This window comes from Typha latifolia, chromosome 1 (genome assembly GCF_019914945.1).
Source record: "Typha latifolia isolate L0001 chromosome 1, TyphaL0001v2, whole genome shotgun sequence".
Taxonomy (NCBI): domain Eukaryota; kingdom Viridiplantae; phylum Streptophyta; class Magnoliopsida; order Poales; family Typhaceae; genus Typha; species Typha latifolia.
Genome location: NC_133086.1, coordinates 20625479 through 20762869, shown reverse-complemented (window position 1 = coordinate 20762869; position 137391 = coordinate 20625479). Strand labels below are relative to the sequence as shown.

The 137391-nt window shown below is 38.6% G+C and overlaps 22 protein-coding genes and 1 non-coding gene across 39 annotated transcripts; 9 read left to right on the top strand and 14 right to left on the bottom strand.

Annotated features, from left to right (window-relative positions):
* Positions 1–2591: 2591 nt before the first annotated feature.
* LOC140802027 (ubiquitin carboxyl-terminal hydrolase 4-like) lies at positions 2592–7358 on the bottom strand. Its single transcript, XM_073157435.1, has 6 exons — positions 6797–7358; positions 5780–5896; positions 4904–5002; positions 3983–4171; positions 3705–3886; positions 2592–3230 (listed from the first exon to the last, which is right to left on the bottom strand). The coding sequence occupies exons 1-6, from the start codon at positions 6917–6919 to the stop codon at positions 2831–2833; spliced, it is 1110 nt and encodes a 369-aa protein (XP_073013536.1). The 5' UTR covers positions 6920–7358; the 3' UTR covers positions 2592–2830.
* Positions 7359–12686: 5328 nt separating this feature from the next.
* On the top strand, positions 12687–14321 carry LOC140796425 (protein neprosin-like). Its single transcript, XM_073149497.1, has 3 exons — positions 12687–13033; positions 13284–13433; positions 13902–14321. The coding sequence occupies exons 1-3, from the start codon at positions 12869–12871 to the stop codon at positions 14319–14321; spliced, it is 735 nt and encodes a 244-aa protein (XP_073005598.1). The 5' UTR covers positions 12687–12868.
* Positions 14322–14924: 603 nt separating this feature from the next.
* LOC140786089 (cryptochrome-1) lies at positions 14925–19744 on the bottom strand. Of its 3 annotated transcripts, none has more exons than XM_073134288.1 (5): positions 19117–19744; positions 18102–18320; positions 16555–17261; positions 15292–16082; positions 14925–15186 (listed from the first exon to the last, which is right to left on the bottom strand). In XM_073134288.1, the coding sequence occupies exons 1-5, from the start codon at positions 19481–19483 to the stop codon at positions 15135–15137; spliced, it is 2136 nt and encodes a 711-aa protein (XP_072990389.1). In that variant the 5' UTR covers positions 19484–19744; the 3' UTR covers positions 14925–15134. The 3 variants fall into 3 exon arrangements, with proteins under 3 accessions (XP_072990389.1, XP_072990399.1, XP_072990407.1); XM_073134298.1 differs by having other exon boundaries at positions 15275–16082; positions 19117–19733; XM_073134306.1 differs by having other exon boundaries at positions 14925–15200; positions 15275–16082; positions 19117–19711.
* Positions 19745–23700: 3956 nt separating this feature from the next.
* On the bottom strand, positions 23701–25166 carry LOC140786103 (transcription factor MYB93-like). The gene is made up of 3 exons (XM_073134315.1): positions 24916–25166; positions 24673–24802; positions 23701–24574 (listed from the first exon to the last, which is right to left on the bottom strand). Exons 1-3 carry the CDS (start codon positions 25046–25048, stop codon positions 23899–23901), a joined length of 939 nt encoding a protein of 312 aa, XP_072990416.1. The 5' UTR covers positions 25049–25166; the 3' UTR covers positions 23701–23898.
* A 13209-nt stretch (positions 25167–38375) lies between these two features.
* On the top strand, positions 38376–41460 carry LOC140780369 (uncharacterized). Of its 2 annotated transcripts, none has more exons than XM_073125880.1 (8): positions 38376–38475; positions 39415–39511; positions 39600–39846; positions 40103–40255; positions 40332–40437; positions 40519–40633; positions 41081–41129; positions 41212–41460. In XM_073125880.1, exons 2-7 carry the CDS (start codon positions 39467–39469, stop codon positions 41114–41116), a joined length of 702 nt encoding a protein of 233 aa, XP_072981981.1. In that variant the 5' UTR covers positions 38376–38475; positions 39415–39466; the 3' UTR covers positions 41117–41129; positions 41212–41460. The 2 variants fall into 2 exon arrangements, with proteins under 2 accessions (XP_072981981.1, XP_072981971.1); XM_073125870.1 differs by having other exon boundaries at positions 41078–41129.
* A 76-nt stretch (positions 41461–41536) lies between these two features.
* Positions 41537–45644, bottom strand: LOC140780360 (5'-adenylylsulfate reductase-like 3). Its single transcript, XM_073125857.1, is given in 6 exon segments — positions 41537–41885; positions 41888–41980; positions 41983–42246; positions 42558–42682; positions 42757–42944; positions 45177–45644. Coding segments are annotated over 6 exon segments (969 nt in total). The 5' UTR covers positions 45363–45644; the 3' UTR covers positions 41537–41772.
* A 647-nt stretch (positions 45645–46291) lies between these two features.
* LOC140802774 (uncharacterized) lies at positions 46292–54151 on the bottom strand. Of its 3 annotated transcripts, none has more exons than XM_073158381.1 (4): positions 53247–54150; positions 52164–52296; positions 50208–52088; positions 46292–46705 (listed from the first exon to the last, which is right to left on the bottom strand). In XM_073158381.1, the coding sequence occupies exons 1-4, from the start codon at positions 53972–53974 to the stop codon at positions 46364–46366; spliced, it is 3084 nt and encodes a 1027-aa protein (XP_073014482.1). In that variant the 5' UTR covers positions 53975–54150; the 3' UTR covers positions 46292–46363. The 3 variants fall into 3 exon arrangements, with proteins under 3 accessions (XP_073014482.1, XP_073014481.1, XP_073014483.1); XM_073158380.1 differs by having other exon boundaries at positions 46292–46735; positions 53247–54148; XM_073158382.1 differs by having other exon boundaries at positions 46624–46748; positions 53247–54151.
* A 272-nt stretch (positions 54152–54423) lies between these two features.
* TRNAY-GUA (transfer RNA tyrosine (anticodon GUA)) lies at positions 54424–54512 on the bottom strand. Its single transcript is given in 2 exon segments — positions 54424–54459; positions 54476–54512. It is a non-coding gene; the product is annotated as a tRNA-Tyr (tRNA).
* Positions 54513–55020: 508 nt separating this feature from the next.
* LOC140780354 (probable pectin methyltransferase QUA2) lies at positions 55021–61120 on the bottom strand. Its single transcript, XM_073125844.1, has 9 exons — positions 60767–61120; positions 59743–60377; positions 59535–59664; positions 58733–58973; positions 57686–57908; positions 57406–57575; positions 56940–57243; positions 56588–56726; positions 55021–55699 (listed from the first exon to the last, which is right to left on the bottom strand). Exons 2-9 carry the CDS (start codon positions 60360–60362, stop codon positions 55544–55546), a joined length of 1983 nt encoding a protein of 660 aa, XP_072981945.1. The 5' UTR covers positions 60363–60377; positions 60767–61120; the 3' UTR covers positions 55021–55543.
* An 8207-nt stretch (positions 61121–69327) lies between these two features.
* On the top strand, positions 69328–72631 carry LOC140780711 (uncharacterized). Its single transcript, XM_073126432.1, has 6 exons — positions 69328–70086; positions 70440–70563; positions 71171–71288; positions 71703–71739; positions 71886–72168; positions 72251–72631. Exons 1-6 carry the CDS (start codon positions 69877–69879, stop codon positions 72310–72312), a joined length of 834 nt encoding a protein of 277 aa, XP_072982533.1. The 5' UTR covers positions 69328–69876; the 3' UTR covers positions 72313–72631.
* Positions 72632–74620: 1989 nt separating this feature from the next.
* On the bottom strand, positions 74621–76948 carry LOC140797086 (7-deoxyloganetin glucosyltransferase-like). Its single transcript, XM_073150375.1, has 2 exons — positions 75913–76948; positions 74621–75724 (listed from the first exon to the last, which is right to left on the bottom strand). Exons 1-2 carry the CDS (start codon positions 76427–76429, stop codon positions 74793–74795), a joined length of 1449 nt encoding a protein of 482 aa, XP_073006476.1. The 5' UTR covers positions 76430–76948; the 3' UTR covers positions 74621–74792.
* A 124-nt stretch (positions 76949–77072) lies between these two features.
* On the bottom strand, positions 77073–82984 carry LOC140797101 (haloacid dehalogenase-like hydrolase domain-containing protein At4g39970). 2 transcript variants are annotated; one of them, XM_073150378.1, is made up of 12 exons: positions 82055–82984; positions 80265–81995; positions 80076–80169; positions 78930–78974; positions 78770–78820; positions 78490–78564; positions 78357–78390; positions 77825–77880; positions 77678–77737; positions 77537–77596; positions 77400–77446; positions 77073–77328 (listed from the first exon to the last, which is right to left on the bottom strand). In XM_073150378.1, the coding sequence occupies exons 2-12, from the start codon at positions 80663–80665 to the stop codon at positions 77280–77282; spliced, it is 972 nt and encodes a 323-aa protein (XP_073006479.1). In that variant the 5' UTR covers positions 80666–81995; positions 82055–82984; the 3' UTR covers positions 77073–77279. The 2 variants fall into 2 exon arrangements, with proteins under 2 accessions (XP_073006479.1, XP_073006477.1); XM_073150376.1 differs by having other exon boundaries at positions 80265–81979.
* Positions 82985–84303: 1319 nt separating this feature from the next.
* Positions 84304–90279, bottom strand: LOC140797516 (uncharacterized). Its single transcript, XM_073151003.1, has 7 exons — positions 90057–90279; positions 89324–89536; positions 88735–88830; positions 87247–87392; positions 86899–87118; positions 85618–85798; positions 84304–84660 (listed from the first exon to the last, which is right to left on the bottom strand). The coding sequence occupies exons 1-6, from the start codon at positions 90189–90191 to the stop codon at positions 85619–85621; spliced, it is 990 nt and encodes a 329-aa protein (XP_073007104.1). The 5' UTR covers positions 90192–90279; the 3' UTR covers positions 84304–84660; position 85618.
* Positions 90280–91602: 1323 nt separating this feature from the next.
* On the top strand, positions 91603–92730 carry LOC140780430 (protein PHOSPHATE-INDUCED 1 homolog). The gene has a single exon (XM_073125985.1). It carries the CDS (start codon positions 91696–91698, stop codon positions 92605–92607), a length of 912 nt encoding a protein of 303 aa, XP_072982086.1. The 5' UTR covers positions 91603–91695; the 3' UTR covers positions 92608–92730.
* Positions 92731–94310: 1580 nt separating this feature from the next.
* Positions 94311–95635, top strand: LOC140780429 (protein PHOSPHATE-INDUCED 1-like). The gene has a single exon (XM_073125984.1). It carries the CDS (start codon positions 94546–94548, stop codon positions 95470–95472), a length of 927 nt encoding a protein of 308 aa, XP_072982085.1. The 5' UTR covers positions 94311–94545; the 3' UTR covers positions 95473–95635.
* A 2273-nt stretch (positions 95636–97908) lies between these two features.
* Positions 97909–99308, top strand: LOC140780428 (protein EXORDIUM-like 2). Its single transcript, XM_073125983.1, has one exon. The coding sequence runs from the start codon at positions 98243–98245 to the stop codon at positions 99164–99166; it is 924 nt and encodes a 307-aa protein (XP_072982084.1). The 5' UTR covers positions 97909–98242; the 3' UTR covers positions 99167–99308.
* A 5951-nt stretch (positions 99309–105259) lies between these two features.
* On the top strand, positions 105260–108534 carry LOC140802768 (F-box protein FBW2-like). 3 transcript variants are annotated; one of them, XM_073158373.1, is made up of 3 exons: positions 105260–105419; positions 106269–106620; positions 107407–108534. In XM_073158373.1, exons 2-3 carry the CDS (start codon positions 106313–106315, stop codon positions 108065–108067), a joined length of 969 nt encoding a protein of 322 aa, XP_073014474.1. In that variant the 5' UTR covers positions 105260–105419; positions 106269–106312; the 3' UTR covers positions 108068–108534. The 3 variants fall into 3 exon arrangements, with proteins under 3 accessions (XP_073014474.1, XP_073014475.1, XP_073014476.1); XM_073158374.1 differs by lacking the exon at positions 105260–105419 and adding an exon at positions 105765–105910; XM_073158375.1 differs by lacking the exon at positions 105260–105419 and adding an exon at positions 106104–106125.
* A 1543-nt stretch (positions 108535–110077) lies between these two features.
* LOC140786729 (uncharacterized) lies at positions 110078–117256 on the bottom strand. Of its 2 annotated transcripts, XM_073135746.1 has the most exons (14): positions 117056–117256; positions 116510–116575; positions 116370–116418; positions 115631–115770; positions 115074–115175; positions 114889–114984; positions 114687–114790; positions 114512–114593; positions 113700–113792; positions 112674–112738; positions 112221–112233; positions 112049–112129; positions 111055–111163; positions 110078–110964 (listed from the first exon to the last, which is right to left on the bottom strand). In XM_073135746.1, the coding sequence occupies exons 1-14, from the start codon at positions 117173–117175 to the stop codon at positions 110831–110833; spliced, it is 1254 nt and encodes a 417-aa protein (XP_072991847.1). In that variant the 5' UTR covers positions 117176–117256; the 3' UTR covers positions 110078–110830. The 2 variants fall into 2 exon arrangements, with proteins under 2 accessions (XP_072991847.1, XP_072992621.1); XM_073136520.1 differs by lacking the exon at positions 112221–112233 and having other exon boundaries at positions 112688–112738.
* Positions 117257–117825: 569 nt separating this feature from the next.
* Positions 117826–121712, bottom strand: LOC140792921 (uncharacterized). 2 transcript variants are annotated; one of them, XM_073144171.1, is made up of 4 exons: positions 121067–121712; positions 120558–120988; positions 118923–119112; positions 117826–118267 (listed from the first exon to the last, which is right to left on the bottom strand). In XM_073144171.1, exons 1-3 carry the CDS (start codon positions 121320–121322, stop codon positions 118927–118929), a joined length of 873 nt encoding a protein of 290 aa, XP_073000272.1. In that variant the 5' UTR covers positions 121323–121712; the 3' UTR covers positions 117826–118267; positions 118923–118926. The 2 variants fall into 2 exon arrangements, with proteins under 2 accessions (XP_073000272.1, XP_073000263.1); XM_073144162.1 differs by having other exon boundaries at positions 119002–119112.
* A 136-nt stretch (positions 121713–121848) lies between these two features.
* Positions 121849–125026, bottom strand: LOC140792931 (uncharacterized). 6 transcript variants are annotated; one of them, XR_012109848.1, is made up of 4 exons: positions 123752–125026; positions 123469–123567; positions 123029–123389; positions 122184–122536 (listed from the first exon to the last, which is right to left on the bottom strand). XR_012109848.1 is itself a non-coding variant. In XM_073144211.1 (2 exons), the coding sequence occupies exon 1, from the start codon at positions 124608–124610 to the stop codon at positions 123765–123767; it is 846 nt and encodes a 281-aa protein (XP_073000312.1). In that variant the 5' UTR covers positions 124611–125026; the 3' UTR covers positions 121849–121863; positions 123752–123764. The 6 variants fall into 6 exon arrangements, 3 of the variants coding, with proteins under 3 accessions (XP_073000312.1, XP_073000305.1, XP_073000295.1); XR_012109847.1 differs by lacking the exon at positions 122184–122536 and having other exon boundaries at positions 122801–123184; positions 123298–123389; XR_012109846.1 differs by lacking the exon at positions 122184–122536 and having other exon boundaries at positions 122801–123389.
* Positions 125027–126256: 1230 nt separating this feature from the next.
* Positions 126257–129515, top strand: LOC140782613 (phospho-2-dehydro-3-deoxyheptonate aldolase 2, chloroplastic-like). The gene is made up of 5 exons (XM_073129278.1): positions 126257–127014; positions 127085–127362; positions 127456–127732; positions 127817–128062; positions 129007–129515. The coding sequence occupies exons 1-5, from the start codon at positions 126526–126528 to the stop codon at positions 129286–129288; spliced, it is 1572 nt and encodes a 523-aa protein (XP_072985379.1). The 5' UTR covers positions 126257–126525; the 3' UTR covers positions 129289–129515.
* Positions 129516–130876: 1361 nt separating this feature from the next.
* On the top strand, positions 130877–131896 carry LOC140790335 (small heat shock protein, chloroplastic). 2 transcript variants are annotated; one of them, XM_073140369.1, is made up of 2 exons: positions 130877–131204; positions 131301–131896. In XM_073140369.1, exons 1-2 carry the CDS (start codon positions 130976–130978, stop codon positions 131714–131716), a joined length of 645 nt encoding a protein of 214 aa, XP_072996470.1. In that variant the 5' UTR covers positions 130877–130975; the 3' UTR covers positions 131717–131896. The 2 variants fall into 2 exon arrangements, with proteins under 2 accessions (XP_072996470.1, XP_072996463.1); XM_073140362.1 differs by having other exon boundaries at positions 130894–131207.
* A 167-nt stretch (positions 131897–132063) lies between these two features.
* On the bottom strand, positions 132064–135838 carry LOC140790325 (ABC transporter G family member 1-like). Its single transcript, XM_073140355.1, has 9 exons — positions 135747–135838; positions 135148–135602; positions 134971–135050; positions 134423–134887; positions 133716–133802; positions 133485–133613; positions 133188–133379; positions 133034–133120; positions 132064–132950 (listed from the first exon to the last, which is right to left on the bottom strand). The coding sequence occupies exons 2-9, from the start codon at positions 135575–135577 to the stop codon at positions 132279–132281; spliced, it is 2142 nt and encodes a 713-aa protein (XP_072996456.1). The 5' UTR covers positions 135578–135602; positions 135747–135838; the 3' UTR covers positions 132064–132278.
* Between the last annotated feature and the right edge of the window lie 1553 nt (positions 135839–137391).

Here is a 137391-nt window from a genome sequence, read left to right as displayed (position 1 = left end):
GAAATGAACGTCATTATCACCATATAATGCTGGATTTACCTGAAACGATAACCGCATAAATGACAACATTCTCAGTTTATATAACTTTGGTTGGTCATAGAGTTTACGTATATATATATATACTTGCTATCCTGCTTGTAGTGAATTGAAGTTTTCTGGTGGGCCTCCCACACAATTCGCAACCCAAATCACTGCTGAGCTTATTTTATTTGGTTTAAAGTCTGGCACCCCGTATACAATAATTTTGGTTTTAGTTCCAAAAAATTTGCCATATACTGACTCATAAACAGCCCACTGCACAAAATATTATCATAGTTGCTATCTCACAATATAAAAGATTTAAGTGAAATAGTTTGATTAAAAGAAGAACCGTATAAAAGGTTATAGCAAGTCTCTTATAAAAGGTTGTTATTGCATCGAGATGGTAACGTCTAACGTGCCATGAATGGTACTTCCAAGTTTGAAAAGAATCATTACTCTGTGAAAGCAAATTTGTTTGGTTACTTAGATAATTACTGATGCAACATATAGATCATTATTAGCTATCCCAAAGTAAGATTAAACACCTGATTGGAGCGGTTTATCAAGGCATTGCAACTCTACATGTAATGGCCTTCCTCAAACTTGGTGAAGGGAAATGAGAGAGAAATATGGAGACCAAAACTAAGATCCTCTTCTAGTCAATGCTTTGGCCTGTGTCAAATTTCACCAATCTAGCGGGATTCAGGATATGAGGCATCCGTTGACTGGCTTCCCGAGTCAACATTAATGCCATTTATGCAACTAAATCAACTGATATTATCCAACTTCCTTTGTCACTCCGGATTTGGAACGCTAGAGATGTATAATATGATCACTTTCCCTTCATGTGTTCCGAATTTTCTCTGTGATTTGCTTAACCCAATCTCATGTATCATTATTTTTTCGACATAAATCGATCTAAGTGACAATGCTAATTGCTTTTTGATTCCATTCAGGTTATAAAATTTAAATATATTTGCTATTATCCATGGCTAACTTACCGACGATCTAAAAAATGGAACATCAAATTACCAAAGAATTTATTTTTTAGGAAAAGCCCATAGGCGAATAATTTATTTACTTTTAAATATTACAACAATAAGATCTAATACAAAGAGCATGAGAGATAGAGTAATGTCTCTTTGACACGAGCTCAACGGTTTGCCTATAATAAACAACATTACAATATATTATAGAGGATCAAACTCAGGGGCACAATATAATAATAAAATAAAAAATAGCCTAAGAGATTCTCTAGAACAAAGAGTCTCGAGTTCAGCATTATTAGTTTACTAATAACTGTAGATTTCATTAGTCCAATAATAGTCTAAGATACAGTCTTAAGAATACAGGAGAATTGAATATCACTTATTTGGAACACACAAAGGAAAAATAACAACATCCTAATACTGCTATAGAGCACAATAAATTAATATAGTTAGGGACTACCAAAACGCACAACATCTATATCAAAACAGTATAGACGCCAAAGAGCACATACTACTATTGTGAACTAGTCCCAACACACATCCTCCGGGACCCTTGCCCCCACCCAGAGGGGGCCTCTCTCGCCCGGCTACAGCGCCAGCAATAGATCGGGCAAAAGGGTGGTGACCAAGCTTGAATTCGATAAGGAGAAGAAGAGCGGCGATAGGGACAATGATGAAGGAATTCAAGACAAATCAAGCTCTACAAGGGAATCGACAATATAGTGTGTGTGTGGAAGAAGAGTGATAGAGGCAGTGGGAAGCAACAATGACAAGGGCTCTTGGGCGATAGGGAACAACGAAGAAGAGCGGCAATAATAGGGGAGTGTTGAGCAACAACGACGTGAAAGTGAGAGGGAAGAGGCAATGAGGGGCGGGGCACGGCGGTGTTGAGTGGGGGCTTTTGGAGAAATAGAGGAAAAAGAGAGGGAAAATGAGAGAAAGGAAGGAGGTTCTCCTATCCCCTAGCCTATCATAGGCTACAGGAAGTGAGGAAAACCTCACTGCATTGCTGGTACAGCGAGAGAAGAGATCTAGCTAGGACCGAGATAGGGAGATAGGGAAATTGTACCAAAGATTAAAACATGTCTTAATTTTTAAACAACCAGACTATCATTTTATCCAGATAGGTTAAAGCGGGCTGAATTAAAGAACGTTGCATTCTCTTATTTACATATTCAATCAATAATAATAAGGTACATTTAGTGCAGGTCATAAATGTATTATACGCTTCTCTTTTTATTTTTTTAATGAAAAGATAGGAAGAAAATATTAAAAATGGCTTGATTTTGCACCCAAGAAAAAGAGAGCGTAAAAGTGGATTTTGATCTTTCAAATAAGAAAAATGTAAGATCGCGCAGCAGAGCGCCATATTGGTTATTCCTGTAGGTTGGAGATAATTCAATTTTAAAACGCCTTATACCTAATGCGGATGCAAGAACATGAGTGGGTCACATCGTAATCATCCGATAAAACCGTATTATGTTTTCGTAAACATGCCAATCCAGTAAACGCAAAGAATATATAATACGGAGAACTGCATTTCCTAGTTATAAAAATACAATAAAACAAAGAAGAATACAATTGACAACTTCAAAGATTTTATTTTACCACTCATTAAGACTTATTTTGTTGTTAAATGGGGGTGGAAACCACCATCCACTGTACACTGCAATCACCAAAAATATTACACACCCCGCCTTACATTTCCTCTCAAAAGACTCCCAAGAGCTTCCAGTTCTCTTTGGTGCGAGAAATAATGAAAGGAGGGTATGCCAGAGAAATTAGCAGACCTAAGGAACAAGGAAAAGGAAAAGAAGACCTCAACTCCTTGACCCAAGGCACTCGTAGAACAAGATGTAACCATGATCAGTGTTGCCTGAGTACTCCTGAGCAGATCCATAGAATGTTGGCAAAGTAGACTCATCCATCATCTCCACGTTTTCATCATCGAAGTATAACCAGTGGTGATGGCTCTTTACGAGGCTAATATAGTGGCCATGATTGGGGCCACTCCCCACATGGACAACAACTGCAAAGAGAGAGTACTCCGAGTCCGCATCATCGATAGTGTTGGTGAGTTTTAGCTCCATGGGGAAAACAACCCTATACCACAGCTTCTTGTATCGGCCAAGCTGCTCAATATATTTGAAGCGCTTGAGATGGATTACCAAAATATGTGGTGGCTTCTTGATCTTCATCCTCTTTTGTGCTTCCTGCAAACTACATTCAGAAAGTAGTTTTAGAATTCATATACTCTCAAACTAATAGATCCCCAAGACCTTTTATCATATGCTATCTCCAACATAATCTTTACTTGCAGTTTAATTAAAAACAAAAACCAAAATCAATCCAAATCAGTAAGATAGAAGGAAATAATTTTGAAATAAATCTTAAATCAGAAAATATATACATCTGGAAGAAAGAAAATAGGAACCAATAATTATATTAAAATGGAAATTCTAGGGATGGCATTACCGCAAAGTCAGCATTAAAATATAATAATCACATTTTTGGTGTCTATAATTTCATAGACACCTGACGAGGTTACTATCCTCATGTTTTCAGTACTTACATAAACACTCTCAGGGAGAACACCTAAAATGTTGCGACAAAGTTTCATGTGCCAAATCTGGGAAAAGACAGTTACAGCACCCAGTATACAAGTAAAGGAAGCAACGGATAAAAGCAGAGCACCTGCAGCATTTGTCACAAAAGAACTTGTCCTCAGCATTCAGAGTCTCTGTTGAGCTGAAATTTTTAAGACAACTTGTGATTGAACTATTTTGCTCAATGTCAACGCTTAGGTCAAAAAAGGTTTCATCTCTAGCAGTGACAGTTTCACATCGTAGACACCTTGTTTCATTGGTAAGTATACCCTGCAATAGATAATTACAAACATGAATAGCGTCATGAAACACCAATATGAAAAATAGTTGACAAAGAAGAAAAATGATGCATGCATTTTGCTTTACCTGAAAAATCCTGTGGACCCATGTAACAACAGGCTCTTTTCGAAGACCATTTGCTAGAGGATTACAAGGTCCATTTCCAATTTTTTCTGTCGATGAAGAGGTTTCAGGGGAAGTTTTGGCAGAATTTGACTCTTTTTCAAGAATATCAACAAGCTCATTTAGCAAAAAATTCAAAAATTCATGAGCATCCTGCAAAATAGACAAGAAGGTGAGAAGATGGTTCATACATAAAATCTGTAAATAAAAGTATATTGCTAAAGCAAGAGCAGGCAAGGAAGCATGGTATAGTTCCATAGCTTCCATAAGAGGAACTTGTTGGATCTTCAAATTCAGAAACAATACATGGGAAATTAGGTGAGACTGAACAGTAAGTGCACACAGGAAGGATGTGAAAAACATCATATGTACAAATAGATCAACAGTTAAACATACACAAAAATAATAAAAAATTCAAGGAGATTCTTGCATTAGCAGAGAGTTGCCCACTAGGTGAAAAAAATATAAAGCTTGATAAAGATTAAAAAAAGAAGAAGAAGTCAGTGTACTCCTCAAACATTTGGAAAGCTAAAAGCCAACTTTTAAAGACAAAGTAACCAAACTGACCTATTATTTAGCAGACAACCAGGAAGATAGGCTACCAAAAAAGAGATTATTTTGGCTTACTGTAGTTCATCTCAGCAAAATCTTGCTACACAATGATAGAAACAACTTATCACAATAAAATTTTTGACAAAATTTCTCAAATTGGAAAAAGCTGCCAAGTTGAAAACCATTCTTCAAAATAGACAGAGGCCAGAAAAGTCAACATGGCAACATAATTAAGAACAGTACACTCACTAATAAAATTCATCCAACACAAAGATAGCTTCTACACCATGTAATCATAAGGCTGCAACAGTATCAATGAACAGACCAAGTTACCTGGTGCATGTAGCTACGGAAATACTCATTTTGTTTCTTCACCCTTTGAACAAAACGCTTGGGAGCAATAACGCCAGTTTTTTTCTTCTGAGAGCTTATCTGGACATAGTTGCACCAATATATTAATTCTTAAGAAATGCATACCAATCAAAAGTTCCAGAATTACATGCTAAAATAGACTATCAAGAAGGGTAAAAATGTAAAAACTGAGAGTTCACATCAGTAGTGAGGCTTTGGTATTTGAAGTTGATGCATGATTGGCTTAACATGTATAGGTGACTAACCAATATCATCAACACCATACAGCCTACTCCAGTAGAAGGGCTTAGAAATGGCACAAATTAAAAGACAAAACGCCCAATGAAAGGATTGAGCAGATTATAGTTAGTTATTTAAGTGGACACTGACCATCAAAACTCTGCTAAGGTTACTCCTAGTCAAGGGTAAGGGAATGGCTTGTCAACTGAAAAGGTAAACCAGATAGAGAAGATCTTATAAATCAAAACATAAGGTCATGTAAAAGGGTGTCTAAGACTGTAACTCTGTCATCTGGCGTGACAGATTTGATTAGAAAAAGTGAAAAAACTACTCTATCCAGCAATGTAGGTAATAAGACTTCACACATCTCGTAATTAGTGGTCCTTTTTGCATTGGGAGGAAGTTATAGTGCTCTTAGCAAGTTAAATCTTAGATTAAAAAAAAAGATAAAAAACAATCTCACAATCTTGTGTGATAAGGTAAAGCTTGCATAACCATTTTCAAGAAGTATTTAGTGAGCAGACAGGTATCTTTAAGAAGAGTGGCATATACAGTGTCGAATATTACAACTTCATGCTAGGAGCATACAACAACAAAATTTAAGGATAGATCACTTACCTGCATGAACAGGTCTGCTAAGGAAGTCAAAATGTTTTCCTCTGAGTCTGCAATATTCTTATTACTTGAATAATAATCCAGCAGTTGCTCCCGGAAAGGAACACAAAAATAAAGTGCCTGATATTAAATATATTAATTAAATTAGTAGGTTGATTTAGTCTTTGTTTAAGTGTTATTAATAAAATACAACAGACAAAATATATTCCACCATCCTTAAACAACTCGTTTCTCCATACCTGCAGGAAGAAACAAATTGGCAGAGAAAATAATGCTCATAGAGAAATGAGACTGGTTCCAACAATGGGGTAACTAAGTTGCCTAATCCATTATATTTTACAAGCAATTGTCTAATAGTTGTCTCACCCTTGAGCCTTCATAAATTAATAAGATAATCTACGAGATGAATATTGAGTGCTAGCTTTCCGGAAAAAAAAATCTGTGGTGCTCTAGAGAATGATACCACTTAGGATTGTAAACATCCATGCAATTTCTAAGCAGTCCGGAAAATCTTCAATGATCATTGCAGATTGGTTGAAAAGAGCACTTAAAAGCTTCATAGCAAACTAGTAATCTTACCTGATACTAAAAAAGCTTATTTATCAAGCCACAAGTTATTTTCTCCAACCACAAGAAGAACACTTGCTAATTCCACAGTTTTAGTGAAACAAATAACTCGCAAAAGGATGAAGCAATTTGTACCGAAACAAAACCTATTTAGTATTTATAACACCAAGTAGGTTTTCCTCCGAAGAATGTTGTAAATAAAAGCTAAAAGATACCTCATAAAAGCATGACTAAATCCAATTTCCATATTCTTATTTCTATCCAAACACAGGTAAAAAAATTACGCCCTCAGCTCAGAATAGTGCTGTTGCAACAGCACCCATATATTTACAAGCTAATCTAATCATTTCTATTGAAAGGAGATCGAATCTAAAAAAAATCTATTTGCAGAGTTGATGAGACCCAATCAAGAAGAAAGAAGAGATGACACAATCCAGAAGGGGGAGAGAATACCTGCAAGACGCTGTTGCAATAGCAGGTGTTGCCAAAGTTCTCGAGACCGAAGTACCTCTCGCCTTCAGGGAACTGGTCGCCGAGAGCCTTCTCGAGCTTGGAACCCGCGGCTCCCATGACCATCCACCTCTCCCACCACCCCAGCGCGGCGCCCGTGATGTACCGGAACCCTGACCCTGCCCCGGTGCGGCCCCTCTCCGCCGCCGCCGACGACGACGCCTCCGCCGTCGGGGATAGCGAGGAATTAGCCGTCCTAGGGTTTCCTACTTGATTCTGAAAGGAGGGAAGAGAGAGCGTCGAAAGAGAAGAAGCCCTAGGGTTTTCGATGCTCGAAGAAGAACGGATTAGAGGAGCGGGTGGAGGAATTGTTCGGTGTTGGCTTCGTTTCCGTCGAGATCTCTGCTGACTCACTTCTAGCCGTTGTTTTCTATCACTATCTTGATGCCCAAGTTGTCCAACGCCAACGGAACGAGATAATAAGTATCGATTTACGGCTCCCCGTTTCCCGTGGTCTTTATTTTCTTTATCTGCAATTCTAGATGAGCCTCTTTGCCCCCAAAAATCTGATACAATTTCATACGCCTCTTTTACTAGTTGTATGTTACGATTACAAAATCATCTAATTTTATTATTTTTTTAACTATATTATTTTTACTTTATTTTTGAGTGGAAGATAAAAATAAAATTTTTATTTTTATTTAATACCATTTTATCTTTTTTTAAAAGAAAATATTTTTTCGACAAAATAATAACTTTTTAAATATTTTTATTTCTTCTTCTTCTTCCTTCTTCTTTTACCGCCTATTCTATCTAAACAAATTTGTGTTTAATATCTTTACAAATTATGTATGAGTTTATAAGTCTACTAATCATAACCGATACTTTTAAATTTTAAGCCCCAAAATTATTGAATCTAAAGATATTCGATAAATATAAAATTATAAATGACTGTATAAACTTTAGCGCATATAAATAATACTGATTACAATTTATATAACAACTAAAACAGTGAATTAATTTTCTTTTCGTTATTTAATACCGAATTACGTAAGCGATCATCTACTTGTGTAATTTCTCAATGAATTACATTAAACTACTGTCTTTCAATCAATTTTAAGCCTTTATTTTAAACTGTTATCTTTCAGTAAATTTTAAGCCTATAAAATAATTGAATTTAAAGATACCGGTGAAACATAAAATTGGAGAGGAAAATTAGAATTATGTTTGCTATTACTTAAAAGTAACAATGTCTTATTTCTATCTATCTCGTTGGGATAGTAGAACATCTATAAAAGCTGGAAGCAGAAGAAGACAGCGACGAGATAGAAGCGACTATGGATAGTGATGAGGAACAGGAGTGACCGACAGTGGGGGCGAAAATAGGAGGGAATAGCGGCGAGAAGAAAGGGAGATAGGCTTACAAAGTGTAGCAGAGGACCAACCAATTAAGTATTTGGACCACTCTAAGAGAGTAGCCCAATTGCATGGGGCTATCTTACGGCAAATTATTTAGACCAAATTTAGTCAGGCTCAAACATTTCTGAGCCCACAGAACATGAGCTTGAACTCTATAAAATATGGTTCACTCAGCCAACAAGCTTGCAAGCACATACACTGAAGCTTTGATTCTGCAGGACATTCTATGTAAGAACAAACTCTATCAGAAACAGATGAACTGTCCTAGAATGAGTGTATCAGAAACAAGACATTGAAGATCATTTATTACTTGACAATGAAAGGAAACTTCACTAAGGATTCAATTGAATGTGGAAGATATATGCAACCAATAATTGAAATGCTCTGCCATCAATTTTGGTTCCTCTGTTTTTAGTCATTAGAAATATCTCATAATTTGAAAGGACCTGGCTAATTGGCCATCCAAGGAAACTTAATTAATTCACACAACACGAGATCAAGTTATCAATATTAGAGGATAAGAGGCATCTCGTTAATAATTTCGTACTAAAAAATTAATCCAAGATTGGGATATCCTGCCACCAGAATCCCCCTTGTCACGCTTTAGAATATTGTCGTCCGATTCTATACGGCATAAAAAGAAAGGTTAAATTAAGCTTCCATAGAAGTATGCAAATCCATACACTCACAATTAACCTTTAGAGAGACCTACGAGTTTAGCATTGGAATTACCACTTTTCTGACCATGGCAAAAAAACACTTAATGATTTTGGCTATGGTGTGTCTCTCTGTTGCTTCTTTCCACCAGGTTAATGGAAGATTACTAGCAGAGAATGAAGAAGTGGAATCTGAGAAAACCGTTGTTAAAATTCATCAGGTACCTCATATGTTGTCCATCTTCTGGGCAAGGCCTAGAAAAGATGACCAACATGTTGCATGTTAACGTTGGTTATTTCACACATCATATTATGGTCTAAAGCGACGCTTATTTTTCTGCAAGTGTTGAGCTTTGTAACACCATAAATTATTCTCATGTACAGCTTAAAGGAGGAGACGCAATCCGAAGCAATCGCCCAGTCTGGCTAACAGCAAAACTATCCGATCTTGACATAACAAAAGATGACTTCATCAATCATGTACTATTACTTACAACCTCAATATCCGTTTCTTTCATTATTATTATTATTATTATTATTATTATTATTATTATTTCTCTCTTCTTGGTAAGTTAATTTTTGTAGTAGTATTTATTTTATCTGCAGTGGGCTGTATATGGGACAATTGAAGGCAATTATCATGGTACTACAGCTAAGATGAACGTATATGATTTGCCAGAACTAACGGGCCATCAGGCAAGTTCTGCAGCACTGGCGCTGTGGAACAATAAGGGAGTCGATAACACCATTGCAGCTGGAGTACACGTATGTAATCACTTATCATAAACACGTAATGAATAGATAATCTAATTAGAGTAACATTGTGGCATGACATTGCAGGTATATCCCGACTTATATCATGATAATAAAGTTCATTTCTTCACATTTTGGACAGTGAGTATTGGAAGTTTCTTTCTTCTTCTTTTCCTCCTCTTTACAGTAGAGCTGCGCAAAATGTATCAACGTATTGCTTATTTGTAGGGGGATGGCTCTCGCTCAACAGGCTGCTACAACCTTCTCTGTCCAGGTTTTGTAACAATTAATTCGTCGGAACTCAAACCAGGGGCAGAACTATTTCCGGTCTCTGTGTACGATGGAGAACAACGCTACATTACTATCTCTATAAAGAAGGTGGAGTATAAGTTAGTTGAGGAATCTTAATTTATAGTTCGCTCCCTGACTAAAAGAGGTCCTGATACTACAAATGCCGTAGGATTAGAATTTTGTATGCAGTAAAGATTAAAACTATAAGTTGAGACGCTTCTTTATAATGCTCTTAAGATTAACATTTTATTCTTTCCCTAGATTACCTACATATTCCGAAACTTGAACGGTGGGTGGATTGGTTTTTTCTTTTAGACAAATGTGGTTGGGTCATCAATAGGATCATTAATGTGAGATATTGCATATATGTGTCAAAGAGGTTTATACTTGGAACTTTTCTACACAAGTAGACATTTTTCTTTAGTCAACCGACTTAAGGTTTAGATGTAAATTGTGATTTATTTTACAGCTTTAATCATGAGGCAAACTAAATTTCAAAGAAGATATTAGATACATGATTCTAGAGATGTTTAATTATTAATTTTTTTTAATGTTTCTTTTCATAACAGGATGAGAAAACTGGAGATTGGTCATTATATAGAGAAGATTTAGGAACCACTGAACTTGTGGGCTTTTGGCCAAAAACTCTCTTCTCAAATTTAGCTGAAACTGCATCAGGGGTTCAATGGGGTGGAACAGTCAGCTATATCAAGGGTGAAAAAAGTCCTCCAATGGGGAGTGGTCATTTTCCTATCGAACGGGAAGGAAAAGCAGCATACTTTAAGAATATCGGATTATTTGATGGAGATGGTGATCCCATCAATTCTTTGGATGGCGTTGAAAATTCTGGTACGGACCAACCAGACTGCTACAAGGTTTCTTCTTTTGAAGATTCAAGTGAGCAAGCGAAGGATGATGGCTATATGTTCTATTACGGTGGACCAGGTGGTTGTAATTGATATAAAAATTTATCTATTTGATAAATAAAGCATTTGATCTTGAGTTTTCATAGAATAATTATTTGCTCCTATGGAAAAAAAAAAGTATATATATATATAATGCCAATTTTTGTCAATATAAATGCAATGCAAGCAAATTTTTGCCTCTCTAAGTTGAGAGAGAGGTGTAAATATATTTAAATTTTGGTGGGAAGAAAATATCTCAGCAAAGACCCAACCCGTACCCTCTTTTCTGGGCTTCTGGTTTTATGCATGTTATACTCTGGGGATATAAACTGTTATAATTTGTTTTGTTTTGGTGTTTTGGGTTTCTGGCCCTGTGGTGGTGGTCTGAAGATTATAGTTATTCTGATAGTAGAGGGTTGAGATATTATACAGAGATTATTATGATGTATTTTTTTCTGTGATGTTGTTAGTCTCTGTGATGTTCTTTTGATAGTAAAGGGTTGATATAATGTACAGAGATATTTTGATGTATTTTTTGTGATGGAGATTAACTGTTGACGGTGACCTCTTGTAAAAAAAGAAAAATACTTTAACTATTAGAACTGATGTAGTGGTATCTTATAAGAGCTCACTGATTCTGATGCCAATAATGATATTTAAGAAAAAACCAATGGTAATTATATAAAAATCTCTTTATTTTTCTGGCCAAAGAGTCTACTGTCACTCTCATCTCATTAGCTCAATTCAGGCACTGTTTGATTTGATGTATATAGAAATGCTGCATTTATAGATGCATCATGTAGCTAGGCCCAACAATATCGTTTAGCTTGGTGTGTATAGCATGTAATACAATATTTTGAGATATTGTTATAAGCTCATATGCAATTTAGAATTGCTCTCTTATACAACAAGTACTTTAATATTTAATTCTAAATAGTTTACTAAACATTTTATTTTATTTGATCTCACTACATGACGGTACGTGATTGTTTATAATTTTAAAGTTGTTCGGTTTTTTTGCTTAAAAATTTGTTCAGCTACCATTTCATTCACTTGGTTTTTTTTAAAGCCATCAGATAGATTATTTCATTTAAGATTTTTAGTTTGACTAACAGCAGCCGTACTCCACTATCCTCACTTTTACCACAGTTTTCCTCTTTCCTCTTCCCCTATCCTTCTTCTTCCTTCGTTCTTCTGCCTTCTTTCTTCTTCCGCCATCCTCTACTCTCCTTTTTCCTTCGTTCCACCATAAATTATTTCGGCCTCCCTTCTTCCGTTTCAATTTCCACGATGGAACCAAATCAAACTATGTCACCACGTCCATTTAGCCCCCTCAACTCTTTCTTTCACACGCGGTTCACCATAAACCACAATCTTTTGTCGCCGGCTACCATTGCTATCATTGTGTTCGCCGTTGTGGTTATTATTATAGCCGGAGCGGTTATTGCCTTTTACTGTTATTATAAACGAGTTCGCAACATCGAGGTCGGAGTCAGCACGGACGGGGAGCGAGTGTCACCAATCCGGCGGCGTGGGCTAGAGATGATGGCGATTGAAGCCATCCCTAGTGCTTCTTACCCGTCGTCTTTTCCCGATTGCAGGGAGGTAGACACGGTAAGTTCAATTTGCTTGGACGAATTCGATGTTGGCATGGAAGTCAAAATACTCCCCTGTCAACATTTGTTCCACGTAGAGTGTGCTGTGGGATCCCTCACTAATACCACGACATGTCCGTACTGTCGAAGAAGCATCATGCATCCACGACGACCACAGTCTACAGGTAGTGATCGGATAAATGATATCTTTCTTTTTCTTTTTATTTGTTGGTCAGAAATTAAAAAGTGAAGAGCTTAAAAGAAGTAAAAGATGCATGAAGTTGAGAGACCAAGAATGTGAAGCGAGCAAAGAGATTACTTTAGAATTTAATAGTTGGTATGGTGTTTGTTTTAAAATTTAAATAAAACTCGGCCAATATATATCTAAAATTTCTTTATATACTCTTGGAAACTCACATATATGTTGGATTCTTGAGCCACAAATAATTATATCTCATGCAGTATGCAATATACCAGACATACGAGGGCGACTACCATGGCACTACAGCTAAAATAAGCGTATACGGTGCGCCAGATCTAAAGCCCCACCAGAGAACCGCCGCTGTCGTATGGCTCTTTAACGAGGATGGAGCCGATAATGCTATTCAAACAGGAGTGCACGTATGTAGCATATAAATACTTACTATAGTTATATCATCTTCATCTGTTAAACTAAGATTTCGTTATAATACACTCAGGAATTAACGCTTCTACGTTTAAGAAAATTATTTTGAATCATAGAATGATGTCCATTTGGATCAGAGAATGGAAACATCCTATAATTAGTGGCCGGATGAATTACTTTATACTTTTGGCATGACAGGTATATCCGGAATTATATCACGATTATAATTGATTGCTTAATTTGCAGGCGGACGGCTACAAGTCAACTGGATGTTACAATCTCCGCTGTCCAGGTTTTGTTACCGTTAATTCATCAGAGCTTAAACCAGGAGCTCCGATGAGTCCAACCTCTGTTTACGATGGAGAGCAGCGCTACATCACTCTCACCATGAAGATGGTGAGTGGAGCTTCAATATATTACTTTTATCCCTAGAGTACATATATATATATATATATATATATATATATATATATATATATATATATATTCTTTCCCATGATTGGTGGCTCATTAACGTGCATCACGGCCACGTCGTTTGCCTAGATAATAGTGTATTATGACAGTTATTGTGGATTATGATCTTATTGTGTTAGAGTTGATTCAGAGGGGTTGGTAATGAATAAGACTTGGATTATCTGGTGCTTGACACCTCTCCCTCTCATCGGTTTTACTTTCTATGAACTCAACTCTTTCAATGAATTTTCTCAAGATTGAGTAGTGATTCAATGACCTTTTTCTCTTGGTGCATCACCAATTAAAGGAAAACTGGATTGATTGTATTCGAATTATAAGTAGATAATAAAATCTTAATTTCAAAGATACTCTTATTTTATCTTCATTATTTTATTTTCCCTTTCATAATAGGATGAAAAAACTGGGGATTGGTCTTTATACAGAGAAGACATAGAAAAAGGTGAACTAGTGGGATTTTGGCCGAAGACTCTATTCACAAGCTTGGCTAAAACTGTGAAACTAGCCCTGCAATGGGAAGTGGGCATTTTCCTATTGAACGGGAAGGAAAAGCAGCATGCTTTAAGAACATCGGATTATTTGATGGAAACGGTCCTTCTATCAATTCTTTGGATGGCGTTGCAGATTCTTTTACCGACCAAGAAAACTGCTACAAGGTTTCTTCCTTTGAAGATTCGAGTCAACAAGGGAAGGATGATGGATATATGTTCTATTATGGTGGACCGGGTGGTTGTAATTGATATAATAATCTATCTATTAATAAATGAAGCATTTGATCTTGAGTTTCTAAAGAATAATTGCTTGTTTCTATGACCAAAATAATATTTAAACAGTTCTAAACATATCCAGTTACATAAATGACGCTCGAGTACACGCACAATCTGGGTACATGTGCAAGCACTAACTCTTCTAGGGTTTGGCCGCTGAACATCGTTCTCCCTCCTAGTAAAGAAAGTTTGCATACAAGCAACGGTAGGTTTGCTTAGAAAAAAAATCGAACACAATCCGGTTTGTTTAATTCAAATCTGAAACCATGGCAGACTCAACTTACTCAGTTTATTAAGATACGTCTTAGCTTCAGCTGATATGAAAATTTACATGAATTACATCTTAGCTTCATGATACATGAGTTCAATCTAAAGGTGACAACATATGCTCCAATTTACTTAGAGCTGAAATAAAGGATCTGCTTACAGGCTCTCCTAAAAGAAGAGCAAAGAAGAAGTGCAACATTATAGCAATAGGGTACTTACATCCAAATGTAAGGATTTGCCATAGTTTAGTACAGCACCAATTTTCAGAAAATGTCACAGCAATAGGATGCTTATATCCAAATATTAGGATTTGCCACGGCCCAGAAGTGCACCGATTTTCAGAAAAGCGATATTGCAGATACAGTAAACCAACAACTCAAAATTATGATAAATTACATTATATTAGAAAAACTCTCGTATTTAAGCAATCCTTTTAAGAACTATACAGCATCTCTATGATACTAGATTTCTAAATGATTAGCTCGTCAACACAAATTTAACATCCAGTAAGCAGGTGCTTGTACCCTGATCAGGCTATAAAGGAGATATTGGATAGTTTACACAGCTAGCTTGCTACTTGCTAGTCTGGAGTCTACCCGATGGCATTTGGCTGCACAGCATTTTCCACCTCCCAACTTGTTGTCCTGTCATTTAAAGTCTAACCATTGTCAGCATAAAGTGAACCAAGCTTGATAAGTTATTATTTCTCAGAAACCAAGAGAAAGACAATACCATGGTTATAGACTCACACTGTGTGTGAAAGTTGCCTCCAATTTATCAGTTGATGAGACTGTGGATGCCGTTCCAAATAACTATGGTTTGCAATTCCAGTTTCATCTGCAACAAAATGTCCTGAACGGCTAGATGTTGTAGGAGGGGACCAAACTGGAACCACACCACCATCTCTTCCTGTCCAACTACTGGATGATTCTGATATAGAGTCCGCATCATGTTGCATCCTGGTAGGATAGAAATGTTGGGTAACATTGTTTCGCATTGTTATGGTAGCACCTCGATCTATAGTTTCTCTCTCTAGCTGTGGTTCAAAATTAATATTTGATGGTACTTCTGCTCTGCTGTCCTCGGCATTGTTTCCTAAATCAACAGAAACTTCTTCTTCGCCCCTAATTAATGATGAAGTGATGCTCGGAACCATCTGATCCTGGTGTCTCCTGCCTGTTGGCACATTATTAGTTCTAGTTGCTTGAAAATCCACTTCCATTTGCATTTCCTGTGGAAAATCAATTGCCGGCAGTTCAGAAGAATCGCCAAGGCCTTCTTCTGTCCCATTCTCTATTGCAGCTCTCGATGCAGCTTCTAGTTGCCACATCTCTGCAAGGGCTTCTTGCAGTCTATCTTTAGCTGCATCTATTCCTACAATAGGAAGAGGATAGTTGGAACCCAGTTCGACTCCTGCTGCTTGTAACACTGATTCAGGAGCATTCCATGGGTGATGTATCCATTCAGTGGGTAGCCTGGCCAGCTCAGGAAGCCAGCGTCTTACATATTCTCCATTAGGGTCAAACTTGTAACCTTCAAACTGTATAATGCAGTAGGTGAAATCAAAGAAAAAAAAAGAGTAATTGGCATACAAGGAACTTAATAAAGCTAACTACAGCAAGTCATATTTAGCATTCCATCAATGACAAGCATGCCCAGCACACTCACATAGAAAATAGGAAAAAAAAAGGATGGTAAGATTTCAGAGAACTAGACCTTTTCAGTTAGAATCTATACAAATTTTGTAGTTATCAAGATCTTTCCAGTTAGAACCTATACATATGCAAGTACCTCTCTTACTGAAAGCAACACGTAAGCAAAATAAACAGGAAAGTGGAAATGAGAATCAAGATGTACAACCAAGAGCATGAGGCAGATGCATGCCTACAGAGGGTCGGGCGGAATAGTTTTGCAGCTGGTGCCACATCTAATCTTCCTAAAGTTTACTATTTATGCAAGAATACCAGAGAGAATTTATTCAGCTATGAAGTGCAATGTATTGTCTGTGATACCTGAGGGTTATCAATGCGGTCAAACTCACGACCATCAGGAAGAGTTCCAGATATGTACTGCCAACCTAAGGCATCACTTTCAAGATCAGCATCTAATAATGTATCCCAGAAGTACTTCATCCCCCACCTCCAAGGAAGTTGCAGAACTTTGACGAAGAAGCTGGATACAACCACACGTATCCGGTCGTGTAGCCAACCAGTTGCCCATAGCTCTCTCATACCAGCATCTACCAAAGGGTACCCTGTTCTACCCTGTCTCCATGCTTTAAAATAACCTTCATTGACCACCCAAGGAAAGAACCTAAGGTGGGCTAGGAGAGGTCGTTCATGACTGTATGGATGGTTGAAACTTAAGTATCTTGAGTATTCCCGAAGCCCAATGGATTTAAGAAACAAGCTGCAACTCTCTTCAGCTTCTCTATTTCCCTCATTGATCCACACGAGCTGCTTCATCCGAACAAGGTGAAAGACTTTGCGGACACTTAGCTCCCCAAAGTGTAAGTGAGGTGAAAGCAGAGATGTGGTTGCACTGTCTGCTTTCTTTCGATTCACAGAATATTCGACTAATGGTCCATTTATGAAGGCAGTCAGTGATTTGTCAGCATTGCGCCAACCAGGTGACCATGCTCGAGCAAGAAGAGCATTGCTTGCTCTCTCTGAGTCATCCTCAAAGACCAAATTGTCAGATGGACACCTTGATAGGTCACCTGAACAACAAAAGAGCACACATGTAATGGGGCCTTCAACAAATACAACATTGTCAACTCTTCCATATTTTGATTTTTAACGTAAAACTGAAAAGGTAAATAAAAGTAAATAGAAATATTAGGTGCTCCTAGGTTAAGTAGATTATACATCCGTAATCAGCTGAAGAATGGTACCATTGAATAATTAATTAAAGGCCAAAAATATGGCAGTTCAGACATAGATCTAGCACAAGTTATGAATAGGTAATCAGCTATGCAAAGGATAATGCCAGTGAAAAAGCTAAAAGAAATCAATAAAGCATGAAAAGATATGGAAATTATATATTAAAAAAACTCAGTCAGAAAGGGGCAGCAGTAGGAAATCCATATTATTTTCCCAGAAAGGCCTTATTCAGAAAGGTAACTCATGCCTTCTTGAACTGAGTTCATGAGAAGACTAACTGCTATAATAAGCTTGAATAGTAAATGAGATGATGAGTTGCACATAAGCAAAGAGATGCAATATGATAGTTGACTTTATCCAAAACAAAGATATGTGAGCTTAATAATGATAAACAGAAAGATGCTCTTGATTATTCAGCACCATACCACAATTGACCAACCATTTCTTCGCATAGGCAGGTTATACTCTTAAGGCAGTATCAATAACAATTGAGCAACAGTCCATCGATAGTAATATTAAAGTTGTGCCATTTTAAAATCATCAACTAAAATGAAAATTTTACCTATACAGAACAAGAATGCACCGTCGTTATGACCGTGAAATGCTCAAATACTTCAGCATAATGAGGAGGAAAGTTAACAGACTTAAAGTACATGATCCCATGGTGAAGATTATACCTGAATTTATTCTTTTAGGTGGCAGCAAAGGAGCTTCTGGGTCACAAGGCATGCTAAGGCATCTATTCCAGAAAGGTGCAAAGGTTGTAAATGGACAACCATCTTCATCATTAACGTCCCATGGTTCATAAAGCAAATCTGCATTGAATGAACGCACTGTTATGCCACGAGCTGTCAGAAGTTCCTTCAGCCGGTGGTCCCTAACAAGAGAGAGAGGATCTGCAAGGAACAACAAATGGATTAGTTAGACACAAGAATATTATTTTTAAGACCTCTGTGGTAGTAAGCAAGTTTTTGTTTCACCAACAATCAGAACAACATCAGTCCTAGTAAGAATCATGGGTGTAATGCACAAGATAAGCATCGGATGGCAAAATAGTGAGAAAAATCACAATCCAAGTAACTACAAATAAAAAAGAACAACGAAAAACATATAGCAATACCATGTCATGAGCGGAAATCAAGAGTGAAGCCAGAATTTTTATAACAAGGCTGCATCTTTTCTAACTTACATAAAGCAATAACAAAACTATCAACTCAATAATCCATAAATCCTACAAATAACTTATCAATTTAATTCAACAAAAACAAGGCAGTGGCAGGCTTTTCCCTTTTCCAGGACAGAGATGAGGAAGACAGGTGGCAAAGCGAAGAAATAAAGAGACCTATAGGAATCTAACAATTAAACTCTAACATAGGCAACAATATAATCTCGAGCTCACGTATAACCCCAAGATACATCAAAATCATTGTAAACAACCAACTTACTCCATAATAAATGAAATTCTGATGCCAATTAAAATCTAAGATAAGTATTCAGTTTGATGTGCCTATTTTCATCAGACAGATGATTAATTAGATAAAAACAGGACCAACAAAGAAGAATCATATAGATGAAGATCTAGCAAGAAACAGATCCCACCTTTCATATATCTAGAAGGTCATCAAAACAAAATAAACAATGGAGAGACCATGAAGAGCAAGGAGCGTAAGAGCAGAAGAGGGTGAGACTAACCATAGAGGTGGTTGAAGAAGAGATTGGATGCACCAGTAGAGCGGACAACTTCAAGAAGAGTGGAGACAGTGTCGAAGGACCTCTTGGTGATGAGAGAGGTGCCAAGGCTCCTGAGGGATGAGTCAAAGTGATGAAGGCTCTGACTAAGCCACCACCTCGACACCCTTCCAGGGTAATAAGGCCCCTCCTCCTCAGGGGCCCATATGAAAATAGCCACCACATCTCCTGCCCTCACCCCAGCTGCAAGAGCTGGGTTGTCCTCCACCCTCAGGTCTCTCCTGAACCATACTACGCTGATGCTTTTGTTGTTTCTGCTGCTACTGCTGCTGCTGCTGCCACCACCACCATTAACAGGAGGAGGAGGCATCACTCTCTCTCCCTCTCTCTCTCTCTCTCTCTCTATAACTTCTTTTTTCTAATCAGATGGGGAAAAGTTAAAGATCAGGTCATGGAATTTTGCATAAAGTTGGGGAGGAAGGGGGGCGAGATGTAGCAACTAGCGATTCCCCTTTGCTTGTTCTCGGTGGGGGACAGACTTCACGCTGCAGCTGGTGGCTGTGGCCTGTGAGAACGGGGGATTGGGATGATTGGCTTCTATTTTTATTTTTTTTATGCCCTTTAGATTTTTATCTCTCCTCTTATTTCCCTCATTAGGTTATACTATTTTTGTTAGGGATTAAGACTTCGCTAATTAATTAAGGCGGACCGCTACTTTTATCAGCTGTTATCGGATCAACTCAAACCCGATATTGTCCAACTGGCCGCCTACTTTTCATACATAATCTTGTCATCTTACAAACTATTTTATAAATATCTCTATAAAAAGTGATAACATATTATTTTATCAACTTTTAATCACAATCATCATAAGTAATTGATATGATAGGATAGGATGATAATATTTTATCATATTTTAGATAATATTTATAAAGTGTTTGTGAAAAAGTTTCTATTTGAAAAAGAAAAATCTCATATGTATACATATATTTGTAAAAAGTTGATAACTTTAGCTCTATGTATTTATTTATAAAAAATATTTAAGGATATTTGTACAGATATATTGTATCTATGAAAATTATTTTATCTATTTAAATTTTATTTTCATATTACTATGTTAAAAAAAATTATTAATTTATCTTTCTAAACTTATTTTTGGTATCACTGAGCTACACTTATATTTATTTTTAAATATATATTTATTCAACTAAAATAGAGCCATTTATGTTATTTTATGACTAAAATATTTATCCTTCAAATTATGTGGAGGTAAAAAAATAATTTAACCCATTATGATTCCAACCTGTGGACTACTAGTTTTCTTCTTCTGCTGTCCTTTTTATTTCTTTTCTTTTTGCTTTTGTTTTTTTGTTCTCCCTCTGTACTTCTTTGCTTTTGAGTGCTTTGAGCACCACAAATTAATAGAAGTTGCCTCACAACCACTCGTTCTAATTGTGACGATGCTTTTTGTTTCTTATATGGGATAGCAATCTCTTAACAACTTAGAACTCTCTCTCTCTCTCCGGATGGGTTTATTTTCTTGCTAGGTTGATCTTAGCGGATTGGGGGATTGACAATAACAGCGGGTGGTGATATCATATGACACTAAGGTTTTGAACTTTTCTAAGGGACACCTACATAAATAATTTATCGAAAATGTCCTTGGCCTTCTAAAAGATTAGATTCCTTCTTGATGTCACGTTGTCACTGGTATCCACTTATTTAGCAAATTCTGTACCACCTGCTGCTTTATCCTCTCAAAAGCATATATAATTACGTCGGATAAAAGAAAAGATTGATTAATATATTACAGATCCTCGGTGGAAATTAATGTACAAATATTGACAGGACCCACCGGGTTAGATTAAAGTGATAAAGCACTTAAATGCGGTAATAAATCTTACTCACAGACAGGGACATGAATAACATGGAATCTTGGTGATCAATACTTCCACACATATTGATCATTAAAAAACATTACAAAAAAGTTATTATAAAAAAAGGAATATAATTACATCTATATAGTTAGGCTAAAATTCAAAGTATATCTCTGAACTTTTGTTTGCATTACTCGGCCATCTATCTATAACTGTATTTAACTAGAAAATTAGTCTCTTTGTGAAAATCCTTTTTTTTTCTTTTGTTATACTTCTTTCATCTCAATCTTTCTCATTATAAAAATTTAAATAAAAGAGAGTTAAGTAAAATAAATAAATATTGAATGGGACACTTTAACATTTAGCCTAACTACAAAGAAAATTAAATATTAGATATTTGGCAATCTCTTTTAATAGTTTCGTTAAATATTTCAGCAAAGAGAACACACAATTTGTTTTAAAAATGGGGCCGACAAGAGGCACAAATTTGTCTATCTCAAGAACAAGAAGGATGAGGATTGCTCCGATAAGTTATGCTTGCTCTGCATTTTAGCAAGCCCATCTACTTCCAGCTTTCCAGCGCTGTCCATCTCCATCGCGATGTGGACGCGATGTTCATCTCGATGACACGGAACACGTCAATAAGAGATAAATATTGTTATATATATATATATATATATATTCCTCTCTTATTTTATCCAGGTGAGTAAGACTTAATTCCGAGCCATATGGGAGAATTTGTGTTTGGGGATGCATAATAATGATTGGATATAGTTGGCCCATAGGCCATAGTCCATTATATACAACCGATTGGATTAGGTATCATATTCGGTACTGATCTATTGTTTGTTCCTAGTATGTTCTAGTTACGTTATAAGGTTACAAGATTGGTATTATCTTAGTAATATTTTCATTGCTTCTTTGTTACATAGGAGAATGCGAATTAACTTATCATGATCTCTATGCTACCCCGTCCAAAGACAAAGTCCAGGGGCCATGCAAGTGGTGTTGTATTGCAGCCATCCTAACTGCATCAGATAATACCTCATTGATGAAACTTTATTTAAGAATAAGGACTTCTTAGTGCATGAAGGATATATCTGCATGACAATGACACTGTCATTACCTGCAAACCTGCAACTGGCAACCACTAGGCAAGCAGTTAATTCCTGACCACGAAATATTAACTTGGTTATCCAAGGATGGATACTATTCTTCACCAATGATTTTGCGAGTCGTTTTGACTAATAGTCTCGAAAAGATTGAAAGCAATGTTTGCAGAATGGATGGGTTGCCCTTATGGGCTCAGTAAGAACGATTACCATGTGGGCCAAAAATTAATGCAGATTGATGCTTTTCTTGATATCGTCTACAATTCTCTAAAGTTCTAAATAAATGGACCAACGAATCAAAGTTAACCATCACACTGAGTTTATTATGGTAGCAGCTAACAAGATTTGAGCCATCCTAATGCACGCTAGTATTAAGGTTTGACAAGGTCTCCCATCGATTGTCTTTCTTTCTCGATAGCCAGCACCAACTTTGTGAATTTGCCATCTTATTGTTAGGTAATATAGATGTTAGTCTTTATAATTTATTTCCATCAATGACATAGGAAACTTCATTGGTTGTCCAACAACTGGGCAGAGGATTAGGTAGTTTCCCTTTCATCGCGATAAGATTTTCATGTTAATTTTCCTTGGCAACCATGACCAACCCCACTTATTATTTACACACAAAACCATCGCAATTGAAGGCCACGCTCATGAATCTTAGTTAGAAAATTAGGTTTCTGGGAAACGTGTCTTGTTACCTTGAAAATATCAAATATTGTGCGTACGTTCCCTTGTATAAGAAGGCATCAAGTTCGACTGCTCAGGAAAAATGGAGCATGCATGCATGGTTGATTAAACATAGGAGTAGTATAACATGCACGTAATAATTTTCGTATAAAAATTCCCCATCGTATTCTTGGGCATGAGTTTGATTGATGTCTTATGATTTTAGCTATCTTAGCTTGTTCCTTCCTGCCGTTCTTCTTGTTTATGTCCGTTTGTAACCGACAACCTAGGGCAGTCTCTATTTGCCTAAATTGTTATATATGTTTCTTTAATAATTTGTATACTAGTTAATTGTTTATGACTGTTACATCGGAGCATGGGGAAATTTCTCTAGAATAATCCTTGTAATTGTCATTATTCCTTAGTTCTACGTACATTCATGGTTGCTTGCAACTTTTTAAAGTGCAACTGATGATTATAAAAACAATACCGATATGATACACACACACATTAATCGGAAATGTATCATGTATTAGCATGATTTGGTGTGTGAAATCTCGCATTAAATTAATGTGAATTCCTTGGTGGGATTATAATTAATATACATAAATGTTATTCCAAATTAAGTGACGAGTAGAAAAAATGCATACAAAGTCAACTTTTTGAGTATCAACAAAAACAGTCAAACTTGTTTAGATCCTTCTTCTTTTTTTTACTAATAAACATGCACCCATGCGTGCCTCGTAATAATGTAGAATATTTACAATCATCACTACAATTACTATACGATAGGTACTAATTAATAGTCTCATCATGCATCTTGTAAATAGTACGTGAGAGTTCAGACTAGACAAACCTTACGTACACTATCAAATACCAATAGGAAAGTAGATAGAAGAAAATATAAAGAAGATCCATAGCCCACAATAAAGAAAGCAAACTATATGTATATATACATACGAGCAAGTCTATGTGTACATGCAAGTGTATAATTAAGTATCTGTGTAAGAGATGCATTGCCTTGGAGTAGATCAGTATATAACTAACCATGCATGTAACGACACAACAAAGAAGTAGAAGCTAACCATGGATATAAAACGATTCTAAAGATATTAAAGAAAGAAAGTTTAAGAAAATAAGTCAACAGGGAATGCGTCATCAAGCAAGAGCTCAGGCCAAGCGAAAGGGGTACTCCCACTACCACCACAGCTAGAGGTACTGCTTGTATCCCCTGGGTGTGGAACGGATACATCGGTGAGTGGTGGAAGAGAAGGCCGAGTCAGCAATGGAGTTCTTGGTGTGCTCTCATGATCCCCTTGCCCGATCTCACTAAAATTGAAACTTTGAATCGTCTCATGATTAATGTTGGCCTGCTCAAAGAAGGGCTCCGGCATCTGCACCTCTGGAATTTGGCTAACTTGGTACTGGTTAAACGAACCCATCTCTGGTGAGCCCAAAAGGCTCAACGGTTCTAACTCGGTTGTGTTCATGGTGCTAAGGCTGTTTGTACTAGAGCTAGTGGCCATTGCAGCCGCCGAATTGAGAAGGTAATGCAAGCACTGGAGCTTTGCGGCGTCGATCGCCTCGGCCTGGAGGCGGACGGTGCGGCTGTCCCAGCTACGGTTCTCCACAAGGTTGGCGAGGGCGAGTAGGTGGGGGATCGTCCCGAAGAAGTCGGTTCTGGGCCGATGTGTCATCGGATCGAAGCCCATCTGGATCATCTTCTTCTTGAGGTGGGTGTTCCAGAAGTTCTTGATCTCGTTGTCCGTCCGGCCGGGGAGGTGCGTCGCGATCGCCGACCACCTACAATTGGATCATATATCATATACAATTAATTAAGTAGGACATGCTACAATAACTAAAAGATGAAAGACTGATTGGAGTATCAACTAAGTAGTTACTTGTTTCCAAGGATGGAGTGGAGATTAAGGATGGTCTGTTCTTCGTCTTGGGAGAATTTGCCTCTCTTTATATCTGGCCTTAAGTAGTTAGTCCATCTTAGCCTGCAGCTCTTGCCACATCTGTTGAGCCCTGCAAGAGATAAGACCAGACCTCCAGTTGTTGATCAAGAGTGTTGCAATTAATCGATAGGTAAAGAGAGATTGCATATATAAGAAGAGTGTATATATATAAATAAGTATAACCTGCAAGTTTTGGAAGGGCTCTCCAGCTTCCATGTCCATGCTTCTGGATGTAGTGGACCAGCTTCTCATCCTCTTCAGGAGTCCAGGGGCCCTTCTTGAGGCCATTCTCATCACAGCAAGGAGACCTGCCCATGTTGAATGGTAACCTTGGTAGGAAGAGGGAGTTGGGACTATAACTGCCTCCCTTGGGTTATTAATTAGATAGCTTGGCAAATGAGGACATGACTTGTCATTTATATAGTGAAGCTTTTGCTGTAAGGGTGGGAGACTAGGAATTTTTTATAGAACAGGCAAACTGTAAAACTATATATATTACCAAAATCTTATCCGAGAAAAACAATGAATAACAAGTTGATATGTGCAGTACTTTTAAAATTATTATTTTATAATTTATCTCTAAATAAATCTGAGTGATAATAGAAATTCTAGCTCTTAACAGAGTGTCCGTAGATTTTTTTCTTTTCTTTTGTCAACTGAGTTGTACGAGAATTAAGACAATAGTATACAAATTATAACTAAGCAATAATTAGAAATAAATTTAATATGTCTAAAAATTGTGAAATTACTTAATTATATGCGAATGTCGTTGCTAGTTGTTATTACTGCTTGTTTTGAGGCATTTATTTAAAATCTTACTAATACTAAGATGTACCTCAAGTGATTTTAAAAACATCGAAATGTAATCAATCAAAACAAACTCATCACTATGAGAGTATAAGGTGGACCCACATATAAAGGTGAAAAGAGTTTACAGGGGCAATTACGGATGATCACGAATCCTGTATTCAACTGCTCTCGTCCAACTTGCTCATATTTTTTTACATTCGTCTGTATTTATTTTTGAGTATGATTAGAGTCATGAAATACATACCACCAATGCATCAGTGCACATCCCACTAATTTTCCAATTTATCCATGAGATTTGGCCCATCGGAAAACCACCTTTGGCAGTCATCCCCTCGATCGATCGAGCCGGGTTTTCCCTCCTCGCTCTCCGCCTGTAAGACAGTAAGCTGTAAGCAGTATTAGATGAGAAAGATTAACTTTGGCATTGAATTATTTTCACATTATTCCAGGAAAGAAAGAAATTATTTTCACCGCCTACCTTCGATATATCTTGATCCTGATAACTTGGGAAACAAAGGATGAGCTTTAGTTGACTATTTCCGTTCCTAAATCCTAATTAATGAGTAACGAGACTTGGCAAATTCTACACCTGTCCTGTTAGACCAATTGTGCTACCACTTGCAATTTTCTTTTGCAATAGTTACGACAATTACGTAGCTCTCGAATATATATATGATGCTTGGGTTTCAGTATAAAAAATGCACGGTCGTATTTGCATATGTGCTCGTGATTTGGTGTATGCTGTCACCAATGATTAGGTGTGTTCATGCATATTATCGTCCAAATTGAGGTTGATCATAAAACTTTGGAAGCTAATTAATCTAAAACCAACTTGATGTCCTATTCTTTCTCTTAATTATAATCATATTGTTTCAACAGTTGTACTGTTGAGCCGTCATGTACTCGCTGACATCTAAATCATATTCATAGGCATGTATGTGATTGTTGATAGGCCACGCGACCGCCCAAACGTACGGCCAAAGACCTCCCCCATGCACGACAGTAGGAAAGGGGAATAAATATATTTAGAGGACCCTTTCAAAGTTTTTGAATACTTAGACGATGTTAGTATTCGTTTTCCTATACCTACGTACCCGCATATATACATATACGACTTGTAAGAGTTTACACAATCTCCTTGTTAATTTACATGATTATACATTGATCGTATTGGACTCGACTGCTTAAACTATAACGTGAAATATAGTTAGATGATACGTTATTTAGTCTTATAAGTGATAACGGAAGACTTATGATCTGGATGAACACATGAATTAATTATCAAGCAGTACAGGCTAGGGTGGTTGGCAATGCCAGGAACTGAGATTTTATAGTAGGGTCCGTTCATTTATGCCATGCGTAAATTAAATTAATACTATTTGGACGAGGACTCCACATTGCTTTAATATAGGAGACCTTCTCAGGAAATGGTTAGAGGCTGCAAATGGAAAGAAAATTACATTGCCGTACTAGTACAAAGCTTACATAGGATCCACAAGTACTAACTGAAAGTAGAAATACATCGTCCACCTCTGACTGAGTATATACAATGCATAACTCAGTGAGCTGGAAAAAAATTAGTGGAAATAACTGGATTAAATCATCTGAGGGTCAGAAGAGCAGAGCTGTATCCAGTACGAGTTAAAACTACGATAAAAGGTTTTAGTGTTTATTTTATGCAAATGATGACGCTCATTTGACCAGGTAGCACAGTTAGCAACGGAGTTGTTGCAGCCAACACCCAGAAAATCTCCAGATCTCCGACGACGCTGCCTTCAATGACAGACGTACCTCCTTGCTACAAATTAAATCAAACTTTATCCCAATTAACAAACGCATGGAAACACTAACTTAATTCATATATTTATCCTGAGCTAAACCATAGGTAAGGAACAAGTCAACGCTATCTATCTCGAACACCTGCCTCGCCTTCAATCTCCTCTTCATCTGCATTTCCTGCTCTGCCCTGCAATAGGGAAGAAGAAATTATTTAATTAGTTTCCTTGCATTACGATAAAGATCCCTGAGATGTTCTGAAGAAGGTCTAAATGCCATGTGAGGGAGAAAGTGAGCAAGTGGGTTATCTGCAAACTCGACTCAAACTACTTGTCATAATAAACAAGTTGCTAACACCAACTAAACCTACAAAAGAATAGGACCTAGAAGGCAGGTGGCAGAAGATGCTGCAAAGAGTCAATGCAAGAGGACAATAGAAGCAAAAGGGCTCTACTCATTTTCTTCCTTTTCTCCTCTGCTTCCTTTTACATGCCTCTTTTCTCTCCTATACTTGCATCATTCGTTGTCGGCAACAAGCTAAACAATAAGATACCCCAATATTAGAGAAAAGCTTAGTCACTCACTCCTCCACCAGTGTGAGTATATGATTTCTTTGAGGGGTTGCTTCCCCAGTTAAGGTTCCTTGTCTGATGGACCACCCCCATAGAAGAAATAAAACACAATTTTTTCATGTGTTATCACTTGTTCTAAATCTCTTATGTCACCAATCTTTAGTGATGGGGAAATATAGTCTTTAACCTCAACTAAACAATTAGGTTGCTTATAAACTTGGTTTTGCAACCATTTCTCTTCACTTTGAAAGGTGACATATAGTGACTACTGCAGTAAATAATATATTGTACTATTGTGAGCAAAATAGTGAATTATCAAAAGAGAACAGACCAAAAGGAAATGAGGAGAAGCAATGCTAAAGTTGCAATATACTTCATTACTTCTCTTCGATTCAACATTTCTTCCACAAACTTTTTATCTGCTGATTTCCCAGCATTCATCAGGATGAGAGATCTCATTCTCAGTTGGAGTTCCGAAATATCTAACTGGAATCTTGAATAAGCAGAGGTGTTGTCGTTTATTAAGTTTAACAAAAGAGTAGTTAGACGAATGAACTTGGTTGTTTGGATTTTCAGTATAGTATATCACCAATTCTAATGGACCAAAAGAATCCATACATATATACTTTACATCCCGTGAACATGAGGCATGTCTAAGGCTCTAAGCATTGTTTCTAAGAATTGTTTAAGAACCAATAGCCTCATAATGATAATATATCCTACAACTGCTAATTAGTATTATATTAGAAGTAGAGACTGGCAAATCTAATGCTAAGTTCATCAGATCTTCACTATTTCAATGAAAATAACAGCCAAGATGTTAGTGCTTTCGTTGATGAGGAGTTGAACCTTCACAATCCAGTAGTTATGACTTAAATCCAGAACTGATGACAATGACATTATGACACTATAGCAGTAAGAAAAATGCTATAGATATTTATAAATAAAAAACAACTAAAATAATAGGAACTAACACAAAAGGTCTCAAGAAGATTAAAAGCACCTCATTGAGTTATCTTAGGCTGCAGATTTCAGAGAACCTTGCTTGTAGAATAATGTTCTGCTTGGTGTAATTATGCGGCATCTTGAGGTGCAAACAAGATTGAAAATTACAACCTTGTCAAGAGGAAAATGTTCTTCTATGCTCCAATCTATGAGTTTGAATGAATAAATTACAGAGTATTTCTAAGAAACAAGAATTAGCTGCTGTATATTTTCACCAAATGATTGATTACTAAGCGGACAAGGTCTACTAAGTTCCTCAAAAGACCATAACATGCATACTGTATATGTTTTACCAATAAACAACTTCACAATGAGTTGGATTTTTCTAATTGTTATACCCAACGACATAGTCTTATATTTTGCAGTCACACGATATAGTACTGTATTTTAAACTGCACTGAAATACTGTAAGCTAACTAATCTCTTACTTCTCTGGACCAGCAACTACTAGTCCTGCAGGCCCAGTTGCTGCTGACAAGGAATTTGGACCTAAGATATACCAGTGAAATTTTAATGTGATTGTTAACTAATCAATTATTGATTAGATCCAACTAATTTCAATAATTCATACAATGTTGCACTTTGACATTCTAGAGATTGGCAAGTTCATTGAAAAGAAAGAAACAATTAACTGCTTAAGGTGGTAATAACTGATGATATTCTACATATTCTCAGTAATGGTAGATATCCCACATTGTTAGAAACAGAGGATTGATGATTTAGCCAACAGAGAAGATAAACAGTGCTTATCCAACAGTTTGTTACAGCATCAAATTCTGGTCGGAGTTAAGCTAAAGCCTAGGTCAGCATGGACATAATAATATAATTGTCATTCAATCACATATAATCTTTCCACGGTCAATATCTTTTCAGTATCTAAAGAAAAAAAAATAGTTTCAATTTGAGAAAAGAACAATGTAAATAGCAACATTCTGATAAAAAAGTCTGGATTACAACTTCCAAATTCATATGTTTAAGGTGACCAACAGTTCAAGTGCAGAAGTGTTCATAGCTAGAGCGAAGATTGAGTCGAAAAGCATCTACTTTGGTCCAACTACCTGATTTATGTGGATGCAGAATTGTCCAGCCCTTCGTATGAACTTATTTTGGTGTACTAAGATTTCTTACTTATCTGATAGTTTCCGAGTGAGCCCCAGAATGCAACAACTGCATTCAGAATAAAACATGTAAAACATTATCCAGAAATATAGTATCTGACGTTTTGCAATGTTAGATAATTCTTGTTAGGTGGGACCGTATACACTATTTAGCCCTTAAAAGAAGGAAAGTGTCTGTTTATTAGTTTGAATACAATCCATCTACACACTTCTATATTACCTTCTTTTTCTGTTTCTCGTAGAGTACCACAATTTGGCAAACAAAAGAATCCTTATCTATTAGTTAACCATTGACAAAAATCTATCCAAGCATATAGTATTTGCCATTGAATTAAATAAATGGATTCTTCAGCATTAAAAATGCAAAATAAACAGATATTCTAAGGTAGCAAACAAGTCATCTAGTACAAGTGTACAGCAATAATGTAAGTGAGATATAAGATTTATTCTGCAGTAGGTCAGTTCTAAATTTTATGGAAGACTGATTCCCTAGGGATGAAACCAAGTACTAATTTTCGGGCAGCAGCTTTGAAGCCAACTATTGCATATGTAATCAGTTATGTTCAGTCAACATTTTGATTACAACAACTCATCCAATTATCTGATCGTCCCTGATGACATTCTATTACGGAAAACTTACAATAAGGAACACCGAAACAATGAGTTACAAACATAATTAGCACTCGTTTAGTATTGGTGCTTCAGGATGACATCGTTCCACAATCAACTTGCTAAGTCCTTTTTTGTTATATCACCCCATAGTGGGTAAACACATGCCATTCTTAAAAGGGGGTGCAGTTTTAATTACCGAGCCTTGTCTAGTATTATCAGAGAGAAGTATAATGATACTCTTTAGGATGGCATTCTTGCATCGGATCATTACAAATTTTTATTTGAATAGTTACAGAAGATGACTTATGGTTTCAGGATTCGGGTATCACAATTGAAACTCAAGCAAGAAAAATAATAAGGGTCTTAACACTTAAGTAGGTGGTCTCAACTCTTAAGTAGGTGTCCAGGAAACTATATAGCGGCCAAAAGAAAGACCAACATAACTCAAGAACATTCAAATTTGGGTGGAACCAACAAAAAGGAAGTCCTGTGGTGAAGAAATACGTCATTATTTTGTATCCAAATTGATAACAAATTTACACATCCCATATGTTTCAACTTTGTGAAGAAGTTAAACATCTCTTCTGACAGTCTGTGATACTTTATGATCAAAAAAATTTAATACGCAAGGAGCTACAGGAAGCAAGACTGAGTTAGACATATTAATCTTTCGGTTTCCAATCATGATTTCTTTCACTTTCACTAAATTTGGTTCTATTAGGGAATGAAATTAGGCGAAAAACTTTATGACAGTTTCAAATGTAAAACAACAGAAGTATCGGCTAATTCTAGTATAGTACCCAAAAGAGTCTAACCTCTCTTCAGGTGACCAATTCTGATGGCTAATATTCTTTTTCTTCTTTTTTTCAAACTATGAGCAGAAAAAATCTCAGCGCTTTCATTGTTCAATCAATACATAATTTAAGGGACAGAGAAGGATATAGCTCACATTTCACCACACTGCAATTTATACCTACTCATTTTTATTTTCAATTTTTTTGCGCGCTGTTGCTTCTAGGATACCACAAGAGAAACTTGCGTTCCTCCCCGAAGTCCATGGACGTTTCTGGCTCCGGTTCTCTCCTAAGAGATGGAAAAAGGAATCAACGAAGCCCAAAATGGCCCAAGAGGCCCAATTTGATTCCTTCTGTGGGTGGAGTGGACTGGGTAACGGATAAAATGTTGAGCTATCTCTTCGGCCCGGGCTAGCCGAGAGTAAGATGCTAACAATGTTGAGTAATATTTTTTACTTGGATCAAAAATATTTCTTTCATCCTTTGTTCTCTATGAGATGGATAGCTATATTTACAGAAGCATATGTTTGCCAGTATCATGAAAGAGGTGCAATGTTGGCATATTCATAGAATCTTCTTAATGGCATGTGTAATGATCTTATTTCTGCTGTTCAAATTTAGGAAGAAATATGGACCTGTACTGATACAGCCCTCATAGAAGCCTACGAAAAGAATGACCAGGCAATTCTTTCTCGTAGTTCAGATTTTGGGCGAGGTGGATCATCTGCGGTTACTGGTTATCATCATGAATGATACAAAGTGATGGGTTGCTAATATTGGTGATTCGCGAGCAGTTCTTCCCAAAAGCAGGGAGGTTGTACAAATGACAGACTGATCATGAGCCAAATTCTGATCATGGGAGTATTGAAACAAGGGGTGCATTTGTTTGGCCAGGTTTCTCATATTATCTCGCACTGAATGCTAGCTCCGATAAAATGTGTTTCCTTATGTAGGAGAAATTGTTTGCGGATTAATTGCTTACAAACATCAGGATTAGGTTTAGCTGGATGAGCTATTGTGTAGGAGGATTCTTGTGTGGTTCAAGGGAAAGTAGGCAACACCACAAGAGAACTTGTTAGATCTGGACAGATAAATTTTGGTTTATTTAAGAGTTTTAAGTTCATGGCTCATGATGCTATACTCTTGAGACCAACCTGAGAAAACTAAAAATCTTTTGGTATTGATAGTCATATGAGGTACTTTTCATCTGAATGTTGTAACTACTGGAATTTCCAGGAGATGCGCCAAGATATAATGGCTACTTAACTGTTTTTGAGACAAGAGTCTTCATAAACCCGTTTTGTCATCAGATCCTGACATACTAATAGAAGAATCAGACACAGGTGCAGAGTTATTCATCCTTGCAAGTTTTACTGTCTATGCTATCATCCAGATTCTTAAGACTTTAGTGCCATGGCGCTGCAAGGCCTTGTCTGATTCGTGAGATTCACTTTTCTTAGATTGACCAACTGCCCTTAGATGTTGTGGAAACTGGAGGAGAACTATACAGCAATATCCCAAAATTTAAGTTGGTTGATATGCCTCTGGCTATAAATTGGTAGAAGATCTACTGAGAATGCAATAAAAGAATAATCCATAGAGTAGCTGTTATTGTCACAAAATTTTGAAATTGATCAATCTTAATTTTCTCTATATTCTAATGTACCGTTTCTTTTGCTGATCTCAATGATGTTGGTGTATTATCAGTACTAATTGGGTTTTAGTCAAACTGTAATCTACTGTTCTCAAGCTAGAAAATAAACATCATACATATGGTGAAAAGATGAACACGGTAACTAAGGAGCCATTAGGAACTTCTTTTCAACCTCCAAGGTTTCCAATCGAAGAAAAAACAAATCTTATAGCTCTCAGTGTATATATCAAATAACAATAATTGCTGGGAGCTAAAAGAACAAAGGAAGGTATGAATCTAAGCAACAGAAACAATTCCCCTTCCTCAAAAAAATTTGATCTACGGTCAGAACGGAAGGTATGTACGTATCTGAGATCAGCATCTCTCAGCTATCTTCGTTCACATCGCTCTGACTTCATCGACGCATCGATGGCCATGGTAGCCACAGCCTTAGCCCAAGCCACCAACTCCTTCTTCATCCTTTGCTCATCTCTCCAAATCAAAGGGTCTATAGGAAGTTCTTCAACCACACCAGAGAAGAAAGTTTTCGTCGCAGACATTCCGACGCATGCCTTGGCTTCGTCGGCGACGTTGACCGACATGGCTTGAGCTCCCAAGGCCATCTGTGAACTCGTAGTCTGAACTGGATTAGATCTTTGTTTCCTTAGGGTGAACTAGAACCACTGATAGGATTATATATAGGAGGACATTAACACGAGGAACACAGAAGCACAAGAAACACGTGCACTTCAAAATTATTTCCTTACGCTGATGCCAAAGCAACCGCGTTGACAATAGAGAAGGATTGTTCACCTTATTCCAATTTCCATCACTATAATTCTTCACCTTTGTTTTACTAAGATTAACCATAACAATAGAAGAAAAAAAAAAAAGGAGAGTCATAACAAGAATATCATAAAATAATCCAAAATGCAAGGATCAGAGATCGTGATAAAATATATCTAAGATGCTACTATAATAGAGGCAATAATGCATGAGATAATAAACCATGTGCTGAATTTAATATACAATAAATGCAAACATGGGAAGAATACCCTTGTGAAGGGTATGATGTCATATGTGAACTTATTGGATTATTTATTGTTTGGTGATGGTGGATAAGTGGACCGATCTTGTGGTCGTGTGAACGTACGGCTCCTGTGGGAGCCACAAAAAGGACTAAAATTTTTGCCGCGTTGCACAGATGACTAGCTATTTCGACCCCCACAAAGTTTATTCTAAGTCTGTCTTAATTTTTTTATATATATTTAATTTACTTCGAAACTTAAATATAACGCTAAGTGTATATAAAAGTTGATGATCTAGTTACGAGGCATGTAAAATAAATATTTTGAAGGACTAATTTAATTAGAAGCTAAAGTTTCTAACCAAACTAAGCCTTCGTGAATATTTAAATACCTAAATAGATTTTATACTCAAACTTGGACATGTCAACTGCCGGCTCATTGGTTTAGAAGAAAACCGCTAACAAAGTTAGCATTTTATATTAAATAAAATTATTAATATAGGCAAGTCGATCAGCTGCCCGCTTATTTTTAATTTGTGTTTGTTTTATGTTTGAGATAAAGTGCTAGCAAATTTAGATGTTAATGATTTTATGCCGAGTCGATAAGCTCGCGATAAAGGTGTCGAGAAGAGACCTATTTATATCTTAATGATATAGATGCCTAGTGATGCAAAACGTAGTGGAGGAAAATAAAACAGAGAAAGAAGAAGGGAAGGAATGGGGTTTCACACCTCCACCCTAAGAAAAGGTTTCACACCAAAATCCTCGAGAGAACAAATCACATAAACTTTCATTAAGTTCCAAAGGAAATATAACGGGTCTATAAATAGACCTACAATGGAAATAAGCAAAAAAATACCCTACATAGGAAATAAACAAAAGACATCCTAAATAAATAAAAATCAGAACCAGATCCCTATAGGAGGGATCATCAACTGTCGGCGCCTCCTGCGCTAGTACACACGCTATCGCGTCCTATCAGTGATGTCCGCATCACCTAGTTTAGTCAAAAACTCACTCTTAGCAAGCGTTAGCCTTATTTTGCAACCTTAATTGCATTGTGTATATTGGAAGAATTTATATTGGTATATTAGTTTCGATAAATATAAAAGAATACCAACATACAAGAGTAGCTCTTACGTTCATATTTGCTCAATATAGATTTATATATTATTCAGAGCAAAATTGATCATATATATATATATATATATATATGTATATAAAGCGAGTGCATGTGCCTGACATGTGAGTTGCTTTCTTTTCTTCCCCTCTCTCTTCTTCTTCTTTTCCTTCCTTTCTCCCTCACCATGGAGTCGTCAATCTTCTCTTCCCCTTCCCACGAGACGGAGTAACGTCGGAACTTGTCGTTGCTATGGAGATGCTCATTGGTGAGTTCTCCCCCATCTTGTGTAGTTACCTTTGAGAAATATTTTTTTCAGAATCGAAAAGTACCTATGCACTATGTTTCGGTTCACTGATAAGGAAGATAGAGTTGGGGTGAGGGTCTATGATGTGATACTCTAGTACCACCCCCGGTGCTACTAGATAAATAGCATTCGAGTCACCTGGTGGAAGATAGGGCTTGCTATTAGAGTTGAAACATCCAGGTGGGGGAAGGCGGGATGACAAGGGGCTCTAAATTGAAGGATTGATACCTGCGCAGACATCCACTGCCCGGGGAGACTAATCTCGGATAAATTCTAGTCACAAATGTTTTTAGATTAGTAAATAACTCCGAGTTCGTAGAGGAGCCAGTGAAAAGTTGCTTATGGTATCTTTTATTTATTTTATTGTTGTCAATAAGTCAAATGGATTATAATCCTACGTGGGCATTTACTCTGTTATGATATATAGATATGTATTTTGGGACTTGTTGTGGCATATGGTATTTTTAATTTTTTTTATTGTATTATTTGTGAAAATGTGAGGTTTCTATTTTATTATTTTGTAGAAACTTTGACCAACGAGTCACGTGGAAATCACATGGGTTTCACCCACATGAGATGCAAGTGTATTTTGTGGTGTGTTTCAGTTAGACAATTGAGTCAATTTTTTTAAAAACATATTACAATAAATTCAAATCTAGCGCATATAAATCTTTGATAGAAAATCTAATAAATATTAAATCCCAGTGTTTATAGTAAAAGGTAAATTTATAACTTCCGTAGTAAATCATTAACCAATAAGACCCAACTAATAGTTAAGCTACAATGATGACTTTACACACCGATATGTTCGAAAAACCGGAACACAATATGATATACAAGTGCCATTTTAAATCATCCTATTAAATGTCTAAGGAAATAGAGTTACAATTTCATCAGGTATTCATATAAACTTTAATACTACTCGGCGAACTTTTCTCGAATGGACGAAGCAACTTCTTTAGCCCATAGGATCAATCTTGCCTTCGTCTCCTCTTCATCATCTCTTCCTCTACCATTGGAATTCCCATCTTCTTGATCACCATTCCTAGACCCAACCAACTTACTCTGTAGCAAGAGATGTTGCGGGTAAACGCCTTCATCTTCCTCAAAGTGTACGCGATACTCGGCGTAGTCGGCACCCACCATGGCCAAGGCTTCTAACGAAGCACTCATCCTCGATCTATCTTCTTCTTTGTCACAGAGCTTGTATATGTGCATGCAAACTTTAATTTGGATGTGGCTATGGACGTAGTTCTTTACGTTAGGTTGGTATTTATAGGGTAAGTTAATTGTTTGGCTTTAATCATCTTCTTCGGTCAGTTCCACGTTCCAACTAGAGATCACGGGTGGTGTGTGCTATAAACACGAAAGTTTACCAAGATTCAGAAGGTACAACTTTCCAAACTATACTTAGAAGAAAGAGTCGTCCAGTTAGAATCTTATGTATAGAGAGCAATATGGTGCTATTAAATCCATTTGGACGATGAACAAGTAACTACTGGCGGTGTATATATAGATGTACACATTTATGCATGCATGACCAAAAAACTAGAAAGAAGACAACCACTTTGACCCGAAGGCTTGCAGCCGTCCAGCTTAATTAACATTACCTTTTACTTTTAATGACCACATGTGGGGGTAACAATCACATGATCTCAGTGCAGGAATATAGAATGAGAGAAAAAGTTGAATTCTTCTATAATTAACGATTAACTCGTGTGATGTCACGGTGGAGGTCAGGATGGAAGCATTGAAATTAATTAGATAGAATAACTTGCAAAGCTTGCATGCATACATGGGTAGACATCATCAAATGATACAAAAATGCTTCTACGTTATGTATTACATAATATTGAACACATTTCTGCACTTGGGCAAGAAGATGGTAGACTAATGTAGAGTATAGCATTATTCGGTTTGAATCGGGCTCAGGTCAAGTTCAACTCTAAGTCTGACTAATTTTGGTAGACCTAAGCTCGACTAATCAAAGAATAAACCCAAACCCGTCCTGTATAATGATACTTATACCCAAGATCGACCCATTCACTCATCAAATAATTAGGTCCTTGATGGATCTCTCTCTCCTTCCAACTCCATAACTAGTTTAGGATTCCTTGCTCACAATCATAGGTATTTTGTGCTCCTTGTGCGAGTAACTCCTGGGTCATGTGACGACCACTTTTAATCCACAACTGAGGTGCGCCGTGGGGCTCTTCTGGCGGCTCATGAGAAATTTAGAAGTCAAGTATGATCTAACTACTCTAATTCAATTTCCCAACTACTCAATTGCCACTCCATACAAGTGCAAACCTATTTTTGGAAGACATTTTCTTTTGTGTCTCTTTTGAATATTTCCACCTCCTCTTAACTTTCGGGAGGCTAACCAAGCCACAAATTAGATAGCCAATCAAGAAATATGTTAGGATTATTTAGGCTTATTGTCCCCACGGATACTCAAAAGTATCAGTTTTTGGTACTTGATGTATTTTTGTGCTCTTTAAGATAATTTAAACCCGGGTCGATCCAATGAAATAAAATTTCTCAAACCCGGGTTGACCTCTTACTATTCATATAAACAATTTAAGATGAGCCTTAGAACAGGCCAATTTGGGCTCCCAGTCGAGTATGTTCCAATGCAAATATCCAAGTAGGTCCCGCCCTCTGGCGCTGATAGGAGAAGAAAAGCCCGCGCCTTTTTGGCCTTTCTGAATACAATTGAAAAGCGGAAATGGCGGCAGCTCCGCAAAGAGTGTGCTGCCGTTGTTTGGCGGTTCAACCGACTTGGCGGACTTGGCGGACCGCAACGGCGCTTCTCGGTCGTAGCGGGTCGGGTAGGTGCGGGTCTACCCGGTTTAGTTATTAAAAGAAGAAAAAAAAAATCATCGCTTTCCCCAAATCAAGCCCTTCCTCTCGAGCCCTCTTCTCTCTCGAGCTCTCTCGGTCTCTCCTGTCTCCGGCGCACGGTGAAGGCAAGCTCTCTCTCCCTCTCCCCCCCTTTTATCTCTCTCCTTCGAGTCTCGACACCCCCACCGGCGGCCACCGCCTCGGCTTCCTTTGAAAGCATTGTGACAACTGTTTTGTAGAAAAGTTTGATTCTTTACTGTTGAATTTTGCAATAGTGGCTATCTTGGGTTATGGGTATGTTTCTGCTTCGAGTATATTAGGGGATAGGAATAAAAAATGTGGTTCTCTTGATGCTTCGAGGTTTGTTTTCTCTAATTGGGAGGTGAAAATTAAGAGGCATAAGCCTTTCTTATTACAGAAGACATATCATATAGTAGTTATATGGTAATGAAGGTATTAGTGTTTCTGTTAAGGAGCTGAAGTGGACCAATGTAACCTATGGTCAACAAGTTATTATGTCAGCTGGAAGTCTGGGTCAATGCAGTTAATCGTCCACATACCAGGAGGAAAGGAGTTCAACCTGCGGCATTAGAGGAGGGTAAGCTTATCAGACTGATTCAGGGGTAATCCAAAGGTCCTGATACAACCTACAACCAAACACAGAATCTTTTGAGCAATAATTCAAATGTCAAAGAAGACAAAAATAACCGAACTCCAAAATCAGGCAATACAGCAGATGCAGGTCATCAGCTAATACAGACAACCAATCTCCCCTTATTAGTCAATACTGGATTTGACAGTTTTTTACATGCTGGATACTTCATTAAGAGACCAAAGTACCATTCAAATTTGCTGTATTCAATGCTGTTATTTATGTTCATTCGTTCACTCTTCACTTTCTGACTCACTTTCTTAGTTAACATTCTTTCAAACAAATAAAGGTCTTGTCCATGCAACGGAGTTGCAAGATGGAAAGTCCTAGCAGTTCATATTGATATTATTTGCCTCAATTAAAGCACAACTGGTGAAGATAAAAGGAAATTTGACTTATCTTTTGAAAACAGGTTGATTTTTTACTTTTTAGCACGAAGATGACTCCTTGTACATGAACATAAGATGGCAAGCAATGATGATTACTCACAAATTGATGTGTCCTTACAGGTTTGGAGTTCAGCTCTGTTGTTTTCTTCTTATAGTTACATTGTTTATATATATGTAAGGGATGTCTGGTAATGCATTTTCTCTGCAGGAAAAAGATAAGCTGGTTGCAGAAGTAATCCGCTACATACTTTTCAAGACGCATCAAAGTTCTGGGTGCCCTATAAAGAGGGAAGAATTGACACAAATTGTAACTAGGAATTACCGTCAACGGGCTCTTCCAGGGCTTGTAATAAATGAGGCTGGAGAGAAGCTCTCTAGCATTTTCGGGTATGAGATGAAAGAGCTTCAGCGCTCTCGTCCTTCATCCAACAGGTCGACTCGTTCTTCTCAGCAAAGTAAGTCACTATTCCATATTCTGAAGAGTTGGTTTTCATGATTGAGGTAGATCTTATGTGAGATGGAATAGCTTTTCGAGGAGGTATTATATGCTTCTATTAGATCAAATCAATTGTTGGAATTCATAAATGCTTGATAAAGAACATGAAGTGTGCTGAGATGGGGTTGTCATCTACTGATGCTGTTGTGTAACTTTGTTTCCTTCTGTATAACAAAGCTCCTTCTTTGCATAGTTAACAATCTAAGTGCCTTCAGGTACTGTAGAGTCAAAATCATACATCATCGTGAGTCAGCTACCTTCTGATGTTTATAGCGAATATGTTGAGGATAAAGAAATTTCCCATATGACTGGGTTTGCTTTTGTTGTAATCAGCATCGTGCATCTTGCAGGAGGGAAAATATCTGAAGGTTTGTCCACTCAGTTGTTGAATACTAGTTAGTGGAACAAACAGTTAATTGTTGCCTAAATTTGTTTGAACTACAGAAAACTTGTGGCATCAACTAAGACGTGTGGGATTAATTGAGACTGATGAAAACCACCCACTCTTTGGTAACAGTAAACAAACATTGGAGATACTTGTGCAGCAAAGGTAAGTGCTTGTCTGACTATGCAATGCTTCAATTATTTCCTTGGCCTTATGAATCTTTTGTTCATGTTGTGTTTCATGTAGGTACTTACAAAAGGAGAAAGTTGCTGGTCCAGAAGGTCACACTGTAATGTATGAGCTTGCTGAGAGAGCATTGGATCAGTCCATCAGTGGGAAATTAAAAGATTACATTTCACAGGTATAGAAGTGTGAACCATTCACATTATGTATAAACAGAAGTAACAATCTCCTAATGTCAAAAGAAAGTTGACATGTTAACTGGTAGAAATACTATGGAACTAGTTAGTTCAGCACAGCTAACTGATCCTGATATAGGACTATAACTTAGTTCAAAGGTACTCATCAAACCAATATTATACTCTTTAAGGAAAACTTTCACCTTCAAAGTTAGTCATTAAACTGATATTATACCCTTAAGGAAAACTTTCACTCCCAAATTTAATCATCAAACTTATATTATACCCTTAAGGGAAACTTTCTGCCGGTATATTTTGATGGACAATTTGTTACAGTACTCAAATAGAGTTATCACTATTTGAGAATTGCTTTAATGTTTTTATAAAGTATACATGGTCCACACTTCAATTACTCTCACTAACTCTTATAAATTTTATTGTCTTAGCAGATTGTCAGTAAAGATACTACAGCAGAAGCAGATTGATATTTATCGAAGGGTAAGTTAATCATTTGTTACCATCAGATAATAACATTTTTTATGCGTATCTTGATGAAACTCTTTTCTTGTTTGCAATGTAGGTAACAATACATTTTGAGTCTTCATATATTGATCAAGTGGTCGTGTACAGCTAGCTAGCTATATTCTCTAGTTCCATAGCTTGTTCATTTTTGTATTGTCACAAAGCTGCTGATAAAAATACAATATGTAGTCTAAAGCTGGACATGTTTTTTTTTTCTTCTTTTGGTAGCACTAAAGCAGGAAATGTTACTCAGACGAGATCTTCCACATACTTGACAATAGCTAAATCATTTGATTTCTGATGTTAATTCCACCCTTCAAATTCTCAACCTTCTCCAGAATTATATCAGCAGCATTTCTCAAGAGTTCTTTGAGATAATTGTATGTCAAAAAGTTGTGGGGCTAGTTGAAAGTTATTCTCATGAGGCGAGTCAAAAGTTACAAGTTAACTCTGTGACAAAATTTAATCCAGAGCTAGTTCTGTCTTCCTTAAAGAAGGTTAATGCAGATGAAATTTGTAGGAAAGACTGGAAACAATTGGCTATTGAATCATCTTCCTGCACGGTGGTTGCTACAATAATCATTGCAGCACATCGCAAGAAAAACTGAGGATCCATCCACTATACAACAGCGTTGGATAAGGAATTGCTTCCTATCTTCTTTCCCTCGAATAGTTTGTCCCTTCCAGAGCTTGGCTCTCCAATGAATACCGATGCCAGTGACTTGGACGAATCATCACTCCTTCCTGCAAATTACTTCTTTTGCATGAATTTAACATTTTGGATCCCAACTTTGCTTGCTCAATATAGAACTGTAAATAATCCCTAAGTCCATCAAGCTTGCAAATCGGATATGCCTCCTCCAAGCCCACATGACACATGCATGAAGTTTTGGAAGAAAGAAAGAGAGCACTCTGAGCAACACAAAAGAACTAGCAAGTGCCAGATATGTATCTTGCTGAAGCAATTTCTCTGGCGACCTTGCCCATGAGAATGGGCAATTTTCCTGCTCAGTGTCTTCCTTGACCTCAGGGGCATTTGACAATTCTACGGACTGCCCAGTGGATAGTGCATCCAACGATCCAGGATTAACCCCTCCAAATTGCACCATAACAGAATGTCAGATCCGAGAACGACTTCAGAAATGAGAGATTATTTGATAATTATATTTCAACTTTTCAACTTTTCAGAACTTCAGTGAAGATAATGAATGCATGGCCCTACACTAATGGGTGACCAGAGTTTATTTATGTTTTCTCAAAAAAAATATGAAATCAATCATCAAAAAGATATAAAAGATCTAACATTAGGTATTCTACTTATCCATGTCTTAATCTTTGGATTCTTCTAATTGATTGGAAAGATCAATTTTATCAAATCTTAGTCTACAGACAAACTCAATTTACCTGTAATGTCGTTGTAGAAAGCAACTAGGGAATTGATGCTTCGTGATCCATGATACCTTACTCGCATTGTAGAGTTCAAGAGAAAAAGGGTTGGAAATCCATGAACTCCATACCTGGAGAGTATGCTGCAATTTCCAAATTTCAGTCATTTCGCATGCATACAAATGTTCAACTTCAACTTAGGGGTATATTTAGGTACCTTGGCCTGATAACAGATTCTTCAAAAGTAAAATGACGAATCATTGGAAACAAAGAAGACAACGTCTGAAAATTTGGTCTACACATATTAGAGAAAGGACACCAGGAAGCATAAAAGAGTAAAGCAGTATACTCCTCCATATTCTGGTGGACGAGATTCAGAGACCTCTGCAATGTAACCTCATCTCCCTAGAACACAATATGTCAAAATTTAGGCAAAGAAACAAGTATGAGATAGAAAACTAAAGGATGGGCAAAAGATCACTCGGACTGGACAAAATTTATACATTCCATAAGACTCTATTAGACAAGCAGCACTAAATAAAAGGTCTGGAGAGGACTACTGGTTAACCCAGTTAACTGGTAGCTGCTACCATTCACATGTGTTGGGCCCATAAATAAACAGTGAGAGACTGATGAATAACAAGACCCATCTTACTATACATGTTGAGCAATATACAACCACTCACTGTTGAATTGTAATGCCCACTTCTTTGAGTGGATGGACAACTGCCAATATGAAAACCAAAGAGTAAACAGAAACAGCATCACAAAAAAAATGGTGTCAAAAGAGAATACCAACAGCAGCACAGTTTCATACCCAGCTAGTAGAAATTTTTGGTCCGAGCAGTTAAAGAGACTGGCAAAACCAGATTTTTTACCTTAAGAGAGGGACAAAATTCAAGACAAACAAAATGAAATAATAAAATAAAGATTAAATAGAGAAAATGAGAAGATTATTCTGTAACAATACACTAATAATTTTTCTGGAAGTTGTGATCAAATTCTTCCATAGCAATAATGTTACATTCAATAATTCCTCACTTCGTGAAAGCATTTTTCTTTTCTATCAATAACAAAGTCAATACAACTGAATGGATAGCACAAGCAAAACAGTCATTAAACAATAAATAGGTTTAATAGTAAGGATGCACTAACTAATTTATTGAAACACCCAGACATATAGACAATGCATCAAAAACAATCCTGAAAACTCTGAAATTGAATTCAAGAGATAATTACTTAATTGTAAATCTTAAAATGAAATAAATTTGTCTCATATCATTTCATTGCCCATTGTTACCATCAATCACAACCGGGACAAGGTGGCTAAGAAGATCTGAAAAACTAAAGGAGGACCAACTGCAAAACACCGTAAGCATACCTCCTCAAATTGGTCAATTTTCTCCAAGACTTTCATCAGATATGTATATTGCTTTCTTGGGCCACTTGCTCACTTAACCTGTGCATGGGTAGCAGAATCCCTTCTACTGATAAAATGGGAACTATAACAAGCCACTAGTCCCAACACTTTAGGATGAGGTAATCTCTTCATCAAGATGTAGAATTCAAATAGAAAGTTACAATCTAAGTGAATTATCTACATCACCTAATAGGAAATATTCCAACTCCATTACTAAAGAGGTTGATGGAAGTACCTTCCAATCGATTAAATATTATTTCTCAAGTCAGATAATTAATCTAATGGGCATGAAGACTCCAGAAGGAAAAGTAGTTAAAGGCTGAAAAGGAAGTCACAAAATTACACTTTGTTGCCGATGGGGAAGTACCTACAAAACCAGAACAATCTAATATCGCACATAATAGTCCTTGACAAGGACAAAGAATCCATAGACAGACATGAGGGTTGCCTGCTCAAAGAAGTACAATCTTCAATATAGTATTGCACAATATAGTCCTTGACAAGGATAAAGAATCCATAGACAGACACGAGGGTAGTCTGCTCAAAGAAGTACAATCTTCAATCTAATATTGCACATAATAGTCCTTGACGAGGATAAAAAATCCATAGACAGACATGACGGTTGCACATAATAGTCGTTGACGAGGATAAAGAGGTACAATCTTCTTGAAGACAAATATCTAGTTATTCAAAAGAAGTTCCACCCGAGCGGTACCTTTCGAACTATCCTAATATGACTATTGTCATATAAATTCACGTCGCACTGCCGTAAGTCAAGTAATTTTCCCTACCAAGTTTTCAAAAGAACCACCAAGTACAGTATACTATTTCTTTATGCCTTATGCAGCACGAAAGCAATAATTACTCCACATGAGGTGAAATTTACTCAGCAAATTACTCAGTGATCACCACGAAACCTACCGAATTCACTCCTATAAAACACCACATCATCCTCCTAACCTTTTTCTTTTCGTTTTTCTTGACTAATATCTTCCTTCTCCTCCACCATAAGAAAGCATATCTTCGGCGCACTTGGTAACCGACAAAGCTAGTCTTTTTAAGATAAAATCTAAACCCATTTAAATTATATTAAAAATGTGGACTTTGTGGAGCAATCATACGGCACCAAAAGAGAATCACCAGAAAACTACATCTAATTCATCAAATTTTTGTTAAACAATAGTATCTAACAAAACATAGAGGAAGTAGGTACTCACTTCCACGACGCCGATGGGATCGCCATCGAGCATCGGCGAATCCAAAGCCGAGCAAGACGCAGGGCGCCCCAAGACCGATTCCGCGGTCGACACTCTAGGACAGACCACCGGCAAGGCGGCGGCGGTCCCCATCTCGCCGGCAGCAAGAAGGAGGAGGAGCGCCGCCGACCAAGCCCGCGCCGCCATGATCCTAACGAGAGGAGGGGGGACACAGCAAGGCCAGTACGGGAGAAGGAGAGGAAACCCTAGGTCAAGGGCTTCGAGGAGATGATGCGCCGGATAGCAGGAGGGCAAGCCCCGCGCATTTTAGCGGTGCTCGTCCATGGCCGACCGAGCCGATCTAATAAATGTCTCCGTTTCTCGCTTCATTTTTCTTAATTTTTTTCTCTATTGAGGGCGATAATAACATGGGAGAGAGGGCGGTTTTATCTACCAGAGAGGATCAGAACCGTCTAATTAGCATCAGACAGCTCTATCATGGGAGGTCAGTGTGGTTGAAGATGGAGACGCGAAGTGTACAACTAACTACTCGATTTTATAGTCCATAAAAGGAGTTGACTTGTTACGGATAAATGCTAGAAAAGTCAACCGAGGTAAGATGCACTTAATTGGGAACAACCACCGAAGTGAATGGAAGATTTCAAAGTTTAATTAGTATAAAAAAAGGAATATATGAAATTTAAAGCGGAACTTAACTTCTTATCGGCCAACGTTCCAGGCAATATGAAATGCATTGACCATTACAAAGGTAAGGTACACAAGATCTCGATCCTATCGAACTGAGTTTGTTAGATACTGTCCATCGGATTTCAAGATGCAAATATATTCCATAGATGAGCGTAGCTGAGATAATAGTGTTAAAGATGATAACGAGTGTTGATAGATAGAAATAATAACTACGATATGATTAGACAACTTGAACTGAAAAAAAAAAGGAAAGAAAAAGAAAACCAAGAAAGATACTCCAGAAATTCTAGTGTATAAGAAATGCAAAAAGGAAGGAACCAACATGGTCTTAATGTCATACGACATTTTAGAGATAGGAGAGAAGTTATAAACTATCAGTGAAACAGGAGTCAGCATAGGGTCTAGGAGCAGCCACTCAACAAAAAGAATGCATAAACTATCAGTGAAACATATCAAAAGTTCTTATAATTGGTTGCATGTCAACGTTCATGACTGACCAATTAAACAGATGAGCCATTGTTTAGTATATTGAGCTGACCGGAGATCTTTTCCTTACATGCAGGACAAATGAAGCCTAAACTATCAGATTGTTGTTCAGCAGTAGCACCATCATGGCTGAATTCTGCGCTGCACCAAACACAAACAGATGTAAGTTCACACCCATTGAGCATCTTTGGTGTGGATATCTCCCATGCTAGCTGAACAGTGGGGCAACTCCTATTTCCCAATGCATTTGTTGGCTCAGCTGCAGCTATTGATCCTTCACTGGTAAGGCTAGCAAATTCAAAAGAGCTAGCTGGACCCAAACTCAACTCTTCAAAACCAGGCAGGTTATCGTGCTTCTGGCCAACACATCCAACTTCATCATCAAACTGTTTAGACGATCTTTATTCAGGCCAATAGATATTTCCCATAAAAATGAAAATATGGTAATCATTGCTTGTAACAGAAATAAATATACTAGAAATAAGACAGAAGGTTGTCAAACACTACGCAATACTTCAGCACATGCACAGAATAACACATTTAATTTGGCTACAACTTTAGCTTAGACAATTAAAATTTTAACAAGTTAGAAATTTGACAACAGTTACATCAAATTGACAGAAAAATAATTACTAATAAAGTTACCAATATCATTATTGTTTATAAATACAGGTACAACATTAAATCAAGAATAAATTAGGAAAAAAGTTATTAGCATATACAATAGTAGTGGTTGATGTGGCAATAGAACAAGAACATGAAAAGGAAATATAAAACATGACATAATAGAAATATATAACATGAGGGAATGAAAAGAAGAAAGGAAGGACCTTTCTTCACCGATAAAATGTAAGCTCTTGCTCGTAGAAAGGATAAAGCTTAGGTTGGGAGCAAGTCGATCAATTTCTTCATCTTGATGTATCAGGTCTACTCAGAAAAGCTTCCACAAAAAAGTGAACTTCCTAAGATTCAGATATATTATATTATGAGCTATCCTTTTATGATAAAAAGAGATCAAACCGTTGATATACTTAAGGTTATAATAGAAATACTAAATACCCAAGTGCTATAACCGGTTCAACAGGTAATTACTTATTTCTAAATTATCAATTTAATAAAAAAAATTTGCATGTGTATCCTTCTAAAAATATCTTATTTACATATATAAACCCTTCTAAAGTTGATATTTATATGTATACCCTTCTAAAATATCTTATTTACATATATACCATTTTAAAAATATCTAATTTGTATGTATATACCCTTCTAAATCGGCAACTATTTAACGAGTTCTTTTGCATGTAGACCCTCAAAAAAAAATTTACATATATATATATATATATTTTAAATTTATATTTATATGCATACCTTTCACGTTATTTTTTTATAACTATATTATCTTAATTTTTAATCAAATAAAGACATATATACCCTTAAGTGAGAATAATGTATATATATCAAAATAAGAGTATTAAATATCTTTTTAAAGTTTAATTAAAGTTAATTTCTTTGATTATTTTTTAATTACTTACATGTATCTCTCATTAGTTTAAGATTGGTTTAAACTAAAGTTAATAATAGACAGATAATTAAATTTAAATTGAAATTTATCTCCCATAAAGGTAAATCAAATTTTAATTGTCTAGTATTAGTAAAGGTCAAAACGGGTCGGATTAGCTCCGACCCTGACCCACTATTCACCCGATTCGGATCAGATTCAAATAAAAAATTTCTATTGAATTCGGATATGGATAGAATTTTTGAAAAAAACCGGATACCAATTCGGATATGGGTCAGATATAATTTTCGAATTCGGATACAAATATCAGATATCTGTTTACTCGCATATTTTTTTGAATGATTTACAATTTTTAGTTTGCTTATTTAAATAGTGAGTATTGATATTGTTATTAATGATGTATTACATACTATTTGTAGATATTAATTTATCTAATTTTTCTATATTTGACATACAAAAAAGTTATTTTTTGTGAAACTCTTAATATTTTCGTGTTAAATATGTCTAAATAAAATATCATAATTCGTTTAAAATTCAATCAACATCCATTTAAGATCTGATTTTTTATCCGAAAATTATTCATATCCGTTTAGTTAGGATATTATTTTAAATTTTGTTATCCGCCCAATATCCGTATCTGAATTCGTATCCATACTAAAAATATAGATCCGGATGTGGGTTGAGCACTATTCGGTCCGTATATAATCTGTTTTCACCTCTCAGTATTAGTGATATCTCTTATAATCAAGGCCTAATCAATCACATTTAATGTCTAGGAAAGAGAAATCTTAATGAAAAAAAAGAACATGTAATTCAGGAGTTAGGCACACGTAATCTAATTTTCTTAAATATCAGTATATATTTTTTTTTTACATAATGTGGTGTTGAAACCGGTAACGAAAAACCAGTATGTGATATGTAAACTGGATATTATAACCGTTAAATTATGATTATAAATTTTAGAAGGGTAGTAAGTATTTGTCTTATATTATATATTAGTAAAACAGAAAAGGGAAATGCTTTCCAAATCTGTGTTATGCCGTTATCAAAGACAAAAAGTGCCGAAATAAGAAGTCAAAATATAAGCCAAATTAATCTTAGCATGAAAACCAACATTTTCTATGTGTAACTTTATGTAGAACTAAAGGTACGCATCAATACAGATATACATTTCTATGTAGATGTTATTTTAGCCCTCATTTGCTTCAAGACTTTTTCTTTATTGTCGATTAGTGAACACTATTCTAAATTATAAATTAAACATCATTATCCCTATTCTAGATTAGCAACACTATTCATCCAAATTAAATCTTATATTACATATAAATTCAATTACAATTTTATCTTTGATTCTATTAAAGACATTTCAAAAATTATTTATCTTCCCTCCTACCACCCACCTATCTCATTTTTTACTTAAGTATTCATTGCATACTTACAAATAGATGTTAATACACATGTATTGCATTTTTAAAGAATGTTAAATTACATATATAAAGAATGAAATATATAGTCATTGCATAAATAAAGAATGTTAACATATAGCCATTGCATGCATAGGAAACAGTAATGCATATACGATTGCATGCATTATAGACATAGAAAATGATAATGCATTATACTACAATATTTATTTAATGGTGGTTTAGTCCATCATTCCCATTAATCTACTTTATGTTACATCAACAATATTTTCATAAAGTCGTAAAAAACAAAAGCAAAAGTTTTCTTTTTCTCAATCTTATGTCACATCAAAAGGTAATTATTAAATTATTATTCTAATTTATAACCAAACATTAGAATATCACTCTAGATTAGAGGTACAATTTTGAGCGTAAAAATCTAGAATAGCTACAGTAGATTTTTCCCTTAATCGCAATTCGCAAACCAAATGAGGCTTTAAATAATCTCTGAAATAGCACTATCAGCTTATCTAGTATTAATCTGGATAATTGCAAGTGATAACAATGTTCTATCAATACCATTGTCTTATCTAGTACTCTGATTAGGAATTTAAGACATATGCAAGTACCTCTATCGTTGTATGTTCCTACAGATCAAGAATACTGCTAACATCGTGTAAAGATACTTAACAATAAATTATTATATGCAAACAAATAGTCATTTGATTAGAACAAAGAAATGGATGGTGAATTAATAATAATTGAACCTTTAAATAGATTTCAGGTCCGTCAAAGGAGCACAGGAGTTATTTAAATTTCATTACTGTGCTTGAAAACTAGTGGTAACAGGCATCTTATGAAGGTTTTGCAGCTACAGATCTTTTTTACAACTATGATAAATAACGTTATTTGAAGCAGAAAATTCTCCCAAATTACCTGATTGCTCATCACGCCAACCATTGGAATACCATTAGCTGTCCGCATCCATGATGGTAAACCATCATTATTAACCTGCAGAGATATTCTCAAATCATTAACCCCACAAGTGACACCTGCAGCAACCGGTTCACATACAATATTGCTGCTATCAAAACTATTTTCTGGCATAGCAACAGTTCTTCCCAATTCTTCCAGCTTAGAGTCTTTCATACCAATATCAAACAAGCAATCTGCATTTGGTTCTATACCATCTGTATGTCCATTAACAAAGGGAGTAATGCAGTTGGCCGCGTCCAGCCCATCAATTGCAAGGCCCTCTGGAGCTGAACTTTTCTCAGACTGGGAATGGCAATGTGTGAAATCAGCTTTTGACTCACTGATAGATGTATCCAATTGAACAAGAATGTTTTCTGCCATAGTGCTAGTAAAAACATCATCGGCATGTGCCTCACTTTCATGACAAGATCTATTACCTGATAGATCCATCACATGACTCCCCATGGTGACAGTCTGCTCCTTATCATACTCTTCAAAATCTAAAACCATGGGAGAGGAAGGTATATCTATCTCACTATGAGCTTTAAAGGTAACAGAATCCACACTAGTTAAAGCTGGATCTACAGAATCAATGCATGAATCAGGTTTAAGAACCATGGACGTGTTAGAATCGCCAAAATCTTCAGACTTACAGCAAGTCCTGTTAGTTCCACCAATATGATCATCAAGAAATTTGGCCCTCAAGTTAGACTGACCAGTTTCAGTCACAGATTGACATGTTTCACCAATTACATTTCTAAGAGGAAAAAACAAGGTATCTGAGAAGGGATTTGGTCGAACATCCTCCATATTGCTACCCTTATCAACCTCTTCAGATTTAGAATCAGCCACAGAGTCATTGACTCGTCCATCATGAGATGTCATATCCTTAACATTGCTATCTTCGATAACATCGACACATTCACTACAAGTCATATCACAATCATTAAGCTGGTTGTCAGAAGATTTGTCCACTGGGTCTTCTTGAGTAGCATCAGCAGAGGATTTATTTGCCATGTTATTGACATCAGAAAAGGGTGAATATATGGTTTCCGTGCGACCATTAGACTTGTTATCTATTACACTGTTATTTGCACACCCATTAGATGTGTTATCTATTACACTGCTGGCCTGAAAATTCTCTTTGGAGCTTTTATCGATCAAATCACATCCATTATCATGCTCAGATTTGCTCAAGTAGCCGTCATTGATAACCAGAAGCACGTCTTTGGACTTAGACTCAGTTGCATCATGACCTTTATTCTCAGCAAACAATTTGCTCGTGCAAGCGACTTCTGAAATTTGAATATTGTGAAGTTCATTTGTAGATTTTACAGAACAAATTTTCTCATTTTGTTCAGGTAAGGCAGCCATCTGTTGAAAGCCACATGGGACTGCAGCTACGGGAGATGGGTTAAAGATCCTTCCTGCAGAAATCTCAGCCGGCAATGCTTCAGCACTCAAACCTTGGTATCTTACATGTGCCCCAATATGGCCATTGTAACGATGTCTCTCATCAAAAGTCTTATGGCAAAATTGGCATTCATATTTTCCATCTTTTACAATGACACCATCCCCTATTGACTTGCCAATTCTTCGCCTCTTAGCATTCTTCTGGTGAAATGACAATTGGTGTTGCAAATATGTATCCTTATCACCAAAGGATTGATTACATTTGCCGCAGTCTAGAGTATTTCTTAGTACTTCGGTTGCCTGCTGCTTCTCACCCCCATATAACACCATTTGCTTATCATGATTGTGTGATACAGAGGATACAGGAGTGCAGGAAGATAAATGGTGGTTCTCCTTTGTTGCATCATTTTTCTGGTAAAAACCTGCAGGCTGTCACATATCCTATAAATCAGACTAGGTAAAGGTGCAGTAGCCTAACTAAATAGGATAGTCTCTTAAACTTACAAATCCAGCTGTCAACTTATCAGCTGTTGTTCCATCATTTTGAACAGAAATTGGCGTTGCAGCATTTGGACCAACAAGAGAAAAAATATACGAAGATATTTCTTTGCAGCTGACAAATTGATGTCCATTTGGGCTGGAGAATACGGATAGGCAGTAATAGGGAATTACAAGCAGCACTTTACATTAGAATGTGACAAATGTTTGCAAATCGGATCCTATGAACATTACAATTGTTATAACAGATAAACAAAAGATGTGAGCGCATAACTGCTTATTATTCAAAAACTTATGACATACAGAAATTAACTCTAGCAACTTTCCACTCAACCACAAAAGGTAATGAGCTTATGTGAACCCAGACAAATACTCATCATCTTCTATTTCTGCTAAAATTTACTTAAGAAAGATTCTTTGGCCATCGGATTCTGAAATTTTGATGAAATAAATCTGTTTACAAATGAACACATCCAAAAGGACATGAGGAGTTTCTTTTTCTTTTCTTTTTTCCTACCAAAATTGTACCATATCAAACAATATTTAGGTCTAATATCTATGTTGAAGGGTCTCCACCATCCAAGCATGTACAGGACAGTAAAAGAAATTTCCTTTTCCCTGTTGTTTATTGGACATGTGGATATAAATCCATGAAAGTTTTAAAATCCAAACCTACTAAGTTTAAGACTTCCCCCATGGTCATAGTAAAATTTATTTATAACCTAAGAATGATAGAGAGGGTTGGTTTAGGACTGTACTAACATAATTGGGTTGTAGACCTGTAAGAGTCAATCTGCTGCGAATACAGGATTGAAGTTTCAAAATTGCTGATTGTGATTTATGATCTCTCAAGTTCCATGGAAGGCTAGATTATATGTTATAAATATAACTGAGCATTGAATCAAGTGAAAAAAGAAAAGAAAACTTAATAATGGCGCCATAGAATGTTTAATATCACATAATTTACTTACTGATACTTTAACTCGTAAAAGAAGTATTTTAGAGTGTAATGTAATCTACACTAGTCAACTTACGAACTGGTAAAATTTTATAGAGGTACATTGATTCATGGGAGGGCTGAAGACAAACCTCACATATCGCCTACAATTCACCCAAGTCACTCCCTCCTTCCTCTTCAACCCGAGCAGCAGCTTCCAACCCCTTGGTAAGTGATCCCCAAACCCGGAAGCTTCAACAATCTTCCTCCTCCTCCTCCGGCTTCCCCACTGCCCATCCAAAGCATTCAGGAACCCAAGGAGCTCCTCCTCAGATTTCAACCCCTCCGTCATCCTCCTCAGCTCCCCCGCAAACGGATCCACCTTCTCCCCCAACGCGACCAAATCCACCTCCATTCCGCGAGCATTCAACATCTCCCGATCCCGATCGGCGAAAACAACCAACGGTTTCGCCTCCTCCTTTCCGGTGTTGGAATCGCCATCAAGGGTTAGGGTTTGGGGAGGATCGACGGAGACCGAGGGGTCCTCGCGGGCAAAGAGCTTGCGGAGGTGGAAAACGATCTGGTCGTTCTCGCGGCGGTCGTTGTCGTCCGAACCGGTGGCTTCGGAGGCGGGGGCAGAGGTGGCGGCGGCGGCGGCGGAGGAGGAGGAGGAGGGGTTTCGAGGGGCAAGCCGGAGGCGGGAGTAGGTCTGCTTGCGGCTGCCGGCGCTCTCGTTGAAGACGGAACGGTCGATCTTGGGGACGACGACGTCGTCGCAACGGCGGAGGTCGAAGGCGTTGGGGCAGGAGAGGGAGAGTGTGTTGAGCTCGGCTTGAGAGAGGAGGCGGAGGTCAATCACCGGAAGTAGCTCCCTCGCCATGAGAGATTCGGAAGAGAGGAGAAAGAGAGGGAGGTGGCTTTGAACCGTCCAACGCTTCTGGAGATTCACGTTCGCGTGGATTCGCAACGTGTATTACGGTTTTTCACTCGCATCTTACCTGCTTATTCCTACAATGAAAATTACTCCTGTAATTTTTATATTTTCTCCTGCGATCTCTCTCTCTCTCTCTCTCTCTCTCTCTCTCTCTCTCTCTCTCTCTCTCACCTTCCGAGAAGTTTTATCGAAGGGAAAAAGATAGCAAGTATCGAAGTTTTCCAGATTTACTTACAGTATATTGTGAGGTAAAAATATCGTGCTAAATAATTCCTTTCCAGCCTTGGAGATAAGAGATAAAATCCAAATTTAATAAATTCTTTATCAATATTATCTTTCTTTACAATTGTTCTTTGTTTCTCTAAAATAGGATAGAAACTATCAAAAGCAAAAATTCCGACCTGCCGGATTCGAACCAGCGACCTAAGGATGGCTGGGTGCTACCAACTACAGTCCTCCGCTCTACCAACTGAGCTAAGGTCGGTATCTTAAAATTTATCAAATAAAATTTTATTTATCCAATTAAAATCTTCATATGATTTCAACTTTCAGTGATATCCACGATTCCTGAAGTTTCGTTGATATGGCCGTGGTACTATTTGATATCGTAATAAACCAATGGAATCTGTGCGTTAAAAGTAAAATAGGGAGTCTGGAAATTCTAAGTTGCAAATGATAGTAATTGATTTATTATTTCTCTTGCGCTAAACTCACATATATGCAATCAATACATCTTTGAGTTTTGCTCATTGCTGCAGGTGATACCTAAGGTTATGAACTCATCAAGAAGTCAATTAGGGGATGGAGTTGCTATTGCGTAGAGCAATCTCTTCCCAATGATGAACTAAACAAAGAAACATGAGGATTTGCAAGACATAAGATTGCATGGCGGAGATGTGACAGTGATGCAAATGAATTAGATGGTGCAGGTTCTACTTAGCATATTTCTGGGAGCTACTGACATCTTATTGTGCCACTAATATCGGCTCAAATTTTGGTAACAGAAATTATCATCTATAAAATCCGTCGGTCTGCTCATGGTTCATCTTAAAATAATTAGCTACTTGAGATGAGCAGTATTATAGACCAAATGTACAAACAGAAAGAGCAAGTGCTGCTACATAGAAGAATGTGTTGAACAAAAGAATATACCCACATAACCTATAGGCCTTCATTCATATATTCTGCAGCATCATCGTTTATTCTGTGTTCTTCCTCACAAACTTAAATACTTTCATGGCTTCTTAGTATCCCTCGCCTGAATTTTAACCAGAAAAACTTTGAAAGAGTACCCTATGCTTTCTGATTCCCAACTTGCATTTGCCTAATTACATAACCCCATGGAGACCTTGCGGTTCCATGAGTACATGATTATGTTGCTGAAGAATTGATTCATCAACTTCTGTATTCAAAGTTCCTGCTCCACCATTCCAAAGATGGAAATTTTATGGTAACCACCGCTGAGGAAAAATAACAAATATCATAACCTGTGTCGACTATAATTCATGGTATCAATCATAGCTGCTTCCTGAAAAATGGTTTCTGACAGACTAGGAGCTTCTCATTGTTGTTGCTATCAATGCTCACCACCCGAGCATCCCATTTCAGCTGTGTAGTCACTGATCTGGCAGCTTCAATAAGAGAAGCAGTATCGCGAAGTATTACCCAGCCCTGCATGTGTGCCAGCAACAAAATGAAATCTTAAAAGAGAGCTTCTCAAGAAGAATGATATGTCAAAACATTTAAAAATTGTTCCCTTTACAGAAGAACATATTGCGCATGTTGAAAACAAGAATACAGTACATTCTTCAAAAGACAAAAATAAGTACTTCATGATCCAGACCTTCTCAAACAATCATTTTAATGTGTAAGGAATGAAATTTCATTCAATCACATGTAAGCATCACATTCTCCTCCATAGTGAAATGAAATGTGAAAGGGTAATTGTTATAATGAGAATGAATAGAAATTAGCAGAGGAAAAAAGATTGTTCCTCTTAAAGATCCATTCGTAGCTATAAATACATTTCCCCAACGAACAAGAAAATTAACATAAAAGACTTTTCTGTGAATTAAATGGCATATGCTGAATGGAAGTTATTCTTTGGCTAGAGTTCCTGTAATCTCTGCTTTATTTGCTCTCCACTGGGTCTGAAGGTATCCATTGTATACAGTTTTATCCAATCCCATCAGTGCTAACCATAATTTTCCAGTTACAATCATCTCTTCTTTCTATAGTGGTCCAAATAAAAGTCCTAACCAGTTGTCAAGCTACTATCATTCTCTTCTGCGATTTCACACTATTTTTACTCAGCTTTTATGCCTCAGTCTAATATTTGGGGAAAAAAGGACTATCTATTTAATAGGATATAGTTCCCTAATTTTTTCTTTCTTTCTTAGAGAATTAATTAACAATGGCTTCAGACTCCCAGTTGAAATGCCAGTATTTAGAACATATTTTTGGAATTTCTGGACTGTGGTGTGACATACGAAGTTACAGATGACTGATCATCCAACTACCTCCTAGACAAAGTTCAGATAAGAATAAATTCTGCCATACCTCAGGTCGTAGAATACGATCAACTTCTAAGAACATTTCAATAGTGGAACATCTATTTTTCCGATGTCTCTCAAGTGAAAGCAACCCTTCTGCGTGCACCATATCGTAAGTTCTTGGATATGTTGGAAATGCTTCACACCTAATAAATATATTTCACTTGAACAAATAAGTTCTCTTTAAACAAGGAAGTAATTAGAAGATTCAGATTTAACCATAAAGAAATCATATAGTTGATCTATCAATAGTAGTCTCAAAACAACAAGAAAATGAGAAATATGTCATAGTATTATTTTATAAAACCTATTCTAGCAATTAACCTTTGGTAAGTCCCGAAAAGAAATGGTGCACATACCAATCATGCTGAACACCAACAAAACCCCGATCAAAAATTAGAGGAAGATAGTTAGGACCACTTGTAGGCACAACATTCATCACCCACACAGATTTTCCAGCATCCAGTAAAGCAGCATTAAATCCACCAAAATGAGCATTCATGTCTAGCACATTTCTTAGCATGTTAAATGGAGGTTGAGGATCCTCATCACCAGGTCTCTTTGGGTGATCTGAGAATATAAGTGGTGAAAGAAGAGACCAATAATTCCGAACCGCTGAGTTCCAGTTTGCAGCATCCTCAGCAAAGTCCTCTGGGTGCACACCTGAGAAAGAGAAGTGTAGATCAGTAGAAATTAAAGAAGCATGTGAGTACAAATTATGGCATCATATTGAATAGTGTTAAACGCTAGTGACCACATATATAGGCTTAAAATAGGAAAGTTCTTCATTGCATGGAAATGTTGATCATGGATCATGCATGTTACCGTGCATATCAAGTTCAGTTGTGTTCAATCTAGCCCGAGAAGGCCAGGGTGGATGATATTCAATGGGAATCCAGCGCTGACTTCTAGTTCCTGCTATGCAAGGATTTAGTGGTTGGTAGTATGGAGATTCAATATCATGGCTTCTACCACAGACTGCAGGCCCAGCTTTCCTGTACCAATGTAATCACGAAGATTCATTTAATAATACCATTTAATTCATATTTATGACCACAGCACAATCGTGAGCTATCACTAATAGAATATTGGCTGGTCTGCTTACCGAGAACTGTAACATTTCCTTTTACTAGTCTTTCTCCAGACAATTGTTTCATCTTGTTGTGACAACATATCCCAACAAAGATTTTCCGCGAAATCATGAATGATTGTCCACTTCTTCTGGTTCTCTTTGTCACGCAAAAACCTATGACTATTCATAAGTGAAGTCCAGACGAAGTAACCACCAGGTCTCAAAAGTCTGTCAACTTCAACCAATAACAAACCATCTGCAACAGTGAAGTAGCAATAAGGAAACTAAAATCTAGTTAGCTACCCAGTTTGTATTTTGTAATAATAATTTACATGCATCCCACTGGCTTCCTTTGATAGAAGAGATTGTGGCAATCTAAAGTGTAGTATAAGAATTGTCCACTAGTTTAATAATGCAATGGCAGAAATATGAAGTCATTTGATGCAATAGGATTCTGGTAGTTCTTACTTCACAGAAAATACACCATCACCTGACCATCTATTTTCTCCATTCCTTGTCCAGTACTGTTTTCCCTTCTTTAATAATGAATCCCAAATCTATTGAATCTGAAATATCACTTCCATATATACATATATGTATATGTGTATACATTATACTACCTCTTTTTCTTGAGTGTAAGTGAGGACAGACCCTTAGTTAAAATATCTCTGTGTATCAAGGCACTTTCCAAGTCCAAGGTTCTCTTGCCAAAAGTTTGAAGCAACTTGCGGAGGAAGTCAGGAAACATGCTCCATTGCTACTGATATGCAGAAGATTTTTACATCTGCCACAGTGCCTTCACTCCTTACGCATTTAAAGAAGAATATTAGCCTACAAACTTGAACAAGTTGTAGATTGTAATCAGATTTTCTTTTTCTTCTTCTTTTCTTTTCTTTTCTATTCTTTTTTGGTGGTTTGTTTGAACGAGCATGTACTGACATGCTATTATCAAATAGACTTCTAAAAGATGGCTGAATCAAAATGGTAGAGCGAAAATGAGAAAAAAGTGGACTGAGAAAATAAAAGGGAAACATAAAATCATGGCATTTCTGAATTTAAACAGTTTTGATCAGCACATACCGTTCTTTTCCCACTCAACCCCACATCTAGCACAATGCAGCATATCAAAGGATAGATATGGATATGGGAGCTGTTTTGATGCAAATGAACCAATCATGGCAGGAATTCCTCTCTCTAGGGTGAGTTGAACTTGACTACCCGAGGCCTCATAATTTGCAATGCACATGGTTAATAGTTGTTTTGAGAAAAGATGTGCTCCAAAGCTACCAAACCCACATCCTATATCCAAGACAGTTCTTACCTGTAACAATACACCAATTACTGATGCATTAATTATAATGAAGCAGATAGAGTTGCAAAATATGTGAAAAGTTTCTACCATAAACAGAATTACCACTACACTTCACATTACAATGTAAAACTGGAAACTATTCACAATTCATAAATAAGATGTCAGTCGGAGTTTCCTCATATCCCAAAGTTTAAAATCCTCTTTTTAAGCTTAAGTATCACAATTTTTCAATAGAAAATATGGAATATTTGATGGCTCTTAATGATTTTCTGGTCACTGTGTGAAGTAGATAATATATCAGCAAGATGAAAGACAAAATGACATTATTCTCAGTTTAATTTGATTCAAAATAACATCCCAGACTGACTTTGTTTTCTACCTCAATGGCAGCATTACAAGGTGTGCTATAGCATGTTTAACAAAAGCATTACATATACGTTATTGTACTCTGGGGCACTAAACCAAGCATATGCGATTCTTTTAAATAAAGCATCTATAGTGTTTCCATAGTGTTCTCTTGTACTTATCGGTGAAAAACAGACTTGGTACAGTAAGCAAAAATTCACTCACACCAGCCTCATTGAAATTAGACTCATTCCTTAGCCCAATCATCTCTGCTATCTGATGTGAATAATCTTCTACTCCATCAACCATAAGAGAGTCAGAGCGGAAAGAGATCTGCTCTTCTTCTACCATCATCCTACAAACCAACACCCAACAAGAAACCTGTCAGCCAAAACACAGTTATATTCCAACAGCATAACAAAATTCATCCTACCTTTTGGTTAAGCTCCCAGAGGAGAACTCTTGGGCAGTGATCTTCACATTATCCTTCCAGATGAAGTCTCTCCCACTCGGCCACCTAAGTGGAATTCTGTAATTTCTTGGTGGCAGAATCAAGCAAGCATTTGCAGGATCGCGAATGCATTGGCGCTCGTACACAGCTGTGGCTTCCAGATCTACTATGTCCGGACTCTCCGAGACATTGTAGTAACATGGGACATAATGCTCATACTGCAGAGGGCAGAAATCTAGCTCCTTCGACTTCGCAATACCAAGTGAGAGCTCCCCAATATCTGAGAGATCCTCAACGAGCTGCTCCTGGAGCCGCCGGTAGCCATGGTAGATGTTGTTGCGGGAGGAGGTAGAGATGGAGATGGCCCAATAAAGCGAGCCAACGAGAGCAAGAACAGTGACTGCAGCTAGGCTCAACTTGAGGAGGAAGAATGTCAGGCTCTTCCGGCCTCTCGTGATTCCACCAAGGTTTGTGGGCTCATGCCCGTTTCCATTCTCGGAGAAATCCTTGGCCTGATAGTTTTGATCAAATGGATCACGCCCGCCACCTCCGCAGCTGGATCTCCCTCCGCCGGAGAGCCCGCGATAGAGTGGTCTTGACATTGACTTCCTTCCTGCCTGCTCCAATGGGAATTCAGTTACAACCCAAATCAAGAATTCCTCAAACAAACACAAAAAGATCAGAGAAAGGCCATTGCTTCCTTTCTAACAGCAGAACAAGGGGATTTGTTCAAAATGGTACTCTGGTAAGAGGAGGAGGTGACAAAGGTGGGCGACTCATGCAGACCCAGAAGAATTAATGGCGCGTGAATGGCCCCATCTACCCCATGACCACATCGTAAAAGGAAGGGGCAAAAGGAGAGCCTTTTCTAATGGGAACACCTCACCCCCAGTTCAGTAAAGCACGCAGCAATGCTAATAGCCAATACTCTATAGAGATCTAGACGAAGAAGAGACCAAAACAAGAGAAACTACAGATGGGTTATGATGAAGGCGAGACGAATTACCGGAAAAATCCGAGATTTCCTAGAATCGAGATCTCAGGAGCTCTCCCGGGAGGAACATTTTTGGCAGCACAAGAAGAAATCTTTCCACTATTTTTATCTCAAATTGCTCCTCCACTTTCCTCTTCCTCTCCTCTTTCTCCCAGTGCCTCTCCAAACAAATCGTGGAATAGATTAGAAGAAGAAGACAGAAGAGATCGAATACGCGGTTCTCCTCACTCGCTTCCACTCTCTCTCACCCACTCACACCGTCACGAGCCTTTCCTCCATTACCCAATGGAATCCGCGTCGCAACAATAAAAGCACTATTTTTTTGTGTGTGTGGATATATTGACAATAGCGTTAATTCCCCACTGTAATCAAGTAATATTTGATAATACGAACTCTATAAAGAATTGCCAGCTCCCAAGTCTCAAGTAGTGCAGATCTACGGAACTACTTTAACGCTTTTTTAGGTAGCAGTCACCTTGCTACGTGAAAAAAAAATGCCATTTCTAATATACTTTAGTTAGAGGTCTGGTAGATTATTGTCACACTTAATGTTGTTAATATAAGGAAATAGTATATTACTATGGAAGCTATGGAATCATATTTTTGTTTCTCCTGGTGTTGCAGATAGAGAGAGAGGAGGCTAAAATTAGTTAATTCCACCGTCAATTTAGGCCGAATTGAAGGAGAAGTAGACAGCTGAGCTGGTGACCCACCGGTATAGATTACCCTCTAAAATCTCTCATTTAGTCATTTATGTGTATGTCTCTCCGAAAGTCCCAAGTCATGAATCACTCAATTGTTATATAAATACTCTTAAAAATATTTTTTTATATGAGTACCTAGTAAAATTAAATTAACAGCTAAATTTTAATCCACTTAAATAATAAAGGGGATAAATTTTTTCTTTCACCCTTGAACTATCATATTTTTCACAATAATTCTCTAATTTTCTTTTTTAGTATATAATAACCATGCGAGAAATATCTTACTTTAACTTTTTCATTATGGGATCATTGTGTACTAAAAAAAATTTTAAAAATTATTATGACCAAAAAAAAGTTCACAAGATCACATGTATAAAAGAAAGAAAGTTCGCCCGTGAAAAATAAATTATCCCATAATAAATAGATAAAAACATCTTTATAATATTTTACATACATTACTCTTAATTAAAAATATTTTTATCTCTTTTTTGTCAGTTAAATTTTGAAGTATGTAGTTATTCATGTTCACTAAAAATGTGTCCATACAAAAACAAAATATTAGGTTTGGAAGAGTATGCAAGCATATACAAATTTTGGAAAAGTATATAAGAAAATAACAATTTTTGAAGGGTATACATATGAAAAAAATTAAAATAAAATATATAAACCAAGGGACTATTAAGTTGGATCTCTTTCAGAATTACTTTTAATAATTTAATTTTTGTTATATATACGTATAGTTAGGAGGTGAAGCTAATTATATTGTACCAGCTGGATGGGATGTGAAGCAAGATGATTGATATAGTACTCCATTATATATCGGAAATGCAGTAGTTATAAATCAGTACGAGATAGAGCTGCATGTATAATAATTTCCATAGTGTAGTGAATTAAGTGAACGGCAAAAGATTGATGCAATCTTTGGCGAATAAATTAACTTGCACGATTTAGAATAAACCATTAGTGACGTTTAAAATATACTAGTGGAAGACTGGAGGTTGAATTTTTCTGAAAGGTATTAGTAAGTAAACGTCAATGGTCAAAATCAACTCAATGCAGACATTTGGGAAAAGTAACGGTGACTTGGACTTAGAAGGGGATCTAAAACCTTTGTCTATAATGTAGATGGACCGCTCTCTCACATCTCTAAGGAAGTAGGATGGAAGAGACAAAAGAGAGGGTCAAATGAGAGTTTTATTTACGAAATGATGTGAATCACAATTACGTCCTTAGTTCTCACACCAGCCCTCGACCATCCATCATTTGCATTAGACGGTCATTAGTCATTATAATTTTTTTCTTCTTTTTTTTTTTAATAGAGAGGAAGAGAGAGATTATACTGTTCACTGGCATGCAAAATAGTTCATAGTTTGCTGCGCAAAGTGCTAATTAACCGTACACAGAGCCCCGTCGACTATGGATGCTTAGAGTTTGGACATCTGCCAAGCGGACAAGGAATTGCATGTCACGTAAATGGATATAAAACTGTTGATGGGAAAGATATGGGATAGATTCTATGTAGATTTCTACTGTAATTTGTCGCAAATCACGATCACCAGTACTATTACGTGGAATAATCTCGGTGGGTAATAATAATAAAAAATTTGGCATGTGTATGTCCATATGGGGTCCAATGCAATTTGGGTAGCATGGATTCCAGCTAACTGGGGGTGGCATGTAAGATTAATTACTAAGATGGTGGATATATGACTACCGACTACTAACTTTGTGCTGATACTTCTAGCATATTTAAGTTTCTAAATAATTAAACTATTCTATCATTATCAAATTAAATTAAGTGCTTAAATTTAAAATATATATGGATAAGTTAAAATAAAGCCAAATGACAAAGAGAAAGACTATAGTTTACCCTATTGTTATATATTCGAACACTCTCTTATTTTGAACGGATTAAAACTGAAGATCTTGGTATTGTGATACAGAGATTGATAGAATTATCAGAGTTAGAGATTTGAAAGGGTCGGCATTCGAAAGTCAACACTTGAGCTATCTAGTTCACACAAGCTTTAATAATGGAGCAGGTCTTGTTATCTATGAGTAGTCTATAATTCTCTGGAACTTGACCACATCCCATGATCCAAAAGGCGATGAAGACATCTCAACCTATTAATCAAACAAGGAACATACAAATGGGCAATGAGAGTAGATAGGAATTATCTCAATTCCCTTTTTCCCATGCATACAAACACCATGTGAATATGTGATGTAGTTATATATATATATATATAGAGAGAGAGAGAGAGAGAGAGAGAGAGAGAGAGAGAGAGAGAGAGAGCACCTATTTAATAAGGCCCACCGACAGCTGAATCTTTATGGCATTTAATAGAAACCTAGCTAGGTTAATGCTGTACTACTATATTCAACGTGACATCGTTATTACCAGCAGCTGGGTATGTTCTCTTATTCCTGGGTATCATGAATAAATAGGTAAGAAGATTACATGGATAATAATGCGACATCATCATGGGTCATTGGGTGTCGTTTGGAACTTTGGTTTGGCCAAGTATTAACTATCGAGATAATTAACGGTTGACTACTTAGAAAAGAAGCCATGGGAACATGCTGTTACAGTTGGTGTTTTGACATCTTGGTCAACTTCAACATCGGGTAGATCGCCATTAGGACGAGAGTTATAAATTATTAGTCTAGCTGTGCATGCATGGTTACGTGAATTTGATGGATATATATATACATATACACATTATCCAATATAAACCAATGGGTATATAGGTCAACGCATCGAAATATCTTTTACCGTAATTCATGCATATGGATCATTTATCATCTTATTAACAAATCCAATGTCCATAGAAAAGGAAAGCCACTAATTGGTGGGTCTTAAATAAGTCTTAATCATTTGGTTGGTCCAATACCAAATTGTAACTTAGTGGATGCATGAGTTGAAACGGGTGGGACGTCTCACAATTAGAGTCGGATAGGCTAAGACTCCCATTATTAACCATTTGCTTGGCCTGCTTCTATCTTTTATTGGATTTCGAGGTCACGTACAAATAGGGAGGGGGTCACCTCAGTCAAAACGAGTAAACTTTTCAGAAAATTAAATTTACCTTGTTCTCTATCTTGTCATTGGCATGAGACCACATGTTGGTATTATAGTCAGAAAGTTATATAGTCCCTTTATTACTTTGATATTTGCAAGACGTGAAAGGTTTTTTATTTTATTTTTAGCGATGTTAAAGTAGAGTAATTTACGTATTTAAGGAATGGTTATATCCTCTCGCGAACCTTAGTAATAAATACTCGTAATTTCCTGAGTTTATTCAACTTAGTAACAATATAATAACCACTCCCAAGGCCAAATCAAAGTTACAAGCTCCTACATAATTATTTCTTCATTTTCGTGTTCTATTAGACATAAAGTAAAGTACACAGTATGCATGTTTTGGGCCTCTAAAAGATTGATCCTACCTATATGCTGGAAGGAGGAACTGGGCCTGATTTGAAGATTGCCAGTATTTGGGCCTGATCCATATCTAAAGAAATAATTGGGCCTGTTACAAGTTTAAGCAATATTTGAACTCTAATTCTATTTCTATGGATGCTCATCCTCCAAGTCGAAACAAGCTCACAGCTGGACAAGGGGCAGCGCAACCCAGTCCCAGGTTCAAGTTTTATAATCCCATATGTTTATGCCTATATGGACAAGCTAGCCTAATGGATGGGTAAGTTTCAATTAATTTAAAATATTATTACAAATAAATTTTAAAAAGTAAATGAGCCACTTTCCAAACTTACAAATACCCTCTAGATTTGTTGGGTGTTTTCGTAAAAGAAGGTAGAGAGGTTAAGCAATTGCACTGAATTTAAGAAATTTAAATCTAATATATATATATATATATGAATTGGGCTTACAAGCTCTAATTTTATTGAGTCGAACTTTAAGGAGATCCGGACACGAGGAGTTTTAGAATTCGCCCCAGCTACTTCTTCGGTATTTGCGTCTACCTCTAACCCCTTCTTTTGTCATTGTTGTCCCGTGAGTAGCGTTAACTGGTTTTCAAATTGGACAAGGGCTTCGGTCGTACTAAACAATTCAATTGTCTTGCTTGTTTTCTTCCCCCCGAAAAAGTCTTTGTTGCTTTCAGCTTTCTAAAGTGGCTTTAGGAACCCAAACATATCGTATTTGGTTAGGTTCAAAGCGAACCCAATCCCGTTTGCGATAAAAGAGCCACCGTGACCCACCTACCTACCTCACTGCTCCAGCCTCCAGCCTCCAGCCCAACAAAGAGCAAGGCTAAATATGATGTAATAAATAAATAAATTTATTGCAACTATTCTCGTTCGAAAAGTTAGGATATCACACAACACAAAAGTGTACTACAGAGCTCACACTAAAAGAAATTAAAAATTAAAAATTAAAAAAAGCTTAGAAAGATTTGGGATGACAGGTGGAATCTTTTCCACGGGGTGTGGCCGTGTGGGGACCTTCGAAAGCGATGAGGTAGCCCATGCCTTAAGGCCCACAGCCCAAAAAAATGGGGCACCTCGAGCGCGCCTATCACCATCTGCCACGTCTTCGTGGGGCCCAGCTGCGCGTATTATTGCGTGCGAGGGATTAGAGCTGGATTGGGCGACGTGGTGATCGCGCATGCACATGCGCACGTGAGAACCGCAGGTTGACAGCTTGTGCTGTCACACGGCCAGGTAAACTGATGGGAATCCAAATACCTACCCAATTATATCTTGCCTAGTCGCACCGCACTCCAGACAATAAAGCCCTTAACCAACAAACAATTCATCCGCGATACAATGAGTTACAGCTTACGAAACGCTCTAATGACTAGTAGCTCCATCGCCATCTTTACTAATATATCTCTAATACGCATAACTCTGCATTTCCACCACTCTAGCATGCATGGTAGAGAAGAAATAGGAGATAAAACATAGATAATCTTCAAAGAGAGGAACTGGCAGACTAGATATGAGGCGTGTCTGAAAAATAAATAATGGGAAAATTGATTCGACCGCCAGCGAATGACAGAGAAGGGGAAGGCAACGGTTTAGACCTTCGTTGACAAAACATTAGAGAAAGCGGGGAGACCACCTAGATTGAGCGAAGCCTGTCCCCTCCATCTAAAAGCCAATTTGAACGACTAAGGGAGCGGAGAGGGGATAAAAATAGATAACGACAACTTTGAAGAGAGGCCAAGTAGATATATTCAAGCTGAGAAAAAGAAAAAGAAAAAGAAAAAAAAAACAATCACGTCCATTCCAGACCTCTAATTGTACAGTTGATACGGCGACAGTGGCGAAATTTTTTTTTATCTCCATCCGCACAATTTAGCACTTTGATACTTCTCGACGTTTTAAAACAAATTCGATGTATTAACCCACAATTTTACGCTGTATTTGGACTGAGCCAAATCCTAATCCTAGTAGCAATTCAACACCTAGTATTAATGCAGAAACAATCTACGGAACTATATCTACCTATCTGCCGAAGCAAACTAAAAGCATTTACTCCCCAGAAAACCCGGACTCAGTGGAGAGTTTATGGAGAAATATTTGAAATATGCTCAAGTCCATTTGAACTCTCTATAAATCAAATTTGAGAAGGGTTGACTCAATATTATCCACCTAACCTAATTACGTACTCTTAACCAATTAAGAAATTGCTTTTAAGATCCACCACAAGAAAATTTGCTCTACTATATATGTTTACCAAGTTATGCATGTCCCTCAAGCTAGCTCACCGCCATGATCGAGTAACTATTCTTCGATCTCCAGTTTCCTAATTACGTTGGGAATCTCAGTTGAGGGCATCAGGCATGCATATTAGTTTTTTGGACTAATAAATAGTATTCAATATTTATTATTTACCGATCAAAGAAGGGCTTCGAATCTACTGTTACCAACTCCCGGCTAATGGTACGGTCAACGGTGAGACTTATCCTAGCTGTAAAGAGAACGAAAGCGGTTAACGTATTGTATATTTCTTTCAGAGTCCATAACATCGCATCGTGGTGAGAGGCATGCAGCACATTACGTGGACTCTTTCTTTCTCTAGGGTCCAAATGTTTCATCTATAGCTGTCTCCACGTCCTTAACGCTGGCACAAGAAGAAGCTTAGTGTTAACTATATATTAGAAGTTAATTAGATGGCAGCACGATCAATCGTATGCCCAATTAACATGTTGTAAGGTACATGATTAGAATTAAAAAGAAATAGAATAAAAATGTATTTGATATTATAGTGCCTATAGGCCATTCACTTGATAACCTATGAATAATCTTTCATCAAGGACTAACACCTGGCAATATTCTACCATGAATTAGAGGAATTAGGCCGTGCTTATAAAACAAGTGATGATGGATTACTGCTCGACCATAAAAGACCACGAAAGTTGCAATGATAGAGAACTGATTGATATAGCTGTGAGCCAACAGATCTCTCTTTCTCTAATATAAAGCTTAAGATGATTGAGAGCGTTGACAGGTTTATTCTTTTATATATGTTCTCCAAACTTATCAGCATAGCTGTGAGCCAACCGATTTCTCTTTCTCTAAAAGTTGATGATGATGGCGTATAGAGAATGTTGGTTAGTTTTATTCTTTTCTTTTTGCCTAAACTTTCCTTGCCTCTTGACATTATGCATGTTAATTACTATGCCCAGGAAATATATGTGATCTTTAGCCGTTACTTTCACGAAACTCACGCGTGGCATTAGGACACGATGGCAGTGTAGTTACATAGTGGATTAGCTAGGGAACTAGTAATACATTTCCACATATCTGAAATGATCATTTAGTTGCATTACTGTGATTTGTGGGCACAACCAAACCAATGTCTCTAATGTTGATATCTTAATGGTTATTTACAAAGGAAAAAGCCAAGAGGTCTTTATCCATTGGTACATCCAAGAATATATTGTGTGCACGAAAGTTATTAGCAAAGATATGTTTCAAATATTTCGGCTTCATATTTGTATGGTGCTAATTAATTAGGAAAGCACACGCACACACACACACCCAACAGGAAATCATGCTTAATTTCTAGTGTTCAGAAACGTTGAAAAGGTTCGTCATTTGTGCATGCACTTCATCTCCATTAATACGTATATTTTAAAATCGAGTTCCATTGAGATTAATATTAATTTGGTTACTTAGTACCATTAACATGGAATTTGACCATCATTTGCTAAGCATCTGAATTATTATATCCAATTAGTGACAGTGTTACCATGGCATAAGACCCACAGTTACATAAATACGGATATGCTTAATTAATTTCAAGGGCCCCTTGATCTTGTCACAGGCAGTTGCTTGCTAGAAAAGATACATAGTACTTAATTACAAAGAGATTTAATGGGCATGTCACTATGACCGATTAGCTTAACCAATTGTAAATATTGTAATGGCTGACACGCCAAATGGGGCCCATCCTGCTGTTTGGCCGAAAAGATAAGATGTGAACATGTTTTCCAACTGAGCAGTGATATTAATGGAGGAGTACTATTTTGTATTGTTAAAAATATAAAAAAGTATTAATCGTTAACTATCAGCTAGCTTAAGTTATAAAAAATAGCGAGGTATAAGAGTACTGCCAGGTTGATTTATCAACTAAACTATAAAACTTTCATCTACTTAATTGATATTAATGTGTTGGGCCTTATCAGTACTGCAAATGTAAATTAAATTGAAGTGAAAATAATATGAAATGACAAAACTTGGAAAGGGAATTGTGGACTTTTGGACATAAATTGGCACTATAAGAATATAGTGCAACAGATAAATTAGTCATTCACATGTATAGGATACAAAGAGGTGGTACATATGAAAAAGAAATTTGTGTAACTTGATATATTTACATTAATGAGTTAGAGAAGAGGGAGACAGGTAGGACAGAAGACAACAAGTGGGAACTGAGAGGAGAGAGAGGGAAGAGAAAGAGAGAGAGAAAGAGAGAGAGCGCCAAAGAGGCTTATGCAGCTGTCATTCGATATCCAAACCTCTCATACAGCGAGGAATCCCTTTGCACCTGTCGGATCCCCTGCCAGCCTCGCTATTCCACCTCTATTTCTCTCTTTTATCTCCCTTCTCCTCTCTTCTTATTATTTCCTCTTAGCTGCCCCTCTCTCTCTCTCTCTCTCTCTCTCTCTCTCTCTCTCTCTCTATTAGTTATAGATCATAATCTATAGTGGCATGGAAGAAGAAGAGGCCACCAAAGAGGAGGAAAAGAAGAAAACCCAGAAGAAGAGGAGAAGAAACCAAGATTTATAACTACCCAAATCAGATCAAATTAACCATCCAATCTCCTTTTGCGAAAGCGAAGACAGGCCACTTCTTTTTGCTCTTCCTTTGTGTTCTTGGATAGAAGGAATAAGAGAGAGAGTGAGAGAGAGAGCGGATAAGTACTGCAAAAGTAGTGCTTATCCTATGGCATCTTCTTCTTCCACATCTTCTACTTCCACCACGCAGTTCCGATCGAGATTTGGCGACACAACCCTAACCAAGGTGTTCGTCGGCGGCTTGGCTTGGGAGACGCCGACCGAAGAGCTACGCCGCTACTTCCAGCAGTTCGGCGAGATCCTCGAGGCTGTTATCATAACCGACAAGACCACCGGGAGATCCAAAGGCTATGGCTTTGTGAGCTCTCTCTTCCCTCCTCTCATCTTTCTTTGTTTCTTTGATCATGATCCATGAGCAGGAAAGTACTATAAGGAGTCTATTACTTAATTAAATACCTACGTAGTAGTACTCTTCTGTCTCTTTTTAAATTAAATCCCTTGCATTATTTTGCCGTGTCTTCTTGGCAAAGGCAACCTTGAAATCAACTAATTATATACACAAGATCAACAACAAAAGCTTGTATTCATTTTCTCTATGGAATTATTATTCTTATATATTGAGATACGTATATATGAGCGAATGTATTATTCTATTATCCGCTAGTCCGGATAACATTGAAGAGGGCTAAAAATGGGAATACGATCAAACAGGTGACCTTTCAGGAACCGGATTCGGCAAAGCGATCGGTGGCGGACCCCAACCCTGTGATCGACGGCAGGCGAGCAAATTGCAACATTGCTTCCCAGGGAAGACCACGGCCTTCTCCTCCACGAGGTGAGGACAATATGACATACATAGGTGTAACAACTATATAGCAACGATTTATTGTCGTAACTAAGGCTTTTATATTGAGATACTTGACATTAGATACGATCTTCATATGGAAGCCCCATAGTTAAAAAGGAAACTATGTGCCATGTCAACCCCACGGTTGGGACCCATGGCAGCTGCTGGGACGTTGTTTGCCAGCACACGAGAACCAGGTCTACATGGGGATGGGGAGCACTAAAGGCTTTAGCCAGCCTGGCCTAAGACTGGAGTTTGTCTCGCAATGCCTATAACCCTTTTAGAATTCGCCTTTGTGAGTGAAACGATCGATACTACCCTACCTAGATCTCTGCCTTCATGTCCTCCATCTCTAAACTTTGCCAACTTAAATTGCATCCCAATAGTAGTGTTATAGATGAGTAGACTTTTAACCTCATATACTCCTTTAAACCCTCCCTCCCCCATACCCTAAATCTGTCATGCTATATGGTTTTGCTCGTTCCTTTGCAAACAGATTGACTTATATATATATATATATATATATATATATTTGTTTCCTTTTTTTTCCTCTTCCAATAGCCGTGCAGTGACATGGATATGCTGATGTGTACAGGGAGGAATCAAGTTGGGCTCTTTTACCAGGGCCCACCACAGCATACGGGACCACCATATAGCAGACTGCCAACCCAAATGCCTCCTCCACCTCCAGTAATCTACCCTACTCATTACGGGTGGGTCCCCTTTCAACTGCTAACTAGTGTTTGCTGCAATCTACTGGGTCCACCCAAAATTTAAATGGGCCGCAGATAAGGCCCATGATATCGATGGGTGGGAGGGAATAGCACGACAATGGACACTCAAAGTGGTCCCTTCTCCACCTGCGCAATTCTGAAGCCCTCGTTTGGTTTGGAGTTAATGCCTGCTACTATGCCTTGCATTGGGATGAGATGAATCCAATACTTGTCAGTTCCCATATGGGCCTCTCATTAACTTGCCCCAACTCCAAGGGCTCTCTAGCCCATGGGCTGACTTGAACTTTTTGTTATTTTATTAACTTTATCTTGCCCATTTACTGAAATGAGCTTCTTATCTTATTTTTTATGCTTCGGTTGTTCTGATTTTCTTTTTCTTTTTTTCTTTTTCAGGTATGTGACCTACCCACCTGATTATGGATACCAACAAGTAAGTGCTAGCTAATGTATTCTGAATTATTCTTTACAAGTCGAGTTCTATTTGTGTGTAATTATTTGTTTATGCATGGATGCATGCAAGAGTATTATGGTCGTATGTGTAATATTTTCTTCTTCTACATACGTATCGTCATGTAGGGATTTTACAATCCTCAAATGACTCCACAGTACTACCACCAGATGTACGGACCGGCATCATCGTCGACCGTTGGTCCTCCGTCGTACAGTTACACCCATATGGGGTACACTGTGCCTAATCCAAGGGCAACTTCTCAAACACCACAGCAGGGCCCGCGCCCACCGTACATCCAATATCCGACGGCCCAGATGGAGGGATCCTTTGCTCCCTCATATTCGTTACCTCCCAATTTCCAGCTCCGGCTTCCACCACATGCAAGACAACAACTTAATACTACGACAGGTAACTTCCTAATGTCTTTTCTATTTTATATATATATATACATTCTTATTATTAAGATTGTCTATTGTCATGATTGCTTCAGAGTCACAACCTTCTCAGCCATCGTCTTCAGCAGGAGCAAATGTTGAGAGTCCAGAAACTTGAAGAAGACATATAATTTCTTCGGCTATCATCATCATTGTATTTGATGACCTCCAAGCATGCTGGAAGATTGATCATCAATAATTGGTACTAGAGCTAAAGATCTTAAGCTGATCTTTACCATGCAAAAAGATTCATGTCCAATGCAACTAAATTTGATGATATCTTATAACAAGTGCCTTAAATGTGCATTATTGACCCCCAACAATATTTTTTCCCCGTTATTCCAAATCTTCATTTCTGTAAGGCATCTCCTCAATTCCTCTATTGTAACAAGTTGCTGCCATGTGACAATCTTCAAGTTGAAATTGTGCATTCATAATTTATAGGTGCAATAATGTCAAATAATTATCAAACAATGAGCATTTGGTTCCTCGTCTGGGGAAAATTATTAAAATTCCGAAGATAAGAAGGGGGAAAGAGAGTGCATTTAGTCAGCCAATATGATGATCCAAAGACTAACTTCGGTTGGCGCTGGCCTGCGGGCTGGGGAGCGAGCTCGGCTGAGGCGTGGCAGCACACGAGAGTTACAAAGACAATCAATATGGCGAATAAGCTAACAAATACGGCTTTCTTAAGTATAGCAATTGCGGAGTGACTATCATGGCGCCTATTCACGGAGTGGTTATATATGGTTGTAACGTTAGAATAGTTCATTGGTCGGATCGGAGGAAGGAGATGAGCAAGACGTGGGGACTGGGGGTCTGGGGAGAAGGAAGTAGGGCTGTCGAGGGAGAGAGAAAGACGTGGGGCGAAAAAGAGTGATTAGAGAGGCTTTGGCATCCTAGAGGGGACGGATTTGCTGTTAAATAGTTTCACTGTACTTCACGTGTTGGTCCCTTTTAGTGATATTTCTCTAATCAAACACTACTGAGGGGATTGTTTCCTGGCTCAGCTCCCCTTGTTCTTTCGCATGTCAACTAGCCTGCAAGCGTCAAATATTGTAGTAACTTGCTCAGGTTTACTGTATTTTATAATCTCCAAAACAACTCATTGTCTCATTGATATATTTGGCTATAAAACAAATTAAAACATGCTATTCATATCAACTCTTCGCATTAAATTTACCTGCTGAAAATTGACGACATACTCTAAAAGGAAAAGACTGGAGTAGTATGTACTTAAGAAAACTACGTACCATGTCAGCCTGGGGGGGATTGGAATTTGGAGAATTGAGTGGTGGGACCCACGACAGCGACTGAGGCTTTAGCCAGCCTGGCCGAAGACTGGAGTTTGTCTCGCAATGCCTGTAACCTTTAGAACTTGCCTGAATGGGTCTACCTTGATCGTTAAACTTTGCCAACTAACTAATACTCTAACTAAATTGTATCCCAAAAGGATTATCGATGGCTAAACTTTTAATCTCATATTCCTTTATCCTGTCGTAATCCGTTATGCTATTTAATTTATGATGGTTATTGTGTGGATGATTGATGCCAGCTATTTGAGCTCGCTCCTTTGCAAAAACGATTGAATTAGCACAAATAATGCAGTAGCATATATTACCATCATAGTTACAAGTTCATATATATATATATATCCTCTTCTAACCGTGGAGTCTCATGGATAAGCTGATATGTGCATAGATAAATGCTTGTCAGTTCCCATCTAGGCCTTTCGCCCGTAGGCTTACTTGAAATTTTGCCCATATATTAGTTTATCTTGCCCATTAATTTATGGAAGAAATAAGCTAATTCCTTTCTTTGATGGCCATAAAAGACTGCGTATCTTTTCTTATTATGATGCGAAATATATTTGTTCTTGGGGCTATCAAAATAATTGAGTTGGCCCAAGCTCGATTCGATCAAGCTCAATTCGAAAATAGGTTGAGCCGAGCTTGATCTTGAAGTTAGGCTCAAAATTAAATTCGAGCCAATTAAACTTGATTTCGAGCTGACTCGGCTTAAATAAATAAATAAATAAATATATATATATATATATATTTTGTTGTTTGTAATTTTCTAACACAATTATATTTATTGATTGTAATTTATATTTTAATAATATTTACATATTTATAATTTAATTTTATTTTATTTTAAGTTTGATTCAAGCTTAAATCAATTCAAGTTTGCTCAAGCTAAAAAATGAATTAAATTTATAAGACTTGAAATTGTTAATTGAGCAGTTTATTTAAGCTCAAGCTCAGCTCGAGTTTAAAATAAACTTGAAATTAACTTGAATTAAAATTATTTCAATTCAAGCTTCGTGACAAAGTCCGGCTCAAAATTAATTTCAATCCTAGCTCGGCTCATTTACATCCTTATTTGTTGTGAGATATGTGAACGAGATATAGCAGGGCATGCCCAAGTAAAATTAGAGATTCAGGTTTCATTGAGCAATTAAAACAAAAGATGTACATATAAAGCATAGATATTAGAGCAACCACATATCATTCGTTCAATGGTTCCCAGATGACATCTAAGTTCAATATATATAAATTGATACTAAAGTTTAACCATCAGTGATGTTGATCTGAGATGTTATAATCCATCAGAAATTAAGTCCTTGATCAATCCCTCCAGGTTTGCATATGAAGATCCACCAGGCATTGTAGCTGCTTCTGCCATCCTTTTCCATTTCTTGGCATTCTCCCTCATCTTCTCCCCACTCTCTCCTTCCATTACTACCTTGATCAGCTCTCTAACTTGCTCCCTCTTAACGTTTTCCTCCATCTCTACACCTATTCCCCATTTCTGACAAGCATAGTAGCAGTTTGAGAATTCATCTGCAAGTCTTGGCCAGCAGATCATAGGCACGCCGCCGCCAATGGCCTCCACCATCGAGTTCCAGCCGTTGTGCGTCACGAAGGCACCGACCGAGGGGTGAGAGAGCACCTCTTCTTGTGGGCACCAACCAGCTAAGAAGCTTCTATCCTTTGTAGCTTTAATGAATCCATCAGGCAACGCTGACATCCCACCATGGACTAAACCTGGTCTAATGATCCATAAAAAAGGGTGGTTGCTTTCTGCAAGCCCCCAAGCAAACTCTATCAGCTCCTGGTCTGTGATGGCTATGATGCTTCCAAAGCTTACGTAGATGACAGAAGCATCTCTTTGAGTATTTAGCCATTGAACGGAATCAGGATCTTCTTTGAACATATTTAAGGACGTTTCCTTCATATTATCTTCTTCCATTTGGCTCAGTAGCATTCCCAGAGGGCCTACATTGTACAATCTTGGGACCACTTCTTTAAGAGGATCCATGACCTCATTCTCAAGGTGATCAAAGGTATTCAAGATCAACCCACGAGCACACGTAGCTTTCTGGACTGACTTCAGTTCGCCGTTTACTAAGAGATCATCGGGATCAGTTGTTCTGACAAAAGAAGAAAGGTATCTGAGTGGGATGCCTTTCATCCCCGGGATAAAGTCCACAAGGGTGTCAAGATAGCCATTCGTTAAGCAACTCTCATCTGCAAAAGAGGAGATCTAGAAGAATTAAGGAATGATTTTTTTTTTCAAAAAAAAAAAAAAGAATTGAAAGAAGAGAGCGCCTCAAAATCCACGGATTCTTTTTTCCTTTCTAAAATCTTTGATGTTGCCTAATGTTTCTATTAACCAACAAGGAAGAATTAAAGCAATGGGAGCAGAAGGCACGTACCTTTGAGTGGAATGTATCCTCTTTGCATGAGCTCATCTAAGTGAAGACAGCCATTGAAGTAGGAAGCAGATGCAGAACAAAACACCCATGAGGGGACTCCCAGATTCTCAGCAACATCCAACGCGAAGGGCGTCAAGAAGTTATATATCACGCAGGTGACAGGTGGCACGCCGTCGCCGCCTGAGGAGTCACGGAGCAGTGCCAGGAGATCGGCAAGCGGCGCAGGGCAAGTCTTCTGTACCGAGGGCATTAACTCAAAGTAATACTCGGGGCTCTCGTGCTCAGATGCAGAGAGGCCATCAGGGATGGATTTGAATTGGAAGGTGTCTGATCCCTTGAGAGCATCGTCTCCTTCGGTGTTCAGTATACGCTGCTGGTTGTAGTCTGAGTTGATGAAGGTGATGACGAAGCCCTTGGAATGGAGCAGCTTGGCCATCTTTAGCATCGGGATTACTTGGCTAGTAGCAGGGTAGGGAAAGATGACTGCGTGAGGACGCTGTGTCGCCATAGATGACATGAAAAGGCTGCTACCTCTGTTGGTCACTCGGATGATTTGAAGAGGGTGGTTTGACCTGACCACATATATATATATATATATATATATATATATATAGAGAGAGAGAGAGAGAGAGAGAGAGAGAGAGAGAGAGACAGATGGCTATCTGATAATGTTCCTAAGTGAATCCTCAAATTGTGTGCTGAAACATGTGGCTCTGCTACGAGATTTTCTGCCGTTACATGTAACGTCTCAAGTATCCAGCAGATTCCGACCACATTTAAATGGCTAGGATAAAGGCAAGCTGGCAAACTAGTTTTTACACCTTACAATGCAATAGCTAGCTGGCAGCCCTGAATCTCATTTATAAGGTAATAAATACAAATTATGATTTTGACCATTTTCCTTTATATTTATATAAGGTCATACAAAATTTTGCATCCCAGAAATTTGAGGCTGTGGCAAATTTTAATTGGTTTCCTTAAATTTGAAAAGATGAATAATACCGTTTTCACACGCGAAAAGACAAGGACAGTAAATTGATACTCGGTCAATTCATTACCAAGCAATCCCACAACATGATAGCAACATTTGCAAGAATCGAAACTTACTCCCTTCTAGTCCTGACAAAGTTGGCAAGAACACACTGCAAGAGGTCTTTCGGTTGAGCCCAAAGGCTAAGGCATATACAAAGATATTGTATTACGAAGAGGATACACATTATACAATTTTGCAATCCCATATGACATATGTACATTGATACGTACAACCTCAGTAAATCACGAAATCTTGGGAGAAGAGTAAATATCTCACCTCATCTTACCGGGCGTACTAGAGGTATCAGTGCATCAAGGAAATCAGATAAATATTTCTATCTAGCGACCAGAGAATTTTGGAGCAACAACTTTAGGTCATCGAGCCTGCAAATACTAAGTTGTTATAATCTGCCAATAAATAATACAAGATGCAATCCAGGATAAATAATACATACCTCACTTTGCTCAAGTCAGGATAGGTTGTAATTGCATCTTTAAAATCCTACGAAAACCAAAATGGGCATTCATCCACATACCATGATGAAACATTCCATACTGTGGCACATCTTTAATCAGCAGAACATACGCTCACCTGATTAGCAGTTGAAGATGTATAGGTTACGATGCAAGACATTCCTGCTCCTTTTGCTGCCTGTAAGAATTAATAGCAAATTCTTCTGGAGTTCAAAAGAAAGATTTTAATTTATACCATAGAATATGGTAAAAGACCTACTTGTAGCCCAATAATACTATCTTCCACCACCAGACAGTTCTTCCCTTCCACGCCAAGTATCTAATCGTGAAATTAAACTTCAGTGAAATTAGTTATTAAACTTAGTTACAAGAAAATAAGGCAGAGCCGCTCTTTTCTTTTTATTACCCTTGCAGCTGTGATATATATGGATGGATCAGGTTTCTTTTCTTTGACATCATCACCTGTAACCAGGGAAATCTATTCAAAAACCATGTGGGCATATTATTTCATTGACAATAGGAGCCTGAATGGTTCACCTTCTAATGTGATCAAGGAAATATAAACAATAGAATTTTAAGCTGGATAAAAGATTGAAAATCTGAGATATTTAACATGGATATATGCAGATGTTGAGATTTCAAATGACAGGAAATAAAATGTGATGACCATAAGGATGATATCAGTAATATTACCGATAAGAAAACAACAATAATATATATTCAGTATTCCAATCAAGAGTAAACTCCATATTCCATGCAATGATGTGTATACTTTCTATAAAAGAAATTATTTCATGCACTAGAAAGTGTTATTTTGAAATTCTTAAAAATGAGAAAGACATTTCTCCAAAAAATAAAGCGGTTGATAATTTTGGTTTGTCTAGACAGAACATACTCCAGGACCCAATTTAATTAAGGAAGCATCAGCAGAATATCACCTGCAAGAAAGCAATCAAGACTACTGAAACGCTCCTGCAAGTATCCAAAGAAAAAGAGAGGGGAGATATCAGTACAAGCATTCGGAAGAGCAATTAATATGAAAATTCTACCTGATGAAAATAAAAAACTTACTATGCCAATAAGATTTTGAAGGCATAATATGACTGAACTTTTAGTTGCTGCAGAGCAAACAGCAAGTTTGATACCCTACATCATAACAAGAGATCCTTTTAAGACATCAAGGTCACTTCCTTTCTGCATAATGGTGATACTCATAAAAAGAGACCTTAATGGGGTTATATGCAGAGAGATGATGTTCATTCAACTATTCAAGTAAATCAATGAAACCAGAACATATATGAAATAGACCAGCATCTATCCACATAAAGGTTTATGCAGCGACATTTATTACCGCACCCTTGGCTTCATCCATTAGTTGCAGAACACCAGGTCTAGGCTCCACCTAATAGCACAGAAGCTCAGTTACTGAGTTCCAATTTGAACCTCTACATGCAACAAAATCCATAACTATAAGAGAAGCTTATCATAGGGCTTATGAAATTTATACTTACCGTTCCAGATTTAATAATGTCTTTGTATCTTTCAGTTTTCCAATCCTGTAGAAAGGTGACTTTCACTATTAAACTCTCAGCATTTTAATTGTTAATCAGTGTGGGAAAAAAAGGTCAGCTTGTGAATGTCTAAAAAGAATTCCCATGGCATGCATTTAATTTTTCAGAAAGCCAGATTCTTAGATTAATGCAATTCCAGAAGTTAGTATAATATCCCATCCCATACATTTGACAGAATATTACACCACTGAAAATTTGAAATTAAGGGAGAAAAATTGATATTATGCCAATGAGATGCTAGAAACATTACACCGATAATGAAGGCTCCAATGCTAAGAGTCATAAAGTCCAGACTCCAGAGACATCAGAAAGACTTCAGACAGCTAAAGACATCATTGAGAACATGAGAGCGCGTCAAAGCTGTCAAATATATTTTTACACTATATCTAAGGTACTGTAACACCCAACATATACAAAACAAACCATCAATTTCAATAAATAAAAAATTGTTACAAATGGATCATTTGCATGCCATCAAATTAGTTGGAGATAGCCCAACATAAATGGGCATAATTCACAAACTTAATTGAGCTTTAGGAGGATATGTCTCAAACATTAATTGGTTGGAGATAGCCCAAAGTTTACAATCTACACAATTACAGAGATAGAAGAGAAATTGTTAAAAGCATAAGCAAACAATACAATTTGTATGGATCTGCTTAAACCCATATGTATGATGACAATAATTTCAATCGTACATAGAAGAAGACAAAAGTTTATTTTGCCCCATTACACCACTTTCTTGGAAAAATCCTACATCATATTCACCGTACGTGCCAAAAGGAAGATATATGTTTGTAAAACCTTAAGTTCATGCATGAAAGATTAGAACCTCAGACTTACATTAGGATTTTCTAATATCGTAATCTCAATGTCATGATAAGGCCACGGAATCTTTAAAAGCTACACATCTCTTCGATTGCTCCTCACACAAATAGCTTACTAGTAAAAACATTGCACTCTCGCAACTACATTATACTGATCAATGAGCTGAAACAATCTAAGAGAATTCATACCCACTACTCTCCTAAGATAAATTTACCGTGACCAAAAAAACCCAGCATGAAGTTAGACAAATTAGCTTGCCTGGAGGACATCAATCAACTTCTCCCGATCCGAATCACTCGACGGAGGCGTCTCAAAAATCGAAGAAGAAGGCCAACCGTTTTCACCGAAGTACCTACCAATCGCAATTAGGTACTAACCGTCAAGAAACCGGAACCGACATACAAAACCTCAAAAACTTGAAGAAATCAAGAAAGCCGCATAGTGAACCATCTCATCTTGGGCTTCCCGCCACCGATTCGGTTTTGCAGCTCATCGTAGAAGTCAGAATCCCAAAGAAGCGTCTGCTGCGAAGACGGCGGACAACGGACGCCGAAGTGGGCGAAGGCATCGTTGTAGGCTTGACGGTGGAGGTGCTCTGACTCGAGGATGACGCCGTCGCAGTCGAATATTAGGGCGTGGAGAGGGGAGGAGAGGGAAGAGGAGATGGGCGGAGGAGGGGAAGAGGCGGCAGAAGCGAGGGGCGGAGGACGAGACCGCACGGGAGGGATAGGCTGGAGGCGACGGGAATAAGAGGAGGAGATAAGAGCGGGATTAGAGAATAAAGGAGGAGGGTTGAAGCGGCGATAGGCGGAGGGCGGCGAAGGGATGAGGAGGGAAGTGGATAGCATCGAAGCGGTTATCCGCTGGGTTATCTGAGTTTGGTGGTTTGAAAGGAGAGGGGGAAAGCGGAAGGGGGAAAAGGAGCGAACTGTTCTTACATACTCAGATACTCTGATACTACGAGTGGGAACCGGGTCAGGTATACGGATCAGATCCGTTAACAATCGGGTAAGTAAATATGATCGTACCAATAAAGTTCGGATCCGCACTGACCATAACCAGATTGGGCCGGCCCAGTTGCTATAGGCCTAATGTGGCTTCGTGAAAAGATCCCAATTGCTCTTGGCCCACACTTGCTAAACAAGTAAGTAAGGCATCTTTTTACTAAGATTGGGACCCAGTGCTACCTAAATTGGTCAAGTCAAAGCAAACAATAACCCATCAAATACTCGGACCCTAGTGCATATCTTGTACTAATATTGCTAAACATCAAATATAGTTCACTGTTGCTCATGCATCATTTCGACATTTTTAGGTCTTCTATCATTATCCAGGTATTTTGACGCATTTCTTAAGCAGCCACGCTCAACAGTGGGCTATCACCATCGTAAAGAAGTGGCATCTAATTGAATAATCATCACCTGCAGTAAATTAGTCAAAATCCTTCAAAGAAGGTAGGCAATTCCACTAGACTCGATTCCAAATTAAAACCACAAAACCCCACATCACTAGCTGCCACTAAAAATGCACAGAGTGAGACAGACATCTCATTCAATGTAACACATGGTAACCATCACACAGAATCCCGAGATGATAAGATGCCGTAGGAGTATGAGAGGTAGAAATGCCAACAAAAGGTAAAGAGATGCCCATCAAACAGTGCCAAATAAATGAGACGCATAGGCTTCTTCACTCACCCTGATTCTATACACAATGCAGTATTAAAACAATTCCAAGTAAAAAAATATCACAACAGTCCTGCCACCGCTGAGCCAAATTAAAAGAAAAAAGAAACCAGAAAGAAAAATGGGAAACATACAGCCTACTTAAACAAGAATTAAAAAAAAAAAAAAAGGAGTAGAATCATAAAGCGAAAAAAGGACAAGAAAAACGTATGCATAACCGCCCAATTGGAATTTCAACTAAGGGTCGTAGAGATGATCACGGCACCGGCATTTCCACCCCAAAGGCTTGTAGTTGGTGTACTTATTAAAGGAGTCATCGTAGGATTCTCGAGCCTGGACCGGCCCAGCATAGCCCGGTTCGATTCGGCCGGGAAGAGTGGGCACCTGGACCGCAGTGCATGGGTTGCACTGGTTGCATCGGTTGTGGCAACTGGGTGGAGTTGAGCCCAATCTAATTTTGTCCTCCATTAGCATCCCCTGTAGATGAGTAGTACTACGACATTCATTAGTGCCATCAACAGAAGGTAAAAGAGTGAATTATTGGATGAGTACCTCAGGAGACGAGAGCGGAGATATAGTTCTGATGCAGCCCACTCCCTGGAGGATATTGAGGAATATTATGCAGAGGGTGGTTGTGAGGATAAGCTCATGGCCTAATGTGACCATGTCATTTCACCATGAAAGAGAGAGGGTTGAGAGTAGAGGAGAAGAGATTTGTGTACTATGTGGAAAGGAAGCTGTATGCTTTTGATTGAGAGGTTCTATAAACTTCTCCTCAGAGGAGGATGGAGGGGGGAATAATGGAGTGGTGGCACTTAAGCAAGAGAGCAACAGGAGCAGTGGAAAGGAACAACACATGGAGAGATGGACAAATGGGAGGATGCCACTCCAATATATTTAGAGGTCACAAGTTTCCACGATTTACCTCTCTGACCCTCTTGATAGAAATGGTTTACCTCTCTCACCCTCTTGATAGAAATGGGGTAAAGTAGCAGTAGGTATTAAGTGTTTAATGATGGGAGTTGCTACTTAACCCAACAATCACATCATTTTGGAAATCTGAGTTTGACTGACATCAATTGAACGACGTGTGAGAGAGATAGAGTGTTATATATATAAATATCGAGAGAGAGAGAGAGAGAGAGAGAGAGAGAGAGAGAGAGAGAGAGAGAGTATTTACTGTGGCAGAGGTAGAAAGGCTGCAATGGAGGCAGGTGGAATCATAAGAAGTCTCTCTGTTTCTTTTCCTCCCATTCGTTTGGCTCTATACACCATGGAGATTAATCAAATAGTAGAAAGTGCAGAAGAATGGCAGCCTAGAAAGAGATAGTATAGTGAAAGGACGGTAAATAGACAGGCGTCTTGGAGAGGAGGAGAAGACTACAAAAAGGTAAGAGAGAAAAAGAAGAAGTGCAGGACAAGAAAGACAAGATAGCCGATGAGCAATTGTTCTTTTCATCACTCTCCTACCGTTCCTTTCATTGCCTATTGGAAAATATGGACGGCCAACAAACAAAGATTTATCATTATCATTAAAAGAAATAAAAGAAGAAAAAAAAAACCATCTCAAAAGTACAAGGAATGGAAGGAACAAATAGCAGAGGTGCTTACCTTATAGTTGATATAGGATAAGTGGCTCAAATAATATGAAGCTAATCCTCTTTGCGTATAAAGCTTTATTATCTGTGCGGCTGTGCCATGGCCGTACTATATACGTCCTGCATCATCTTACAATACATATATAAACTAACATACATGCGTAAAGAGAAACTGAACTCAGAGCATAAGCTCCGGTGTACTAATGAGTTATCACCTTGGTAGTACAAAGATTCCTTCCCTATTAATAGTCTAATTTATAAGATTAAAATGGAAACAGAAAAGAGAATGGTAACAAAGAAAAAAAGAAAATAATGGGAGATACCCAAAGGCAATGGCATAGTCTTGATTCGATTCAACCAAGGAACGTCTGCGTCTCCCTTACTTCTTGGGTGTCGAAATGCAGAAAAATAAAAGAATGCGTCATTAATTATGGCGATATGAAGTATCTCTTCCATCATGGGCAAGCAGTAATGGTGTCAGCAACTTGCTTGGGGCATTAATGGGAGATATATCATCAACGAGTCTCAAAGTGCGTTACACATGCATGTGGCATGTAGCATTGCCTTACCGGTGCTCATCTAAATTCAACTGATTCATATTGGTAAATGGTAATCTCTTGGTGTCGTCAAACATTGTCAAAACTAAGTTATTGCGCATGGAGTAAAACAAGAACAAATTAAAATATAACAGCTCTTCACGTAAAGCCATCAAGCATACAAGGATACAAGTATACGAAGAACAAAAATACAAAGATGAGCTTAAAAGAAGACAAGGCAGTACCAAATTCAATGCAGTCTAACACAGCCTTTAAAGATTGGTCAGAACCACAGAACCCTTAAAATTTTTCCCTTTCTTTCCTTGTTCTTTTTTCCTTCCCTGGGTGATTTAATGAGAAGGACCATAAGAATGGTCCGAATGGACAGTGGGTGGTCCAAAGATGACCAAGCTATACTTATTTGGGTGACCAGTTGCATCAATGAATTTGGTCAGAGATCTCTACGCGGACAAAGCTATAACAAAACAGAAACAAAAGAAGTGCCATCAATCTTGGCATGCATTAATGAGCTAATAGCACGTTATCTGTAGAGGGAAAGAACCAGCCTTATACTTGGCCAGTCGTAATTCGTGACAGATTAATGAATCTTAATTGATGTGGTGACATAACACCATAATCATAAGGTAAATGCAATGCGTAGGAGATATGAATGAAATATGAATTATAGTATATAAATTTATTTGGATGGTGACCCTGCACTGAGGCAGATAGGTACAGATCAACTGCTAATCAATGAAATTGTTACTCTTCCAGAGTCACTTACTAATCAATAATGCTAAGTCTTAAACAGCTTATCTCCCTTCCCTTCTATTTTGGAAACAATCACTGACAGCATGACAATCTGATCGTAAACTAGAAATAGTTTCCAAAGAGAAAAGGGACCACAAACAATTTTAGCAAGCCTTGTTCGTACCAATGGCAGATGAAGTAGGTCCCTTATGGATATATCTCCAATCAAACACCGAGGGGTTTCCTGGTTCCTTGGTCTTTCGCAAGTAAATGCCTGCAAAATCAAATAGTAATAGTAACATGCTCAGGGTTACCATGATCTAACCACTAAAATAACTCATGGTATATTTTGCTACCAAACCGAAAATAAAATTGATATTCACATCAACTCTTCACATTAAATTTATACCTCCAACTAATGGAAGGAGATACCTGCTGAAAATTTATGACTGTCATACTCAAAAAGAAACGAAGGTGCTGCGATAAGACCATGCTTTGAGTCAAATTTGAACTCTCCTTTGGCGCTTTGTTTAATTAACTATCACATCGACTAACTTGTCCCTTATTATCTCACATCCTCACCTGGATGATGTGATGTTCAACCAGTAGGTAGGTGGCCCGATAGCTGGCAGAAATTTGGGCCTTACTATGCAGTGCTCCAAAAGTAAATGAAAACGGAAGAACACTTAAAACAGAAGAATCATTGCTAATCTTACCTGTTCTTCCTAATACTCAACATCATTCATGTTTGAGACTCGGTTAAAATGTTCTCAGTTTACCAATATTATGTTCAATTAAATGAGAAGCTCTCAGTTTAACAATACTATCAGACACATACCTTGAAGGACAATTTTGGATGTGAACCTAGTTGGTGACAACCCAAAAGCTTGCCGTTACTTATACAAGGAAAAGCACAAGATGCATAACAGAACACTTAAAACATCCTTTCAATCTTTCATGTGACAGAGTAATATCTATTGCCCAAAGTTGCACTTCTGACATAATTATGTGGGGGAAAAAAAGGCAATTATGATAATATCTGAATGTCGAAATATTAGAGCCAAAGTCCCCTCTTTCTTCCGTCAGTATAAGTTAGCACTTTAACCATACAAGAAAGTATTAAGATCACTATTTCTTAAAATGAAAGGAAGCATCAAATCATTGACCTGATAAGGCTTGTAAATTAAGAAATAGGAAACCAACTACTAGTGGAATGTCAGCCTTGTGCTACCTCAGAAAACTGTCTGAATGAGATGTTGCACTTCTACAACTAGCCTCTTCACAACTTCACCCGCAGGGAGAATTTCTTTGATGAGTCCGACACCTTGACCAGCATACATGACCATGCTATCTATATCACCAGTTGTTGTTGCATTTGGAACAGTACCGGCAAAGCGGCGTATCTCCTTTTGCTGAAAGTAGATTCTATTAAATAGGTGATCTTTAGAATGATCTTCGGCGATAATAATAATGCACATATTCTCTCTGAATCTGATCTTGAAGACTTGAACATATATTTTTAAATAGACATGCCAGAATGGACATGATAAAAATTAGAGAACTTGGTCCTCCATGAAAATTTATCATATCAAGAGAAAGCTGTCAGATCCACAGAACAACGATTAATACATCAAAGCGGAGATTCTGAAATGGATGAGGTGACTAGCAGCCTCTTAATCAGAAGATCATACAGTTAGTCTAGGAGACTTCTAATTCCTTGTTAAAGAATGTCTCAAGCCCACTCTCCTACCATAGCTCTTTTTCTTTGCTTTTAGTGCTATGAAATATTACTGAGATTCAAGAGGAGAAATGGATGCACAATATTCTGTGGTAAATGTAACAGTAGCAAACCTATAAAAGTCAAATAACTACAATTTATAAAACCCAGCATTTACTTTTCTTACATAATAATAAGCCCCTAGATAATTTGGATAAATATCATGTATAGAGCAAAGGGGTTCAGAAAACACTATGAACTTAAAAAAAAAATTTTAATTTTTTTAAGAAAAAAAAACACTATGATTCACCCAAATTTGTTGTTGTCATATAAATTAACCACCATGAAGATTGGAGCCTAATATTTGTACGTTATACTTGAAACAGATGGGTTGCTAAACTTCTCTATTGCAGTTTATCAGTAGAACATAATGCCGCAACTAGTTCATGACGAGTGATGCACATGATCGTAGCATTCGAAGATTGGATGGCTCCGATCTGTATGTCATCTTTTTTTCTTTCTTTTTCTGACCATGCATATGTTCGACAAAGTTGGCATACTTTCCCCATTTTTTGATGTTGCATGTAGAGCTGGATTTAAAAAGTGTATGCAGGAATATCAGTCAAGGCGATCTGTATGAAGTTCAGCTCAGAACCTCCTATTACAGAAGTTGGAAATTGAATAACCTTGGCAGTATTCTTTGGAAAACCAAACTATGCTTGCTTATCTAAATTGGTTACTTTTCTAGATAACCCGATGTATGGAAGGGGCTATTAGAAAAGGGTTCAAACATACCACTCCATGAATTATTGAATGGCCAATTACAGGCTGATTGTTTTCACTTTCTTGTTCTGGGAGATGCTTCCATTCACTAAAGAACGGCGTTTGCAAGACACGATGAGGTGCACCAGGCCACCTAGACCGCCCAAATATATTTGTGTACTCAGTTTCATCCAGTTCAATTAATTTTTGCTTATAAAGAGGATGTGCAAAGCTTTCTGCAGTGGCAAGGAACCTGTACATCAAAGATACACTATATTGGTCAGCAAATTTAGAAATGGTTCAGGTGATCATCAGAGTTCATACAAAATTGTTGCATGTGGTGCACAGCTAGAGATAGAGAGAAAGAGAGATGTGAAGGACCTAGTTCCAAGGGAAACACCCTTAGCACCAAGTGCCAATGCAGCAAGATAGCCTCGAGCATCTACAATACCTCCAGCAGCAATGACTGGAATATTACAATCTGAGACTAGATCTACCACTCGTGGCAAAAATGCTACTAGTCCCTCCTGTAGATAAGACAGGTCAAGATCAAGAATGATGGTAAAGACATGTAACTAAACTTGCTAATTATGGATGCTTAGGTGCCCTTATACCCTTAAGCTTATAACCGAAACTTGTTATGATGCATGTTAAGTATTAGTACAGCAAATGCTCAAGAACATCAAGTAGGCAAGGTTCTTATAAAACCTTATCTGACCGTATACATGAGATCTACAAGAAAGGAAAGGACACTTGCAAATAAATTAATAAAGGGACTCTTTGGCATTCAAAACATCATATTTGTTGAACACTAGTAAATCACTGAGAGTTACTAAACAGATTCCATTATCTGGAAGGCACTATGAGTGACAAATATCATGGGGGTCTTTTGGATCATGTTATTATGCATCACCTTGGAAAACATGACATAGTAGCCCTAACCTATGAATCTTTTTTTATTTTCCATTACCATTCATTGTAGGATTCTCAGTGTGCAAGACAATTTTGATGACCTAGATATACATCATAATACTTATGGTTTATGCATATCTCCTCAGTATGACTTCTTATATGGCACTCAACTCAACTGAGACTGGTCTATATAATCCGTATTATTCTTGTAGATCTCTATGATAGAAATTCTTCATAAGTTAATTACATTTTACACCTCCTATGATTTGGTTTAATTTCACAAAATCCTTATACACTTTCAACTTAAGCAGTTAGGTTAGCTCCTGTAATCTTGACTAAAATGCAATCCTTATCTTTTTATCATATTTGATTAAATTAGAAGTTAAATTTGAATACCAACTTTTCAATGCATCTAAAATAATATCAATTGAATTTTAGATACAAAAGCAATATATTTGTGATATTTGTGTCATTTAAAATGCTGTCGATATTATTTTAGATCCATTGGAAAGCCTATTTAATCATCAACAATTTTGTTTGTAATAAGAAACTTTAAATTTGACCTCTAATTTGATTAAATATGATAAAAAAATAGTTGTATGTTAGTCAATATAACAGAGATTAAGTGCTTAAATTAAAATGATACAGAAGTTTTATGAAATTAAGGCAAACCACGGGAAGGTATGCAATTTGCCATTTTCTTTATCATCTAAGTTCCTTAACAAAGTAATATGAGACATTTTAATGCATGTATTTGTGAGTACGTGATCTCAATACAGTTTAATATCTTAAGGCTGTTAACATTGCTCCATCATCATATGTCGCCGGTGCAATATATATGTCATACTTGGCAATCATCTGTCACAATTGAAATGTATATTAACTAGAACTACATTATACCACTACGTGCTCAGTAGACATGCATAGAAATATCTTTGGGGTTGCATGACATGTTACCTGACCAATAACGTGTCCCCCTGCTTCGCGACCTTGAACAATAAGTCCATCCACACCAGCTTTTTTTGCCTTCTCTGCATCTCCAAAACAACCGACCTGTTCATAGAGACAACCCGAAACTATGTTTTATTGAGAAATGCAAAACAAAGAGGAAAAGAAAGCAATAACAGTTTCTTAGACTGGGACTTCTAATAGCTGATATGGATATGTTGGTTATATTCCACCTCAAACCAAAGTTCTGAGAAAGAAAGGTCGAGGTAAGTTGACTCGATGTTGGAGAAATAGGCTACGATATATTTCCAGATTTAAAGCAAGTACTGGATTATCCTTTCAAGCATAGATACGAGAGACAGACAACAAATATCCATACATAGTGTTTGCAATTTACAGAGAGAAGGGTAAATCATGCAGAATGAGCGTGGAGGCAGCAAAAGAAATAGCTTGCGTGTTAGAAAAGTACCACCACTAGAAAAATGACAATACAGATCACCAAAAGAAGATCATATATTGTCCCAGTCGGCAAATAGTTTGCACTAAAGTCTCAGGGTGTTGAAATAAGAGTAGCAAATAAAAACCATGTGTTACTCACTTGGTGTAAGACCTTCACTCCTGCACGATGAGCTTCATCTACAAGCTCTCTTGGGTATTCTCCCCAGTAAACTTGCAATATAGCAACCTTTTCTTCCAAGATAACCTTCACATTTTCTTCATGTGGAAATGGCAAAGCGATGGCAACCCCAAACGGTTTGCTTGTCAAAGTTCTTGTCCTCTGTATCAGCTTTCTCAAATAATCAGGTGATTCCTGGCAAAGATTTAGAAATGCCAATTTTTGTAAATAATTGCAACCCCAAATGTTCTAGAACAAAATAATTTGCACGAAATCGAAATATTCTATGTAAACTTTTGCTCTCGGTAAAGCAAGTAAAAGCAACCATAGGGCATCAAAATAATTTTTCAGTAGAAAAGAACTATGACATATAAAGTTTATGGCGAGCAGTACAATGAGCTAGACAAAGAGGAAATGACAAACTTGATGGATCAAATTTCATAGGTTGAAGCAATCCGACTTCTTAAGATTGCTCAAATACTCGTAAAATTTGGTTACAAGATATACCCGACTAATCCACGAATTCAAAACTTGCATAAATTTAATATTTCTAAGAACTTAAATATATATCTATCTGCAGTACTTATCCGTATTGCCCGACAGGTATTCAACTCAACAACACCAGCATCCATTAGAATCGAATTAGAAGCATTTGAGCAACTAAAGAAAGCAATCTAACACAAGAATTGGGAGAAAAACGAGCGAAACGTAATACCCAATCGGGCGCTCTAAGGAGACCGATGGCGCCGGAATTGGCAACGGCCGCGACGAGCTCGGGGCCGGAGATGTCGGGGCCGAGTGGGGCCTGCACGATGCCGTAATCGAAGCCAAGAATCCCTCTCCAGCCCATTTCTGGAGGAAGTTTGGAAGAGAGAGGAATCGAGAAGAGAGGCCAAGGAACTGGAAATGAGAGACGTAGTAAGAAAAAAAATGAGAACTCCAATGATGCCGTTAACCGTTAAAGTCATGGGTTTGGACCGAATCTGAGACCATCTAACGGCCTAAATTCTCGTTTGGGCCGGGTTTGGGCCGAAGAGAACAAATGGCTGTGAAGCGGACTAATCTAGATTCTCGTTCTCTCCTCCAAATAAGCATCTCTCTCAAGTTACATTATTTCAGAGCTAAGCACTCCCTAATCCAAACTTTTAGCTTAGAAGCTACTGCAACATTTCATTCCAATCATGATAATTAATTTCTTTGGTCAATACTTACCTACGCCACTAAAATCCATATGTGGACACTCTAAGTTGACTGCCATGTTACTATGCTTCCGCTTAAGAAAACAAGCACAGCCGAGACACCCAAGAGATACTCCAGAAGCCTAACATAATCAAGCCATGTCCTCATAAGATGACAACATTAAGACCTAACCTCTACTGTTGCTGCATTAATTATCACATAACAACAAGATACCCAGCGAAGACATTAAGGCTTGTCCGGAGTGCCACCTCCATTATTAATTGGTCATTGTCGGGTTTCCCAGAACGACAGACACTGTGAGAAGTGATGAGGGGAAGAGAGTTTATTGTGAGGAAAAACGTGGCAGATTGGTACAACTGTTACTTCTTCTAGCATAAGCTTATTAGGTTCGTAGGTCCTAATCTTTGATTAACAAATTCTAATAAATCGAAGTTTGAGATCACAGCAAATGCTATACACCCGTAGCGGCCGGCGGTGGGCATATATATAAGTCACGAGCTGATCGTGAGGTGGATAAGTCCGTACGAGCGCGAACCTGGAGACACCGCGCCTGCTCGCACGCTTCCAGCTGCCATCGGACGCTGCTCGGCTCCAACCCCGGTCCCGATCACAGCTATCAATTACTATAGCCTCTTCAGCATTCCTACATAGGCCACAAATTTCCAGGCTGTCTTCCCATTCTACCCTCCTAACATTTTTTATATTCCCCCACCTAAGGGTCCTAAACTGATGATCATGATCCTCGGGAGACGGTCCTACGCTTTCACATATCCCAAACTGCCCCTTACTTTTTAAACTTAGCTGACCTATTTCCAACAGATGGATGTCATTCATCACTTTCAAATCCTACTCAGCGATGGCATTTTGGTAAGAGAAATTCGTACTATGAGACAGCTGGAGCAAGAACGAACGAGGCAGAGCAAGCTGTCGACTAACTATTTCGTGGCCCAATCACGGCCTCTCATGGGCCTAATTTATCCATGTGGGCCAACTATGTTTTGGCTCTTTCACCACTAAATTTGTTTTAAATTAACAACTCTCTCTTATACCACTCTGTTTAACTCTCCGCTATATAAACCCACCGCTACTCCCCTTCATCCTCACAACACTGGGAACTTCTCTTCTTCTCAAAGAGCTAAGCACCTGTCCAACAAATGGCTTCTGCTCTATTCCTTTGCTTATTGGCATCAAGCCTCCTATTGCAGTGCTCCTCTGGGGCGAGGCAGCTCACCGAGGCGGCGGATGACCAGCTCCAAACGTTAACTTACCACAAGGGGGCTCTTCTCACCGGCCGCATCTCCGTAAACTTCATCTGGTACGGTAAGTTCACCGCCTCGCAACGCGCCATCATCGCCGACTTCGTTGCCTCCCTCTCTTCCCCACAGGGAGAGCCTTCCGTGGCCACGTGGTGGAAGACCACCGAGAAGTACTACGCCAAGTCGAAGGCCCGGTTTCCTACGCTCACCCTCGGTGAGCAGATCCTAGATGAGTCGTGCTCGCTCGGCAAGTCTCTGACCGACGCTCAGATAGCCAAGCTGGCGAGCCGCGGGGCCCAAAGCAACGCCGTCAACGTGGTCCTGACGGCGGAGGACGTGGCGGTCGAGGGATTCTGCATGAGCCGGTGCGGGGCCCACGGATCGTCGGCCCGGTCCAGGTCGGGACGGTTCGCGTACATCTGGGTTGGCAACTCGGCGAGCCAGTGCCCGGGCCAGTGCGCGTGGCCGTTCCACCAGCCCACCTACGGCCCGCAGACGGCGCCGTTAGGGCCGCCTAACGGCGACGTCGGGGTTGACGGCATGGTGATCAACCTCGCAAGCATGATGGCCGGGGCGGTGACCAACCCGTTCGGCGACGGCTACTATCAGGGACCAAAGGAGGCGCCGTTAGAGACCGCGACGGCCTGCACGGGGGTGTACGGGAAGGGGGCGTACCCGGGTTACCCTGGTAATTTGAGGGTGGACACCACCACCGGGGCGAGCTATAACGCAAATGGGGCCCACGGGAGGAGGTACCTCGTGCCGGCTCTTTTCGATCCGGCGACGTCGTCTTGCTCCACCTTGGTATAGGATTTGGCCGGGAGATTTAAAAGTTCTAGCAAGTGGCGTTGGGAAGGGGATAGATAAATATGTAATTCTTTGATTCGTTCGATGGAAAATAAATATCAAATTTTATGTTTCATTAGATTAAAATGATGCTCCTCGAGATTCGATAGTTTGAGTAAATGTTTGGATTGGTGGCGTATGGTGAATGGAATCATCACTGAGCCTTTGCCTTTTGGTGGTAATTTGTCTCGACGATACTCTACTGTATCCTTTTTATATAAAAGTTAAATAATATTCATACAAAGAACTTCCCAACCTGTCCCAAGCTTTATTCGAGTTTTTATTGGAGTGTTTACTCTCTAATGGGAAGAAAATTCTATCCAAAACTCCTCAGGTTTAGAGAGTTAACATATAAAGCAGATTGGTACAGGAAAACTGAAAGGTATATTGCATTGCAGCTTAAATTTAAATTGTATCCATATCAGGTAAACACAAGAGAAGATAAAAAAAGGTATTTATATGAAAGGTTACGGATCGATGAAGAATAATCCTAAGCAGGTGAGCGATTTGTTCCTAGGGGAGAAAATTTTCCAGAGTAAAGAGCTTAACAAGTGGTATTTTATTTGGGTTGTTCTTAGATGGAATTAAAGAATAGAGTAACCTCTCTTTTTGCTAGAAGATCTGAAAGATTTGGTGATCATGGACGACAACTAATCTTGAACCACTGTTTTAGGCGCTTTTTTTCCGGGTCTGTGTTGTTTTTGTTATTTTTTATCTGCAGTTGGATTAAAACTTTATAGTGTTGTGTGATTGAGGAGTGGCATGTTTTCTGTTCGTTTTGTTTGTGGCCTTTACTAGTTAGTTTGTCTCCAACCCTTATGCGTGGTCTGATCATTCTGGTGTTTGCGTTTGGTTAGCAGGGGGTTGATATACTGTGCAGATTGTATTGTCTTTTGTTTGGTTCTGAGAGTTGTGTTAATCTGTGTTCGGATTTCAATAAACGATGTTGCGGTATTTTTATTTATTTTTCATTTCTGTAAGGAAAAGAAAAGAAGGTTATTTATATTGTCATTTTGTTTTGTGGTTGTTTAAACTCGAAGTTTGGTTTCAATTATAGATGACTTAATCCCCTTTCCCAAAAAGAAATCCCAGTTTTATTCGAGAGCAAAGGTTGTTGTAGGGCCTAAATGGGCCGAAGAGGAGCGTTGAACTCTTATTCAGCCCAGCCATAGCCTTGGGCCTCATTTGATAGAAATAAAAAGTTTATTATTATTTAGGAAGCAGGATCAACTTCCACGTGTGAGAACGCGGAGCTCCGCCATTCTCTAGATAGTAGATACTGCGGAAGGGATAGAACTTTGAGAGCTGTTTTGTTCTTATCCCAATGAGCTCGCGTGAAGAATCTTTGACAGCTGTGCAACCGCACGTGACAACTGTAGTCAGCTCTGCCTAGAAGCCACCTTACCCCCGAAGGACGACTGACGTCGTTCCGAAGAAACCAAAATGCAATTGATAGCTTTTATGAGGTCCTATTCTTTCTTTCCTGGTCATTTTTTAATAATTATTCTAGAGGAAAAAGTTTGGTTTATCCGTATTATAGCTAATTATATTATACATATGTGGACCACTTAATTACTAATCTAAAACCTCAACTGCCTAATTAAATCCCCAAACAGCCCAATTCATATTAGATTAAATCAGCAGCTCGCCGCTTTTGAATTCAGCGAGTATTTTTTTTAAACACTACTCATATCAAGCAAGCAGCAATAAGTGACATACAGCTGCCTTCCGAGTGAGAGTCCCTCTCTAGAAAACAATACCAGGAAGCTGACTCGAACCCACTCTATCATTTGAGCACTCTTATTCCATTTCCTCCTCCCCCCCCCCCTTTTATAAGCCCTCCTCCCACCTCACTACAATTCACCAGTTTCTCCCTTTAGCTTTTCCTCTCACTACTCTAAAATGGCTTCCTTCCTAGTTGTACTGGTGATAATACTAGTAAGTCTAGCCCATTCTTCTATGGGGTCGTCCAGAAAACTAGCATCCCTAGTCCAACCCCAACCCAATCTCCTCAAATACCACAATGGAGCTGTGCTCCTAGGAGACATCCCCATCTCCATCCTCTGGTACGGCCACTTCACCCAAACTCAGAAGTCCATCGTCTCCGACTTCCTCCTCTCCCTCACCTCCGCACGCAACGCGCCGAACCCCTCCCTATCCCAGTGGTGGAACACCATTGAGCACCTCTACTTTACTAAGATTAGCAGCAAGCCTGGACCCAAGAAAAGTCGAATTCTATTAGCCAACCAGGTCTCCGATGGGTACTCCATGGGCAAATCGCTCAGCATGGCCCAAATCTCAAACCTGGCCACTAAGGGCCGGCGCGTGAGAGGGGGGATCGCCTTGGTGTTCACGGCGGATGACGTTGCTGTTGAGGGGTTCTGCATGAGCCGGTGCGGGTCCCACTGGTCCGACCGGAAGACCGGGTCGGCGTACATCTGGGTCGGCAACTCGGCGAGCCAATGCCCCGGGCAGTGCGCGTGGCCGTTCCACCAGCCGATGTACGGCCCGCAGACGCCGCCATTAGTGGCGCCTAACGGCGACGTCGGGGTGGACGGCATGGTGATCAACCTCGCGAGCATGATGGCCGGGGCGGTGACCAATCCGTTCGGCGACGGCTACTACCAGGGGCCGAGGGAGGCGCCATTAGAGGCAGCGACGGCGTGCACGGGGGTATACGGCAAGGGGGCGTACCCGGGGTATCCTGGTAATTTGATGGTGGACCCCACAACCGGAGCCAGCTATAACGCGAATGGGGCCCACGGGAGGAGGTATCTGGTTCCGGCTCTGTTTAATCCGGCGACGTCGACTTGCTCCACCTTGGTGTAGAAACTTGGGGTTTCTTTATATCTTTGTGATGTGGGGTTTGAATCTATATATATATATATATATATATATATATATGTACATATGTCCAGTGAGTTGTACGATAAAAATATATGTAAGTTCTAAGCTAGATCTTTTGTTGCAATAAGAATATTGTTAACCTTCACTGCTTTTTTCTCTGGATAATTTAACTCTATGGATGTGCAATGATATATTCACTTATATATAAAGATTTGACTGAGAGTGTAAGAAGTTCTGGGTATTTTTCCGCTGATGTTAATTGATGTGAAGTTTCTCACGGTCAGAATGTGTAGCTTGCTGATAGCGAAGTGTTGGATAAACCATTAAAGAAGATGCTCTTTTTCCCCGTTTCTTTGCTCTTTTATTCATGGATGTTGACTCTATCCCTCCTCGTTCATTTTGAATCATGACAAATCCTGTAACACTATTATCTTTTGCTTTCAATTACTTAGTTACTACGTATCATGATCATAAAACCCTTAATTTCTGGATTGTAACGCAGATTCACCAACTTAAATTTCCCATCATTAATTCCATTTCGTACATATAGGAGGATACGTCCAAAAGCATAAGTTGTTGCCTAATGACCCAAAAGCAGACTTAGATTGACAGCACAAGCAAAACTGGAGCTAGGTGATACATTGAAATTATAAAAACATTCTTTACCGACAAAATTGTCAGTAAGAGAAATCTCTGAATAAAGAGAATTATGATTAAGAATAGTAGTGGATGTATCCCAACTCAACCCACTTGCACATCAGACGACCGTGAATGTACACGAGCAACCATTTCTCATCGGATCCTTTTCGCTGGTTAATATTTTGGATTATGTCCACAAAACCTCTTTGACGGTGGTTGCCATCCTTACTATCGCTATCTTCTATCCCTCTTCCCTTTCCCTGAGATTTTTCCATCTCTATCATGAAGCTAATAAAATTATAGATGAGCTCACAGAAGCTACTCATCTCGTTGATTGTGGTTATACTTGGGACAGGCTTTCCTAGCTCAATTCGTACAAATTTTAGTCTCTTAACGATGTGCAATTTGGAGAATTATGTTACCACAATGATTAATTAATATAATTTCTTACATTAAAATCTTAACAAGTTATATTTTAAGAGAAGAGCTTAGCTATAAAGAATATTCCAAATTATTTGTTAATGTGCAATTGAAAGTAAAACTTTAATTTAAAAAATTAATATAGTAAGTATGATTTAGGAACAAAATTTTATAATATTTTTAGCTAATTTGAGTTGAGCTCGAGGGAAATGGGTCTATCTCAGCTCGACTATTCATTCCAGTATAAAAACGGAGCTCGTGTTTTGAGGCAAAACCAAGACTAATATCTATCGTATATTGGGAATTAATACATAACATTGCCGTAGCCACTCAAGATAATGCTGACCCCGGTCTTTGTTTATTTGTCAATAAAGTCGTCTGACCCCATAAAATTATATCATCTAGATCATTGGTAGGAACTTTGACTTCGCCTTCTTCGGCTAGAAAAGGCCCCAATTGGAAGCAGCTTAATGGCTTCTTGTCCAGCTCTTTAAAGCGAACTCCACTCACCGGCCCATTTCTATCTATCTCTACCGAAAGCAGCTTCTTTTATCTTTCAAAGTTTTTCCTACGATAAAAAAATCTATCAAACTTGAGAACAATACTTATTAACTTCGATATTTCGTTTTGCTTGTTTGATTATTAGTCTCGCATTCATGCAGGACGTGAAATAGATCACCTAGTCAAAGAGTGCTTAAAACTTCATCTGATAGTTATATTGTAATAATCGAGATATGAGTAATTCGCTGACTACTGTTAAATTTTAAATTATTAAAAAATATTATTTCTAAATCAAAGAAATTTTGAGAGACTTAAAAAATAAACTTAATAAACAACAAATAAGTTGTGAACTGAGAATTTATGCTTTAATATCATATTAACTCACTAATTAATTTAAAATTTAAAATTATAAACAAAATATTTTTATATATAATAAAGAGAATGATGGTTAGTTGTGTAGTTGACGCAGTTAAACATACTTATCAAACTTCGAACTGTTATTTTGCACACGAGTTCTAGGAGTTTGATCATAATGGCCTCTTTGGATCAAGAGTACCTTGTTGAAGCTACTGTTCCCATTTCACACATTAAGGAATCTGTGTGGCCTTTGCTTGAACACGTCAAACAGGCTCAATATGTTTCATTTCAATTTCTCATTATATTTAACTCTCGGGGAAGTATATCTTTTAATCACTTTTCTGAGTCCAACCGACCATATGTTATAGTTCGTTTTTTCTAACTATTTTATTTTTATATCTGGAAGGATTAGTTTTTTTTTTAATTAAAAAATCTAACTTATAATTAAGCGCTAGAATCGTAGTTTATTAAAAAGAAAAAAAATACAGAGGAAAATGCTCCAAAAGCCAATTATAGTCTCCTTTACATTTGAGCCACAAACCAAGCTAAAAACTATAGTATCACAATTCACCACCAACAATCTACTGTCTACTGACCCCATCTCTCAAGGACCGACTCGATCGAAGCAACAATTTAAAAATCCGCACTTACTCCAATCGACGCCACCAAACTTGAGACACTGCCAAAGAGTCAAAGTCCACTGAGCCGACCAATCATTCATTCTATTTCGCCCACTCCTCATCCTCTTCTTTAGTCACACTCCTCACCACTATATAAACTCTTACACTCTACTCCTCTTTCTCACCACTAAAACTAGAATCCAACAACGAAAGAGATGGCCACCTTTTGCACTTTGACCCCTCTCCTTACACTCTATTTCCTGTTGCTCCTCCTCATGTTCCAATCCGCGACGGCCTCGCCCAGAAAGCTAATCCTAGTCCAGCAACAGCCCTTGGTCCTCCAGTATCACAACGGCCCCCTCCTCACCGGCAACTTTAGCCTCAACCTCATCTGGTACGGCCGCTTCTCCCCTTCCCAGCGCTCCATCGTGGCTGACTTCTTCCGCTCCCTCTCCCCCTCCTCCGCCGGCTTTGCCGCACCTCCCACGGTCGCCACATGGTGGGCCACCACTTCACTATACGGCCACGGCCCGGCCCACTTAACCCTTGGCTCTCAAATCCTCGACGAGTCCTACTCCCTTGGGAACCAGCTCACCTCCTCCCAGATAACCGCCATGGCAGGTCGCGCCGGTCGCCCCAGGGCCGACTCGATCAGCGTCGTGATCACCTCGTCCGACGTGGCGGTCGAGGGCTTCTGCTCGAGCCGGTGCGGGGCCCACGGGCCGGTTGCCGGCTCGGCCGGTTACGTATGGGTCGGAGACTCTTCGGCCCAGTGCCCGGGGCAGTGCGCGTGGCCGTTCCACCAGCCCATCTACGGCCCGCAGACGCCGCCGTTAGTGGCACCTAACGGCGACGTCGGGATGGACGGCGTGGTGATAAACCTGGCGACGCTATTGGCCGGGGCGGTGACGAATCCGAATGGGAGAGGATACTTCCAGGGGCCGGCAACGGCGCCATTGGAGGCGGTGACGGCGTGCACGGGGATGTTCGGAACGGGGGCGTATCCGGGATACCCGGGAAAAGTTCTGGTAGACCCCTCGAGTGGGGCCAGTTATAACGCGAGGGGAATGGATGGAAGGAAGTTTCTCTTGCCCGCCATGTGGAACCCCAAAACTTCTCAGTGCACTACGCTCGTGTAGTAATATAGAAATAGAAAGGGAAAGTTCAGTTATGAAAGTGTAGACGTCATGTGATTAGTGGTTAATATGGTTTTAATTTGCTTTTATTAATTGTACTGTTGAGATATCTATGAAGCAAAATATGGTTGTTTGTCCATGTTAATTAATGGAGGAGGATAAAAGGATATGTTAAAATTAGTGATTAATATATTCTCTTATTTTACACAAAATAATTTGAATAAAATATGTACACTTTGTGAGGCAATGAGGTATTCTCATATAATTACAGGAATTCCATGGTTTTGGCTAATTTGTAGAATTTATTGATGAATATATCCTATCACACATTGGTAGCTGCGATAAATTAAAATGCTTCTTATTGAAGCCCCTCTTCTTTGAGAGGTTCTATCAATCAACACTAGCGATTTATCCAGTCTCTCTTCTTCTGATAACTTTCATTGAGATGAGGGAAATTTTTTTTTTCCGATGTTTTCTATTCCCTTTCTCTCTTTTATCCTCCCCCTCCAATTCCCTCTTTCTTATCTCCTCCTTCCTTCCTCCTCCTCCTATTCCTCTTTTTCCTTTTCTATTGACTCCCTCTCTCCTCCTTGATTGTCAAGGTTGTCATTATCAAGCCATGGCTATCGCTACAGCAGTAGTCCTCTAACCTTTTTCATGTTTATCTTGTTGTTTATTATTTTTTATAAGATCTCTGCTAATGATTTATAGGTTTGTTGGTGTCTGATCTTGCCGTGGTCTTGTTGGAGCCACAATATTCTGACCCTCTTGCGTCTGTGTTCTTAGCTAGTTTTGCTAAAAAGAAATTTGGGCATGTTAAGCTTCTTACTGTTACCTTCCTGTGATACTGCTGACGATACCCAAATAGAAGTTTATTTATAGGCGTGACATCCTACCTCCTTTGCTCACAGCTGTACTTGTACACAAGTGTTTCTATTTATTGTTATTTACCTTTTATTAATACCATATTTTTGTTGCTGTGTGATTTGTTTCTAGCTAAATATAGAAGTTGTATTGAAGACGGTCGTCCTTTTTTTTCTTTCTAATTGTGTATGGAGCTGTAATCTAATGAAGAATCTTTAATTGTGGCTATCGGCTTTCCCTAACCCCAAACCCTGTCCAGTGATGTCACGCGCATCCACGCTTCTCGTGCTCTAAACGATGCACTCCACCGACTTGCTCATGTCGGCTGCCATGTCACCAGTAGTTCCCAGTCCTTCTCATCCCTTACTGCGCACGTGCTACCCTCTCACCTGCATGCATGCACTTGCAATAATTGGCAAGTCTGTTGTCCTCATCTCTGTCTCTTAATTATACAAAGCCCTCGCCTTTTGACTCGAGTCCTCGGACTCCGTAGCCGCCTTCGAGATCGTCCCTTCGCCCGCCCCTCCTCACAGCTGTGTTAGTCCCCAAATCTTAATTGCAAACGTATCAACTCCATTATTTTGATCGATTTTATATCTAGTGTAGTTATTATATAGACGAAGAGGACCAGTCATCTTCTCTTTAATTATGGTGGATCGACTCTCAAGTCCCTTCCATAATGTCGGCTCGTGTAGAGTTGAAGGTAGTCCGTGTGTTGATCTATTCATATTTATAGAAGTTTGATTTAAGGGGAGGGGGGCAGTAACTTGTAGCAGAGATAAAATTATCTCGTGATACTACAGTTTGATTTGATAGATAAGAATAGGGTTAGGAAAAGCAAAAATATTATTCACATAAAGTACGTTTAGATCCTCTCATCGCTAGTAGCGTGGTTGTACGAGCTTCTTTAATTATTTACTCCTCTCTCTCTCTCTCTCTCTCTCTCTCTCTCTCTCTCTCTCTCTCTCTCTCTCTCTCTCTCTCTCTCTCTCTCTCTCTCTCTCTCTCTCTCTCCGTTGTTGTTTTCCGTGTTGGGAGTATAAGATTTGGCATGTACGATGCCACACGTTGAACAATTAACATGTCGTCTCGTATTGGGAGCAATTTGTCTCACCGTATGAATTCCCTCGGAATAATCCAAAGATGTCCCCCTTATCCTTGTTGTGATAATTTATCGCTTCAGATCAACTAATAAATCTTGTGTTGCAGCTGGAAGGCAAATTAACCCATATGAGACATGCACTGTATCATGCGAGAAAATATATAAAATAACAATTATGTAGTGGTTTACTCTAATGTTTGTTTTTGAAACAAAGTAAATGAAATTGATAGGTCGGTGAACGTGCCATTTGACACGATTACTGACTGCTATGTTTTGGATTCATATGCATGGCTATATGTGATTGGCATTATGTTATCCGGAAAGTGATGTCCCATTGAGGCTTCTATTTGGGAGTTGTATAGTGATGGATTTCATCTCTATATCCTTCTCATAGGATTTCATCACTAGATAGTTCCACATGTTTAGGCTCTTCACTAGTATGCACTTTCCAGTAAATAATAGTGCCTTTCACCTCTCTGAAGAAAGCAATTAGCAGGTACGCCATGCATCAAAAATTCAAAAATTTATAAGCAAACAAGTTGGGGTTTAATGCTGACGTTTAATTATTAGATCCACAGTCATCATTAGTTGCAGCCCTTCCCCCAGTGGAACCTTTTAAAATCATAATTAACTTAGCTTCTATTGAAAGGTCCGTTGATCAAGATCAATGGTTACAGCTGTAGTATGCATTATGTAGATGGAGATATATATATATATATATATATATATATATATACATATATATATAGAGAGAGAGAGAGAGAGTTGCTGCTGTCACGACTCACGTCTGCTCGGATATCATCCTATAATATGATATCTATTATCTAACAATAATAATTGGCTTATGGTAAAGGGTATTTGATATATCCTAATAGGACATTCCAATGGGGCTAATAATGTCATTTTACCCTCTCCTGTCATTATCACACTGGCTCACTGGTTTCCTTTTCCAGTCCTTATCCATGGAATTTACCCCTCTCCCTTGTTTCGCACGTCACATAGGCCGTATTGTTTGGTAGGCTTCGTTTTTCGGCTATCGATCTTACTCCTCTCTTGTCAAATTCCGTTAAATGGGCCGGATCTTGTTAGGCCGGATTTTAAAGCGGATCCGGGTAGCAGATGATAATTTGAATGTTAATCAGCTGGTCGTCTACCAGATAAGCTCATGAGGCTAACGAAAACCACCATCACAGTTTAAAAGCATAATTTAGGTTAATTGCATGCCCCCGGCGCTCAAATTTCTCAAGAAACGATGGATTGCCCAATAGACATGGCATCCATTCGTTTATAGAGTTCACAATCCTTCTCTACCGTTATACTCCTCTGCGGTGAAACCTCGCTCGCTCTTTCGCGTCGATACACACAACCTGCAGTAATTCTCTCATACTCACCGGCAACCTCACCCTCCACCTCCTCTAGTACGGCCGCTTCTCCCCTTCCCAGGGCTCCATCGTCGCCGACTTCCTCCGCTCTCTTTCCCCCTCCTCCGATGATTTCCCCTCGCCATCCGTCGGTGAGCCACAACCAACCTCAATGGCAAAACCCCGGCCCATGTAACCCTCGGCCCACAATTCCTTGACGAGTCTTACTCCCTCGGCAGCTCCCTCTCAGAACACGACCTCCTTCGCCTCGTCTCCCGCATCTCTCCCACCACCGACGTGGCGGCGCGCAGCATCCTTACCTTTGGGTCGGGAACTCCATCTCCCACTGCCCGGGCGAGTGCGCGTGGCTGTTCTACCAGCCCTTATACGGTCCCAATACCCCTCCGTTAATCCCGCCTAACGGCGATATTGGGATGGACGGAGCCGTCGCCAACCTCGCGACACTGCTCGCCGCCACGGGGACGGGTACTTCCAGGGCTACGCCCCGGCGCCCTTTGAGGCAGTGACGGCCTGCCCGGGGATATTTGTAATATAGTTTGTAGATAAAAAATATATTGTTTGGATGTAATCGTACTATCCTTTGTGGTAGTAATTCTACATTATAGACATGGGATCCCAGTTTATCCTAATAATTATTTTCTTAAAGCACGTTGGCATTAGTAATATTTGTCGGAAGAGAACTTTGATCAAAATGACAATTGGTATATATTAGCTTGAACTATATTATACCATCCACGTGCTCAGACGTGCATAGAAGTATCTATGGGGGTTGCATGACGTGTTAATGACCAAAATGCAAACGAAGCTAGGTTTGATTGCATGAAAAATAAATAAATAAAAACGTTTTTTTTTATGAATATAAATAAAAACGTTGCATCAACTTTGATAGCAGGAAGGGGCGAAGCTATGTATAGATAAGGCTAGGAAATTTGCTTGATTGATGTGTGGGGCTCCCCTAGGAACGATGAAATGATTTGGGGATACCCAAGCTCTAATAGGGTCTCCATTATTGACGTGGGACATTGCTGGGTCTCCCCTGAGTTAATCTATAGAATATTCATAGATAAGAAGAAACCGGTCAGTAGGAGAAAGTTAGAGGTTTAGAGGTAAAAGAGGAAACCAGACATCTGTAGTAGATGATCAGTGACCCTACGAATTGAGTCCGTAGCAGAGTCAATTCAATCGTGGGCCCCAAATTAAATGGACCAAAGTTGATTCTCGAGCCGTGATCCATTTATTATCCTATTTTAGTGGATCATATAGTTGCTAGTATATGTTGAGATCCGCATCTATAATTTTGGGATTGTTTGGCTAACATACCTCGAATCGCATCATCAGGAATCAAATAGAAGTAACTCTCGATCCTATACTTGTGAATCTAACGAAAGTATTTGTAGTTGGACGACCAGGATAAATAAAAAAATTTAAAAACTTACATTGATTCTATACAGCAACCCTGTTACCACTGCAGCTTAATTATAATAATTTTACTTAAAAGATATTACAGAAATCCTGCTACCACTGCAGCTTAAGAATGAGTTGTCAATTACGAAGGAGGTAGATGACGCACGCTCCGTAGCAGAGTCTTCTCTAGAGAGGAATCAAATAATTGTGTCTTTAGATGATTGGTGACCCTACGAATTGAATCCGTGGCATAGTCAATCAAATCGTCGGCCCCAAATTAAGTTAATTTTATAGAGCCGTGATTCACTTGTTAACCTTCTCTTTAGTGGGTCTTATAGTTGTAATATCTTGTCAAAAATCTATATTTGGAGCAGATCAAGAAGCTACTTAGTTAGCCTGGATGGCAATGAGCCCATGGGCTTCATATTTGTTCTTAATTCGTATATTTTGTGTCTAAAATTGTTTTAATCTCGTATATATTTTTGCACAATATATGTCTCCATACTTGTGATTAAATAGTTAGGTTTTCTGCCCAACTTAATAGATATATCACAAATTACCAAAACACCATTTTATATTTTTTAAAAGCAAAATAATCAGGGAGATCAATCAATCACGAGTCTTCTTTTTTCGAACAAAACACTGCAAATGCATGGCTCAAAATAGTTATCAATCGGCTTTTTTAAGTTACCATATTGTCGAGCCATCTCAAGTCAGTCAAATAGAATTAAGTTATCAAACTATTAAATAATTTGTTTCATAATAATTGTACAGGTTAAAGTTAATCATACAAACTATTTGATGGCAAGGGAGATAACTAACATCAATTTATTATCTGATTCAAAGATATGCCCCCAAGTACGAATATCATATCATAAATTATAAGAAGTTCTACGGCCCATTCAGTTATAGACTACGGCCCGTTTAGTGGGCCCAACAAAGTGTCTCCATCTATCCTTCTTGTACCAAGGACAAGTACTACTAATTATGCTACTATTGTAGTGACTGTCCTCCAATTTCACGAGGCAAAAATATACATTGTATACTTCCTGACTGTGAGATCTCTGTTTCACGATATATTTGTCGAATTCAATTAAATTCTTAAGTATTATTATGTGAGAACCCGAGTTTAATATTTCTAGTTGGTCTTGACTTGTTCATACCTGGACAATTGACTCATTTAATCGTGCACTTTATAAGCGGATTTTGACTAGTTCCTGAAAAAAAAAAACTAGTATATACCTAATTATTAGAAAATTACACTTAATTTTTTTTTTGCACGATTACTTGCGAATACATTTTCACACATATGAGTATATATATATATATATGAATGATTCTTTTACGTTTTTGCCATCGCTTGCGTCTTTAGCGGTGTCATTGTTTTCATATTCCTCTGGAAGTCCCTCTCTCTCTCTCTCTCCTCCTCTCTTTTCTTGTTACTCCTCTCTCTCTTGTAGATCCAGCAAAGAAACTGGTCTCATTTCCTCTTCTCTGGCACTGGGTATCTCCTAATAACTTATTTTTCTCACTTGCTTTTGAGAATTTGAAGAAAACTGGAGCGATTTCTTGGTTTTTTCCGACTTCTAAATTTTTTTTTCACCTGTCTGCGACAATGATTCGTAGAGATTTCAATAATATTCTGTACACTTTCTTCTAGTAAAATTAGAGATAATTTCTTTTTATGGTTGCGATTTGGGGCTACCTCTCCTGAGGCGGAATTAATAGTCGCGTGTGGGTCTTTTTATCTCGAGATCTTTTTTTTTTCCTCGTTCGTTTAAGTGGTTGGTCGCAATTGATTGAAAGATGCTGTCTTTTTTATGCTAACATTTTTCCTCTCTGCTCTCTTATCCTGGGTTTCATGTGAGTAATGAGTAGGATCTTTTTTATTTTTTGATGAGAGAGTAATGAGTGGAGGATCGATTGAGGCTTTTGGGTGGTTTACTTGCTCCCTCTGTCTCTTCCCTTGAAGTCTTTGTGCTGGGGAAATTTATGGTATTTTTAGTTTCCTGAGCTTGGTTTTCTCCATCAATACATTACTTGATTGAAAAGATTGCTCCTTTTTGGTTACACCTTTACCCAGACCTACTACTCTCCCCCCTTCCGATTTTACTTTCCATCAATTTCTCAGTTGGGTCTTCTTTGGGTGCTTCAGAGAATACTTCCATTTTTATTTGTCGTCCTCTATGCATTTATTTATCTTTGGTTTAGTGAGTTCATTCAATCCAACGTTTGATCCATACGAATGAGTTTTTCGTTTTTTACATCTTAGAATTTAGTTCGTTTCTTGTGTTCCATAAGTTTTTCAGGGTCTTTTCTCAAACTTTGATCTGTGTTTCTGGAACAACAACAGAGTTATAGGTTGATCAAATCCTCCTCTTTGCTAATCGGGAAAAGATGGGGGAGTGCAGCGAATTCAGGAGATGGGAGGAGCTAATTCCTGATGCCCTGGGTCTAATTTTTCGGAACCTTTCCCTTCAAGAGATTCTTACCGTTGTTCCCAGGGTCTGCAAATCTTGGGGCCGCGCAGTCTCGGGGCCTTACTGTTGGCAAGAAATTGACATAGAGGAATGGAGCCAGCGGTGCAAACCGGAGCAGATGGATCGAATGCTTCAGATGCTCATCGCCCGAAGCTGCGGCTCTGTCCGCAGGCTTAGCGTCTCGGGACTGTCGAATGATTCCCTCTTTTCCTTCATTGCAGACCAGTGAGTCGAGCTTTCTTTAGTTACATTTCCTTTATAATTTTCTCTATATCACCTATATCTTGAATTGACTTTTAACTGATGTGCTTAATTGTGGTTTCAAGGATCTCACATCTCTTAGATTATAACAAAAACCGATCTTATTTCAATTTATGCATCCTGTTATCAATGCTCCTAGTTGTTGTGAGATTAACATCTTTTGGGATCTTAAAGATATCCAATTGCAGGATTTTCATGTTTTTTGTGCATGAAAAATGAGAGTGCGCATAGGTTGCCACTTAGATCCACATGGAGAATCCAGCTTAATGGTTGAATCTTGGACTGTGCATGATGAAGTTCTCATTATGTCCAAAATATTTATTGGTGTGCTTATAGTCTGCTCTACCTCCTTTTTATACTCCTCTTTGGGTGCTATTATTTGCTAATTACTACAATAAATTGCTAGTGCGTTCAGTTTATTTATTTTACTGTAAGCTCAAGTTAGGAAGCAGCTCTGATAGATAAACATGATTGACATTCAGATGATATTTTTAAGTTTTAAGGAACAACTCTTGATTTTTTGTAGTAGGGCTTCATGTGTATATTTATGTCTGGTCTGCTGAATATTATTTGTTGCAAAGGATTGTCTTAGTGTTGAAGTGAGCCAACCATCATCTCAAACACAAAAGTGGAAATGGGCCAAAGAAATATTATGAATTAAGGTGTTCTAGAGCCCTGATTGTTCTGCAGTTGTCTTTGCTGATCTTCTTTTATGACTGTTTTATGTCTGTTTGCTTTGTTTGTTGGTAGTGCTGGTGCCCTTCAAACCTTAGAGCTGCCGAGGAGTCAAATGAGCGACTCCATTATAGAGCATGTCGCACCAAGATTATCCAATATCACTTTCTTGGATTTGAGCTACTGTAAGAAGCTTGGCGCCCGTGCACTTGAGGCATTAGGAAAGAACTGTAAATCCCTTGTCGGGCTTCGACGGACGATGCATCCGCTGGAGGTGGCAGACAAGGTCTGCCAAGACGATGAGGCCTGTGCGATTGCCTGCACGATGCCGAAGCTTCACCACCTTGAGATGGCCTACCTTCTCCTCACAACCCGAGCTGTTCTCGATATCCTTTCACAATGCAGAGATCTTGAATTCTTGGATATTCGTGGCTGTTGGGATGTGAAGCTTGATGACAAGTTCTTGAAGGAGAGGTATTCTGGCCTGAAGGTATTAGGACCTCACGTCGTGGATTGCTATGAAAGGAACTTCTGGGACGAATGCTCAGATTATTCAGATTCCTCCATTTACTCGTGGGATGAGTTCATGGACGACGGATTTAATGTCTTTGAGGGAGGAAGCGATGAAGATGGCATTTGGGATGACGGCCAAGGGCTGGAGGGTCTGGAAGTCAGGTTCTATGGTGGTGAATTGAATGATGCCGTTGCCGGTTTCGATTGGCCTCCATCTCCATGATACTCGTCTGTTCTTGAATTCAAAGAACTGTCTTCTGTCCTCTGCTATCTCTACGGTTCTTCTGTTGTTTCCAAAACCTCTAGAATCTACCTCTATAACCTGTGTTGCATCTTCCTCATATCTCAGAAAAATTACAAGCGACCAGTCTGAAAGTAAACTGAGCGTTTACATGAAGCAAACCAATGCGGCGGATCTCTTCTAAGAAGGGACATTTTGCGCATACAAATGTTGCATTGTCCAATAAATGTCTCAAATATATACCTGTAATCTGCTCTATTAGGGTCTCATTTGTACATCTTAAGTTTGGTTTCTCCGATCTATCCTACCTTGGATCAAAAGCATCCCCCAGATGAACAAAACCACTGCTTAATGTTCTTGCTCAGAATACAACTTCAGATGAACTATCTGTTTCTTTGGTTTTAGGGAGCATTTCATAGCGAAGTACAAAGTTCTGAGTGATGTTTTAAGTTATTGTTCCTTGTAGGCTTCTTGTCTTACGTATATACACTATTTCACAGTATTAATAAGAGGTTTTTTTGGTGTTGAGATGAATGAAAGACGTTTCTAATGTCTAGTGACAAGACTTGAGACTGATGGACTCCGTCCTCCAATACTGTAGACCGTGCTACTTTGCCTGCAGGAGAAAACGAGTAATCCTATCAAAGATATGATGATGCATCATATCACATCCATGACAAACCAATGAACCATTGTATCTTTGCTAGGCTCGTGGCCTATTGCCTGAGCATCAAATCCCAGAAGGTGAAATCCTCGTGAGTTTTAATTTTGCAATAGTTTTTCTTTTAGAAGTGGAAATTTATTTAATATCTCAGTGTAGTTCGGTATTCGGCCTCGAAATTTTTTACACAATATTAATCTCTTAATTAAGCATTATTTTGTTGGTTGATTTTTATTTTTTTTGGGTTACTATTAGCATTCTTTTTATGCTAAGTCCTCATTGCCCACAGAAATTGGAACTGATTGCGTGCTCCCCCAATGCTAACTACCTCCATATTCTACTATTCTAACTATTGTTTAGCTTATTTGGGCAGAAGCACGCTGAACATATGAAAGGGTGGGTCACATTTTGATTGTTTATATCATGGTATGTTTAATTGGTTGTTATGATGTTATATCTCTCGCTTGTACACAAAAAGAGGTAAATGGTTTGCAAGCATCATTTAACCCTCTTTCTTTGCCTTCTCTCTTGTGAGTGCGAATATTTTTTGATCAGATGGGCAATTGAGGTACAATAGACTACACAGATATGAGGGAAAGGGTCGTCGTGTGAAACTCTTAGAATCTGTTGGTGAGCTCTAACACTTGCACCGCCCTGTTCTTTACCCTCCGTAGACTGTTGGTATCACCGTCGAGAATTCTAACTGCCTCTAAAGGGTCTGTGTCAAGAATCATTTTGGACTCACTATTAGCCAACTGAAGTCCTATCCAAATGGCTCAAATTTCTGCTGCAAGAGCAGTGCGGTGAGTGACAACACATTGTGGATAGCTCTGCGCTGTTTAAGTTATATCATCTCCTCGTCTGCAAGGCTTTGCTTGCTTTGAATTTAGAAACTTATTTTGATTCAATAACTAAATATTTTTTTATTTTTTTTATTTAATTAAAATTATTTTTTAAAAAACTTCAAATTAATAAATAAAATAAATTAATTAAATTCAGAGCTTAACCTCAAATCAAACGAGTCGTGCAAAATCTAAGATAGCAGTTACAAGCTTGCAGCCCTATCCCTCTCTCCTCCTCTAAGCCCTTCGGTTAGGGGAGGGGAGAGAGTTATCACCACGCAACAGCGGTGATCTTTTCTCCCTCCCATCTCTCTGTTGTTTGCTGACACTGACTGTTTATGTTATTAAAATATAACGCCAGAAACTCAAAGAGACTTTCTTTTCTTCTTTCCAAAAATGAAGGTCTACCAACAAGCTACGCAACTTTCACTGTAGAAGCACAAGGCGACACCTCATAGACCATACAAACCACTGTTAAAGATTCATGCATACACCGAACAAGTTCTGTTCCTTTGTGCTCCAAAGAAAATACAAGAGTCCATACAATTTAAACAAATACAACTGTTAGATAAGTTGATATATAGCTGATAGTGATGCCAAGAAACATGCTTATGCTATTAAAATATTGAGGCAGAAACACAAAGGGACTTTTTTTTTTCAAAAAAAGAAAAAGAAAAGCAAAAGAGCCAGCAAACCACGCAACTTTCACTGTTGGAAGCACAGGGCGACATCTCATAGACCAAGCAAACCACTGTAAAAGATTCACGCGTAGGTGAACAATAGGAACTGCATGAAATTAAATTCTGTGATGACCACATAGGACTATGAGAGCAGCATGAGTTTATGGGCATGATATGAATTCCTGACCTCTCTATCACTACTGTGTCACCTTAGTCATGATTGGAAAAATTACTAGTTCAGATCAAAGTTTCCTCCTGCTTGTTTTAAGAATGGCAGCAGTACAGGTGTATCTTCCCTCTGAAATCAATGTGCTACAAGAAAGATTAATTGGTTTCTGACCAAGTCCTACTATACCGACTGCAAGGATCATGCCATCTGAATTAATGAAGAGAGATGTCGAATTAAGACCAGCCCTCCTGTTCTATGCGTTTGAAATTGTTAAACTTGGTACAGAGTCCCTCCGTGTTTATGGCGCTATATCTTTGGCAGAATTAAGTTACCTTCAGCCAGGGAATTGCTTCTATCAATAAAAACATTACATGTTTACCAATCTGCATATTATCATTGGAGATAAGCAGATGAATCAACCATTGCCGTGTTTTCCGGTTTTGTACTTTGAGATCGAAAAACTTCCTCATCCACAATTACAGGAGGAATATTCCATGTCCCATAAGAATGCCCAGTAGTTATTCCTCCTAAAGAGATGAAAAAATAATGAAGATCTATTTGCAAAGCATTCTAAACTAGAGAATATACATTGGTCAATGAAATGATTACATATGTACCTTCTTTTGTAGCCTCTTCACATCTTCTCCAGTAATTAAGTGATAGATCAGGATCCAATGTCTTTGATAAGGTCTCATACTTCTCTTCAGCCTCAGTGATGCACTTGGCCTGGAAGAGAGTTATTTTATAATCTTGAAAAAAGAATCATGAAAACAGCTTGCCGTCAAAAAGCTACTAAATAATATTAAGAATGTAATCTACAAGAAATAGTTACCTACGAGATTACCTCATCAGTGACTAAAATAAACTGAAAATAACCTATTCTCTATGGAGAACAGGTGTCACTCATCCAGGGGAGGGAGGGATTACAAATTTCTGAAGACTGAAGGAAGAGAAAAGCATAAAAACTATCCAATTTAGGAATATCTTATAAAGGATATTGTTTTTCTCTTTCTATCTATTTTTTTTCCAGTAGAAACATCCCTTGAATTCTTCCAGAACAAAAATGAGTTCCTCTGCAACTTTCTAATTTTTCTCCTTGTAATGATGTTGGACTGAAACTCCTGAGATATGCCTTTGGATCATTTTATCTTCCTTTTATCTATAGCTCAAATACCTTTCCTTTGAATGGACGATATTCAGATCATCAAAATCTTCTAGTAACTCATTTTCATACTGTTCATGGATCCCAGCATTATTTAAATTTCTCAATACCCTCACACTAGTTAGCAAACCAAAACTCGTTAGTAGGAAAGATAAAATAAGGCAAATTTGAGTGAAAAAAAGTGCAACCTTCTGCAGGAGGTACTAACAGTACAAGATCAGCAAAGAGGAAGATGCCAAGGTTAAAATGGTTATCATGGTCAGAACGATCAACAGAAGATTTGAAGATCCCAAATTAGTGAGAACACATACTGGACTGGCCTGAGAGGATGTGATTTGACTTTTTCAAAGAAGAGAGGTTCCCCAAAAGTTGGAAAAACATGTGATTCTGTTCTTAAATCACCATCCCGGCGCCTGCTTACAATGCAAGTGCAAAGCTTATTGACTCACCAACATCTTTGATGCCATTGAAGCTCCATGTACAGAAACAAACATGCGAAGTATGTTGAAGCAATTGTTGATCACGTCATCCTATGAATATACGAGTATCATAAGCAAGTTAGAAATATACTTCAGAATGCAGCTAGCCCTTGATGACATAATGTTATCAACAGAAACACACCTCATAATCATACCTGCACAAGAAACATGAACAAAGGCAATGTTATACAAAATCATAAGTTTTGTACGGTCATTACTCTTGCTGAAGTCCACCTGAACCACTATTTTGTTATTCTAATGTGATCTTATGTTAGTCAAATAAAGAAAAAAGTGCATGGAATGTACACAAGATCAATTGATGAATGTACATGAGATGTACATAGACCAATCATATATACTAGTGTGCATCTAGATGAATTAACAGAAAAAACACTTCATACATAAATTGACGAAAAAGAATCACTTTAAACATGCCAAGAAGTGGTTAATCAGTCAAAAGGTTCATCCGGGTTGCAAGTTTAAAATGACAGAAATATAAAAGAACTCTGAACAGATATTAGATAAACTATTGTTTTATTTGACTGATGTCAAATAACTTTTGGGGAAATATCAAGGGAAAGAAGAATTCACTTACAAGTCATCAGATACCTCAACTAGGAATTCTGACACTGACAAGAACTCCATATGCAATTCATTGACCTACAAATTTATCAGTAGAAGTGTTACAAATCAAAATTTATGGAGGAACAAGGAATATAACATGTTGAATGTGCTCACTGACAAAATAAATATTTGAAGGCAGTTGTCATTTTGAGAATCTAAGAAAAGGGAAAATATGCCTTGGCCCTTAATTTACCAAACCTTGGGAGCGGGAGCTAGTAACCTTGGGAGTTGACATCAAGTTTAGGACCCTACTTGACTCCAAAGAGAATCCTTCGATCATGATGATGCATACCTATTATCTTGAATCAACAGATAGGAAGATAAACATTATGGAAGATTCTGTTTATTCCTTCAGTACTTCATTATTGCCAACAACTCATAGTATAAATACCTTATATTGGATAAGTAGTAGTTATAGCTTGTACTTCTACCTTTTTATGTTCTGTTCTGTTAAGGTTTAGTTGACTCCAGATAGCAAGTTTACGTTCTTCTAGGCATTTTCTTAGCATGCCATCAGTTTTACACCTTATATAGACTCAAATCTTTGAAGGCATTTAACTTGGGTTCTTTCAGGACAAGAAAAATCTAGATGGTCAAAACTCTGAATTTCATGTAAGTTATCAACCAAGTAGATAGCAGGAGCTACTGGTATTAGGTAGTTCCTCTTTGTTTCATTTTCTCTCTCTTGATCTCTTCTCTTATTCCCTGTAATCTCCAGTTTGAGCTCTGAACAGCATTTTCTGCTGGGAGCATTACACTCTTATTCACTTTTTGCCTCCTTTCCTGCCTGGCAAGAATACCCTAGGATATATGCAAATTAAAACATTCGTGACAGCAGATGCAAATCATCAAACATCATGTATGGGATAAGAACTTAACTTAGTGTCAATAATATGTAAAACTTTGATCAGTAAATCAGAATTTAGTGCAAGGATCATCACTAACGTAGTTTTTTTTTCTGTTTCTTTTTATAACTGAGTTTATGAAAAGCATTTACCTCGTGTCCTCTCAACTGATACAACAAAAGATTCAACACTCTATAGTCAAAGGATTTGAGATGGATTGCTCTCATCACATCTTCAATAGAAATCTGAGTAATAAATTTATGCATTAGTTTGCAACATAAACCTTTAGAACAAAAAGATCAACCATAAAAAATGACAAGAGTGAGTTTATGCTTCAGTTTTCATTCGTCATCAAATTTCAATCTAGCCACTAGCAGGTCAATTCACTTTTCATACAAGGATTTGAAAAGCTGCGAGATTTATATGATCAATTGGACCATCTAAGTCTTTACAACTTGATTTCCTAAAACTAGATATATGTTACTCTAATGGAAGTTACAGGAGTAATATGCGGTTTGATTGAGCTCTGAAGCTTGAAAAATGTTAAGCAAAGTACTAGTCTTGTGTATGAATCACAACAAACACATATCATATGTAGGAGGTTCTATCTGATCTCTCTATGAGCCTTTAGATGGACCTCAAAAGTCATTTGTGGATATTATAATGCATAAAAATCTAGATTTTGTTAGAAGTAAATAAGTAATCTATCAATGTTTTGTGCCAACATTCACATGGACAACCTTGTGTAAAGGTCCACGTGCATGATATATTTCTGACCCTCTAAATTAAGACCCGATCATCATACTTGCTGACCTATATTATTTGCCTTTGTGACTTGGAAACTAACATACATGCATGACCATCATGGCAGAGTTTCTCATACAGATATTAACAGAATCAGAAATTGCAAAAGTTGCCAAAAGAGAACCAACAGTGGCAAAAGAACAGAGAGTTAATAGATAACCTCTATTTTACTCATTAGTGCTCGACAAAGCTTCTTTTCAAGGGCCCAATATTCAGCACCTGATTTGAGTTCAGTTCTTATTCTAAAATAACAAAATGACAGTGAGGTAAATTTTATTTTCTTGTGAGAATATATAGAGTATGGTGGAAAATGGTTAGAGGTAATGGTTGCAGACCGGCTAGTCAGTAGTCCTTGAGACTGAAGAAGGCTAATAAGAGGACCAAATGGATCAGATCCAGAAGTTTCATGGAGAAAATTTGCCCCACTTCGATCCTCAACCTGCATTAGGTGATACTCAAGAAGCCCATAAAGTTCTGAGGATTGGTAAAGAGGCACCTTAAAAATCAAAGTCTATTTGAGATATCAAGAGAGCTTACCTCATTAAACATATAACTAAGACGATCGGATGTCCTTTTTGGAGAAATAGCATCTTCTGCTGTTATATGCAGATCACTTTCATTTAAAGAGTCTAGCTATAGAGACCAAAATGAAAGACAACAGTTAAGAACTCACCCTAGATACAAGGCAAAAGGCAAAAAAATTTCAGAATATCAAAAGGTACCTGATAAATATAGCTTTCTGTAAAGGAAAGAACAGGAAGAAATTTAAAGAGACATTGCGGTTCACTCGGATCCAAACCATGAAACATAAAATATGACCTGCACTGTAATTTGACCAATGGGTACATCAGAATGACATTTTCTGTTATATATTTTCAAAGCACACTTAAATTTTTTTAAAATAAATCAGCATTATCTTGCCATAGCCAAAAAATTCAACTATTTAGAATTTTTGGAACCAAAGAAACTAAAAACAAAATTGTTCATTTTTTTTTCAAGAGTTGAATTATTTCCACCAACAACTGGTCTAACTAATTTATAAATGTAACAAAGAAGATCTGCAATTGACACCAGTCTGTTATTTGATCAAAGCTGGAAGAAATTATATTGTAATGGTATGAAGTAACAAACAAACATGGACTTATGGAGTATTAAAGGCTATGCAAATTTTCCGAAGATCACCACTGTATATTTATATGCATAGTAAACTTTCAGAAAATTAATTGTCCCTTAGTTTTACCAGGCCAGGGTCTCAGTGCAGAGAATAACAGCTACTTACAAAATCCTCAAGAGTAGAATTTGCTCGTTCCATTGCATCAAATTCAATCATAGGACTGTCCTCAACTTTTGATTGCTTGAGATCTACCTTGCTTTGAGTATTAAGTGTGGAAGAAGTTTCAGGATATATATCTGGAGAATCTGCAATGCAACAGGTATACCTCTTCAGAGGAGCTCACAAAAATTAAACAAGTAGCAGGTCAATGTAGAAGGTAATATATAACTTTTCAATTTTAACAGTTCCAACAACATTAGTTGTGAGTGATGCATCATGCAAATTGTTAAACAACATACCATTAGTACTCTAATGAGTTTACAATAGAAGGAAAAGCATGATTTATCAAACTCACATATATGTGGAAATTTCAGAGTTTTGTAACAGAGCCCAAAGTATAAGTTGATAACATAATTGTGTAGTAAATTCTTATGCAGGCTGCTTGATACTATAGCTGCCAATACTCAGTACTGGTGAAAGAGAAGCGTGGATAAAGCAGAATAAAATGCAGATAACTGCCCATGTAGAATATAAGCTTAGAGTTTGTCTCAACAATCTAACTTTTACATAATAGTCATTCAGAAAACTCATCCACAAAGAAAATAGAAAAATAAACATTTTGCCAGCTAAGAAAAATAAAGTGAAACTTCCATCGTACACTTTCAACCAGGCAGTGCAGAAAAATAATCTGGAGTAGGTGAGCACAGCAGATAATTCATAGCGCTTATCATTAAGTAGTGAGTACCTTCATCAACGATAAATAGTTTTGCCTCTTCAAGACTTTCAACTGTAACCTATTAAACAACAAAGCCAATCATCAAAGGTGTAGAAAAATTTGTATTGTAGAAGAAAATGAAACCAGATGTGGGAATACAATAATTTCACCTTCGTTAGAAGCTCAGTTATCAGAAAGTACCTCTTCTCTATGCTAAGCCCGCCACATGGTTGGACCTATCCGCAATCAACTTTTTATCACATTTAAGTACTTTGTAGTAGAAATAAATTCAACATTTTTTACAATAAATATAAATAAATTAACTACTGCAGCAACCCTAAATTTGGTTCTTCAATTCTCAATCACATGTTACTGAGTAATTTTAAGAAACAAGAAGTTAAAGAAAAAATTCGTGATTTTAAAATGAACGATGTGGCATTATCGTGAGATACAGTTCATTTTGCAAACCAGTTTTGGTGCTAACTCTTCCATTGACTAGTTGATTTGATACTGAAACAAGAAATTAGACGAACCTTACCTTGTCCATCGATAACAAAAAGATTAATGCAACAAAATCATGCATAGAAAAAGCTCTTCACTTTTACATTATTAAAAGTTAGATTTTTTTACAAGACAATGTGGAAATAGCGGCAAGATCAACTAATCAGGGAATAGAAAGATTAGGATTTTGGAGCAGAAGAGAGAAACCGAGTTACCAAGAAGAGAAGGAAGTGGGCGAGTAAGCGATCGGAGTCTTGATGGTCGGAGGAGAGACCTCGAGCTTCCATGAAGGAAAGAGTCCTCTGTACCCTCTCCAGCTTTCGAAGAGCTTCCATTGGCAGGAGACAGAGATTAATGGCGTGTCGACTCCCGAAGGTGTTCGTTTGAAGTAGAATCGGCGTAGTTTGTCTCCTCGCTTGGGTATATTTTAAAAAAGGACCTTGTATATAATAAAAAGTCCAAATGAAAAAGAAGCCCAATGGTTTTTTTTTTTAAATTAATTTTTTTTTAGAGGAGTGAAAATTTAATATTGTCCCACTGAATACTAATGATATTGCTAGAATTTAAACGAGGTGCCCTTTAATTAATTGAGCCCTATCTCATTATTATTATTTTTTAAATAGAACTTTGTATCCACTAAATACGGATGCCATTAAGAATGGAACCCGACCCTTAATTATGTTTAATTTGTGGTAAGTATTTGTCACTCGGCTGGACAAACAAAATGAAACCAGTTATCAAATCTGTTTACTTTCCCCCAGAAAATACGACTATATGTAAATATTACAAAATCATACTACGACGAAAACAAAGTCTCAAGTTTATGTTTGGGTTAATAAAAGAGAGTAATTAACATGCTACACGATTAAGCAGAGACCCTTTCATAAGTCTACCATTATGGCATTAGCAAACACGAACATTTCTTGATTATTTCCAGCTCAGTTTGATAGAAGACATCAGGAAATGGGAGATGACAAATGATTGCGAGTGAGAAGACTGTCACTGAACTACTTGTAAGGAAAAAATGTACCATTGTTCGCTATCATCTTGAGTTCTTATCATAAATCCAAGCACCAAACTCCTAAAGACATCCATAGGATTTACAGCCATCATTGTCTCCAATGGTGCAAAATATATATCTGAATAGGTCTGATGATACATTTCTTTCCATCTCATGCAAAAACAAAATTGGCCTCCTGGGGCCTACATAAATGTTTTTCTTCTAAAATGGATCATATCTAGGCTCTATCGTTACCCCCAGCAACTCCACCGGGCTGACTCTTGAGCTCCTTCGTCTTCCTCTTCTCTGGAACTGAACTAGCAACCCCAATCCTGCCTTGTTCTAACATAGAATCCCGCTTTCCATCTAATACCCTCCCCGCCTTCCCAATTGCGAGGATCAGCTCAAGCTGCTTTTGCTGCTGTTCCTGTAGAAGAGTAAGGAAAAAGAAGAAACTTCATGGAGTACTTTATAATGGGATCAGAAGCAATAACCGGTGAAGTGCTTACTGTTTAGTAATATTAACTGACTCAAACGTAGTTCAAGTAATATCACGAAATAAAAATTTTAAAATTCAATTCAGTTCACAAGATCAAGTTTATCTCTTTACTCATTTGCACAAGTATCATTCGTCATACTCTAGGAGCTTTCCAACAAACGGCAAGATTGAACAAAATCTGACATGTCATAAAGAGATGCAAAATGAATACCATGAACATGTTCTCCTCATAAGGCATTCATAAAGATGAACAAATGGCACTAGCGTCACAAAGCACCCATATTTCTATGCTGCCTTCTTCATAGTAATCTTGCAAAGTTCAAAAGCGAATATCATATTTCACCATATGAGCAATTGAACAAACAAGGAAAAACTCTACAGACAGACTATATGGAGCACCATATTTTGATAGCAACACTCATTGCATAAGTATGAACTTCTGCATGTGCAATGTATGCTAATTCTTCCTTAGTTCCCTAAAAGAAGTGAAGAAGAACTTTGCTAGAAACACACAAAGAAAAGGGGCTGACAGAAATATTTAAGGAGGTGCAGCATCCGCAAACTCAGCACAAAAGATCATTACCTATTCACCTACATGCATTCAAAATAAGAACACAGCTTTCAAGAGGACAATGGACTGAGAAAAATTGATCATGAGTCACCTGCATTGCCAACAAAACTTTCTGAATTTCTCCAAGCTCCTTTTCAAGAATGTCTTCTTGCATAGCTAATGCTCGAGTAGCCTCTGAATTCTTTTGTGCCAGAGCTGCTGTCTGCATGCATCACAAACCAACAATGATAATGGACCCCTTACATGTACCATAATTGTAGATGTGCAGTAAGATTGAAGGATACAACATCTATCAATGAATACTTGTACCTCAAAGAGGATTATACCTTATGAAACTATGTTGGTGCACAAGGAACTCAGAAATTGTAAATTTAAGACTCTCCAGTTAGCATTATCTTACTAAATTAAATGTGCTAGCAGTTTGCAGAAATGTTGATCATTTACCTTTTGGACGGATCTGAAGATGTAAATAGGAACTAATAGGGCAAACAGTAGAGAACACTCCAATGAGGGGCTGAGAACAATGAGAGGTTCAAATAGAGAATTATCAAAATGTCTGCCAATGTACTGCAAACCATTATCATGGAAAGGGGAAGAGTCATTTAATGGGCTAGCCTATGACAGGTGTTGCCATTGAGAAAAGGTATCAGCCTATCCTATAAGGAAGGAGTGAAGTGTGCCATACACAGTGCAATTCAAATAAATGAAGTAGATCCAACTTTAAATGATGGAAAATATTGGAGCTACAATTTTATCAGTGATCCAAAAGGAGCAGAAGTAGGAGAACTCGATATGCAAACTTGTTATGTCAGATATACATCCAATATTGATAATTAGCAAATGGAACACACCTATATGTTGCGGGCATCTCCGCAAAAATCAGATGGCACAAGTAAAAAGTTAAAAATAAATAAATTAAACATGTTTAGGAGAAAATATAGTTCTCACGACACCCTGCGGGGAAAAACATTATCATTACACAAAGTGACACCTGCAAGGGCAGAATAATGTACATATCTAAAATTTAATAGTCTTCCACATAAAGCCCTCACCAAGGTTGCATGAGCTTAAACTGGATCTATATGAAATGCCTTGCCTAATTCTGTTTCTGCTAAGAACTTGGTTCCAACTACCAGAGGGTCAAGGCAGGTTAATAACGATTGTGATAATTGTCAATACTTCCACGAATCCTCTCAGAGCTATGCAACCCCACATTTTTAGCAAAAGCTTTCATGATAATAATGACAAAGAAGATCATAACATATCATATTATATGCATCAACTTTTAATAACTAACTTGAATAAAGCATTTCTATTTCCTAAAGTCACCAGAACAAAGTAAATATAAAATCTGGATTGCAATTAAACTTCAAGAACAAGCGGAGAAGAGACATAAGAAAAGTTTAATGTGTTAGTTGGTGAAAATGATTTTAAGTTACAAAGAAATCTGCCCCACGATAATTTAACTGGATGTTCATAATCACGTCGTTTTTCTATACCCTCAACTTTGGGATGAGAAAGTGCCAATTTATGAGATGAGTTCAGGATAACAATGCATATAAAACTTTCAAAAAGCAATCAGAAAGATAATATCTAATATTAAAGCACATGAAGCCATTGACCCAAGAAAACTCAAACAGGTATTACCTCAGCAATCGGCTCCTTCAAGGCTTTCCTTGTGACCCTGAACCTAATACCAAGCTTCTCAAGTTGCCGCGACAGCACCCGGACGATAGTAGCCGAGCTTCGTAGATCCTCCTCTACCTTCTCTATCCTCTCAATCAAATCTACACTCCCACCTTTCTCATTCACCCTATAGAACCGCTGCCACTGCCTCCATCTAATCAAACTCCCAATCACCACTGCGCCCACCAAAAGATAGTATTGCCACACAAAGAACTTATTTCCAGCAGAAACGTGGAACGTTTTGGCGGCGGCCGGAAGCAACGCACCAACGAGACAACCGATCGAATATATGGTGGGGGGCAGTATGCAAAGCAATTCCACTGCAGAAAGGAAAGAGTCCAAGCTCAGTTGACCCGGCAAATCTCTTGCTCGACTTCCATCAATAGATTCACCTGCAAAGATCGAAACTTTTAGCTTGATTTAATCTCTTCTCATCACGAGGCGGATTGGGTTTGTGCGTTTTGTGTTACCGGACAAGTATACGCCAATTCGCCATCGAGATGCATTCTTTCCGGAAGAAAAAGCTCTTTTTTGAATGGGCGCAAAGCTGCTCTTCTTCGAGTATACAGCTGGCAAGGGGCAATTGGACAAAGGAGGGCTTCTTAGGCGACACCAAGAATTGGGGATTACATAGAATCGATGACGACGGTGGAGGGACGACGGGGTTCGAGCAGAAGCAGAGGTAATGGAAGCTGACATTTGTCCTCGAAATCTGAGGAGCTGCATACGGAATAGGAAGCTATCGATCGCCAACGTTGGTAGCAGAGGATGGCATTGGGTTGAAGGTGGCCTCGGATTGGAGCTTGAGCAATGGTTTACGGAGGATGGGGATGGTAGAAGAGACCGAAGGCGGAGGTCACGAGAGGCGAGACGGCACGGGGAAAAGGAAGCGTTGAGACCATGGAAAATATGGAATAGATGTGAAGGCGAAGTAGGTGCGAAAGAAGAGCCCAAGTAATCGAGTAACGATGGGTCCGGGTGGCACTCAAGATGATGCCTTTCTTGCCTTGAATTGGAGATGTAGTCCCGAGATTGGTTTGGTTAGCGGATAAAAAGACAACGCCCACAGCGGATAACGAAATTAAAGATGATTTATCTATGGATAAGCTGTTACAGTTATTCCAGGTAAAAATGTTATGATATATAAGTCTTCATAAGATTTAGAGATGCTATCAAACTAGAATATTTTGGATATTTCGCATGATATGTCCTATACTTATCCACCAAGCAGACAAAATAAACCAAGATCCGATGCTACTGCAAGTTCCTGCAGCCAGAACACCAGAGTGAATTCTCCCTCAAGAGTAATAGAGGAAACACCAAGATTGATAAAGGAAACCAATCATTAAAAAGCGCATTTTAAATTTGTAATCCCTTCTAAAGATGTTGATTAGATTGAGTAACGCAACGCAGAATAAAAATGATACTTTTGGTGCAACGGAATCCTTAAACATCACCATTTTGTTAGGGGTTTGTCTCCATGGTTGTGAATTTAGACAAGTTTTACAATAGATAGCGAGCTTAACCAATATCTTATTCATGGAATAAATGGAGAAAACAACAACAGTTTCTAACAACAGCACCAGATTGGCCGGTTCTACTTCTGAATTTATATTAATTATAACGTATCAAAATGATAGCTTTGATTAAGAATGCAGATGATATGTTACTGCTGTATAATGGTGGAAACAACTGCATTCACATATCAGTCTCTTCCAAAGAAACTCATCCAAGATGAAACTTTGAGCTAGCATCATAAAAGAGAGATGTTCTCTCATTTCATGAATACTGTCATCATAAAAACAAAAATAAATCCATCAAATTCCATTTCTGTCGTAAAGAAATCCTTTCTTGGCTAGCCTTTGCCATGACTCTGCAAAGCACAACCTATTCAGCATGTCGGTATACATCCGCCTATCAGAACAGCTTTCCTTCTATATCTTGCAAAGTTTAAAGAAGGACAATTGAAAGACAATGCAGGCCTACAAACAAGATCATAATGTCGAACAAATATAGAGCAAACAAGCACAATGAGATCTATATAATAACATATACATGTTGAACAAATATAAAAGATGCCCAACTATATAAGAACATTGTGCAGTTGGAAGTAAATTCATGAAGAAAATCACCAGTGGACTAGTTAACAACCACTCAGTAAATAATGTATGGATAAGCCATGAGAAAACTGATTAGATCTCACAGAACAAGGATGAGATATGTTTGACCAAAAAATGGTTCATGACCAACAAGCAGTTCTAAAGGAATACTACAGCAAAGTGATCAAACTGAGAAAAAACAAAACGGAACTGCTCCAAAGCAAAAATTCTACTGCTGGTAATTCCAACCATACAAAAGAAGCATTTATCTAGACACAATTCATATACATTTTACCATAACTGTTATTTACCCCAGGCCAAACATAAGGATACCTAGAACTGCATTGACTTTATCGCATTCTCCGCGACACATCCTATAGTAGCTTGATTCAACAATACTCTATTATCAATCCTGAAAAGGCAGCCAAAAGATACTCAACTAGGAATAACTACTGGTCTGGCAACAACGCAAGCTCTTAAAACAATGTCCTGCAGGGAGACCATGTTTAAATGATATAAGATTGTCAGCAAAAGCATTGGTGTCAACCAAGCCTTTCCCATTGAAAAGAACCAACTGACATATGTTCACTCATATACTAAACCTTCTGTTCAAGAAAAAGCACTTCAAAATCTCCTGTTTAAAGCAGTCGTAATGGTTCTTATGCAGTTTGCCTTAATGGAATATCACGAGTTTCTGCAAGAACAAAAATTAAGAGAAAGTGCTTTTAACAAATACAAAATAAAGAGTAAACAACGCATTAGTGGTTGGTTACCAGTGCATAATACTTCCAACATTTGCCTTCCCATAACCATGCAAGCACGCAACATCACCAACAACACAAGCAAACAGATCATACTGCTAACTAGAAACACTGCATCATAATATTATTGTTCAAAATTCACATGTTCTCATTAGGGCATGGGCGTGGGAAAGAAAATTACAAATTAGCCAGGAAAAAAGAAGAAGCCTAATAGGTGGGAAAATTCTGATAATTTGATCTCCACCCCGTTTTCCTTATTTCAAATAAATTAGCAAGACAAAGGATGTGAAGGGACCTGGCCATTCTTCTCACGAATCCTGGGCCTTCTTCGCCTTCTTTACTGAACCAAAAGCTCCCGCAATGGTCTCCACAAGGCACCGCTGAGCCTCGACAACCATCTCCGCCCTCTTCGTCTCCATCTCCATCCAATCGTTCTCTATCTCCCGCATCAACTCCATCCTCCTCTTCTCCATCCTCACCAACCCATCCCCAAACCCCCTCACCGCCGCCGCCAACTGCGACGCTGCTCTCCGGCGCAGCCCCAAATCCACGTTCCCATTCTCTTCTTCTTCTTCTTCTTCTTCTTCTTCTTCTCCTCCTCCTTGCTCCTCATAAAAGTCGCTCCTTTTCCGCGGCGGAGGATTCCTGGATGCACCAAAAAACCCCTCTCGAAGGATCCCATTGATACTCCTCGTGTTGCTCGCGATCCTCTCATCCTCGTCGTCATCATCGGCATCCTCCTCCTCGTCGGAGGAGGAAGCGGCCGCGGGCGCGGCCGCATGAGGAGGAGGTCGAACGGAGATGGGGAGGGGTCCGCGCTCCATGCGATCCATACGGTCGAAGTAGGGCCAAATGGAGCGCACGGGGCGGATGCGCTCCGCGCGATAACGCTTGCGAAGCTTCTCGATCTTGTGGCGGCACTGGGTTCCGGTCTTCGATGGGGAGTCGAAGCCGCACCGGGCGGCGACTTCGGCGGCGACCTCTTCCCACTGCTGGGCCTTGAGCTGTCCGCGCTTGAGGGAGTACCACCGCTCCTCGTAGGAGTCAATTAGGCGGACGGTCTCGAGGTGGGACCAGGGCTGGCCAGGGGTGGGCTTCCGCGGCGGCGCCGGCGGCGGAGAGGGGCCGCACTCCTCGTCTCCTCCGCCGGCCATGAATTTGGGTTTCGGTTAGGGTTAGGGTTTGTGGAGGGGCATTGGGGTTATTAAAGCGGTGGTGGCGGTTGTGGTTGAGGGCGGCGGTGGGATAAGGAATTGGTGGAGTTGGCGGGGCCGGTTCGGTTTTCCTGCCTTTGGGTTTTGATTGGACCGGGTAAGGGGGTGGGGTGAGTCATAAGTGGATGGAAATTGGAAAGAAGTGGAGATTTGAAGAAGGTGGTGGAGATCACGTGGGACGGAGACTACTGCGGTCAACGTACGTCGAGGCTGCCGGAGTCCAACAGTTGTCAATATGCAATACTGGGCGTTGGTGTATCTTATTATGTTTTTTCTTTTCTTTCTTCTTCTTTTTTGGGTGTATGTTATGTTTTGCTGTCAAAAAACTGCAACTACTTCTCAAACAACTCCCCCATCTATGAGAATTTGAGTGGGACTTCATTGAGCTTTTTTTTAAAGAAAACTATAAGTAAGGGAGTTGGTAGTTGTTAATGGAGGTTATGTTTAGGTGAACAATATACAACCACCTAAAGTTATTCAACAAGAGTAATGCTACTTTTGCCTGGCAAAGTACCTAATTATGCATAGATAGAGATGGAAGGTAATACATGAGAGGATTCCACTCATCAACTATGTTGTCATATACTTACTCCCTGTGAGCTTGAGGTCCGCCACTATTTTTCTTTAATAAAAGAGTAATGGTTTGCCTGCCCAAAGAAATTATATAGGATATACTTCCAGGCCTATTTGGAAATGCAACACTCCTTGATTATGGTTAAGAAAAATGATATAATTAATTTTAATTGGGCTTTGTTGGATCTCCCATGGACCATGGAGGTGCAATAGGCCAGTCTATGTAGCTCAAACTTTCAGCCTTTCAAGTTACTTGCACAGGCTTAGACTTTACCACTCGGAGTCCGAACTGGACCAAAATGATTTATTCTTACAGGCCGAGCTCAGGCCCATTGACGCCCTTAGTCATCTCATATTGTCCATATTAAATAATAATTTGATAGAGGACTTATATCCCATAAGGTTGATTCTCCAAATTATATAAATGTCTTTAGACCATGTCAAATCGTGGAAGTATCAAGAGAAGTTCCTTAGATTTTGTGAACTAGAAATGTGATACAGATATCGGAAGAGAGCGACGCAAGACTTTTACAGTCGGAATATCGCAAGTGGCTCGGAAGTCGGAAGAGAGCGACGCAAGACTAACTCCATCTATCATCAGTGGGTCCACACAAGATCTGTCATGCCACGTCAGATATGTACTTCCCTCAACTGACCAAAAATTACGTTACGTAATAGTTAATAGCGGCCTAATCGAGCCTAACATAATGGAGCCTAGCTCGGAATAATTCCGGACCTAGATTTATAATTTAAGTTTGATTAAAATTATTTAAAATTTAAGTTAATTTTTAGTTTGAGCCTAAAAACCATTTAATAAATAATTTTAAATCTTAATTAATTCAAAATTTAATTATTTCAAGTCTAATTTTTAGTTGGATCAAACTTGAATTAAATTTAATTTAATTTAGATTTAAATTAAGCTTACAATAAGAAATTAAGTTTGGTCAGTTTATTTTTAAGATTAAGTTTGATCAAGGCTTATTGAGCCAAATTGGAGCAGGCTCAATTATTTTGATAGCACTGAGGATGACTACCGAGTTTGCATCTTGTCAAAAGAAAAAGTCATTCATTCAACAGTATCGTATTATATACCTTTCTTACATTGTTCTCGCTCTACAAAATTTCTTCAACAACCCCCCCAACACTTTCCCCACCAACCCCGGCGCTGTTTTCCAACTATAGATCCCTAACCTTCTCCTTCCCTGGATTTCCCAGGGCTTAGAACTTAGAAGGATCCTCTTCTCGCTCCCTATCCTGTGAAGGACATAAAATACTTCCCGAAATGGCCCTATCAACCGGCTCCTCCCTTTCCGCCCCCAAATCCCTCCTCCCCTCCTCTTCCTCTTCTGGCGGTGGCGCCGCCGCGTTCCCCTCCTTCCTCTTCCCCATCGGGCGGCGCCGGTCCATCTCCGCCGTCCACGCGGCGGATCCAGCCAAGAACCAGGCCTTCGCTAAAACCCCTCGCCGGTGGTCCGTCGACAGCTGGCAGTCGAAAAAGGCGCTGCAGCTGCCGGAGTACCCGAACAAGGAGGATCTCTCCTCCGTGCTCCGCACGATCGAGAGCTTCCCACCTATCGTCTTCGCTGGCGAGGCTCGGCACCTCGAGGAACGCCTCGCCGACGCAGCCGTCGGCCGCGCCTTCCTCCTCCAGGGCGGCGACTGCGCCGAGAGCTTCAAAGAGTTCAACGCCAATAACATCCGTGACACCTTCCGTATTCTCCTCCAGATGGGTGCCGTCCTCATGTTCGGTGGCCAGATGCCCGTCGTCAAGGTAACAAAAGCCCAAGATCTCGTGCTGATCTTAGATCTCCGTCGTCCGATCTATAACCCTTCGAATTCAGGTTGGACGCATGGCGGGGCAGTTCGCGAAGCCGAGATCAGATTCGTTCGAGGAAAAGGACGGTGTGAAGCTTCCGAGCTACAGAGGCGATAATATCAATGGCGACACGTTCGACGAGAAATCGCGGATGCCGGACCCGCAAAGGATGATAAGGGCTTACACCCAATCGGCGGCGACGCTTAATCTACTTCGCGCCTTCGCCACCGGTGGCTACGCCGCCATGCAAAGGGTAACGCACTGGAACCTCGATTTCACTGAGCACAGCGAGCAGGGAGATAGGTTAGTCGTCTTAGCTCACAATTTTTTTTCCTTGGACCAAATTCTCCTCTGAAGTGATGCTGAGAAGGTATTTGTATTAATGTGCATGAGAAGGTACCAAGAGCTAGCGCATAGAGTTGACGAGGCTCTGGGATTCATGGCAGCGGCCGGACTGACCGTAGACCACCCTATTATGACCACGACCGAGTTCTGGACCTCGCACGAGTGCCTCCTCCTCCCCTACGAGCAAGCTCTTACGCGTGAGGACTCCACTTCCGGACTCTTCTATGACTGCTCTGCTCACTTCCTTTGGGTCGGCGAGCGTACTCGCCAGCTTGATGGCGCCCATGTCGAGTTCCTCCGCGGCGTGGCCAACCCTCTTGGGATCAAGGCAAATAAACTTTTAGATCATAATTCACATCTGGAGTTCTTTGAAATGATTTGGTAAAAAGTCCCTTTTTTTTAATTGATGCAGGTGAGCGACAAGATGGATCCGAAGGAGCTGGTGAAGTTGATTGAAATCTTGAACCCCCACAACAAGCCTGGGAGGATCACCATCATCACAAGGATGGGCGCCGAGAACATGAGGGTGAAGCTGCCGCATCTGATCAGGGCGGTGCGCGGAGCCGGCCAGATCGTGACCTGGGTCAGTGATCCAATGCATGGGAACACCATTAAGGCCCCCTGCGGCCTCAAGACTCGTCCCTTCGATAGAATTCTGGTATTAATTCTAGCTCTATTCTTTCTCATTTTCACTTTTGCGTTGTTGAGTCGACTCCGTAAGTCATCCAGTGAAAATGGTGATTATGGCACATCACCAGATCGTGACCTGCTGCGGCCTAACACACATAATATTGGTTGTTTTGTTTTGGGGACCATTGCTCTACATGGTAGTGATCCGTGAATCAGTGATGCGATTTTGCATTTATACTATGTTTAGACGACCGAGAGAATATGAGAGAATATAAAGAAGATTAAAAAACGAAAGAGAGAAACTAATTTTCTCTCTTACGGTTTAGATGTGCGAGAGAAAGGGAGAGAAAAATTAGTTTTTCTTTTTCTTCACTCTTCGAGAGGAAAAGAAATTGACCATTAGAGAGACTATATATATTTTTTCTTCTTTCCATTTCATTCTCTTCTAAAATTTGAGAGAAAATAGCTATCTCTTATTTTCTCTTCTCTTCTTTCCTTTCCTTTCTCTCTTCAATCTTCATCCATACAGTATGGTAACCTCAGTTGTGGTCTTTAAGCAAAAGGTCATAGCGTACTTTAGATATGCAGTTATGGAGAGAGACTGGTCAACTAAGTTATATTAAAATTATATTGAATGGTTGGTGGAGTTTGATTTATTCTAATTTCTAAGTTTTGTTCTAGTCTAGTGGTTTAGGGTGATTGCCTGATTGGTGACTTTGTATAGTCTGGTCATAGTTGATGGCGAGTGCTAACTACCCATTTAGGGATTTAGATTATCCATTCTATAAGTGGAAACATCCCGCAAGATTGCACAAAATCAACCTTTAGCGGCGATACTTTTCTAGGGGGTCAAAGAATAAGTTAAAACTATATATATATACACTATTTAAAATCATAAACAAGTTTTTCCTAAATCCGTAACTAGTTGAAAACTTGAGGCTTAATTTATATATTGTCTTGCTTGTTTATTAGGCTGAGGTGAGGGCGTTCTTCGATGTCCACGAGCAAGAAGGTAGCCAACCCGGAGGAGTGCACCTGGAGATGACAGGGCAGAACGTGACGGAATGTATTGGTGGGTCTCGAACAGTCACCTTTGACGACTTAGGCTCGCGTTACCACACTCACTGTGACCCGAGGCTTAACGCCTCGCAGTCCCTTGAGCTGGCGTTCATCATCGCCGAGCGGCTCAGAAAGAAGAGGATTGCGTCGAGGCCCCTTAGCCAGCTGAGTTCGTCGCACTCCTTGGGGCTCTAAGAAAGAAGAGGATTCCCTGTTTCTTCTAATTATTAGTTATGTAATGATGAACGACATAAACTTTTTGGTTTAATATCTAAGATTAAGATGAAATGATGTAAGTACAACATTGTACTCTAGAGAGAAGGATATGTTGTATGTTTGCACGCTGAGCGGCAGTTAGAAGGATGAAAAATGCCCCGGTATTCAATAAAAACTCCTTGTCCAGTTAAGTATGAAGAAAGAAAGCATTCTTATGTTCGTTAAGATATACCTGTCATCAAGATAGCGATATGGTGTTACTGTTTTTATTTTTTTTTGGACTAAATGTATTTTAGCGAATTATACTTTGCATGAAATTATTTTACATCCGTCTATTTCATTTTGTATTACTAAATCACTCTTATATGGCTAATATTGAACCATTAGATTCTTTATCTAATGTTGTGCCTTTTGAAAATAGTTGACTAGCTGTATTTTCGCCCTTTCTTAACATTTATAAATTAAAATATTTCTCTATCATCAAATGAATTTAAAAATGAGTTAAAATTCATCAAAAATCAAATATAGAGAAAGAAAAGAATAGTGTGTTTTTTCAAACAAAAATCTTTAGAAAGATAGCTAGCGCGGGTAATTCGGGTTCCTATGCAAAAAGAAGTGAGGTAGAACCAATAAAGATTTCTCTAATAGATTATTATAAAAATATAATAAGGGTAATTTGATATTTAAAAATTATATTATAAGTAAAAAATTATCAAGTGATACAAAATAAAAAAATCAGTTTTAGTGTAAGTCTTTAAAATATAAGATTAGACTATTATGCACATCTTTTACGTAACTCGTGCACATTTTATTATAAAATATAGGCATCTAACCCTCAATATTAAAGACCAATCTTAAAAAAATTTCTTTTTTACAAATAGCCTAAATTAAAGTAGAGCCGGACGATCAATCTGGATGGCAGTGTTCCTATGGTGCATCTGGATTAGAGAAACAACACAACTTTTACCAAAAATTACTCCTAATCAATCTATTAACCTTTACCACCACATTAAACAATATGCTTGTGCCGTGGGCAGGTCTGGGAGACGAGAAGTTGCAGAAAGATGGCAAAAACGTGGTGTATGAGATGAAAATGACCTCTTCAGCTGGATGATAAAGTGACTGTTTTGGTTGTAGGTTGGATTGTGAGATGATATTATTTCTCACTCTTGTATACGATTATACTTTTTATTTGTACAGGTTATGTAATTGCTACACTGGTAGTTACTTGGATCTATTTTCGAAATGAAATATAGCAAGCTTTTATAAATAAATAAAAATGTTTTATAAATTGATTTCAACTAATTTAATTTCAGATTAACTAATTTTGAAATGATCTAAAGCGCTCTTTGATCCCAATCAGACTAAGACCGCGATCCAATATAAGAATAACCTCCGCCGATCATCATCATCATCATCGCATCGCTTCGAGATGCTTCTATCGTGTGGGGCCCGGCCCCTCCATGGAGAGTAGAAAGTGAAGACCTCTCTGGAACGTTCCCGATTGTATTATCACTCCAGACGCTTCTACACACTTCTAGCCTTCCTCCCCACGAAACAACAGCATCCACCGCTATATAAATGCCGCCTCTTGCCCGAATGGCCTACGTCGAAAGGCGATTCCGTTTTGTAGCTACTCATTTGTTTTGCAGTTCCCAAGTTGACAATGGCCTCGATAATCATTTCAAGGAGAGTTCCGCTCCCCAAGCTCTTGGAGAAGCTCCTCTCCTCTCCTATACGCCCCGCTTCTGCTTCCTCCGCCTTCCGCTCATTCAATACCAACACTCAGCTCCGGGACTACGACGACGGCCGCCTTGACGAGGTCGATCGCAGCCGCAGCGACTCCGACGTGACCCGTCTCCGCGGCGAGTCTCCTTTCCCCAGCGTCTTCTCAGGTAGTCGTCATCTCATTCCATCCCGTCTGTTCTCGTGATCGATCGATCTCCACTGCCTCACCTGCGAGATTCTAAACGTTGATTTCTTCATGCCAGATGTGTTCGATCCGTTCAACCCGACCCGGAGCCTCAGTCAGGTGCTGAATCTGATGGACCAGATGCTCGACAGCCCATTCTTGACAGCGGCAAGGGGGACCGGTGGGATCCGACGAGGTTGGGAGGCGAAGGAGGACAAGGAGGCATTGTATCTGAGGGTTGACATGCCTGGGTTGGGGAAGGATCAAGTTAAGGTGTGGGCGGAGCAGAACACGCTCGTCATCAAAGGGGAGGGCGAGAAGGAGTCAGACGAGGAGGAGAGCAGAAGGAGGTATAGCAGCCGGATCGATCTGCCGCCGGACTCGTATCGAATGGACCAGATCAAGGCAGAGATGAAGAATGGCGTGCTCAAGGTTGTCCTGCCGAAGGTAAAGGAGGATGAGCGCAAGGACGTGTTCCAGGTCAAGATCGAGTGATAACTCCTTGAAGGCTGAGTCTCGATCGCTCTGTTTTTGTTATACTTTTGCTCTGTTTTTAGTTTGCTTGTCAGTGGCGACTAGAGTCATGGATTATGAATGAGTCAGTTTTCCGATTTAAATGTAGAGAGAATAGGGAGAGATGCGACTTTTAGTAATGGAAGCTTCTTTCCGGTAGAATTTTCCATGTTAAATGAGTAGTGAAACTTTGAGAAGCTTATGTTAATCTGGTTACATTCCAATGTATCCTAGTGTGCTCGATTAGGAAATCTTAAGTTAATCTTCATCGGAAAAAATGAACGCCGATTTCAGAGACCCAACATAATTTCTTCCGCTGCTTGGTAAAATTGTGATTTAAATTACGGTATATTTATTGATCCACAATGAGAAAAACAACCTCGTGATACAAGTGCTTAATAGCACTCTCCCTTTCACGAGATATGGAAGGGAAGGGCAGTCTATTATTTTATAATTATACCTAAACCATTTTAAAGGCTATTCATAATAGTGGCAAGTGCTTAATAGCATTCTCTCATGAAATAGGAAAAGGAACAGGGGTCTATTATGCAGACCGCATAGTGTTGGGCTCTCCCGCGACGGGCGTCGACTGCAATGGAGTTTTAGATCGGAGACCTCTCATCATGGGCTTGACTTTCTCCGTCATCTTTACGATCACCAAAAAGATCACCCGGTAGAGTATCGCCATCCCAAATAATATGGCTAGATTAATCCACTTGGAATATGTCTCAACTTGCCAAGTCTCTCTCAAAATCTCATCCCCAGAGATCACAGCAGGTCCTCCTGCTTGGTTGTTAGGGAAGGTCAGACCCAAGAACTCATTCTTATAGAATCCTTGGTTGGCATACTTGTGAAACGCGATGTAGTACATTGGGTATTTCCACACCGGATTGGGGAGGTCATTTGGCAAACGAAAGAAGCCACCATTCAGAATCATCACCCCTTGGATCCCTGCCCCTGTTATGATGCCCATGAGGAAATCCGGCACGATGCTGGCGACGATCATCATCAAGCCCTCCACCAACATCATGCACATGAACAATATCAGAGCGAAGTAGACGAAGTGATCTATGCTCTTCTGAAGGCCAACAAGGTAGTAAGCCATGGCGCCTGGTGCTACAGAGATGAGAGCCAAGTACGGAGTGGCAGAGAGCGTATTAGCGATCACAAATGCAGTCACGCCGTAATGCCCATTTAGTCTCTCTCTTCCAAATATCTAGGTTAAAATAAATAAATAAATAAATAAAAGTTATAATCGCCATAAGAGATTTAACGCAAAAGAATAATCAATAAATTAACCTTCATGTCCTCCACAAAAGATGGGAATCCTCCAATCGCCATGAAAGTGAGGAATGCAGCTATGAACGTGAGCATGGACCCCCTAGCCTGGAAGATTTCAAGCAGTTAGATGTCAATAGCTTCAGCTTAGAACTGGCGCCATTGGTTTGCTAACCTGGATTGATCCATAACTGTGGCCGATATTGTGAAAAATAGTGCCAACACAGAGACAGAGGGCAATATAAATCGCGAAGCGCAGCCAGTAGTAGCCCAAGTCTCTGTACATGTTCACGAAGGATCTTCTGGTGAGGACTATTGACTGAGTTATGAAACTCGCCTGACCACCCTTTTTCACCAAAGTTCCTCCCTGTGTGCATAACATTACCAGAAAAGATGAAAGGAGAGAGGGAGAATTAGAGCAAGGACATGTACTACAACTGAAATTGGACTAAGAAATAGATATGTGAATCACCATTTCACGTATCTCTGCTATTCGTTGGATCACTTTGCGTGAGGTGATGGAAGATTTATAAGAGTTGACAAGGATATCAATTGCTTCTGCAGTGGTGATTGGCTTATCTCTGGGCCCTTCTTCGACCTCCTGATGATAGGAACCATAATCGAGGGTTGAGACTTTAAATTTGTATGTTTCAATGAGAATCTCTAAAACTCAATCAACAAGAGAATTAGAGATGCCATTTACCTTCTCGAAATCTTTGTTGACCGTTCTGAGGAAATGGTCTGAAGGATTTCTCAGCGCAGGACAGGGGAACCCGTTTGAAGCAAAAAACTGTTAAAAAAAAATACAAGTTGGGGATACTTTACTAATGAATTATGAACCGTCTGATTACTTGTCAAAACAAAAGAAAAAAAAAACAATAAACATGGCAGGTTGAAGTACATTTCAAAGTAAGGGTGTAACTTGATCTAAGGTATTTGATACTGAATTCTCCCTTTTACAGTCCATATAATAATGGAGAGTCGAATTCGGTGCAGGTAATTTGAATTCCGTATATCCAGAACATCTCTGATTAATATATAAATTTATAGCTTTTATCTTCTCAATTTTTAAAATTAATTAGAACTATAATTGAACGCGCTAGGTGCAATTCATCTCAGTGCCTAATTATTTGTGTTAATTATTACGGCACATATTAAATTATATTTTTCAAAAAGTACGAAACGAGTTTAGTTTAGATCTCGTATTTTATATACGACAACAGCCGCAGTACAGTAGTACTAGTAGTGGGACTATATCCATGGTAAGAGATCATGAATTCTAGCACTTATGAGCACAATTTTTTTAATAAAATTATTTAAAATAGGCAATAACTAAAATATCTGTCATATTTTAATTGACCAAAATCTCCGTAACGACTAAAATATCTGTCAATGATAACTAATAACTACCTCACTGGTCTCCGAAGCCGGCCCAAAGAAGACGGTCTTCCCATAGGCAAGCAGGCAAAGGGTATGGAAGAGTTCAAAGACTTCGCTGCTAGGTTGGTGGATCGCCGCGACGACCGTCATCCTCTCTCTCAGCGCAAGCCTCGCGATCCGGCTCATGACGTGGTACGACGCGGCGCTATCGAGCCCGCTCGTCGGCTCGTCGAGGAAGAGCAATCCCGGTCGGGTCAAGATCTCCATGCAAATGCTCACCCTTCTCTTTTGGCCTCCACTAATGCCTTTCGTTATCCACCCGCCTATTCTTGTATCCATGGCCGCCACTAGTCCCATCTCTCGTATCGTCTCCTCCGCCCGCTCCTTCTTCTCCGACCTCGACATCGAGGCCGGTAGCTGGAGCTGCGCGGAGTAGTAGACTGCTTCTCGAACGGTGAGCGTCGTCATTAGTACATCATCCTGAGTCACATAAGCCTGAAGAAAGAGTACTACTAAATCACCTAACAAGATGTTATTAATGGACTCATAGAAATTGAATGATATGTAATCAATCATACTGAGGTCCCAAACGCGAGCTTCTGTCGCCTCCCGTTGATCAAGATCTGCCCGGTTTGATTCACGTTGGATGCTAACCTTCCTGGATTAGTTGAAATTAATTTTCTATAAAATATTAGAGCGAGCTTAAATTTAAGAGAAAAAAAATAAAAGAACAGCATAGCAGTGTATGCGCACACCTGCCAAGGTGTCGAGAAGTGTCGACTTGCCACAACCGGAAGGACCCATGATGGCGAGGACCTCGCCGGGCTGCGCGAACCCGTTGAGGCCACTAAGTATCGGCACTCCGCCTCTTTTGCCGTCGAGCGCCGACACCCAGAGATCCTCCCAGGTGAGAAAGACGCTGCGATCCCTAACGCGGTTATTTCCCCCTCCATTCCCTAGCTCCACCACTTCCATCGGACCCTCTCCTCCTTGATCTTTGTGAGGGAAACGTTGGTGGAGAGGTGGAGGTGTCAAGGATGAGTCATCATCAAATGGAAAGGACCCATCCTTGTTTACACCATGCATCTCTATGGATTCTTCGCCGTCAGCTCGAGGACGAAGAGGCCTTGGAGGGCTTGGGCTTGGTGTCCATCTTGGCACGTTTAGTTGCGGTGGAGACGCCATGGAAGAGACCCTTAGCTGGGAAGAGCTGCCAGGAGCGAAGGATTAATAAGTAGAATAGCTAGAATTAATAGAATCCAAATTCAATATATAGAAGGTCAAATGACTTAGAAACAATAAATTGCCATCTATTAAACCAATAAAAAAGGAGAAGATTTGAATGGAATCATACATTATTCACGTTTAGATAGAATTCTTGGCACGGCATTTAATCACACACGATAACAAGATATTAGCTTAGATCATCTATATACTCAATTGAAGAAGTTTAGTGCTCGATTTTGACAAATAACGCTATGTTGGACTTTCGTAATATTTATTGTAGTTCTTACTGTCGGTTTGTTAGGCACAGGGTTTGGTTGATAATGATTGAAAGTTGAATTTTTTTAACTATTTTTAGTCTGCCACTTGTTTTCTAGTGTGCCTAATTCACTTCTAATATAAGTCAAGGAAGGTGAAAATGATTTAAAAAATTCCCTAAGACTTGTAAATCGGAACCAAAAATACTTATCTTTAAAAGTCGCTATTTAGTTCAACATTTTGTTGACGTAATAATACTCGTATAGTTCCGTATTTAAATATTAAATTATATTATACTACACTTAAAAAACGAATTGGAAGGGCAAGCCAAAAATCCCAAGTATGCAATTAAAACTTGTCAATACAACTTAGAAGGAGATGTGAAATCATAAAATAGTAATTTAGTACTCTCTTATAGACGTTGAAAGAACAAAGCTTGAAATAATTTAGCATTTCAATCTTGCTGGGTCTTTCACATTAGCTAGGTATACATCTATAAATTAAAATTAAAATAAGCAGTAATGTTTCAGCTAATCACATATGTTAATTCCCTTTACTTATGAGAAATGGCAGTGACATAACAACATCAGCTTAAGAAAATCGTTCAAATGGGTTAATAGTATTCGAACGACTTTCATTGCAGGTTGCTAGCGTTTCATATTTATGTGCTGGCATTCGAACGACATCCAATCGTTCGAACGAGATGGAGACGTTAGAATTATCAAGAGTTTGGAATGGGCCTCTGTTCGAAAGACATTAAAACGGGTTACCATCGGTGCATCGATATTTGAACAATTTGCATAACATATTTGTAGTGGTGTACGGGTGTTCGAACATCGTCCACCCGTTTTAACAGCTCGTTAGTTTTCTTCAGCCTCAAATCAGCCCTATAAATAGATAAATTTGCTTTTAGAGTTTGATGTGGGGGCATTTTGCAAGAGAGGAAAATATGAGAGACTTTTATATGAAGAGAGCTCTATGAGAGTGCACTCCTGTATCGTATTTAGGAGAGATTGAGAGGAAAAATCCTTTTATATTTGCATCTCTATTTTGTAGGCAAATCGTCGAACCACATAAATCTCATCTCTCGTTCTCTCTTTTTTATAGATTGCATATATTTTAGAGTTATTTATTAGTGATTTGACTTAGTATTTAAAGATCTCTACATCTTGCATCTTCATTGTGAATTTTCTAATTGGTATTGATATTAGCTTTGCTAATATTTAATTTACTCTAATATTTTATTATCATATTGGATTTGTTTGTGGGTATTTGTTTGAAAATCGATTCTACTGCCCTTCATTTTTTTTTTGGATCACTACCACAACAAATTAGTATCAAAGCACAACACCTCTATCATGCACGATGAATTCGTGTTTTCTCTTCGCCCATGGTCAAATCATTGCTACTTAACTACCAAATCTAGGGCATGCCTATGCTATCTCAACAAATCTACTTGCCACCATATCCTTTTTATTTGCTTTTTTTCCTTTTTCTTTCCCCTTTCCTTCTTGTTC

Excerpts from the sequence above, each read along its gene's own strand:
- LOC140780430 (XM_073125985.1), top strand. The coding sequence starts at position 91,696 with ATGGCTTCTGCTCTATTCCTTTGCTTATTGGCATCAAGCCTCCTATTG.
- LOC140792931 (XM_073144211.1), bottom strand. The coding sequence starts at position 124,610 with ATGGCCGGCGGAGGAGACGAGGAGTGCGGCCCCTCTCCGCCGCCGGCG.
- LOC140790325 (XM_073140355.1), bottom strand. The coding sequence starts at position 135,577 with ATGGCGTCTCCACCGCAACTAAACGTGCCAAGATGGACACCAAGCCCA. Across the intron at positions 135,051-135,147 it reads ACTTCTCGACACCTTGGCAG|GAAGGTTAGCATCCAACGTG; the intron begins GTGTGCGCATAC and ends CAACTAATCCAG. Across the intron at positions 132,951-133,033 it reads CTTTTGTGGAGGACATGAAG|ATATTTGGAAGAGAGAGACT; the intron begins GTTAATTTATTG and ends ATTTTAACCTAG.
- LOC140796425 (XM_073149497.1), top strand. The coding sequence starts at position 12,869 with ATGCAGTATGCAATATACCAGACATACGAGGGCGACTACCATGGCACT. Across the intron at positions 13,034-13,283 it reads CTATTCAAACAGGAGTGCAC|GCGGACGGCTACAAGTCAAC; the intron begins GTATGTAGCATA and ends CTTAATTTGCAG. Across the intron at positions 13,434-13,901 it reads TCACTCTCACCATGAAGATG|GATGAAAAAACTGGGGATTG; the intron begins GTGAGTGGAGCT and ends CTTTCATAATAG.
- LOC140782613 (XM_073129278.1), top strand. The coding sequence starts at position 126,526 with ATGGCCCTATCAACCGGCTCCTCCCTTTCCGCCCCCAAATCCCTCCTC. Across the intron at positions 127,733-127,816 it reads CCAACCCTCTTGGGATCAAG|GTGAGCGACAAGATGGATCC; the intron begins GCAAATAAACTT and ends TAATTGATGCAG. Across the intron at positions 128,063-129,006 it reads GTCCCTTCGATAGAATTCTG|GCTGAGGTGAGGGCGTTCTT; the intron begins GTATTAATTCTA and ends CTTGTTTATTAG.
- LOC140790335 (XM_073140362.1), top strand. The coding sequence starts at position 130,976 with ATGGCCTCGATAATCATTTCAAGGAGAGTTCCGCTCCCCAAGCTCTTG. Across the intron at positions 131,208-131,300 it reads CCCCAGCGTCTTCTCAGGTA|ATGTGTTCGATCCGTTCAAC; the intron begins GTCGTCATCTCA and ends TCTTCATGCCAG.
- LOC140786729 (XM_073135746.1), bottom strand. The coding sequence starts at position 117,175 with ATGGAAGCTCTTCGAAAGCTGGAGAGGGTACAGAGGACTCTTTCCTTC. Across the intron at positions 115,176-115,630 it reads ATTCTACTCTTGAGGATTTT|TGCAGGTCATATTTTATGTT; the intron begins GTAAGTAGCTGT and ends GTCAAATTACAG. Across the intron at positions 113,793-114,511 it reads CACTAATGAGTAAAATAGAG|ATTTCTATTGAAGATGTGAT; the intron begins GTTATCTATTAA and ends TTTATTACTCAG.
- LOC140786089 (XM_073134288.1), bottom strand. The coding sequence starts at position 19,483 with ATGCCTCCTCCTCCTGTTAATGGTGGTGGTGGCAGCAGCAGCAGCAGT. Across the intron at positions 17,262-18,101 it reads ACCTAAAAGAATAAATTCAG|GTGACCTATCAAGGTGTCCA; the intron begins GTATAATCTTCA and ends TTTGTTGTTCAG. Across the intron at positions 16,083-16,554 it reads ACCGCATTGATAACCCTCAG|TTTGAAGGTTACAAGTTTGA; the intron begins GTATCACAGACA and ends TGCATTATACAG.
- LOC140802768 (XM_073158373.1), top strand. The coding sequence starts at position 106,313 with ATGGGGGAGTGCAGCGAATTCAGGAGATGGGAGGAGCTAATTCCTGAT. Across the intron at positions 106,621-107,406 it reads TTTTCCTTCATTGCAGACCA|TGCTGGTGCCCTTCAAACCT; the intron begins GTGAGTCGAGCT and ends GTTTGTTGGTAG.
- LOC140786103 (XM_073134315.1), bottom strand. The coding sequence starts at position 25,048 with ATGGGCAGGTCTCCTTGCTGTGATGAGAATGGCCTCAAGAAGGGCCCC. Across the intron at positions 24,803-24,915 it reads AGCCCTTCCAAAACTTGCAG|GGCTCAACAGATGTGGCAAG; the intron begins GTTATACTTATT and ends TATCTCTTGCAG. Across the intron at positions 24,575-24,672 it reads CACTCCATCCTTGGAAACAA|GTGGTCGGCGATCGCGACGC; the intron begins GTAACTACTTAG and ends ATCCAATTGTAG.
- LOC140780354 (XM_073125844.1), bottom strand. The coding sequence starts at position 60,362 with ATGTCAAGACCACTCTATCGCGGGCTCTCCGGCGGAGGGAGATCCAGC. Across the intron at positions 59,665-59,742 it reads TCTGGGAGCTTAACCAAAAG|GATGATGGTAGAAGAAGAGC; the intron begins GTAGGATGAATT and ends GTTGGTTTGTAG. Across the intron at positions 55,700-56,587 it reads ATCGTATTCTACGACCTGAG|GGCTGGGTAATACTTCGCGA; the intron begins GTATGGCAGAAT and ends GCACACATGCAG.
- LOC140780711 (XM_073126432.1), top strand. The coding sequence starts at position 69,877 with ATGGCATCTTCTTCTTCCACATCTTCTACTTCCACCACGCAGTTCCGA. Across the intron at positions 70,564-71,170 it reads ACGGCCTTCTCCTCCACGAG|GGAGGAATCAAGTTGGGCTC; the intron begins GTGAGGACAATA and ends TGATGTGTACAG. Across the intron at positions 72,169-72,250 it reads ACAACTTAATACTACGACAG|AGTCACAACCTTCTCAGCCA; the intron begins GTAACTTCCTAA and ends TGATTGCTTCAG.
- LOC140780429 (XM_073125984.1), top strand. The coding sequence starts at position 94,546 with ATGGCTTCCTTCCTAGTTGTACTGGTGATAATACTAGTAAGTCTAGCC.
- LOC140797086 (XM_073150375.1), bottom strand. The coding sequence starts at position 76,429 with ATGTCATCTATGGCGACACAGCGTCCTCACGCAGTCATCTTTCCCTAC. Across the intron at positions 75,725-75,912 it reads AGGATACATTCCACTCAAAG|ATGAGAGTTGCTTAACGAAT; the intron begins GTACGTGCCTTC and ends CCTCTTTTGCAG.
- LOC140797516 (XM_073151003.1), bottom strand. The coding sequence starts at position 90,191 with ATGGGCTGGAGAGGGATTCTTGGCTTCGATTACGGCATCGTGCAGGCC. Across the intron at positions 88,831-89,323 it reads GAGTGAAGGTCTTACACCAA|GTCGGTTGTTTTGGAGATGC; the intron begins GTGAGTAACACA and ends CTCTATGAACAG. Across the intron at positions 87,393-88,734 it reads GGGGACACGTTATTGGTCAG|GAGGGACTAGTAGCATTTTT; the intron begins GTAACATGTCAT and ends TCTTATCTACAG.
- LOC140780428 (XM_073125983.1), top strand. The coding sequence starts at position 98,243 with ATGGCCACCTTTTGCACTTTGACCCCTCTCCTTACACTCTATTTCCTG.
- LOC140802027 (XM_073157435.1), bottom strand. The coding sequence starts at position 6,919 with ATGGTCATGGGAGCCGCGGGTTCCAAGCTCGAGAAGGCTCTCGGCGAC. Across the intron at positions 5,897-6,796 it reads ATTGCAACAGCGTCTTGCAG|GCACTTTATTTTTGTGTTCC; the intron begins GTATTCTCTCCC and ends ATTTAATATCAG. Across the intron at positions 3,887-3,982 it reads GGGTCCACAGGATTTTTCAG|GGTATACTTACCAATGAAAC; the intron begins GTAAAGCAAAAT and ends TATCTATTGCAG.
- LOC140802774 (XM_073158380.1), bottom strand. The coding sequence starts at position 53,974 with ATGGCGAGGGAGCTACTTCCGGTGATTGACCTCCGCCTCCTCTCTCAA. Across the intron at positions 52,297-53,246 it reads AATTGTAGGCGATATGTGAG|CCCAAATGGACATCAATTTG; the intron begins GTTTGTCTTCAG and ends CGTATTCTCCAG. Across the intron at positions 52,089-52,163 it reads ATAAGTTGACAGCTGGATTT|CCTGCAGGTTTTTACCAGAA; the intron begins GTAAGTTTAAGA and ends GATATGTGACAG.
- LOC140780369 (XM_073125870.1), top strand. The coding sequence starts at position 39,467 with ATGGCAAGCAATGATGATTACTCACAAATTGATGTGTCCTTACAG. Across the intron at positions 39,512-39,599 it reads AAATTGATGTGTCCTTACAG|GAAAAAGATAAGCTGGTTGC; the intron begins GTTTGGAGTTCA and ends TTTTCTCTGCAG. Across the intron at positions 40,634-41,077 it reads TAAAAGATTACATTTCACAG|CAGATTGTCAGTAAAGATAC; the intron begins GTATAGAAGTGT and ends TTATTGTCTTAG.
- LOC140792921 (XM_073144162.1), bottom strand. The coding sequence starts at position 121,322 with ATGCAGCTCCTCAGATTTCGAGGACAAATGTCAGCTTCCATTACCTCT. Across the intron at positions 119,113-120,557 it reads TGAAGGAGCCGATTGCTGAG|ACAGCAGCTCTGGCACAAAA; the intron begins GTAATACCTGTT and ends TGATGCATGCAG. Across the intron at positions 118,268-119,001 it reads AAGTTTTGTTGGCAATGCAG|GAACAGCAGCAAAAGCAGCT; the intron begins GTGACTCATGAT and ends ACTCTTCTACAG.
- LOC140797101 (XM_073150378.1), bottom strand. The coding sequence starts at position 80,665 with ATGCTATCCACTTCCCTCCTCATCCCTTCGCCGCCCTCCGCCTATCGC. Across the intron at positions 78,565-78,769 it reads TGGATGAAGCCAAGGGTGCG|GGTATCAAACTTGCTGTTTG; the intron begins GTAATAAATGTC and ends GTTATGATGTAG. Across the intron at positions 77,447-77,536 it reads CATCTTCAACTGCTAATCAG|GATTTTAAAGATGCAATTAC; the intron begins GTGAGCGTATGT and ends TGGTTTTCGTAG.